At 38.6% G+C, this 129,613-nt stretch overlaps 10 protein-coding genes and 1 long non-coding RNA gene across 38 annotated transcripts; 9 read left to right on the forward strand and 2 right to left on the reverse strand.

Annotated features, from left to right (window-relative positions):
• Positions 1-7,757: 7,757 nt before the first annotated feature.
• On the reverse strand, positions 7,758-8,345 carry LOC147512648 (uncharacterized). Its single transcript, XM_086598759.1, has one exon. It carries the CDS (start codon positions 8,343-8,345, stop codon positions 7,758-7,760), a length of 588 nt encoding a protein of 195 aa, XP_086454885.1.
• A 22,810-nt stretch (positions 8,346-31,155) lies between these two features.
• Positions 31,156-79,647, forward strand: LOC147512649 (putative disease resistance protein RGA3). Of its 11 annotated transcripts, none has more exons than XR_015215044.1 (5): positions 31,162-35,829; positions 35,948-36,092; positions 44,896-45,039; positions 45,698-45,768; positions 46,211-46,811. XR_015215044.1 is itself a non-coding variant. In XM_086595669.1 (5 exons), exon 5 carries the CDS (start codon positions 76,098-76,100, stop codon positions 78,258-78,260), a length of 2,163 nt encoding a protein of 720 aa, XP_086451795.1. In that variant the 5' UTR covers positions 31,191-35,829; positions 35,948-36,092; positions 44,896-45,039; positions 45,698-45,768; positions 75,043-76,097; the 3' UTR covers positions 78,261-79,647. The 11 variants fall into 11 exon arrangements, 8 of the variants coding, with proteins under 8 accessions (XP_086451795.1, XP_086451796.1, XP_086451798.1 ...); XM_086595669.1 differs by lacking the exon at positions 46,211-46,811 and adding an exon at positions 75,043-79,647 and having other exon boundaries at positions 31,191-35,829; XM_086595670.1 differs by lacking the exons at positions 45,698-45,768; positions 46,211-46,811 and adding exons at positions 74,539-74,609; positions 75,043-79,647 and having other exon boundaries at positions 31,191-35,829.
• On the forward strand, positions 46,934-54,280 carry LOC147512650 (putative disease resistance protein RGA1). 6 transcript variants are annotated; one of them, XM_086595662.1, is made up of 8 exons: positions 46,934-47,570; positions 47,634-50,906; positions 51,221-51,477; positions 51,563-51,867; positions 51,955-52,278; positions 52,358-52,481; positions 53,621-53,813; positions 53,912-54,280. In XM_086595662.1, exon 2 carries the CDS (start codon positions 47,765-47,767, stop codon positions 50,834-50,836), a length of 3,072 nt encoding a protein of 1,023 aa, XP_086451788.1. In that variant the 5' UTR covers positions 46,934-47,570; positions 47,634-47,764; the 3' UTR covers positions 50,837-50,906; positions 51,221-51,477; positions 51,563-51,867; positions 51,955-52,278; positions 52,358-52,481; positions 53,621-53,813; positions 53,912-54,280. The 6 variants fall into 6 exon arrangements, with proteins under 6 accessions (XP_086451788.1, XP_086451792.1, XP_086451793.1 ...); XM_086595666.1 differs by having other exon boundaries at positions 53,652-53,813; XM_086595667.1 differs by having other exon boundaries at positions 51,959-52,278.
• Positions 70,213-72,202, forward strand: LOC147512651 (disease resistance protein RGA2-like). The gene has a single exon (XM_086595678.1). It carries the CDS (start codon positions 70,573-70,575, stop codon positions 72,175-72,177), a length of 1,605 nt encoding a protein of 534 aa, XP_086451804.1. The 5' UTR covers positions 70,213-70,572; the 3' UTR covers positions 72,178-72,202.
• LOC147512652 (uncharacterized) lies at positions 78,347-79,407 on the forward strand. The gene is made up of 2 exons (XM_086598761.1): positions 78,347-78,857; positions 78,914-79,407. The coding sequence occupies exons 1-2, from the start codon at positions 78,347-78,349 to the stop codon at positions 79,405-79,407; spliced, it is 1,005 nt and encodes a 334-aa protein (XP_086454887.1).
• On the forward strand, positions 79,322-83,499 carry LOC147512653 (20 kDa chaperonin, chloroplastic-like). Of its 13 annotated transcripts, XM_086595690.1 has the most exons (7): positions 79,322-79,462; positions 79,785-79,968; positions 80,709-80,801; positions 81,004-82,719; positions 82,810-82,925; positions 83,039-83,166; positions 83,329-83,499. In XM_086595690.1, exons 2-4 carry the CDS (start codon positions 79,833-79,835, stop codon positions 81,030-81,032), a joined length of 258 nt encoding a protein of 85 aa, XP_086451816.1. In that variant the 5' UTR covers positions 79,322-79,462; positions 79,785-79,832; the 3' UTR covers positions 81,033-82,719; positions 82,810-82,925; positions 83,039-83,166; positions 83,329-83,499. The 13 variants fall into 13 exon arrangements, with proteins under 13 accessions (XP_086451816.1, XP_086451810.1, XP_086451817.1 ...); XM_086595684.1 differs by lacking the exons at positions 79,322-79,462; positions 83,329-83,499 and having other exon boundaries at positions 79,831-79,968; positions 80,732-80,801; positions 81,211-81,325; positions 82,167-82,719; positions 83,039-83,292; XM_086595691.1 differs by lacking the exons at positions 79,322-79,462; positions 83,329-83,499 and having other exon boundaries at positions 79,831-79,968; positions 80,732-80,801; positions 81,222-81,325; positions 82,167-82,719; positions 83,039-83,292.
• A 450-nt stretch (positions 83,500-83,949) lies between these two features.
• LOC147512654 (uncharacterized) lies at positions 83,950-86,890 on the forward strand. Its single transcript, XR_015215047.1, has 3 exons — positions 83,950-84,282; positions 85,533-85,601; positions 86,424-86,890. It is a non-coding gene; the product is annotated as an uncharacterized LOC147512654 (long non-coding RNA).
• Positions 84,281-85,526, forward strand: LOC147512655 (F-box protein SKIP23-like; the record flags this gene model as incomplete). The annotated part of the gene is made up of 1 exon (XM_086595679.1): positions 84,281-85,526. A coding segment is annotated over exon 1 (1,143 nt), but the record flags the coding sequence as incomplete, so codon positions are not given.
• A 427-nt stretch (positions 86,891-87,317) lies between the features above and the next one.
• LOC147512656 (protein FAR1-RELATED SEQUENCE 5-like) lies at positions 87,318-87,896 on the forward strand. The gene has a single exon (XM_086598762.1). The coding sequence runs from the start codon at positions 87,318-87,320 to the stop codon at positions 87,894-87,896; it is 579 nt and encodes a 192-aa protein (XP_086454888.1).
• A 4,158-nt stretch (positions 87,897-92,054) lies between these two features.
• On the forward strand, positions 92,055-94,844 carry LOC147512657 (metal tolerance protein 1-like). The gene is made up of 2 exons (XM_086595696.1): positions 92,055-92,303; positions 93,446-94,844. The coding sequence occupies exon 2, from the start codon at positions 93,446-93,448 to the stop codon at positions 94,712-94,714; it is 1,269 nt and encodes a 422-aa protein (XP_086451822.1). The 5' UTR covers positions 92,055-92,303; the 3' UTR covers positions 94,715-94,844.
• A 1,860-nt stretch (positions 94,845-96,704) lies between these two features.
• Positions 96,705-99,972, reverse strand: HHP1 (heptahelical transmembrane protein1). Its single transcript, XM_086595697.1, has 4 exons — positions 99,307-99,972; positions 99,119-99,211; positions 97,792-97,849; positions 96,705-97,613 (listed from the first exon to the last, which is right to left on the reverse strand). The coding sequence occupies exons 1-4, from the start codon at positions 99,606-99,608 to the stop codon at positions 96,936-96,938; spliced, it is 1,131 nt and encodes a 376-aa protein (XP_086451823.1). The 5' UTR covers positions 99,609-99,972; the 3' UTR covers positions 96,705-96,935.
• Positions 99,973-129,613: the final 29,641 nt, after the last annotated feature.

A 129,613-nucleotide genomic window follows, 5' to 3' on the forward strand; every position in this document is an offset into this window, starting at 1 on the left:
CCGACACCATCCCAATTCTAACGAAATTTCGACAGAGTTTCCTTTGTTTAATCGATATTTCGTATACAAAAACCTGTCATAACCCCTAGACATCCCATAATTCATCCTTCCAACCATATATATATCCAACAACCATATATACTACTCTTAACTTTAGATACCACAGGGATATGATGGTATATCTACAAAACAAGGAGAAACAATGCCAGATACATCGATTATTACATCAAAATGACCTAGCTCTCTCTATATATAACAAAAGAACTAGTCTCTTTCTATACAACCAAAAGAAAAGAGCTATGCTCTCTATATACAACAAAAGAATAAACTAGACTATTTCTATACAACCCAAAATATGAACTTGACTCTGTCTCTCGTCAAGCATGGGGGAATCCTCCCAAATCTCCATAACCATCATCGCTAGGGTTAGTGTCACACCCCGAATTTCGACAGAATTCGGAAAAAACATTATTTGTTCCCGACTCTTCGATCTTCGAGGTGTGACGCACTCTCAACTCCCAAAAAACCCATAAACAGTTTAAATATGTGGATAATTAAAAACCAATAAAATTTTTAACTTAAACAAAAGTCCTCTTCATTACAAAAATTTATAAATGAAAATACAAATAACTTTGTCTCAACTGAAACTCTATATCACCTCAAGGGAAAACAAAACATATCCTGAAATGCAACGCTAACGCAAACCTCAAGCAGCAACCAACCTTCTTCAACACTAAACCTGTCAAGACTTATCAACTATGTTCATTTAATGAACACACCCGATAAGCAAACATGCAAATTGGGTCAGCATTATAAAAATGATGGTGTGAGTAGCTCTAAAATAAAACATATACTTATACATATATATACACAATCTATAAGGCAATTAGTTCCTCCACCGAGGCGCCTTAACTTCCAACAACTAATACAACACCCTTAAGTACAATAAGTAAGGCAGGTAGTTCCTCCACTGAAGCGCCTTAACTTCCCACTAACCACACAACAAACTATACGCATAATAAATAAGGCATGTAGTTCCTCCATCGAGGCGCCTTAGGTTCTAACTAAACAAATAACCAACATATTACCATAATTATACTATTTAAGGCTTTCTTCGTGTCCCTAAAATCACGTCGTATCTATGTCTTACCTAGTTTCCCTGGCTACCACAATCGCTTCCCAACGCCGAACATGTACATCCACATGCCTCCCCTTACATAATGAACCACTCCGTGCGTAACTACCCTGAGCGGGATGCCGCACACCAGGTAACCCTCACACGGAAGCCATTATGCAAGTACTGCCACTATTCGGCATAAAATATTGCTCGTCTCGTTCTAATTTTGAGAACGGAATAATCAAGCCACTATTCGGCTACGATTGCCCAACACATGGGTCAATCAACATCTCATATATATACACCCTACACAAGGGCCAATCATATCACATACGCCCACACAGGGCAAATCACATGAGTTGTGGTAGTCAGGTTCTAGGATTTTCATTACGTAATTTATTCAGGTGACATACATAAATATCTCAGAATCATTCCACTATATCAGGTGCAGGTCAATTACCTTATTGCACTAAGCCACAATATATAGAAATATCTCAATTATATCTCGTAACCACTTTCATTCTTTCACGTGCCAATGTATTATTGCACTACGCCACAATCCCGTGGGAAATATCCACAAATACTCTACTAGCATCTCACAGATAAAATAATGGAGTGTTTATACATTTATTTCTCCAAAACTATTGCATTTAATATATATATCCCAATATATTATATAATGTCACAATATCAACGTCAAATCTTAATTAGATAATGACCACCAAATTTATACAAGCTTCCACAACATTTTAGCATTTGATTTGTCCATACAATTTACAACATAAAATGCAAAGACAATTAAACAAATCCATACCCACAATCAAAGCCCAATATATATATGCTTTACACACTACTCACGTCAAATCTTAATTAGATAATGACAAATAATGTTATATAATTTTCGACAATATTTTATTACTATATTTGTCCATATTCTTAAATATGAGAAAAACTGTAAAAAGTCAACATTCCACAATCAACGGTCAACGGTCAAAGTCAAAGTCGACATGTCATGGTCGAAGTCAAACTGTCATGGTCGAAGTCAAACTGTCATGGTCGAAGTCAAACTATCATTGTCAAAGTCAAACTGTCGTTTCTATGTTCAACAGGTTCATGGTCATAGCCATGGTTCATGGCTAAGATCAAAGTTGCATGGCTCATGGGCTCATGACCAAGGTAATGGTTCGGACCTAACTGGCTAAGCCCAAACCCTAGAACCCGAAAGTTTGAACATTTAAAGACCCAATTAGATCCATTTTAAGTTATATGGACCGGCCCCAAAACTAACTTGAAACTGGTCTGATAAGAGCCCAAAACTGTAGTTTTAACCCTGTAACAGGCATACTTTTAGACCAATTATGTGAGTAATAATTAAGAGTTAACACTGATTACGTGTTTTTATGCATTTCAGGTTTCAAAGTCCATTATGTGCAGAAATGTGACACTTTAGCGAGATAAAGGAGCTAAGGTCGGTTACTAAGGAGTTCCGTAATTAAAGGCCGAGATTCAAGAAGACAAAGCCTTTCTAAAGCCCGGTCAAAAGCTGAAAAGTCGACGCGGGCAGAAACAACACACAAGTTATTAGAACTTCTGAAGGCCATATCTTTGGACTCAGACCTCGGAATGGGGCCTACCTTATGTCAAAACGACCGGCTCGGACAGAGCTTTCCAATGGTCTAAGCCTTGATCCAATCAGAGGAGCAAAAGTGGACGAAAAGTCTGTTGAAGCCAACTACAGCTGAAGAGGCCTTTTTGGATTGAAAGAATTGGGTTTTGGGCCTGATTCTCTGGCCCAAAACATGGCTCCAAGCCCATGCACGATTTTTGGATCTAGACATATAAAAACAAAAGCTTAGCTCTTTGTTAATGGTAGCTAGTTAGACCTAAAACCATATAGATAATTCTAGATCTAGTTTTCAGTAGATTAATTAAGTTTTAGTTCCATTTTCAATTCTTGTTTTAGATTAAGTCTTTGAATCATTGTTCTTGATTGATTAGATAAATAAAATAGTTATTTTGTCAATTTCGATTTTTGTCATCTCAATTTATAGATCTAGTTTTAATTTTGTTGATTATCATTTAAGTAGTTTAAGTAGATTGAAACATTGTTAGTTAATTTAGTTAAGTTAGAATTTTAATATGATGAGTAGTTATAATTCAATGGGAAATGATGGTTTGATGACTCAAGGATAAAACCTCCATTAGAGGGGTTGATGAAGCCTTGATGAAAACTTAGTGGTATAGTGTAGAAGCATTGTAGAATCTATTCCACTCTAGAAGGTCGTGATTCGCCATGAGAATGGGTGGACGACCTCACATGCTAGTTAGCATTCGGTAGAAATGCCATGAACACTAGGGATTAGAACTCGGATTTCTTGCCGTAAGAAAAGCAATTAGTTTTAGCCCAAACAACTTAACCTAAACTGGGCCCAAACTAAACCAAAACTGGTCCACAACTTAATCTGGAACTGGCCCAACACACTACTAGATTTCGGCCCAGAACAAAACAAAGAGAACTGGCCCAAAACTTAACTTGGTTCGGCCCAAAGAAAACCAATTAGAAAAGGCCCAAACAAAATAAGGTTTTTGGCCCAACCAATCTAATCCAAACCCGGGACCAAGGTCCAAGCCCAAAATAGCCATCTTCTTCCTCTAGCAGCCTCCACCACCAGCTCGCGCGCCGGCCACCACTTCTCCCTTCCCCCTCATATCGGTTTGACTCCTTTAGACAAACCAAACCACTTTAATAAACACAAAATCTTCAATTCTTAAATTCCCCATCTTCACCAAATCTAGATCTAAGAAATCTCTGGCCGCCATTAATGGCTTCTCCAAGCTCCCAACCACACCCCCGACAGCACTCAAAACCCCAACAACCAACATTCAACGATCAATTTTAATATAACCAAAACAACTACCCTATAAATTTGATCGACCCTTCCTCCACAGTAGATCTGGACCGTCCGCCATTAATGGCTTCGACAGCTCCCATCTACCGCCCTCACACACTACACGACCCGACACTTCCCAACAATAACCAAAACAATAACATTTCTCCTACTCTAATCGACTGTGCGATTTCCTCTAATTGCCATTAGCACTTTTTACAGAGCTTAAGGAGAGCATGAACTGCCCCTTCTCCTTTCCAACTGATCTCCACACCAATTAATCTCGACGGCATTACAACCCCTTCCCTAATCACAATTTAATCAACACCAAACCCAACAAAACAACAACAAAGATGAATTACAGAAAACAATATGAGCTCGTGCCTCCATTAACCCCTGTTCAGAGCTTTAACAGTTCAACCCCAATTTTCAATCCCCACGCCCAACCAACACCCCACGTACAAAACAAAATAAAAGTTCAAACAGCATACCGAGACAACTTCTCTGTCTCACGCCGCCATTGGCGACTTCTTCAGAGTTCCAACAGTTCGGACAGTTCAAATACAATTTCCGATATTTCACTATAGTTTTAACAACCCGACGAACACGACACCGAATGAAACAAGATAATGAGCAGTATATATAAAAAAAAAAACATAAACCTATACACCGATGCACGAAAACTATAAATTCGGTGAAATAGCAAAAATAGCTACTCACCTAAATCCCAAGCTCCACGAATCCTCCTAGTCTGAATCGTCACGCTCCACCCTCCAACAAACGAGTTTCTAGCTCTGCCTCCATTTTTATTATTTTTCTTCTCTCAAAACCCTATTCTCTATAACAATGATGATTATATACTTGGGTTTGAAACCTAAGCCCAAAACAGACTCGGGCCCAAAAATCAGGCCCGCATATCCCAAATCCAATCCAGCCGATTTTTTTTTTAAATAAATAAATAAATTAATAAATAAATAATTTTTTAAATACGGGCGTTCTGATTAGGAAAAGCCTCCTCCAAGAATCGCTCGTCTCGAAATGTTAAGTAGGATGAGCAACAACTATGCCCAAGAGAAACGCACATAACCAATAAATAGTCTACTTATAAAAATCATTTAAAACATGCAGGGTTTCCATAAAAGTATTCAAATATCGTGACTATATACATACATCACTAACTAGCAGAAATCATTTCGACATGCTTCGTTAATATTCAAAATATAGTTTTCACAATCATCATACAACTATTGTGGCCGCTGCATCCTATTAGAATGGTGAGGGTACGACTGGTACTCAGCCCCAATCACAGGCAAATCTTGGTTCAGTACTTTCCAGTGTGAACCATGCACCGTTGTTTTCCTGATTTTACCGGCAGGGAGCTAAAATGCCATTATTGTGTTAAATCGCACATAATACGTAATCCCCAAAGCTTTTAGGGCTCAGGTGGACCCTGTGACCACGACCCCCATACAGGCTGTCACCTAACTTACGGTGGTCAACCGTTCGACGATTGTAGACTGCTCAGGATCCTGACACACATCCAGGAGTGGACTAAACTCTCACTCCTCACGTCTAAACCTTATCGAGGTAGCATGTAACCTCACACAAGCTAATCACCATACAAATGTGACACGCATAAACATGGTTATCTAGAAAAGTAGAAAAGGAATTCCTGACTACATCCAAAGATGCATCCTTTAAAGGTGGCCCACCACCTCGAAAGGGGTACACCACAGTTGGAATCCTAGAGCGAACTGCCGTCTCTGAAAATGCGACAACAATTCCTTCTTTATAGGAATTCACCAATTCTTTTCCAAATCCCCTCGTAATAAGCATAGTAATATATATATATATATATATATATATATATATATATATACTCGTATTACCGGTTATTTCAAAATATTATAAGTACATATTTAGTTTTCCTTTTTTAAATTGTTGATTCGGTAGGTGTGAGTTCCTGGATTTCCCACAATCGAGTAAAAGCAACCTATGACTCCCAAACGGGCCAGTCATAGTAAATAACAACCGATGATTCCCAAACGGCGAATCATCGTAAATAACAACAACCATCCCGGGAACAATCCAAACCTCACACCTAGTTACAAACAACCGGGTAATCCTTACCCGCATTACAAAATCCATCTCTCTGTCTCCTTATTGAGACAAGAGACAAGAACCCTTCCCAAAACCAGTTTTACTTTTTTAACAAAGAAAATAAATCCCCACTACCCCGCTTTCGCAAACTCATTTTTCACACAAAAGCTATCCGTATATATATTTAGTTTATATCGCCGAAAAATACAAATGCAAAACATGAATACTATATATACATGCATGGTTGATACGCAAACTATCTCTTAACAATTTAAACAAATCAAATCATGCATGAAAATAAACATGCTATATATTGGTATGTAGGTTCCTACCTTAGCAAGCTCCGTTCTCCTCAAACCCACTTAACCGAATCGAGTCCACTTAACCGAATCCACTCGAATTCACTCCTATAACATCATATGTATACGTCGGTCGTTAGAGTTTATCAAACTAACAAGGAAATTCTTATCTAATGTAAGTCGAGAAGAAATCTCGACGCTAAGAATTTTGTTTCGTAGTTAACAGAGATACAGGCTATTGCTAGCACTGTTCCTCTGACAGGGACTCTGTAGTCATTTATAGCCACTGTAGGACCTTATGCCCACACCACTCTTATCCATTCCAATTTTCCAACTACGACTACTTCTACACCCCTTCGATTCATATTAATCTATTCACAAACTAGGTGTATGTTCCTTCTCCTTTACTCAATGATCGACATGATCTTAAACAAGCCTAGAACCAACATCAATTTTCTAAAATAGATTGAATATACTAAAATCCTTACCAAATCGGTAGAATATATAGCTCCTTAGCTTTCGGTTCCACCAATTTTCGCTCACTCTAGCCTTTCTTCCACCAATTTCGTAAGCTCTACTTTTCCAAACAACCTACTGCCGAATACAACACCACCCCATATCAATTATCTCTCATCAATTACAACCAATTAAATTGAAATCAAGTTTACACTATCGATTTGAGAAGAATTAACTCAATCACCGCTATGCGATTTCTCTTCTATGAGTTGGAAATTCAACTCCCACAACAGGTTATGGTTTCTAAGGATTGGGTGTGAAGAATTCTTGGTTTGAATCGATGGAATTGAGCGAATTTGGATTTTCTCTCTCTTAGGTTTTGAAATTGGCGAATTGGGGAAAAAAATTTGGGTGCGATTTTGTTTCTTGCGATTTTGTTTTGTTTGGGCCGATATATTAAGGCCCAAGCCCAATATATCCCAATTAGGCTTAAGGTCCTAATTCACTCCTAACCACTAACTCATTTGACGTCGCGTCGTAATTATTTTTCCGCCCATCCCGCTAAATTTAATCTCCTATATTCTATCTCACCGCAGGCTATAACGATAACCCACTCATGCATGTAAGCTGTTAACTCGTGCCAGCTTCGAACGCAGAAAAGCCGCTAACCGACATTTTCGTCAAATTTTCACATATGAGTTGTTAACCTAACGTGGCTTATGAGTCGGAGTTAAATTTCATTAATTTATGTACGTTTGAAATGTAAACCCGACCGACCAATTATATAAATGTCCCTAGGTTTGCTATGTAATTTATGAAAATACCCTTAATGAGAATTTGAGTCTTTACATCCTACCCTCCTTAAAAGAAATTTCGTCCTCGAAATTAAATCATACCTTAGTTCTCGAACAATTCTGGATATTGTTGCCGCATATCCAATTCTTTCTCCCATGTTGCTTCCTCCACGTTGTGATTTCTCCATAAGACCTTTACCAATGGAATGACCTTTGATCTCAATCTCTTCTCTCTGGTATCTAGGATTTGAACTGGCCCTTCCGGATAGGTAATGTCTTCTTCTAACTCCAACAATTCCAAATCGACAACATGTAGGGGATCCGGCTCATACTTGCGTAACATCGAAATATGGAACACGTTATGGACACGTGATAACCTTTCCGGTAACTCAAGCATATACGCCAACTCCGAGATCTTCTGAATAATCGGAAACGGTCCCACATATCTCGGTGCAAGTTTTCCTTTCATCCCGAACCTCTGAATTCCCTTCTTCGGAGATACCTTCAAAAATACCCTGTCACTTTCATAAAATTCCAAGGGACGTCTACGCCTATTCGCATAGCTTTTCTGACGACTCTGAGCTGTGAGCAACCGATTCCATATCACTCTAATCTTCTCGGTGGTGTCACTAACCATCTCTGGCCCCAAGCATATCTTCGATGATTTGAATGACTCTTTCCGATTGCCCATCGGTTTGCGGATGAAATGATGTACTGAATTTCAGTTTGGTCCCCAATTCCCTTTGAAGACTTCTCCAAAATGAACCGGTAAATTGAGTACCTCTATCTAAAATTATCGATAATGGTTCCCCATGCAACCTCAGTATCTCTGACATGTAGATTCTACTTAGCTTTTCAGCAGAGTAAGTAGTCTTAACAGGTATGAAATGGGCAGACTTGGTCAGTCTATCAACAATGACCCATATAGAATCCATTCCCTCACTGGTCCTCGGTAACCCGGATACAAAATACATGGTTATATTCTCCCACTTCCATTCCGGAATCTCCAGAGGTTTAAGAAGACCAGGTGGTCTATGGTGTTCCGCTTTCACCTGTTGGCATGTGGCACACTTCTTAACATATTCCGCATTGTGTCGCTTCATACCCGGCCACCAAAACTGATGACGCAGATCTTTGTACATTTTGGTACCGCTAGGATGAATTGTATACTTCGATCTATGTGCTTCGCTCAAGATATCATTCCTCAAAGAGTGGTCAAATGGTACCCAAATTCTTCCTCTGAATCTGATACTTTCGTCTCCGTGTTTTTCCCAATCGACATCCTCGGCATTCTCTACATATCCTCGGTACCTAGGTCCATCCTTCGATGTAGTATTATGGGCATTCACAATCTTCTGGACTAAGGTGTTTTCTGCCATCACTGTCATCTGTGCTAAATAACAGCACTTCTGAGGATCTCCACTCCTATTCCCCGTGATTTCAAAACCATAAGAAGCAGCAGACTCCAGCAATTGCCACTCCTTCATCATCATCTGAGCACAAACATGTTCTTGCTTTCTACTCAATGCATCGGCAACTACATTTGCTTTACTCGGATGGTATTGCAATGAGAATGTATAGTCCTCCATGTACTCAACCCATCTCCTCTGCCTCATATTCAAATCTTTCTGCGAGAACAAGTACTTGAGACTCTTGTGATCAGAGAATATTTCAAACTTCTCACCATACACATAATGCCTCCATATCTTTAGAGCATGAATAATCGCCGCTAACTCCAAGTCATGAGTAGGGTAATTCTTCTCATGGGCATTCAATTGTCTAGACGCATACGCTATCACTTGTCCTTCTTGCATTAAGACACATCCTAACCCGGTGTTAGAGGCATCAGTATAAATCACATAACTCTTCTCCGGATCTAGAATAGTCAAAACTGGCGCTGTTATCAATCGCGTCTTTAGCTCTTGAAAAACTTTTTCGCATGCCTCCGTCCATTCAAACTTCACCTCCTTCTGTGTCAATCTAGTTAAGGACGACGCTATGCTAGAGAATCCTTCTACAAAATGACGATAATAACCTGCCAATCCCAAGAAAGTTTCGATTTCCGCCGCGACGCCGGTCTCGGCCAATTATTCACTGCCTCTATCTTTGAACGATCAACTTTTATTCCATTCTCCGATACAACATGCCCTAAAACTTCATCTCATTCAACCATAACTCACACTTGCTAAACTTGGCATAAAGCTGATGATCAACTAAGGTTTGGAGAACAATCCTCAAGTGTTCCTTATGTTCAGCCCTAGTCTTAGAATAAATCAAAATGTCATCTATGAATATGATAACAAATTGATCTAAGTATTTCCACATCACTCGATGCATGAGATCCATAAACGTAGCTGGCAAATTGGTCAAACCGAATGGTAACACCAAAAACTCAAAATGCCCTAACCGTGTTCGGAAAGCTGTCTTCTTTATATCTTCTTCTCGAATTCTCATCTGATGGTAGCCTGTTCTGAGATCTATCTTCGAGAAATACTTGGCACCCCTTAACTGGTCGAATAAGTCATTGATCCTAGGCAACGATATTTGTTCTTGATAGTCACATTATTTAGCTTCCGATAATCCACACATAGCCAAAAAGACCCATCTTTCTTCTTCACAAATAACACCGGTGCTCCCCAAGGTGACTGGCTTTCCCTTATGAAATCTTTTCAATTCATCTAATTGGGATTTGAGTTCTCTCATTTCGAGAGGAGCCATTCGATAAGGAATCATCAAAATAGGCGACGTCCCCGACATTAGATCTATGACAAAATCTATCTCACAGGAGGCAATCCCGGCAATGCTTCTGGGAACACTGCCGCAAACTCACGAACCACGGGAACAAGCTCGGAAGATTCAAACTTCGGCCCTTGGAGACTAAGACCAGCTAACAATCCGTATCTATCATACTTGAAGTCAGGCTTGGCCTCCACAACTCGAGATACTGTATTTCTAATCCCCTTAAACACAAACTCGTCGTCTCCCGCAGATTACTAAACGCCACCGTTTTGGCAAAACAATCCACCTGGGCTTGATATTTCCCTAACAAATCCATCCCTACTATGATATCGAAATCTTTTAGGTCCATCACCGTTAGATCGACTATCATCTCCCTATCACCTATCTTTATCACACAATGGTGACAAACTTCAAAGAACATAGTTTTCTTTCCTAGAGGAGTAGATAAAATAAGCTTCCTCCCGGTATTAACTACATCCAAACCAAGAATCTCCACCATATTTTTAGCAATGAAAGAATGAGTAGCACCCGTATCAAACAGGACATGCACCTTATGTGTAAACAGACATATCATACCTTCAACCACTTGATCGGTCGCGCTGATATCCGCCCCCATCGCATTATATACCGGGGCTTCCTCTTGGACTGATGCAGGATCCACAACTTCTTCCTTTGGCACTAGATAGTACACCTTGCCATGTGGTATCTGTTCCACCCCTGAATTGGACTTGGGACAAAACTGCCTGATATGCCCAGTTTCACCGCAACTATAACAAACCACACTCTCTCCCCTCGACCGTGGTACTTGTGGTATTACAGATTGCAATCTAGCTCTCGACCCGACCACGAGGCGCCAAATTCTGCACCGGTGATCCGGTGCGAGAAGGAGCAGGTACCCCCTCGCCATCCATCGGATCCACTCATCGGTCCTCTCGAACTAGTAGACTCTCCAGGCCGGCCTAACCACATTCAAACCCCTATGTACGGTGGTGCCCTCCACTCGTTTACTTTCGCTGGATGACCGGCCTATACATCCGCTTTGCGACCGAAACCACCGCCTTTGATAAACCCTGCGCTCTTTCCCATATCCCGCCGCCTGAAATGTCGACCGCCTTACCCTTCCAACCTCTTTGCCTCGGAGCAATAACTGATCATCAACTCTTTCAATGCCTTGAGCCCTTCTCACAGCCTCAGCATAAGAATCGATCCAAGGACCGACATCTTGCTCTGCTGCGATATATACGGTTTCAGCCCACAATGAATTTCCTAGCCTTAGCTTTTTGTGGAAATCAACTCCTTCCCGTGATCGTGAAAGAACAATGAATTTCTCTTAGATCGCCCCACCGGTCATGTTTCTTTGTTCCAATTTGAGAAATTCCATTCGCTTCTTAGCTCTCTCGCCTCCTCGGTAACATACCTCAAAAGGAAGAGTTCCTCAAATTTAGCCCAACTCATCGGAAACGTCTCCACATCCTTAACACCGATCCACCGGTGTTTGGCTTCACCTCTAAGCATGAAGGCGCAGCCAAAGTAACCCGTTCCACATCAAGACACATCATGGAGTCCAAAGATACTAGACATGTCTAACAACCGCCTTCTTTACTTTAACCTCGAAGACCCCACAAATTCAGTGGGATGTAACCTCGATGAAATTTGCAAGCAGAAAACCTGATTGACTTTGCACTGGTGGCCTGAACTCCTCAACTCTCACTATGGTTGGGGATGCTACCTCTGGTGTTACGCCAGGTGGAATAACAACGGATGTTGGGAGAGGTTGGGGCTCATTCCGACTAGCCCTCAAACTTTCGATCTCAGCTCTCATCTCATTCTGTGCTTGAGCCATTTGATTCATTATAGCGAGGAGCCTATCCATTCGGTCCTCCCGACCACGATCCGTAGTATCATCACCACTAGTACTTTCCGGATCCATGGTAACTATTCTGCACATTTACAAAGAGCTAACTCAGTGTTTGATAAATGAGAGAGAGAGTTTTCAAAATTATGCAAGAGGCGCAGGTCGCGCTCAAGTAAGGCTTGGGCGAGCGCAGGTCACACCCTGTGGAACTTGCAACCACAGAACGATCGCAGGTAGCAGCGCGAGGTGCACTATAATTCCACGAGATAAGCGCAGGTATCGCTCCAACATGCCTTCAGCAGAGCGCAAGTCGCGCTCTCCACTGGAACATGAAAAAAAAATTCACTTCTACTATATAGTGTCCAATTCGTCAAAAAATTTCGACAAGTGTTCGCGCTCTCAGCCGTGACAGATGAATAACCGTGCGACGTTTTGCTATTGCCCAGCTAATATTAACGCTTAACGTAACATAAACACTACTTAGGGTTTTATTGGGTTTCGACTAAACTTCTGAAACGTGTCATGACCGAGTCCCCCACTACAGCTCCCAGACGGATCTAATAGTGGACGCTCTGATACCACGTTCTGTGACGCCGAGACCCCAACACACATTCTGAAGACGAGGAGTGAATCTCGAGGCCGACACCATCCCAATTCTAACGAAATTTCGACAGAGTTTCCTTTGTTTAATCGATATTTCGTATACAAAAAATAACCCCCCCGACATCCCATAATTCATCCTTCCAACCATATATATATCCAACAACCATATATACTACTCTTAACTTTAGATACTACAAGGATATGATGGTATATCTACAAAATAAGGAGAACCGTTGCCAGATACATCGATTATTACATCAAAATGACCTAGCTCTCTATATATACAACAAAAGAACTAGTCTCTCTCTATACAACCAAAAGAAAAGAGCTATACTATCTATATACAACAAAAGAATAAACTAGACTATCTTTATACAACCCAAAATATGAACTTGACTCTGTCTCTCGTCAAGCATGGGGGAATCCTCCCAAATCCCCATAACCATCATCGCAAGGGTTAGGAAAAGCCTCCTCCGCAACTGGCTCGTCTGAAATGTTAAGTAGGATGAGCAACAACTATGCCCAATAGAAACGCACATAACCAATAAATAGTCTACTTATAGAAATCATTTAAAACATGCAGGGTTTCCATAAAAGTATTCAAATATCGTGACTATATACATACATCACTAACTAGCAGAAATCATTTCGACATGCTTCGTTAATATTCAAAATATAGTTTTCACAATCATCATACAACTATTGTGGCCGCTGCATCCTATTAGAATGATGAAGGTACGACCGGGTCGGCTCCATCCGCGAGCAAAATCTCGGTTCAATACTTTCCAGTGTGAACCATGCACCGTTGTTTTTCTGATTTTACCGGCAGAGAGTCGAAATACCGTTATTGTGTTCGCATTAATACAAAATCCCCAAAGCTTTTAGGGCTCGTGGACCCCGTGACCCACGACCCCATACTTTCTGAGTCACCTAACTTACTTGGTGGTCACCGTTCGACGATTGCAGACTGCCAGATCCCCGACACACATCCAAGAGTGGACTAAACTCTCACTCCTCGCCTAAACCCTCATCGAGGTAGCATGTAACCTCACACAAGCTAATCACCATACAGTATGACGCATAAACATGGTTATCTAGAAAAGTAGAAAAGGAATTCCCGACTACATCCAAATTGATGCATCCTTTAAAGGTGGCCCACCACCTCGAAGGGGTACACCACGTTGGAATCCTAGAAATTAACCGCCGTCTCCTAAAAATGCGACAAACGGTTCCTTCTTTATAGAATTCACCAATTCTTTTCAAATCCCCTCATGATAAGCATAGTAATATATATATATACTCGTATACTTTCGAATTACCGGTTATTTCAAAATACTATAATTACATATTTAGTTTTCCTTTTTTAAACTGTTGATTCGGTAGGTGTGAGTTCCTGGATTTCCCACAATCGAGTAAAAGCAACCTATGACTCCCAAACGGGCCAGTCATAGTAAATAACAACCGATGATTCTCAAACGGCGAATCATCGTAAATAACAACAACCATCCCGGGAACAATCCAGAACCTCACACCTAGTTACAAACAACCGGATAATCCTTACCCGCATTACAAAATCCATCTCTCTGTCTCCTTACTGAGAGAAGAGACGAGAACCCTTCCCAAAACCAGTTTTACTCTTTTAACAAAGAAAATAAATCCCCACTACCCCGCATTCGCAAACTCATTTTTCACACAAAAACTATCCGTATATTTAGTTTATATCGCGGAAAAATACAAATGCAAAACATGAATACCATATATACATGCATGGTTGATACGCAAACTATCTCTTAACAATTTAAACAAATCAAATCATGCATGGAAATAAGCATGCTATATATTGGTATGTATGTTCCTACCTTAGCAAGCTCCGTTCTCCTCAAGCCCACTTAACCGAATTGAGTCCACTTAACCGAATCCACTCGAATTTACTCCTATAACATCATATGTATACGTCGATCGTTAGAGTTTATCAAACTAACGAGGAAATTCTTATCTAATGTAAGTCAAGAAGAAATCTCGACGCTAAGAATTTGGTTTCGAAGTTAACAGAGATACGGGCCATTGCTAGCACTGTTCCTCTGACAGGGCTCTGTAGTCATTTACAGCCACTGTAGGACCTTATGCCCACACCACTCCTATCCATTCCAATTTTCCAACTACGACTACTTCTACACTCCTTCGATTCATATTAATCTATTCACAAACTAGGTGTGTGTTCCTTCTCCTTCACTCAATGATCGACATGATCTTAAACAAGCCTAGAACCAACATCAATTCTCTAAAATAGATTGAATATACTAAAATTCTTACCAAATCGGTAGAATAGCTCCTTAGCTTTCGATTCCACCAATTTTCGCTCACTCTAGCTTCTCCTCCACCAATTTTGCAAGCTCTACTTCTCCAAACAAGCTACTGCCGAATACAACACCACCCTATATCAATTATCTCTCATCAATTACAACCAATTAAATTGAAATCGAGTTTAGACTATCAATTTGAGAAGAATTAACTCACCTGTCGCTGTGATTTCACTTCGGTACGCTGGAAATTCGAACTCCCACACTTGAGGTTATGATTTCTAAGGATTGGGTGTGAAGAATTCTTGGTTTGAATCGATGGAATTGGGCGAATTTAGATTTTCTCTCTCTTAGGTTTTGAAATTGGCGAATTGGGGAAAAAAATTTGGGTGTGATTTTGTTTTGTTTGGGCCGATATATTAAGGCCCAAGCCCAATATATCTCAATTAGGCTTAAGGTCCTAATTCACTCCTAACCACTAACTCATTTAACGTCGCGTCGTAATTATTTTTCAGGCCTATCCCGCTAAATTTAATCTCCTATATTCTATCTCACCACAGGCTATAACGATAACCCACTCATGCATGTAAGTTGTTAACTCGTGCCAGCTTCGAACGCAGAAAAGCCGCTAACCGACATTTTCGTCAAATTTTCACATATGAGTTGCTAACCTAACGTGGCTTATGAGTCGGAGTTAAGTTTTATTAATTTATGTACGTTTGAAATGTAAACCCGACCGACCAATTATATAAATGTCCCTAAGTTTGCTATGTAATTTACGAAAATACCCTTAACGAGAATTTGAGTCTTTATAGATGGAGAAGCGCAAAAGTGACTTGGTAACTTAGGAGGATAGAAATCGGGGTCATGGTAGTTCTAGACGAACCTCAAGAGGTGCTGGTGCCTCAGGGGCAGGTGGGTCAAGCTGGCGACCTGAGGGTGGGTCGATTGATGCTCTTGCAGAGTTGGAGACGGTGGTCTTCAGCCCTCGTGTAAGGAGCAGGTCGTCGAAGAGGAAAGTCGACACGTCGGAGCAAGACGCTGTAAGGGTTGCCAAAATTGCGAGGCATGCTCTGGGGGAGAGTTCCAGCACCTGGGGCAGTTTTGGTGGTGGTCAAATTGGTGGTACCGCCACTCGCAAAACTCGGGCGAGACCGGAGCAGGTTCTGGATCTGGCTACTTTTGGAGCTATGCCGAGCTCGTCTCCTATGGTGTGAGAGCCTAGTCTACTGGCAAAGGTGAAGGGTTCCTGTAAGGCGAGTGGGAAGTCAACTATGACTGCTGATGACTTGGAGGCCCAACTTGTGTACTTGGACGACAATGGGGTGCAGCGAACTGTGAAGCGGACTGATTGTAGCTTCAGGTCGAGTAAGATATCGGCTTGTCTGCTTGAACATATAGCTCTGGATGGCAACCGTAAGGAGCTGGATGAGAGGGGGTTGGAGGATAAGCTAAAGCAGATGGAAGTCGCTCAATGTCTGGTACGTGGGATTGTCCCACTTTAACTTATTTATTCACTTATGAAACTTGTTGCGAACTGATTATTAGTGTATGTGTGTGAGTGCAGCTTGTGAGTGGATTCCAGAAGCTGAAGGAGATTGCCCAGTTCGCTGAGACAGATAGGGAAACTGTGGTAAAGCTGACCGATGAGCTAAAAAATGTTCAGGATGCTGCTAAGATGGAACGTGAGGAGTTTGAGGACCTAAAGAAAACACACCAAGCTCTTAGTTTGGTGAAGATGATGAAGGATACTGAGGCGTAAGATCCGGCTAAAACTACGAGGTCTTTGAAGAGAACGTTAATCACGCGATGGCGGGAAATTGGTAGGCTGAATGAGTATGCCCTACGGCAAGGGAGTTGCTCAAGACGCTACGAAAGCTTATGATGAGTTGGATGTTGACTTTGTTGAGCTAGAGGCTAATTATAAAGCTTTGAAAGAGAAGCATGAACGCGGGACTCCTCGTGCCTCAGTGGTATAGGTACAGGGAGATACTAGTGGTACACTTACTTCTTCCATCGTTGCTCCAGAGGTCGTCATGCCACACACTGAAGCTGATGTGTCTGTTGTACTTATGAGTTTAGATTTGGATGGTGTGTCAATAGTGGTCGAGGGGAAAGAAGCTGAAGTTGAAGACTCGCTGGTGGCCGGAGGTTTGGTTGTCATACTTGGAACTAGCGAGTTTTGATATAGGGTTATTGATTTGAACGGTTGTAAGTTGTGATACAATAGAACTGGTGTCCCAGGGTAACCTGGGCAGTTCGCTTTTCTTATTTATGTTTGTTAATACTGGACGACCATATGATGATGAATGTTGGTTAGCCGAGCTAGATTTCCTGAGTAGACTCGATCAGCAGCTCGGCTAAAATGTGAACTGTGTTTGGGCCTACCCTAGCAGCTCGCTTTTTGCTTATATGCTATGCATATTACTTGCTTCTTTGCTTTGTATGACTCTTGTATGGTTGAATGTATGAATGGAGATAGTGCTATATCTGTGTGGTTGCGTAGACGATTCCTTGTGACAGTAGTTGGCTTTAAGTAACTGTGATCTTTGAAAGAGCGTCCTGTCCTTAATAGGTCCTTTAGCGTTGTAAGTCACATGTAACGTAGGTTGGCGACTCGTGAGGAACTGCGGGGATAGTAGGACGTAGGTCGAGTTCTTTGTTCTAGAGAATTGAAATATTTCTGCACGTGCGTGACACGTGTAGGCAAGTGAGCGGTTAGATATGTGCAATGATGGCTGCCAGGTGGCCTGACGTTTGGCGTTTCGATGTAATTATGATGTACCTAGGGAAGATACGTTATTACATGATAAGTAACACCATTTGTAGAAGAGCAAAGACATTTGTTCCCATTTGCTCTTCCTGCTGCTGCATTTCTTCTTCTTCAAACTGTGGTGCTTCATCTTCTTCACTGCTTATTAAGGTATGTCTGTCTTCCTTTTTTAGCTACAACTTTTGAACAAAACTTGTGTTTTGGTTGTTAACTCGCGTAATGTCATTCTCGCTCGTAGATTGCACTATGGGCAGGTGCCGCAAATATACTAGGGGAGAAGGAAGCTTGAGGGAGACCTCTCCTCTGATAATGGAAGAAATGGAATTCCATCCCCATGTGCATGGTGATCGTGGTAAAAGAAAGGTTGTTGTTGTAGAGGCCAAAGGCAACAAGCGACCTAGAAGATTAGGTCGTTCGACTGGTGGCGTTGTATTCAGGTCGCCCCGACGAGTGGATGATATCGATCGGCATCTTGAGGAGCATAGCGACCTGGGGCAAGGTCACCACGTTGTTGGTGAGAGTTCGTCCCCGCGTCTCGGTGACGTGGGGAGCAAATTCTACTACATGGGGAAGAAGCGTGTGGTGAAACGCTCTGACTGCAGCTTCCACTCGGCACCCATAGCGACCAGTCTTCTGAAGGGGATCGTGTTGGATGGTGATAAGGCTGAGGTGGAGGATGAAGATATGGAGACGCTGTTGGGGACCATGGACATAGCTGCTTGTTTGGTGAGCTCCTCATGCGTTATGTTTTTGTCTCTGTTACTTGGGCAATTTTAACTTAAGTATTATACTTGTAGTTTTTTGTAGGGTATGACAAATTGAAGAACGCTGTGCAGCACGCTGATACTGACGCTAACCCGCACGTCGAGTTAGGATGTATGCGAGCTGCGTGGGGAGTTGACAAGAAGAAACTGGAGGTGATGACCAAGAAGTATCGGGATGCTACTGACGAGAACGCTATGTTGGTTACCGCTATGACTGATTTGCAAGGGGAGCTAACTAAAGTGACTGAGTATGCCAAACAATGTCAGGGAGTGGCGCGCAAGGCGCAGGATGCGTATACCATGGCCTGTGTTCAATATGCCAAGCTGGACGAGAAATATCACCAGCTGAAAAAGGTGAGTGATGGCGGGGAGCAGGGCCCAGGTATACGTGTGGTGTTGCGATCTGACAGGCACACCCCTTCGACTAGCGCTTTCCTGAAAGATAAGCATGTTGTGGTTGATTCTTGATTGTGAATTCTCCTCTTGTCTTTGTCTGTTGTTGAAAGTTTATGAATATTTTGTAAGTTCTCCTCTCTTATATGAGAGTTAACAATATAGCTATGTCTTCAGGCTTGCTTGAGCAGTTCGCCATTTTGATACAGAGAACTGGTTTCCACGAAAGTGGCAGTTCGATGTTTTTGTTAAATTGTAAGAAGTACCGATCTGGATTTCCTGGGTAAACCCAGCAGATCGGTGGAACTAGTTTCTTGGTGTTGGCCGTGTATGGAATGCATGTCTCTGCTTGAATGCTTATAGCTAGTACCCTGTTTATAATGCGTATGGTGTGAAATGGCTAAGGAGCCTAAGGCTTAGCTTAAAGAAGCGTTATGCTCGTAGTTATCGCTTTCTTTTGTGGTTATTACGCTATGATGTAAGGCTCGCTGAGAGCATTCTCGTCGATCTGAGCCTAACAGTAAGAGTTTTCCACTAGGTGGATTAGGAAGGCGCTGGAGGAGCACAGCTAAAAAGCCGTTACGCTTTCGGGGATAAGCGTGTTGGCTTATGAAAGCGTATTGCTCACTGAGAGCGTTCTCACTGAGTCGATCCTAAAAGTATAGGTCCTCGACTAGCGAGACTTGGAGAGGCTGTGGAGCCTGTAAGCTCCAGAGATCATTCTGCTCACGGAGAGCGTGTTGGCTTATGAAAGCGTATTGCTCACTGAGAGCGTTCTCGCTGAGTCGATCCTAGAAGTATAGGTCCTTGACTAGCGAGACTCGAAGAGGCTATGGAGCTTGTAAGCTCCAGAGAGCGTTCTGCTCACAGAGAGCGTGTTGGCTTATGAAAGCGTATTGCTCACTGAGAGCGTTCTAGCTGAGTCGATCCTAGAAGTATATGTCCTTGACTATTGAGACTCGGAGAGGCTGTGGAGCCTGTAAGCTCCAGAGAGCGTTCTGCTCACGGAGAGCGTGTTGGCTTATGAAAGCGTATTGCTCACTGAGAGCATTCTCGCTGAGTCGATCCTAGAAGTATAGGTCCTCGACTAGCGAGACTCAGAGAGGCTGTGGAGCTTGTAAGCTCCAGAGAGCGTTCTGCTCACGGAGAGCGTGTTGGCTTATGAAAGCATATTGCTCACTGAGAGCGTTCTCGCTGAGTCGATCCTAGAAGTATAGGTCCTCGACTAGCGAGACTCGGAAAGGTTGTAGAGCCTGTAAGCTCCGGAGAGCGTTCTGCTCACGAAGAGCGTGTTTGCTTATGAAAGCGCATTGCTCACTGAGAGCGTTGAAACTTCGAAAAGTGTTGATAGTGCAAGTGTACTGGTCGTGCTTGCGGTGCAAATTGCGTGTCTTGCCATTGTGAGTAAATAGAGTAGATTGTAATAATAAACATAAGTAAAGTAAACTTGAATTTACAGTAAAAGAAAACATGGAATATACAACGATGTAATTTTATTGATAAAACTTCTTCAACAAATAAGTGTTCCAAGGTCGTGGTAATAATTTCCCTTCTTGGGTTTTGGTCCCAAGACGCCTCTATTGCCTACAACACGTTCCACTATGTATGGGCCTTCCCATGTTGGTGCTAGTTTGGAGTCATCTTGAGTCTTTTTCAGAACTAGATCGCCGTGTTGAAAAGATCGAGGATGCACTCGCTTGTTGTATGACTTCTTTAGAATTTGCTGATAGGATGTTACTCTGATGGCGGCTAGGTCGCGCCGTTCTTCCAGCAGATCGACCTCTCGTGCTAAGACGGAGTCGTTGCCTCCAGACTCGACAAGTTTTGACCGAGTAGTAGTGACAGTCATTGTACTTGAGTGAGCTGTGGTGCGCGATGAGCCCACAAAATGTTCTCTAACTGATTTGGTCATTGGCTCTTGTTCTTTTCAATCTTTTTCTTCAAATTTTCTAAGATTGCTTTGTTGCTGGCTTCAGCTTGACCATTACTTTGGGCGTACTGGGGAGTGGAAAATGCATAAACGATCTTCCACTTGGCCAGAAATTCTTTGACAGTTTTGCCTTTGAACTGGGAGCCATTGTCCATCACCAGTGTGTGTGGCAAACCAAATCTGGTATTGATATGAGTCCAGATGAAGTTTCTGACATGTGACTCTTTGACATTTGCTAGTGGAATAGCTTCGACCCATTTAGTAAAATAATCGGTTGCAGCTAAGATGAAGCGGAAGCCGATGCTTTTCTGTGGGATGAAGGGTCCCATGATGTCCATGCCCCACATGTGAAATGGCCAAGGGCTGGCGATGTTAATCAACTCACGAGCTGGTTGTATGATGTTGTGGCCAAAAGTCTGGCATTTGACGCACTTGAGTACATAGTCTTTGGCATCGATCTGCATGCGAGGCCAAAAGTATCCTTGGGAGATTGCCTTGTGAGCCAAAGAGCGACCTCCCGCATGGTTTCCACACTCTCCTTCATGAATCTCAGCGAAAATCAGTTGGCCTTGTTCTGGGCTTATGCATCTCAAGTGAGGGCCGCCAGCGGACTTTCTGAACAACTTGTTATTGAGCATGCAGTAACATCGCGCCTGATATGGGATTTGCCTGGCCTTGGTACGCTCTTCTAGGAGCGTGCCATGTTGGATGTATTCAATGATGGGCTGCATCCATGTTTGGCTTATCTGGTTGGCAGAGAGCGGGCACAGGTCGCTGATTTCTAATACATGGTCTCCTTGATAAGCAGATCGGTCAACTACTTCAATGAGTAATTGTCTAGGAGAGTAGTTCGGTGTTTGAGTGGCCAAATAAGCTAAACTGTCTGCGTGACGGTTCTCGTCATGCAAGAAGTGATGTATCGTGGCTTTTTTGAAAGAAGAAAGTAACTGATTAACGACTTGAAGGTATTTAAAGAGGTTACCTTCGTGGGTAGTGTACTCTTTTGCAATCTGGCGAACAACCAGTTGCGAGTCACTAAAGACCTGAAGTTCCTTTACATCGAGTTGCAGCGCCATGCGAAGCCCCATAATTAACGCTTTGTACTCCGCTTCGTTGTTAGAGGTCACGAAGTTGATGCGAACTAATTTCTCGACCACGGCTCCATCTGGGGATGCTAAGACGACTCCGACTCCGACTCCACTTCCTCCAGGGTTACTAGAACCGTCGACAAAGAGAGACCATATTGACTTGGTAGTTTCCTTTGTGGGTGCGACTTCTGCTTCTGGTTCCCAATTTGGGTCATCGACAAGGAAATCTGCTAGGAAATCTACCACGACCTGCGCTTTCTATGAATTGTGAGGAACGAACTCCATGTGGTGTTCTCCGAGCTCTTCGGCCCATACTGCCATGCGAGTTGTCTTGTTTTCTTTGTGAAGAATTTTCTTCAAAGGAAGGTCGGTGAGAATCTTGATTGGATGCGCTTGAAAGTAGGGCCTGAATTTTTTTGCCGAGTATAACAATGCGAGTACTGCTCTTTCAATGTACGAATAATTCTTTTCAGCTGGAGTGAGCGTCTTACTTGTAAAATAGATCGGTTTCTCTGAGTTGTTTTTCTTTTTGAAAAGAATCGAGCTAATGGCAAAGTCTGATATCGTTAAATATAGCCCCAGCGTTTCGCCATCCTTAGGCTTGGCCAGGACGGGGGGTGTAGTCAGGTACTCTTTGAGGGTGGAGAATGCCTGGTGATATTGATTGTTCCACGAAAACTGCTCACCCTTTTTAAGAAGTTGCAAGAAAGGTCGGCACTTGTCTGATGCCCTTGGTATAAATCGGTTGGGTGCCGCGACCATTCCTGACAACTTCTGAATTTGCTTCTTTGTTTGGGGATCAGGCATGTCCAAGAACACTCGGATTTGGTTTGGATTAGCTTCGATCCCTCTTTGTGATACTTGGTACCCAAGGAACTTCCCGGAGGACACTCCAAAGGGGCACTTCTCAGGATTAAGCTTCATTCGAGTTTGGCGCAACCTGGTGAACGCTTTCTCGAGATGAGTGAGGTGGTCTTCCGCTTTCTTGCTTTTGACGACCATGTCGTCAATGTAGACTTCCATGGTGTCACCTAACATGTCCTGGAACATGTCAGTGATGAGACGTTGATATGTTACGCCAGCGTTTTTGAGTCCGAAGGGGAGAACGTTGTAACAATAGATTCCTTGTTCTGTGATGAATGATGTTTTCTCTTGATCTTCTTTAGCGAGTAGGATTTGGTTGTATCCACTGTACGCATCCATGAAAGAGATGAGCTCATGGCCACATGTCTGATCTACGAGTCGGTCGATGCGAGGTAGAGGGAAGCTATCCTTTGGCGTTTCTTGATTAATGTTCGTGAAGTCGACGCAAAGACGAACTGTGCCGCTCTTTTTTGGAACTGCGACGATGTTGGCGATCCAATCTGGATAGTCTACTTTTCTAATGAAACCAACTTGCTTAAGTTTGTCGACTTCATCATTGATGGCTTTCTGGAATCGCAGGATAGTCGGTAGGTCGTTAATGGCCGGTCCGGCATTAGGGTTCACATTTAGTCTATGACACGCAACATTAGGATCTATTCCGGGCACATCGACATACGACCAAGCGAAAACATCTTTATTCATGGCCAAAAAGTTTACAAGCTGGGCCTTACATATACGAACTTGGGATCATCTTCGGTTCCTAGGTTCACTCGCTCTCTGTCTGCATGTTGAGATGTTGTCTTTGACGCTGATGCTTCCTCAGTTGGAGATACTTTGTCGATCTGAGGGAGAGTGGACCTGGCAGCACGAGCTGGAGCGATATCTGTGGCGATGACAATAGGGGCTGGAGTGGCCTCTGTAGTCATGACAATAGAGTCTAGAGTGACCTTTGGAATTGGTATTGGTTGCGCAAAACATGATGGTGCGACTTCTGGGGCGCTGACTGGTGGAGCAACAACAACGGAAGCGACCTCTGGGGTCTTGACTGCTGGATTGACAACAACTGATACAACCTCTGGGGTCCTGCCTGGTGGAGCAACAATGGTTTGATTGACTTCTGGGGTTGAAACAGACGACTGGACCTTCTTGTTGGTGCCCCCAGCATGCTGTTTTGATGCTTTGGCTTTGACCTCGGCAACCAGGTCTTTGGCCATTGTATAACTGGTGGGCTCGTTCCTTGTGTAGGTATGCAGGTTAGCGGTCTTGTTTGTTAAGAGGATTTGGTTACAATGATAAGCCTCGAGCTAATTGCTCGAAGCTCCATCATGCCTCTTGGGCCTGGGAAGCGGAGAACTTGATGCAACATGGAAGGGATAACTTGCATTTGATGAATCTAACGCCGCCCTAGAATAGCGTTATAGGATGACTTGATGTCGAGGACGTTAAAGCATGTATTGAAGCTGACTTTGTCTTCTTTAGATCCCACTGAAACTGGGAGTATGATGTCCCCGATTGGGTCGCCCTGGAGCCATTAAACCCGTAAAGAGGAGCAATCGGATCTATAAAGACTGACTTGGGTAAGTTCATTTCTTGAATTGTATGATAAAACAGAATGTCGCACGAACTGCCAGGGTCTATCAGGACGTGTTTGACTGTCCAGTCGCTGATCTTGATATGGACGACAAGTGCATTGTTGTGAGGGAGGCAAACCTTATTGAGGTCGGCCTCTGTGAAAGTAATATCCCCTGCGTTGTGACCTGAACTTTGAGGAGCATGTGCCGCTTGTGAAGAAAAATGATAAACTTCTTGAAGGGCGCCGACACGCCTTCATTTCTCTCTGGAAGATGTCACAGAATCATATGGGAAAGTGATCATATGAATAGTTCTGGCGTTGTCGCGATCTGATGAGTATTGTTGGCGTTCATGGCGAGAACGGTCACGATCTCGGGGACGTCCTCTGCTGCGGGAGCGAGCTTGAACATTGTGGTGGTCATGGCGAGGTGGGGATCTAATGCGCACTCGGCGAGCCATGAGCTTATGGCGTAAGTCGCCGTCGGCAATGTTGGTATACTGTTTGATATGCCCTGCTTCGATGAGATCTTGGAGGTAGTGCTTTAGCCCCCAGCACGCATCGGTCTCATGACACTTGGCTCGGTGAAATATGCAGTACTATTTGTCAGGTTGGTCCACTGGTTGCAGCACATCAGGTCGAAAATATGAAGCTCGCTTGATCTTTTCTAAGATGTAACTGGGATAGCGTGTCAAGATGGCGAACTCTCGGTTATTGTTCAATCTGTTTCCGGCTTCCGCTCCTGCTATCTGGGACGCTTTTTGGAAGCTGGGGGGTCATCTGATATTGCTGCGACCTCTTCTTCTTCTGGTAGGCCTTGACGCTTTAGGCCTTCCCGCAACTTTATATACTTGTCAACTCGAGCGTACAACTCAGATAAAGTCTCGGGGGGTTCTTTCATCAGCGATCTGGCGAGTGCCGTGTTGCACACACGGCAAGCGTTGTAGAATACCAATGTGGTGAAAGACTCTTTCAGCCCTGCTTTCATGCACAGTAGTTTGGCTTTGAACCGACCTAGAAATTCACAAATTGTTTCGTCTTCGCCAAGTGAGAGTTGGAACAGCGAATCCAGATCAGCTTTCTTACGTCTATTATGCACGTACTGGCTAGCAAATGAATCGGTAAGTTGCTCGAAGGTCTTTTTCGAGTCTGGCTTGAGTGAGAAAAACCAATAGAGTGCGCCATCTTTGAGACTGGCAGGGAACAAACGATAGTGAAGGTGATCGAACTCGGGTGCACTATATAGTGCCAAGCTTTGAATATAATAAGCCACATGTTGACCAAGGCATGTCCTGCCATCGTACATTGAAAAACGTGGTTGAACGAAATCTTGAGGGGAGGGTTTATTTAGTACCTCCGTAGTGAATGGCGACGCGCGGTACGTCTTGAACATTTTCTGGACGATCTGGGTTGCGTCTTTTCTCACTGCACTTTGGCCGATTCTTTGCGATAGTTCGTTAATCTGCTGATTAACTTCATTGATGCCATTCTCAGCGACGTTCCCAGCTGGTTGTTGTTGTGCGTCTACTTGTGCTCGAAGATCAGCATTTTTCTGCCGGAGCAAGGAAATGCTCTCATTTGTTAAACCTAGCTGGTTTGCGAGGCTTTGAACTTGAGCTTCGAGGCTTGCCATGCTTCGTGGGCTTGAGATTTTTGGTTTTTGGTTTTTGGTTTTTGGTTTTTGATTTGTGTGAAAGTGGTTTCTCAAGTAATCGAGACCACAGACGGCGCCAATGTAAAGGCGTGTTTTTCCTTTACATATATAGGAGGAGGAAGAGGGGTTTGGATTTGGGAAGACCGAGTTGGCTAATAAGGAGCGAACTGCCTACGTATCTTCTCTTGATTCTAGGGGGAGAGAAGAATCAGGTATCACATAGTTCATGTATGTGGTATTTATAGGCATAAAAGAGTATTGATCTTCGAGACACGTGTACTCTCTTGTACATATATAAGGTGGAGATTATGAATGTGTGTTAGGTTGGTTCTGGTAGGAATGTGGTGATCATTGGGAGTGGGTGCAGTAGTTCATATTTTCCGGTAATTGGAAGTATAGGTAAGGCTTTGGTAATGATTATCCTGGGATTGGGGAAAGTGTCTTTATCCAAAGCGTTCTGTGCTAGGTCGTCCAGTCGTCTTGGAACGTTCTTGAGCGAGCTGAAGTGTACCACCTACATGAAGCGAGCTGCTCGCAAGTCGATCTTGGAGGACGATGTCCTAAGCTTGTCATAACCTCTACTTATGCTTAACGCGTGCTTAATATTCTTTAATGAGAATATTACTCTCTTATAGCCAGTATATGCAAATTTCATATCCCACTGTCAGATCAGTCCCAAGGCAAAGGAGAGCATCTCTGCCTGAAGCAAGGATCTTAATCATCTGACTTATCTTCTTCCGGGATGCTAAAGAATTTTCAGTTCCAGTGAAAGAAACAGACCACATTTTGCATATGCTGGGGTTATAAGCTTATAGCTACTCTACTCTATGTATCTAAGATTTTATGGCATCACATACTGCCCATGGTGAAATAACTAAACCTTTCTTTATTTTATCTAAGTTAAAAAATTGTTATAAGACAAAGTAGAAGAGCTTACTAGGTTCAATAGCTGCCCTCTGCAAGGTTACCAAGATGATCAGCACAAATAGGAACCCGAGGTTGAAAAGAAAGTTTATTCTAACACAAAGCCACTCCATTGTAGGATATAGCCATTCCAGATAAAGCACATGGGAACTTAAAAAAGAAAAGATTGATTTTGATTATAAAAAAAAAAATATATATATATATATATATATATATATATATATATATATATATATATATATATAATATCAAATACGTGATGAAAAAAAACCTTTGTGAATTTAGAAAGGCCGCGAAAAACAAATGCCAAAAAGAGAGAAGATAATATGGAAAGATAACTGGGTTTTGTTTTTAGGACTTTTGAATTAGAATCGGACTTCTGTGCAACTGGACTTTTGTTTTGGTGGGCTAAATCAACTTTTAAGAACTTTTAAGTTGACACAGTAGTGTGGATTTAAGTGGTGGACAGGGCCTTTATATTTAGCAAGCATTTGGTGCAAGTATTTATGTTTTCCTTGCTGCAAGTATGTAACTACGTTCAAATATTTGAAATTTATTATGTAGATGTAACTAAATTTACACCTAATTGCAGGTTTAAAAATCTCTCACATTGCCAGCACTGAATAACATCCATAGGGCTTGGGTACAAGGTCAAAGCCATTGTTCCTTTCAATGCTATGCCTATTGACTGCAGGCCGGCCAGATATACGCGATCTTATTGTTCAAGTCAATGTTTTGAAAACCGAACCGGTGATCGAACCGATTTTTTGTTAAAATGGTTCAACTAGGTTCAACCATGGTTCGACTCGGTCAGACCGATTGATATTTATTTAGCAAATTTGTTAATAATTACAATAATAAAATGAATAAATACATGTTTTAATTCAATATTAATTGGTATTATATATCAAAATAAATTTATTATACAAGAAATACATAGTAGTTTGTTGGTTTGGAGTTTGGATTATCTTGTTTAGGTGTTAGGTTCAACTCCCCACATTATCAATTTTTCAAAAAATAAAAAAATAAAAAAAATATTATATAAGGGTGATCGAACCGGTTTAACCGGTTCGCCGGTTCAACCACGGTTTAAGTTTAGACCGAGGGTCCAACCATAAACTCAAATTTTAACTGAACCGAACCGAAAATTTACCGGTTCCGGTCGGACCCCGGTTCAACCACCGGTCCGGTCCGGTTTTCTAAACACTGGTTCAAGTAGTGCGATTTCTATCTGAGAATAATGCCCCTGTTACAGTTAATTAGAGTTGTCACCCGGAGGTGCCTCCTGCAGAGCTTCTTGATGCATCTCTCAACAAACTTAATGTCATCTGTGCAGTATTCTTCCAAGTGTATGCTTATATGTTTAGACTAAATGTGCAGTTTTTTTTTTCGATAATATAAATGTGCAGTTGACATTCGCATATATATATATATACTAGGTAATGCCCGTGCCTTTGGCACGGATTGTTTTTGAAATTCTTGATTTGCATTGATTTTTTTAATATTATTTATTTATTTATTTATTATTATTTTTTCTTGTTTAGATTCACTAATATTTCTCCTAGCCACAGTTTTAACAAACATCATCTCTATGTTCGTCTCTTATTTAAATAATAATTATTGATTAATTATTTTATGATTTTGGTACAGTTTTTTGTCTTGAACATATATATTTTAATTCATGTATTTTTCACAATTTCAAGAAATAAAACAAAAACAAAAGTACTTGTGAAAAAATTTATCCAACCTAAAACAATTTTGACTAATATGATACATTAAATGTGCTTGTCCACAAACTTTATACATCACACATGTTTTGGCAATATGTATTCCTAGCATGTATATACACCCTCCTAATGATTTAGTTTCCGATATTAAAAAATAAAATAAACTACAAATAATAATAATAATAATAATAATAATAAATAAAAAAATAATAATATATATATATATATATATATATATATATATATATATATATATATATATATATATATATATATAATTACAAAATATGAATATGATATACGCCCAAATAGCTAGCCATGAAGGCACAAATTATGTTGTCGTCTTTTATCTTTGGTGCTATCTCTACACGCCTATGAACACCATGTCATGTAGAGAATTTTGGCAAAACCTTTTTTGTTTTGTTATTTTGGGATATTGAAACAATACAACCACTGTTGACATTGAAAATGTAAACAGAAAACCTATGCAAATTGCAAATATACCAAAGTTATTGGGCAATTAATTGAACCATACTATACAATTGAGAATATTCACTTTTATTAACTACACTTTGAGCAATCATTTGCACATTGTAAGGTATATCAACAAATGTTAATTTGCTCTTGTTCGACTCATGACGGCACACCTAACTCATCTCTTACTTCAAATAGAACCGTAAAAGTATAAGACATGAAATAAAAAATAGAAAAAGATTTGTGTCAAATTCACTCTACAAAAATTATTTTGAACATACTTCAACGGACTGAACATGAAATTTTGTAGTTCAAAAGAAACTTAATTCAGATATATATATATATATATAAACGGTGACTACATGCACTGGAGGTAATTAGATAATTTGATTTCATTTTATGGTTTCAATTGTTTTTGTTTATTTCATATTCGTTAACTCATAGTTTTTCTATAATTCCAACTGTTCATCGAGACGATGTAAACCAACTATCCATTTTAAAGTGTTGCATAATGGTTTTGTCGTCCTCATATTTTAACGTCTCGCATGTTATTGACTCAGATTGAAATCCAACTATTTTAGAGTATGTCTCATCCTATATTTTAACCAATTAACTCTCAGAGTAATATCCAATTCATACTTGTCATAACTTTCCGATCCGTTTTAAATTCTTGTAAGCTAGCAATTAAGAAATTAAAATACCCATGAAAAAACCTCATTGAACTGTTGATCATCTCTATAAGAACTTCTCAATAAACTTGTTATTTTTTATTTTGATTTTTTCAGACTTGTCTTTTTAATAAATTGCTTTTGGAAAAATGGTAGAAACCTTAAATAATTTGCTAATTTTATTTTAGTATTTTAGATAGTCTAAATCTTTGGCATATAGTGTAATACCCCGCCCGTGTGGGAATATCTTTCGCCTAGCCCGTGAAGCGAGGTTGAAACAGTACTTGGAAAGGTGCCTAGCCCGCGGGGCAAGGGTCAGCCTCATGTATGAATTCTAGCATCTATGAAGTTGTTTGAGATATGAGACATAAGTAATTCATTCGCCAAATCCCAACATAGAGATTTTTTTTTCCGGATTTATGGATTCATGAAAACTATGTAGTGAAGTTTGCTCATATAGGAGTAGTCATAGGATGGGTGGCCTCCTGAAAACTTGTTGTCGGTGTCAAAAAACCTCACACTGTGGTGACTATGTGGGAACAATCGATGTGTAGGATTTTTGATTCCTTAAATATCAACTTTGATAATAAAAAAAAATTTTGAAAATTTTGATTGAACTGAGTTCTTTATTTTAATTTTTGAAATATTGCAAAAGCATTAATTAATTTGATATTATTGGAAAATTATTTTTTTAATTACCTAATTAAACCATTATTTATTGATTTGCAAAATTAATAAAAAAAATTTAACTATCATTATTTATTGATTTAATAAATTAATGAAAAGTTTTAATTACCAATTAAACCATTATTTATTGATTTGCTTAATTAATAACAAATTTATCTATCATTATTTATTGATTTAATAAATAGAAGTCTTAATTACTATTATTTGATTTGGTAAATTAATGGGAAGTCTTAATTGCTATCAAACTCCAACACGTGGCGGAACGGTGGCCCTCGATTTATACCCGCTCATATTGAATCCCAGCCGTAGGTCATAAAACTTCCCTCCCTTGTTATATTAGATATATATACGGTGCTTTGTGACAAGAATGTTATTAATTGTTGTTTGTTTCAGTTAAAAAGATTATGACGTTACCTTGCCAATCCAGGGGTATTTAGGTCAGTAAGACGTGTAAAACAGCTGTTACCGCGTGAAAACCAACGCAATGAAAACCTATATAAAGGAAACACCTCTACTATCACTTGTTATTTCTCTCGTCCGAGAGAAGAAACAAGGCCGTGTCGGAAAAATATGGTTTGTTTTCTTAAATTATAAATCAGATAAATCAAATTTATTTTATTTGTTTACAGTTTTTTTAGTTTTGTTCAATTAAAAAAAAAAAAGGGTGCGGGTTCTGATTTCAAAAGAAATTGTTTATTGTCGTGTCTTTGATTGTATGATTGCATGAGAGAACATTCTTGAGATAGGAAGGAAACTCAATGGTGATGTATTTCCCATCCTCATAAAAGAGGGAGGGGCATGGGAACTACTTTTTATTTGATTTGGCTGCTGCAAATCATAAACAAAGATGTTTCCTATTTCTGGATTCCCCTTTTTTCTTTTGTCAAAATTACGTATGTTTCTGTAAGAGGAAATTGATTGTAGTGGTAATTTCTCATGAGATAGGAAGCTTTTGATAAATATATATTTCCTATACGGTTTTGCAGTTATCAGCCTTTTCAAACAAACATTGGCTTATTTTCTTTTCTTGTTTAAGTTTTCAAATTTTTCATTTTTTTTTGGTTGAATTGTAGATGCAAATATTTTTCCTATTTACTTTTTAATTTTGCATTATCTTCTACTTTTCTAACTCTCTCTCTATAAAAATCGAAATCGACAAAACTATGTCAGAAGCTATATATGGACCAAAGCAATTTTCAAACAACATTGCTTGTTCTATCACGTTGCACGTTTGTATTTGATAAATTAGGAGCGAGTCAATTTCTTTGGTTGCAGACCTCTCTGCTTTTTACCCTTTTATGCAATTTAATTCTGTTGGCTGGACTGATGGACTCCTTGTTTGTTCCATTACATATTGCTGCCACATGGGCCTGATGATAGGTAATGCAGATATTCATATTGTCTTTGAATAGACAAAATGGTAAGTAAAATCGATCTTTATCTTTGTTTTGTTGTTCATGTTTGGTTGTTATAGGATTTTCGAGTTTTTACAAAATTATTAATTTGACTAAGAGATGTCTGTATTCTATCTAATTCTCATTACACAGTTAACTTGAAAAATGTTTTCAATCTAAAAAGTATATTTATTTGTTTAACTTTTTAAAAGTAGTTTTTTTTTTCATGTGGTTTTCCTTTATTCCAACGAATGGTTTTCCTCAGCACAAATGTATTCTATGGTTTTGGAACAACAATTCGGTAAATTTCTTCTTAAATCGTTTTTCTCTTCTAAAAGTTTCTCAATGCTTTGGGTTAATTTTGTCCACGTTGAAAATATGCATTTCTTAATTGAGGTGGGGGGTAATTATTTTGCCAAACACTATATTTTTTAATTGCATGGGACAAAACTAATGGTACAACTCAATTTGTAGTGGTAAATTTTCACGAGATTGGAAGGTTTCTTTGGTAATATATATTTCCCACCCTCAGAACTCTCGTTGGTGAGAGAGAATTCAAAGAGGGATGGGCATGGGAAATATTTGATTTGGCTGGTGCAAATCTATGTAGAGTTTCCTATTTCACGGTATTTATCTGCTACCAACAGAGATTTTATCACTCAGAATTCTTCCATGCAGTCAAACACACTCAAAATACTTGCTTGGTTTGCCAGTTATCAGAATTTTAGAACAAACTTTGGTTTATTTTCTCTCTAGTTTTGGTTTTCAAAATTTTTAGCTTTTTTAGTTGAATTGTTGATACAAATGTTTTACTGATTAGCTTTTTATCCATCCATTCTCTTCTACTTTTACAACTCTCTAATTCTCTCTATGTAATTTGAAACCCAAAAAACTATGTTGAAAGCTATATATGAACCTGAAGCAATTTTCAATCAATAGTGTTTGTCCTACCACACTCTGGTATATTCCAGTTTCAGGTTTGTATATATGATGACTAATAGGTGAGCAATACCTTTGGTACTATTTATCTTTTCCTTAAATACTGTTTCTTGTTGTGACCTTTTTTTCTTTGTGGATTTTGGCTGCTGTTTATTTTGCAGTTAGATGCTTCTGTTGCAGACATCTCTGTGTTATACGTTTGTATGCAATGTAATTATGTCAGCTATTGGGTGTTGGCTGGACTGATTGTTTATTCCATTACCTACTGCTCCCACGCGGTCCTGATGATAGGTAATGTGCAAATTGTGATACATTTTGAATAGGCAAAATGGAATCAGGTAACCCTCACATTTTCCTACTGTTGACTGTAGTTGTCTGTTATCTTGATGTTAAAATGTAAACAGTCTTAAACACCTTTTTGTAATTCAATTGTTAAGTTTGAGATGACTTTTTTAAATACCTCTGTGTAGTTGTGAGCTTGTTTGTCTTCAATATAACTAACCGAATCAACACCTTCATCGATACATTATGACTTTGATGCAACAGCAGCTGTCTTTGTTACTAGGAGTAGCCTGTATAATTCTTTAGTGCTCATTGCACTAATGAATTGAAGGAAGCCCTTTTCTATTGAAGCCAAAGTGATATCAATTTGTTTTCTTTTTTTTCCTTAAAAAAGAAAATTTCAAAACTAACCAATGTTTTTCTTCTTAAATCTTTCTTTCTACTGTAAAAATTTCACAATGCTCTGGGTTAATTTTGTCCACTTTGAAATTTTGCGTGTCTTAATTTGGGTTGGTGTTCTCCTAGTCTTAAAAACACATTTTTCTTTATCAAACATTGCAATTTTTAGTTGTGTGAGAGAAAATTAATGGTACAACTCAGTTATAGTGGTCAATTTTATTGAGATAGGAACCTTTGATAATATATTTTCCTCCCTCAGAACTTTCACGAGAAAAATTTCAAAGAGGGAGGGACATTGGAAATTTGATTTGGCTGGTGCAAATATATGCAGAGTTTCCTATTTCACGATACTTATTGGTGGCCAACTGGGACTTTACCACTTAAAATCGGTCACACCGTCAAATGCACTCAACATACTTATTTGGTATTGCAGTTTTCAGCATTTTCAAATAAACATTGTTTTAATTTCTTTTGGGGGTTTTGTTTTCAAAATTCTGATCAAATTTTTATTTACTTTTTTTAAGTATGCATTCTCTTCTACTTATACAACTCTCTCTCTCTCCTCTGTTTCTCTCCATATAAATTGCAATCAACAGATCTATGTTAGAAGATATATATGGACCCGAAGCAATTTTCAATCAACAGTGTTTGTCCTATCACTCCCTTAAATGTTAGTACTTGTTGTGAACTTGTTTGTTCTTTGTGGATTTTGGCTGCAGTCTATGCTACAGTTAGTAGTTTTGGCTGCAGACATCTCCGCGTTATTGGGTGTTCGCTGGAGTGCTGGACTCCTTGTTTGTTCCAACACCTACTGCTCCTACACTGACCTGATGATGATACACAATATGTTACAATATGAATAGACAAATTCTATCTGGTAACACTTGGATTCCCTACTATTAAGGGGTGCTGTCTCTTATCTCAACATTAAATTGTAAACAGTCCAACTCCTTTTTGTTGTTCAATTTGTTCAGTTTGATTTGACTTTTTTAAATCTCTTTGAATAGTTCTGTGCTTGTTTGTCGTTAATCTTTATTGCGAAATCAACCCCTCATCGATGCATTATGATTTTCCTGTCTTTGTTGCTACGAGTAGTCTGTATAATTCTTTAGTGCTCATTACATTGTTCACTTGAAAGAGGCCTTTTCTTTTCAAGCAAACAATGTGTTCTGATTCTCTTTCCGGAAATTGTATACAAGTTTGTTTAATGGTTTTAGCCTTGCAACAAGAATTCTTGGTTTCTTTTTCTTCTCAGTTTGTTAAAAAACTCATCTCTTTCTTACGGAAATGTATGTTTATTGTGCTTCTATTTTGAAAATTGAACATGGATTTCCTTAATAGTGTTTTTCATCCTTTTTTATTTCCAAAGAATTTTTAAGGGGCTTTCTGCACGATTTGCTTCTTTTTATTCTTATACTCACCCCCTCCTAAAACTAGGGACGTTTGGGTAATTCTTAATGGGGTTCTCTTTTACACAGGATAATTATTAGCCAAAATTGTCATTGTGCTGTCACAGATGTCGCTCACAAAATACAGAGTAGTTGTGTTGTTCGAAACTGATCTTATCTTGTTTAGTTGGTCCTGGATATTGGTACTGACGTACTGTGATATAAGGAAACCAAGGCGAGTCAATATCTTTGGTACTGTTCATCATTTCCATAGTTATTATTACTTGTCATGTCCTTGTTTGTTTTCCTTAGTGGATTTTGGCTGCAGGCAATATTGTTTTGTTAGTTGCTTGTGCTGCAGACATCTCTGCGCCGTAAACCTTGTACGCAATATACATAATCAGTGTTGAGATCTATATCTCCGCATTGGGAATTTAAGCTGTGTATCATACATTATAAGTTCCTGCCTTCCTGGAGCTGCTCCACTAGTTGCCAAATGGTTTTCAGACGTCACAAGTATTTGTAAAAGCATCAGAGACACAACATAATTTTTCCCTGTGAAAACGATGCCTGATCTTTCATTCCTCATATGATAGCTTAAGATTCCACTTCTCTGTCTTTTCTTCTTTTTCATTTTTGTTTTCTGTTTGCATCTGTATGTATTAATTTTGATTTGACAGTGTTCTTCTCGTTTGTGTTACATGACAACAATGGATTCTTTTTTCAATAATAACAACGATGGATTCTATGACCAATGAGGGTAATATTTGTTAAGTACTGTTGCTTCTGTTACTATAGTAATTTATATTTTTATTATCACTTAACAACAAGTTATTATTATTATCACTTAACCAAAAGTTATTGTTTTTGTTATTTAGAATTGGACACTTCTAATCAAAAGCTTATCGATGAGTACATCTAAAATGATGCGGATAGCACGAGGGTTGAGTACGACAAGTGATGGATTTGTTGGAAAGTTATAGAGGATGAGCAACACAATGCCACAGATGTCGAGGCAAATAGGTATGGTCTTTCCTACCCAATCATATTTTCAAATTGGAAGACCTGATTTAGCTGTTTACCTTTAGCTCCATGGGAGAATCCTTGATACTAAAACAATGCATTAACTTGTGATGGTGGAAAAACTCCAAATGGAATGTGGTTTGATACATCATATAAGTTGTGTTTGGAATAATAAGTTGTGCTTGGAATAATAGTTGTGTTTGATTAATTTTGATTTAATAAGTTGTGTTTGGAATAAGAATTCATAGGGGCAGAGGCTTTGGCATATTACCACCAAACTGTTTAAATGATTGTATGCAAGGATGTCTTAAGAATGTCGTAGGTGAAGAGAATATGAAATCTTAGGTATGATGTTACTTATAAAGGGTACATTCAGGTCACTGTAGAAGCCTAGGAGGTCTTGAAGCAGCCATTTCTAATTTGCTGCACCTTATGCCATTGCATGCGATCACTCTTTTCTAGGATCACTTGGTAATTTTCTTTTCTGTGGCCATCTGATGCAGACTTCTGGTTGACCATCTTCCTTATTTTTGTCTTTCACAAAGGTTTGATATTATTAGTTTTAGTATTAAATGATTTGGTCATTTTTCCTGAATGATGCCATGTAAGGTCTCAACAGGCTTAGGGAGAAAATCGACCTTTGCTCCCCATAATTGTGCTAGAAGACTGTTACTTGAGTTGTTTCCACTGCTATTACAGGTTGCGAAGGTAAGAATGCAAGTATGGCACGCTTTCGGTCTCTGTTACCAAGAGTAATTGATAGCAATTTGCTTAATTAGTGAGTGGGGTTTCCTAACGATTTTGAACTCACAATACACAATCAAACTAAACTTGCCTGAATTGCTGCTTTAAAACTGGTTTTTCAGTAGTTGGCTTTTAAAATCAGTTTCTTGGAGTGTGATTGTTACAGATTCAAGTGAAATAATGGATGTTGTGCATGGTTGTATATTGACTATATAAGTACAACAATTCAAAGTGAAGCAGAGTCTCTAAATCATACAGTTATACTGTATGAACATCGGCACTGTTGGTAACAGTGTGTTTCAGTCTTTGTTACCAAGAGTATTGTATAGCTCTTATATACATACTGTGTACTTTTAGGCTTATTGCAATATTAGTCCTATTGGGCCTATACTTGGGCCCAACCTATGTACATTGTAACTCTGTTATTATAAATAGAGGATGGGTCTCACTTTGAGACCTAACTTTTACTGTCTCTCTTTCTACATGGTATCAGAAAAAACAGGAAGAGAGAAATAAGGAGATCAAACCCTAGCCACCACCACCCCAGCCCCGCTTCCCTTCTTCATGGCGAGGCGTGAATGACGATGTTACCGACTCGTGCCATTGAAATGCTCATCCGAAATACCGACTTGTCTTTGCCTCCTCCTTGTTTTCCGGTAGGTTTCCAGTTTATCACGCTTTTCCGGTAGGTTTCGGTGTTTATCACATTTTTCCGGCGGGTTTAGGCAATTATAACTTTTTCTCACCGAAGGTACTATTCTTTTGCACTATATCCCTTATCATGACGGATAAAGACTCTAAAGGTACGGATGATGTCTCATTGTTGAATAATTTCTCTTCTTCAAAGAAAATTACTACCGCTTCTTAATGGGCGGAATTTCCACTCTTGGGCTCGTTACGTTTTAAACTTATTTTGGGGGACCAAAGGGAAGATGGATTGGCTTGTTCCCAACAAGATGATTTGTCCAATTAATCTGGACTTACCTACAATAGTTGGTCCATGACCAATCAGATGATTCTATGTTGGTTGTTCAACTCTATGGAGCGATGTATGTCTATGAGATGTTTACCTTTTATGAGACCGTTAATGGTTTTGTGGGTTGCTTTCTCCGAAATGTATGCTACTACGAGCAATGAGGTTCGAATTTATGAGCTCTACCGTGAGTTAGGTCGCCACACAGGGGCTTTTCCTCGCCTTTAGCTTACTTTGGGTACTTGAAGAAACGGGAGGAGCTTTACTTACACTTCCTATGTAGTATTACCGTATGACACCGACTATTTATGGCCGCTCTTGAGTCGTGAGGAGGAAGCGTAGAGTTCATCGGTTCCTTATTGGTCTTCACTCGATTTTGAAGCCATTCGCGCTCAAGTTCTCAATCGCACCTCTTCCATCTCTTGATGGCGATGCCGTTATTATTGAAACATGAAACGCCGTGTTCGGATTACTTTTCTCCGGTGGTTTCGATGTACCGCCTTCTTACGATCGGATGGCGTTTGTTGCTTTACTCGACCCCCGTGGGTCTTCGTTGGCTTTCGTTCTACTATTCCATCCGAACACTTCGTGGGCGCTTTTGTGATCATTGCAAGGCGGGGCCACCTTATTGATAGTTGCTATCGGTTGCATCCGAGCTTCGTCCCAAGAGGGGGTCAAGGGGCTTAGGAGGCAACAAGCCTCGTATTGCAGCTATTGCTGATATTTCTAGTAGTCATCACTCAGGGGGAGTTTCTGAGGATTCTGGGACTTTTACCCAAAGACAGATTGATCGGTTTTGCATGCTATGTCTCTACGCGAGGGGACATCCAATCTTTCGCCATGACGCCGCCACAGTACACCTTCTTCTCCATGTTCGTTCCCTCCCATCCGGTTGGGTCCTTGATTAGGGGCTAATGATCATATGATGGGTGTCTAGATTATTGTCGACAAAGACACCCTTTTCACATAACGCCCCGCTTGCGGATGGCTCATACACCACTATTATCCGCGAGGTAATGCTCGATTATCCCCTACTATCTCTTTTAGAATCGGGCCTTTACATGTTCCTCACTTAGCACTTAGCCCTTGTTATCCGTTAGTCGCCTTGCTAAAGATTATCATTGCTTCATTGTTTTCTTACCCCATTCTTGTTATCTTCGAATTTGAGTACGAGGCAGATTTTGGCGGGGCTATGAAAGCATGCTGGACTATACTACTTTGAGATCCCCCTTGTCCCGCAAGCTGCTTCCACCGATCGAAGTTTGCATGCTAGTGTGTTGCTGTGTTAGGCGTTATTTGTTTTCTTTGAGTCTTGAAAAAAGTGGCATGCTTTCGGTTGGCCCATGTCAACTTCAAGTATCTATGTACTTTATTTCTGAATTAATAAAAGCATGCAAAAATACTCTATTTCATTGTGATACTTGTTCTTTGTCTAAACACACGTAATTTTATATTCCTCGCATTTCTAGATCTCCTTGTATGTTTGATGTGATTCATACGGATGTTTGGGGCCCTTCTCCGGACTACCCTCTCGGCCATAGTACTACGTCTTTACGTGACCTTTATAGATGACCATACTTTCGTGTACTTGGATCTATTTACTTCGCAAGAAATCGAGGTTTCTCCCTTCGCGTTTTCATTCGGTTCATCCATCATTAAAACTCGCCAATATCGTGGTTCGCGGACTTTGGTCTGATAATGCGAAGGAGTATGTTTCCAACGAATTTGTCGCCCGTCTTAACCAACAGGGTATCCTTTAGCAACTGACCTGTCCTTATACACCTGAGCAAAGTGGTGTTGCTGAACGAAAAATCAGAGTCTTATGGATGTAGTTCGGTGTTTGTTACAAGGTATGCATGTTACTCAGTCCTACTGGCATTATGCGGTTCTTACCGCTGCCTACCTTCGAAACCGCACACCCAGTAGAGTTCTTAATGGTAAGGCCCTTCTTCAAGTTGTATACTCCAGTCGTATTTTGTTTCCCATTATTCCCCGGGTGTTTGGCTGTGTTTGCTATGTTCATGATAAGAGTCCTATGCGGACCAAATTGGATGATAAATCCATTCTTGTGTCTTTCTAGGGTATTCCCTATGTCCGCGGGTATCGTTGTTATCATCCACCTAGTTGTCGCCTCTATCATATCTTGGATGTCACATTTGTTGAGCATAGTGCATATTTTAGTCCTTATACATCCGCGGTAGAACCTTTGTCTTCCCTGCAGAGGCGCCTTCCATTTGCTTATCTTGTTCCCGCTTTTGATACTCCTCCTGCGGTGGTCCTTCCTATTAAACCATTATAGGTGTATACTCGCCGCGACTTCTACTCATGCTCGCCTAATCGCCTTCGTAACATTCCTTCACCTTCTAGTGATCTACCTACCGCGGATTGCTCCTACCGCTGACTCCCCTATGATTGCTCCCCGCTGGTTGAGCCCCCCGATTTCCTTCCAGACCGTGCATCCCCTGACAAATATGGTTTTCCCACTAACCATCCTATTGCGGTAGCTTTGTCTCTTTATCGGGGTATATCCGCTTCCTATCGACATACCGACTTCGGTTTTCTCCATTCGGATCCGCGATCGGTTCGAGGCTCTCTCGGATCCATATTAGGTAGCCGCGCATAGCGGTGAGATAATGACAACCCTCGAAAGCGAATCGGACTTGGGAAATGGTTGCTTTATATCCCAAGACTCATACCGTTGGATGCAAATGGGTTTTTACAATGAAGATTTGGCGATGGTACGGTTGAACGATATAAGGCCCGCTTTGGTTGCTAAAGGGATTTTACGTGCACCGGACGTGACTTTGGTGCGAACTTTGCTCCGGTAGAAAGCTAAAATCATTAGACTTCTTATTTCCCCGTCGCCTTTATGATTGGCCTCTTCATCACTTGGATGTGAAGAATGCCTTCCTTCACCGAGATCCGCGAGACGATTTACATGGATCCCCCACCAGGCTTTCGTGGTGAGGGGGAGTATGCTGGGAAAGTTTGTTGACTCCGTAAGTCTTTATATGGGCTTAAGCAGTCACCACGAGCCTGGTTCAGTAGATTCAGTGAGGTTGTACTACAATATAGATTTATCAGGTGCCACTCAGACCATACATTGTTTGTTCGGCGGAGCTCTGGGGGCCACACTTATCTGCTTGTATATGTGGATGACATTATTATTACGTAAGACGCGATCGCATCGCATTGTACAAATTAAGGAATCCTCGGGAAAGTTTTGAGGTTAAAAACTTGGGTCCTCTCTACGCTACTTTCTTGGCATCAGATTGCACGTAGTCCCAAGCGGAATCTCCTTATCTCAAATAAAAGTATGTTCTAGATCTTCCGACCGATATAGGGATCTTTGGGTTGTCGACTAGTTTCTACTCCTATGGTGCCTAACACAAATTCTAGTTAGCGCAGGGAGGATTATTGTCGATCTATCGCCTTATCGGCTTTGTTGGCCTTATTTATCTAGTTAATACTAGACCGGACATCATTTTATGTTGTGAAGCAGAGTTAGTCGGTTCTGATGCTCCACGTCAATCTCATATGGATGCAAATGAGCATATTCTCAAGCACCTAAAGTCTTGCCTTGGCTTAGGTCTTTTCTATGCGCACCGGGTTCACGGGGTCCCTTAATGCTACACCGATTCGATTATGGAGGTTCTATCGACGTTCCTCCATTACCGCTTATGTGCTTTTTTGGGGAATCACCTTATCTCATGGAAAAGCCGTAAGCAATCTATCGTCTCCGTGATCATCTGGCCGAAGCCGCAGTATCGTGCCCTAGCTTGGGCACTTTGTGAGATTATGTGGTTGCAATCTATTTTGGGAGAGCTTGGTTTTGCATGCCGATCATCCGTGATTTCATCGCGGACAATCAAGTCGCCATCCATTTAGCTTCAGATTCGGGCCCTACATGAGCGCATTAAAGCACATAGATTGATGTGCATTTTCTCATGGAGAAAGTTCGCTCGATTGTCTCCCCGCCCTTTGTTGTGACTAAGGCACAGATTGTTGATACTCTTACCAAACCAGTGGGACCTGTTGATCTTCGCTCTTCCATTGGCAAGCTGGGTCTATTGGATATCTTCGCACCAGCTTGAGGGGGAGTATTGTAATATTAGTTCTATTAGGCCTATACTTGGGCCCAACCTATGTACATTGTAACTCTGTTATTATAAATAGAGGATGGGTCTCACTTTGAGACCTAACTTTTACTGTCTCTCTTTCTACAAGGCTCCACTTGGCATTTTGCTTAAATAGGCAAGTTATCCACATGATTTTGAAGTCACAAACTCACAATACACTATCTCCATTTATTAAAGCGCACTTGCCTGGGTCGAAAGTGCTTTAGTTAAGTATGAGTCCAATACAGATTGTAGCCAGGTCCAATACGTAACAGACTTGAGGCACTTCACTCCATCAACACAAACACATGCTAAAGAAGATGGACTATATCTCCAGCTACATCTCAGGCCAGGTGTCATCCCAGATACGTTATGTTGGTTGGTTCCTAAGGGTTGTTCACAGTCAACTCAACATGCCACTCAATTGCTAAAGAAGAATAGGCTACTCAGAGTCCCACTGTCAAATAGAACCACTCTAAAGAAGCTTTGGAAATCTAAACTCAAGCTAGGCTCAATGACAACAATTTATTTGGAAGCTCTATATGGGTTTATCTAATGATTTAGTTTTTTTCACTTTTACCGTACACTTTTGTTAAGAATTTCCATGCCTTTTTCGCCCATATGACATAGTCTCTTGTGCCATAGTTCGGAGGAAGTTTCTTCTTCTGCCGCATTTACGTCTGCTTTACACAAACTAGCCTGTATTTTGTAAGAGAGCAAGTTTTATTCCCTTTTGCTACAATTGAATCTCAGCTCAATTTCCATACCCCGTTACCAAACGAGTTTAGAAAACCATCATTATCTAACTTCCCAGCGGAAATTAGGCTTAGCCGAATGTCAGGGACATGTCTTACATCCTTGAGTGTCAAGGTGTAGCCTACATTAGTTTCTATATGAACATCCCCAATGCCTACAATTTTTGAGACTTCATTGTTGCCCATCTTCACCTCACAAAAATCACCCGATTTGTAGGTAGTGAAGAAACTCTTGTGGAGTGTGACGTGGTAAGAAGCACCTGTATCTACCACCCACTCTGTACCCTGGCATAAAGTGCTCAAGCATAACTCGTCACCATCTGACACAATTCCTATTTCACCTTCTGAAGCTGGCGGTGCTTTCTTTCAACTCTAACTTGTCTTCTTGTACGGTACTACTCTTCTCATCTCTCTTCAATTCTATGCATTCATACTTGAAGTGGCCATGGATACCGCAATGAGAACACAACAAGTCTTTTTTAGGAGGTTTGTTCGCGCTCCTAGATTTTCTTTTGTCCTCACCTCTGGAATGAGATGGTTTTCTACTTTTGCCTCTCTCTTTCTTTTCTGTAATAAGGATCTCTGAGTGATAGAGCTATTTTGTGCGTCCTTTTTTGTCTTCTCGTAGAGGTCTTCTAAAGTCTTCCACAGGCTGAAAGCTGTGGTCTCTTGGGATACAAGGCGGATTACATTGTTGTCAATCCGTTGTCTAATGCACCCAATCGCTTTTTCATCAAGTGTCTTCTACTCAGTCGCATCAATTGCGTCTGGTTTTACTTTTCTATTTTCAATGGGTTGTGCCAGGTCCTTGCAATAAAGCAAGTCTTCCATCCTGGTTTTCCACAATGTGTAGTTACCTCTATTCAGATTAATCATGCGAGTGTTCATAGAATGGTCTATCTCTACAAGTTATTTAAACTCAAATCTTCTCTCAGGAATTTCGTTAAACACCTTCCAAGCAAAATTTGGATAACAACCTAGGTTAATCTAACTTGGCTTTGATACCACTTGTTGGGGTTAATAACGATACCAATCGATCCCCACTATACAGATAACTTGTAATATGAACTCAACTACTACTCCAGACAAATTCTAAATATTCACTATAACCAACCTAACATGCCCAACTCTCTAAACAACTATTAACAACAGATAATAATGCAAAGAAGCAAAAGCATACTACAACGCAAAGATATACCGTGGTTCGGCCAATGATGCCTATTTCCACAAGAGCTAATCCTTTTATAAAGTGGGAATGAAGATTACAATCACTCATTTCAGTCTCTCACCTTACTAGATCACTCCTCTCTCTTTACAGGTTTTTCTATCTGCAAAAGTTATCTCTCAATTTTGATAGCTCTCAAAATTGGGTTTCTTTTTTCTTGTGTTGCTTGTGTTAGGTTTTCCAAAACCTTACTTCTCTATTTATATAGTAACCCGCAATCTCGCGGTTACTGTAGCAAATAGAAACTACGAATTTAGACATGGGAGCGGGCGCGCCCTTGGCAAGGCAAAATCGAGCACGCGCGCGCCCTTTGATTTTTCCTCGAACCAAAAGTCCTGTAACATGAGCGTGGGCGCGCTTTCGGGCAAGACCAATCTGAGAGCGTGCGCACTTAGCCTTCTTCACGCAAACATTACTGATTTTTCTCTTCTTCCTCATGTGAGGGATAACTTCAACAATTGTAAGGGAGTAAAGTGGTCAGATGGGGAAGGATGAGTGGGATAAACCTAGTTGAAATGTCTTAGTTATCTTGACAATAATGTGAAAACAAGAAAACGTAAAAAATAGTAAACAATAAATTGTTGATGCGTATTTACACCGATTCTAGATACACTCTGACACAATGTTTCTTTTACTTTAGATGGTGGTGGGCATGTCAGACCGATCGCTCTATCAATTATCACTCTATTTGACAATTTGCAAGTTTTCCAGAGAGCAAAATCCTTGTCTTCCTGTAAAGGAAGTTATTCTTGTCCTCAGAATGTTGCTCAATGCAATTGTTACATAGTTTTGGAGGACGTGCCTAGAAATGCTTCTAACTTCGATGTGACAGTGCTTTTCCTTTCCAGTTATAAACCAATTCACGTTAGATAGAGCTCTTTGGTATAACGATTCCATATACATTTGTGTTCATGCTAGTTTTCATTATCTTGTGATGGAATCGCATGTTATCTTGTGGTTCATGCTGATTTTGGCTTCTTTTTCATAGGCTTTAAACAGATGGGGTTACTATCCTTTGATTCTTATAGGGTCATGGGCATTTGGCACAATCAATCGAATACATGATTTCATTGATCCAGGCCACAAAATTTTTTGGCTCTCATTTCTGGATGTTGGAATGGCTGCACTTATGGTATGTATGAAAACCTCAGTTATTTTTAAAATTCTCAAGTTCAGCTGCTTGAAGATTGGAAACCTGACATTTACAGTGATATCGATTCTGTATATCAATTTATATGTAAGCAAGGAACTAGAAAACCCCTTCCCCGTTAGTTCCCTTTTTATAGATCCTTTAAATGATCGGAACATGAATATATTTTCAGTAGTTATATTAATAAAATAGTATTTCACCTACATTGACAGTTCTTTTCATTCTCTCTCCTTTCCGCGTAATATCCTTTCTTCATCATTCAGCATGTAATAAATGACACATTGTAGAGTGCCACCTGCGTATCCAAAGAGTGATCCCAGAATTTTCCCTAGGACTTGGCTTAACCTATCGTCATCTGCCTTTCTTATGTACTCTAAATGTTCAAAACTGACTGTATTCTAGTTTTTTGAACAACAACTTGATTTTTCCACATGTTTTGCCCCTATTCTTAATTCTTCATTGGTTCAAGTCTTTGTTAAATGCTTTTGTCAAAGTCTTTATTGTATCAGACTTTACCTGAGATACTAGAATTTATTCAGAGTTGAAGTGCGTAAGAACTAATCAACTAATTGTTACAATTTTCATGAGCTATAATTATCTAAGTTTTGTCAGAGATATTGAGCCATTGATGCTGATTCAGGGTCTTTTCAATTCAATTGCATATGGTCTCAACTCTTCAGTGCGACAGGCAATACATGAAAGACTGGATCTGTAAGTTAACAAAAACTTGTTATTAGTTTTTCTTATTTTTCGTAGTCTTAGGTATTTATACATTCTCACCATTGAAGAGACCACCCCTTTGAGATCTCCGATGCCAATACATAATTCTGTTTTCCCCAGTTTTCCCAGACATACCATCTGTTTTATGAGTTAGAACTTTTGTTTTTCTTCACTTTTAAAGAGATGTTTTGAGGTGATTCAAGTGATTCAATCATCAGATTTGGTCTTCTATGATGTAAAACATCCTGAAAAGGCAGTGCTGTTGGTTCACTCAGGCTTTTTAGTATGCTACTCATGCATGTCTTTTTCTTTTAGTCCTGTTCACTGCCCTGGGCTGCCTCTGCTCCTTTAAAACCAATTTCTGGGAGTGCACATCATTGGTATTATCTCCTTTTGTGTTTCAGAAGTGCTTAGTTTGGTGTATTCTGAGCAGGTGGTGTCCAGAAAGACTGTAGATGGTTACCAGCTTCTCTAAAGCTTAGAGGCCAACCACAAGAAAGTGAATTAGTCTCATTGAAAGTCCAAGATGAGCACTAGCAGCTAGTTTGTTTCCTCAACTGTATCAGCATTTTAACAAGATATCCTCTTCACCTTTTCCTAAAATTTCAGAGAGATGGAGCAAAGGGCATTCTCACAATTCTTTATCCAAGCGATTCAGATTACTTGTGTTTTTCACAAGTGCATCTGTTTGTACACTGTCTGGAGAACCAATGTCACCACGTCTTTGCCCACATTCTTTTTGCAATTACTGCTTAGCTGATTACTCACCAGCCTAGTGGAATGTGCTACAAAATTGTTGTTGACGACGTAACTTCATATCCAACCCAGTGTTAGTGTGTGTGTAACTTGATAACAGATGACCCTATGGCAATTGCACCATTCTGACAGCTGACTTTAGAACTCAATTTAATCATGTATCAGATATAGAAAGAGTCTGTTTGGTGTCTGTATTGAGATTGTAATGTTTTAAACCAATTTTGCACTCTGATTCTTCATAATATTTCTTTGATAAGATTTATTTCTTTGATAGATTATTAATTTTACATGATCTTATTGACGAACGGTAGTAAGCCTCACTTCAGAATTGTGTTCATATAGGCATGGGGGGATTACAAAAAGACAATGTCTGGTTTGACCCCAAGCCTTTCTATTCTGCCTAGGGGGTTCATCTGCACTGGAGATTATTCCTAAGTCATTGTAATAAATAAATAAATAAATAATGCAAAGTCATTGTAATAAATAAATAATGCTCTTTGCTTTTTGCGTGTGCGAACAAAGTCATTTTCGAGAAACATCTCTAGACCCACCTAAGTGAATTATTGGTGTTTGAGACAAAGGTTAGGTGGGTCGTGTGACTACAACGAACCTGAGCAGCCTTGCCCTTGCATTTGGAAATCGAGCGTCTTCTCTTCTTGTTGTGTTTCTTATCACTATGGCTCATGCGGTGATCTCCGATGTGTTGGAGCAATTGCGTTCGCTCCTCCAAACAGATCAGGTGAATCTCTTGGCGGGTGTACGTAAAGAAAGCGAAAAACTCAATGATACACTCGTTCTTATCCAAGGAGTGCTTGAGGATGCAGAGGAAAAGGAAGTCAAGAACGGAGCAGTGAAGGCTTGGTTAGAACAACTCACACGCATCTCCTATGATGCTGACGATGTATTGGACGACTGGAAAGCCGAAATTTTCAATTCACAGATCCAACTACTTGATGACGACAATGCTCCTGTCAGTAAGAAGGCTCCAAGGAGAACTAATAATAGAGGGATTGGGACAAGTGGCGGACTCAATAGAGGCAGTACTAAAGAAAAAAGAAAAGCTCCTGTCCTTAGATTTACGGTTTTCTGAAGAAAGACAGGCAGTACTAAAGAAAAAAGAAAAGCTCCGGTCCTTGGATTTACGGTTTTCTGAAGAAAGACAGGATGGTGCTGCAGGAGAAGAAAACAGAAAAAAGATAGAGAGTGCTTGTTTTCTCAATTTTCTTGTAAGATGAGGGACATAAACGAAAGACTAGATTGGATTGTTCAAAAAAAAGTTCTACTTGAACTCACTGAAAGGCAAAGTCGTGAAGAACCTCGAGCAGTAACGAGCTCTTTGGTTGATGCATCTGAGATCTATGGTCGTGTTGATGATACATATAGTATAGTAAGCATGTTACTAAGTGAGACTAGTCATCAAGATTCACATGTCCCGCTCATCTCCATAGTTGGTACAGCGGGTTTCGGCAAGACGACACTTGCGCAACTAATCCTCAAAGATGGGCAAGTGATGAACAACTTTGGAAAGCTGATGTGGGTTTGTGTCTCACAACCTTTTAATCTTGAAAGGGTGGCCAAATCTATTATTGAAGAAGCTACTGGTAATGTCCCTAATACTGTAGCGTGGCAAGCCTTGCATAAAAGTTTGTCAGAATCCGTACGGGGAAAGAAATTTCTTCTTGTGCTAGATGATGTATGGACTTATAATTCAGAGATTTGGAGAAAGTTGAAGGTCTCCCTGGATGGTGGTGTACTGGGAAGTAGAATAATAATCACCACACGAGATGAGAACATTGCAGAGAAGATGGCCTCCACCTGTATACATAGGTTGGGGCAATTGTCTCAAGAAGATTCTTGGTCATTCTTTAAACATATAGCTATTAGGGAAATAGAAGACGATCGAGAAAAGTTTGAAGAAATTGGAAAAAAAATTGCCTGGAAGTGTAAGGGTGTCCCTCTAGCGGTAAAGATTATCGCGAGTCTTATGCGCCGCAAAAGATCTGTAGTAGAATGGAAAGATGTACTGGCAAGTAACATATGGGAAGAAATGTCGAAAGATGAGCATGAGTTTTTACCTTCTCTTTTATTAAGTTATTATGCATTGCCTTCGCGTTTGAAGCGATGTTTTTCTTATTGTGCTATCTTTCCTGAAGATGCGAAAATATATAAAGATGAATTGGTCAAGCTTTGGATGGCGCAAGGGTTTATTAGCTATGATAGCTCAAAAGATCTAGAGAAAATTGGTACAAACTATTTCAATGATCTCGCAATGCGCTCTTTGTTCCAAGATTTTGAAAAAGACAGTGAAGGCAACGTCATTGGTTGCAAAATGCATGACCTTGTGCATGATTTTGCCCGGCATCTCGCAAAGTGTGAATCCTCTATTTTTATGGAGAATGATAGAGAGGTTGGTAACATCAAGTTGCGTCATTTTGGTGCAGCAAATAGGGTGGATACTGGTGCGCATCTTAAATTAATTATATGTCAGATGACATGCCTTCGGGTATTGGAATTAAGTGAAACTTCTCTTGAAGAACTTCCAGATGAGATGGAGAGATTGTTACATCTGAGACTCCTCAATTTGTCTTTTAACAGAAAGATGAAGAAATTACCTGAAACAGTATGTAATCTATTTAATTTACAGACGTTGAAATTAAATGGGTGTGATTATCTCTGGAAACTACCTGAAGGAATTGGGAAATTACGTAATCTCAGACATCTCGAACTTAAAGCAACTAGTCGGTTGAGTTATTTCCCGCGGGGTCTGGGGCGATTGAGCTGTCTTAGAACCTTAAGAAGAGTCAGATTGGATCGTGATGGTGGAAAAGGATGCCAGATTGGAGAGTTAAAACTTCTAGACCATATCCAAGGAAAACTAAGAATAGAGGGATTGGGACAAGTGGCGGATTCAATTGAGGCAGTACTAAAGAAAAAAGAAAAGCTCCGGTCCTTAGATTTACGGTTTTCTGAAGAAAGACAGGCAGTACTAAAGAAAAAAGAAAAGCTCCGGTCCTTGGATTTACGGTTTTCTGAAGAAAGACAGGATGGTGCTGCAGGAGAAGAAAACAGAAAAAAGATAGAGAGTGTTTTGGATGGTCTCCAGCCGCATACAAACTTGGCAGTGTTGGCTATAGAAGGTTACAAAGGGAATAAATTTCCGTCGTGGATGATGTCAAGTATAAATTCAGCTTTACCCAATCTGGTGAAACTGAAACTGAGAAACTGCAATCAATGCTCGAAATTGCCGGCTTTGGGGAGACTTCAAAACCTTGAAGACCTTGAATTATGGGGACTGGGCTCAGTGAAACGCATTGGATGCGAGTTTTATGGACTGGGAAGTACTTATGGTACTACTACTGGTGGTGAATATTCAGTACAATCGGTAGTAGTGTTCCCGAAGTTACATACGCTTCAGATTGGGTATATGAGAGAGTTGGAGGAGTGGCATCTGCCATTCCGAAGAGGCGTGGAGATTTTTCCAAAGGTTCGCACATTGAGTGTAATAAATTTGGTGAAATTGCAAATGTTACCACCAGGTCTCGGAAAGCTAAAATCTCTAGAAGATCTTTATCTACGGCGAGTGAAATTTCGGGGCCTTAAGCTTTTCCAAATTGATGATAATGTTACTCTTAGCGCTCAAGAAGAAGGTGGAGAATCAGTTGCAGTGTTCCCAGTATTGGAGAAACTTACATTGTACTACATACCGGAGTGGGAGGAACAGGGGGATGAAATAAAGCTTCCAATAAGAAGAGATGAAGAAGGTGGAGAAGGTTTCATCATGCCCTGTCTTCAGGTATTGTCGATCTCGGATTGCCCTAAGTTGAAGGTGGTGCCGCACTACTTGTTTTCTCCCGCACTCAGAAGTCTAAAGATATCTAAATGTCCACAACTGATGGGGAGGCAACCTTGCCTTCCTCACCTCCTTGAAAAGCTGGAATTATTGGGGGATACAGGTATTCTTTCAAAGTCAATAATCAGTGGAATTGGTTCCCCCGATCACAACGACACCACCAACAAGGACAATGACTACCCAAATCTTCACGTTTTCTCCATCTGTAATTCTACACAGTCGTCACTTCCCCAAGGTTTCAACCAACTCACTGCAATTCAATCATTGGAATTTCGGTATTGTGAATTCCTTGACTTCACGCCAGAGGATTTGAAGCATCTCCCCATGCTTCAACGACTGGAAATATCTGGTTGTCCAATTCTGGAAGAACTCTGCAGAAAAAGAGAAAGCTGGACCACCAATTCCCACATTCCAAAGATCAAACTTCATTACGAAGACTTCATCCCAGAATAACCGATTGATCAGTAATCCAGTGACTTGTTCACCTGCAAAGAAGAATCATGCATCAGCCCAACCCCAATAGGTAATTGATTTTATGATTTTCAAAATCCCTCATTTCTCCAAACACCAACCAACCCAATCCTCAAATCTCTCACTACTTCAAAAAAATTTAATGGCATGAGATTAGTGCACAAATGTTTGTTTTAGATAAGATATGAATGGGTTGTTTGTTGGAAAATAAGATTAAGAGAAGTAAGATTTGTTCAGTATTTTATCTACATTTCTGTTTATTCTTGGCCATTTGGTTTTTGGAAAATAAGATTAAGAGAAAGAAATGATTTGTTGATGATTTGTTTTTGGAATTTGTGTCAATAAAGCTTTGCATTTTATCTGTAGCTGCTTCCTCAGGAAAATGTGCAAACCTGTGAGTTTAAGTTCTTTCTCATTAGGTTACATTGCTCATCCTCGTTGCCTTTTCAACTGTGCTGTACACTCAAGACAGAGTCCTTGTTAAGATCAAGTCTACAGAGGAGAAAACTGTAGGAGGTATTTTGCTTCCTTTCACAGCCCGATCAAAACCACAAGGAGGTGAGGTCGTTGCTGTTGGGGAGGGTAAGACTCTCGGGAAGAACACACTGGAAATTACTGTCAAGGTGATTTCATAGCCCTTACCAATGCTCTGAACTGTTTGTTTGTTTGTGTATTGTTGTTAATATTGTTTTTTCCCTTGTTGTCTAGACTGGAGCGCAAATTGTGTACTGGGACAGAACTCGAGTTTTATGGATCAACTCATTTTTTATTGAAGGAAGATGACATTGTGGGTATTCTTGAGACTGATGAAGTCAAATAAAACTGCTTGTGGCTTGTTCTTAACTGAGGCTAGCAAGGATAAGCCTTCCATTGGAACTGTAAGTGGTCTTTGACATATGCTGGACCACCAATTCCCACATTCCAAAGATCGAACTTAATTTCGAAGACTTCATCCCTGAATAAACGGTTGACCAGTAAGCAAAGAACAGTCATGCATCAACCAACTTCAACAGGTAATTGATTTTAAGATTTTCAAACTCCCATGTTGTAATATACAAGCAGTGTGTGACTCACCAAAACTTTGTTGTTCCTCTTGACAGCCAGATTTTGCTTTCGAGTCACGAGACTAGTCAATTGATGGAGAACATTGATCAATTGATGGCTGCTGCAGCAGCAAAAGAAAGGGAAATGGGCAATGATGAGGAACAAAGTTGAAGATTTGAACTTCCGAGTTCACCTATCACTGTTTTCATCATTTTTCTCGATTCCCAGAATTTTTTTTACTGAGTGAAGAAAGTGTAGAATAAAGAAAGCGGGGGGAAGATATCTGGATTCTGAGAAACCAAATATATGTAGAAGGTGCTCAGGCACAGAGAAGAAAATTGTTTTGCTAGAAGATGTATTACCTTGGATCCATAAAGAAGGTGCTCAACCGAATGTTTTATTTTTTTCACTGAACCAAATGTTTTTTTTTTTTTGACTGATTAACCTGTTTTTTTGCAGGTTGATAAGCTAAAGAAAAAGCTTAGCCATAAAGAGAGTACGTGTTCAGAGAGCTTTTGAAAGAGCAATTTTACGTGGCACCCATGGGTTCTCTTCCTTGCCTTCCCCCTTCTATTTCCTGCAGGTATGAATATTATTTTATCAAACTTGCAAAATCCATTAGTTTTATCGAAATTTATTTTGTAAAACCATTTTAGCATAAGAGAAGATGACTAGAATTCCCGCTTATCCAAAATGCCTGAAATTCTACCTCCCATACAAAAATTGTGGCATAGAATGGTTCAACAATTTACATTATTTTTGAACATTAGGCGTTCTGATGAGATGTGTGATTGGTTTACAATTTGATTGGATAGTAGTGACGTTATGTTTCCTAGCAAGAGAATGCGAGGTCTTATAATCAAAACATAACTAAATCGCAAGGCCAAGTTTAAGAAAGATTGCAAGTTTTGAGTCAGCGTACAAGTAGACAGTTTTGCACCTTTTCCTAAGTTCTCCTTTTCACTGTAATGATTAATTGGTAAGCAATATATAGAATGACTCTGTTTAATCTAATTAGAATGTTCTGATCTAAACATAGAGGCGATCATAGAATACTCTTTTATAGGGGATATAACAGCCACCATTCAAAGGGGTTGCCAACAATGTTTTTCTATTGATCCCTCTTATACTAATCGAGTTGATTCATTTAACACCATGCCTCCATTGACTCTGTGAAAAAGTAAGAGGTGTGGATTTGGATACATCAGTCCATTCATGGTAATACCTGCTGTGCAATTGTCTACCAACGCAATCTCAAACTGTCACTCTACAATAAGTAGCTATGAACTTGCCCAAAAAAATATGAAGTTGTATGGATTCTTAATTAGGTATGGAAATAAGAAATTTCAAATTTATATAGTCTACAATTTTCCCTTAAGGGGAGTTGATGCATTTAATCTCTTTTGTAGTTGTGATATTCACATCTCTCTTCTATTTAGTGGATATCAAATCTTTGCTACTTAATCATAACCAAATTTCCAGCATTTAGAAATTTTGGTTACGGAAATGGTGTTGCTATGCATGGCACTATGGCTTCTATATTACATGTTGAAAGTTGAATGGGTTGTCATAACATGTCCTAGTCTAATATCATATATTCTGATGTGATGATGTATCTTAAGTTTGACGTTAAGCAATTTTGTAACCTTTGTCTCCTCTTTTACTGTGCTGTGGTATTCAGTTTATCAGTTTTCTCATTCATAAACTGTTTGGGAATTTTAGGTTCATTTCGATGAATTTGTTGTTTGTGAAGGATCATTTTCGAGCACTTTTGGACTTATGGATAGTTGGTAAACAAAGATGTTGTGTGTGGGTCTACTAATGAGGTTGTCTTTCAAGAGTTTGGATTGAACTACCCACATCCCAAATTACCCAATGCTCACTATCACTACCAAACCAGAACAAATTATAAAAGGTATGCACCATAATCGGAAACACTTTGAAATCCACTTAGATAACTATTTCAGTTTATGTATTCTTTTGCTTCAACTTTCTAATCCAATCTCATGACAGCAAAACTTGATTTATTATCTTGAACAACGAAGAAAGCACTTGAACAACAAACCCCGCTCCACATTCTTTTCTGCTACTGCAAATGTCGCAGATGATTGGAAATCTGACGGCAAATGATCGCCACATTTGAACATCACTGAACACAGAAGCTTCAACACTAAACTTCGCTGGCTCAACGTTCATAGTTTTGTTCTATCTTTTGTTCAAAGAACTCAAGAAAGTTCTCATTCAAGCTCGTTTTCTTTCTCGCTCTCTCTGTAAATTTCTCCACTTTTCAATTTTGCCAATAAAAGTGAAACGTTTATTGTAGTATGTGTGTGATAAATTATGTATAGATTTTGAAATGGGAACGAACTAGCAGTTCACTAATCTCTAACCCTAGCTTTAATTTTGAAATATGAAATAAATTCATATTTAGTTAAATTTATATATCGGTTTGTCTAGAGTGCCACTCTTATAGTGACACTCTTATCTCACTCTTCATTTGAGCCGTCGGATCTCGCCCTCAAGATCTGAAGATCTCAATTACTGATAAAACCGATATTTCAAAATTTCAGTGTATTTCAAAATAAAAAAAAAAAAAACGAAAATAACAAAATAAACCGAAATTGGGTTCTCTCTCTCTACGGCTCTCTAGGCTTCTTCTTCTCATCATTTGGCAATTCGGTTTCTTCATTTGGCTTCTTCTTCTATGACAGGTATCATTTGGCAATTCAACTATAGTGCACTTTTGGTTATGGTGCTTGCCTATTGGAACGTTTTAATTGACACTTGGATTGTCATTATACCATAAAAACTTGAATTTTGATTTAATTTAGGTTGCTATGATTATAGTTATGATTGATACCCTCGTTTAAAGACGGCGACAATTTCGGTGAACTCTGTCGTATTCTTCATTCCGTATTCTGTTAGAGTTTTGAACTCGCCGGGATTCGGTGAACTCTATCGAGTTTGAACTCTTTTCGAGTTCGGTGAACTCGTCGTATTCTTCATGCCGATTGATCGTCGAGTTTTGAACTCGCCGTGAGTTCGGTGAACTCTATCGAGTTTTGAACTCTTTCGAGTTTTGGTGAACTCGTCCGTATTCTTCATGCCGTGATTCTCGTCAAAGTTCGGTGAACTCGCCGTCGAGTTTTGAACTCTTTCGAGTTCGTGAAACTCGTCGTATTCTTCATGCCGATTCTCGCCGAGGAGTTTGAACTCACGGGAGTTCGTTGAAGCGAGCATATTCGGTGAACTCGCCGGAGTTTTGAACTCGTCGATTCGCCGAGTTTTGAACTCTTTCGGAGTTCGTGAACTCGTCGTATTCTTCATGCCGTGATTCGTCGAAGTTTTGAACTCGCCGAAGTTCGATGAACTCGTTAGAGTTTTGAACTCTTTCGAAGTTCGGTGAACTCGTCGTATTCTTCATGCCGTGTTCTCGCCGAGAGTTCGCCAAGTAGCATATTCGTGAACTCGCCGGAGTTTTGAACTCGTCGTGATTCGTCGAGTTTTGAACTCTTCGAGTTCGGTGAACTCGTCGTATTCTTCATGCCGCATTCGCCGGAGTTTTGAACTCGGCCGAAGTTCGTGAAGTAGCATATTCGGTGAACTCGTTGTATTCTTCATGCCGTGATCGTCGGAGTTTTGAACTCGTCGAGTTCGGTGAACTCTGTCGAAGTTTTGAACTCTTCGAGTTCGGTGAACTCTATCGTATTCTTCATGCCGTGATTCTCGTCGAAGTTTTGAACTCGCCGAGTTCGGTGAACTCTATCGAGTTTTGAACTCTCAATAGATTCTCGCCGTGAGTTTTGAACTCTTTCGAGTTCGGTGAACTCGTCGTATTCTTCATGCCGCCATTCTCGCCGAGTTCGGTGAACTCTGTCGAGTTCGGTGAAGTAGCATATTCGGTGAACTCGCCGAGTTTTGAACTCGTCGTATTCTTCATGCCAGATACATCGCCGAGAGTTCGGTGAACTCGTCGTATTCTTCATGCCGATTCGTCGAGTTTTGAACTCGCCGAGTTCGATGAACTCTATCGTTTTTGAACTATGTCGAGTTCGTTGAAGTAGCATATTCGGTGAACTCGCCGTATTCGCCGAGTTTTGAACTCTTTCGAGTTCGGTGAACTCTGTCGTATTCTTCATGCCGTGATCGTCAGAGTTTTGAACTCGCCGGAGTTCGGTGAACTCTATCAGAGTTTTGAACTCTGTCAGAGTTCGGTGAAGTAGCATATTCGGTGAACTCTGTCAGAGTTTTGAACTCTGTTAGAGTTTGGTGAACTCTATCAGAGTTTTGAACTCTGTCAGAGTTCGGTGAACTAGCATATTCGGTAAACTTTGTCAGAGTTTTGAACTCTGTCAGAGTTTGGTGAACTGACAGAGTTCGGTGAACTAGCATATTCGGTGAACTCTGTCAGAGTTTTCGGTGAAGTAGCATATTTGGTTAACTCTGTCAGAGTTTTGATGTTTAAGTTATTTACACTGTTTATGTACATTGGGATTTTTGACTGTTTAAGTTATTTATATTTTTAATTTTTTCGATTTATAGAAATGGAGACAGAGACATCAATCAATATCGAAGAAGACGTAGTTGGGTCTTCGTCTACTAAAGCCCTTGTTCAAGGCACGCAAACATTAGTCCTCCCTTTATATAGGAATGACTTTTACAAGTGTTGACGAGGCAAAGACTTATTACAAAGAGTATGGTCAACAAGAGGGATTTGAGACTCGTGTTCGGACGACTTCCAAGCAACAAAATCAGGTGGATTTGGTTAGTGGTTGTTTACTGGTTTGCTCACGTGAATGGGTTTGAGATGAAGTCCGATCAAGAAATACATCAACTATCCGGTGTGGTTGCCAAGCTAGAATTCGTATTAAGAAAAGAATGCATGAAGAGATATATGAGGTCGGGCCAAGGCTCATAATGACCATAGTCACGCGGCGGTGACCCCATCGAAGAGAATTTGCATGAAAACTAACAAACATATGCCCGAAGCGTGAAGTGCTTGACCGAGATATTTAGTGATAACAGGTTTATCCGTTGGGAAAGTGGCATCCGTTTTTTCATGGAGAGGAAGTTGGGTTTACACGAAAGATTGTTGGAACCATTATTATGGTTTGACCGAAAAGATGCCTAAAGAAGGTGATGCAACCGCCGCGGTCTTTGCAATATTTTATCTTGCGTAAGAGTCTTGAGGATCCCGGTTCTACTACGCTATTGATTTAGATGAAAATGGATCATGTGAACTTTTTCGGGTTCATGGGAGGTCTCAATGCCAAGATGAATATTTCGGGGATGTTGTGTCTTTGATACCACATATCGTACCAATGCATATTCCATGCCTTTTGCCCCTTTTAATCGAGTCAACCATCATTATCGGTCGATTCGGTTTGGTTTAGCATTGTTGCTTGATGAGGAGACGAAGATACATTCATATGGCTATTTAAGGCCCGGCTTGCGGCCATGGGTGGTATTAAGGCCAAATCAATCATCATCGACTAGGATAGAGCGATGACGGCTGACCATTGCCAAAGTGTTTCCTAATACTCGTCATCGCATTCTTGTCTTTGACATATTATCAAAATTCCAAGAGAAGATGTCATTTACCAAATTTGAGACATTGGTAACCGAAATTGAAGAACACTATTTCTTTTCGTGATAGGATTGTTGATTTTGAGAGAAGATGGTGTACAATCATTGAGAAGTATGAGTTGTCCGAAAATCCTTGGTTGACAGAGATATATTCAATGCGGAGAAATGGGTTCCTTGTTATCTCGGTGGCACCTTTTTGTCGGTATGCACACGACCGGGTCGAAGTGAATCGATGAATGCTCATTATGACCGGTTTGTCAATTCGGCGACTACGCTTTATGCGGTTTGTACATGGTAATGAGAAGTCTTTGGCTTTGCTTGCTAGGAAAGAAAGAGATTCGATTACCGCGACCGAAAGCATAGTTCACGGATTGTGCCTAACGATGCTTTCATCCTTATGCATGCCGCCAAGGTCTATCACGATCTCAATATTCAATAAATTTAAAGAGCAACTAGAAAAGGCAAAGATGGAGTACAAAATTGATGGGGAACAAATTGATGGTGTATGGAACCGAAGCTACATGGTGAAATGGAGAGACCCGCTGAAGAATTCTGTTTGGAGAGTGAGTTTCGATAGAGGAACCTTAGAGGGAGACTGCGAATGCAAGTACTTTCAGTTTATGGGTTTGCTTTGTGGTCATATCTTAAAGGTTTTATCGCTCTTCTGAGATTGAAGAGATTCCAAACCATTTTAGATTGACGCGGTGGATGCAAAAGTCTAACACTTATAGAGCGGAGTTTGATACTGGATTTGTGGTTGGGAATGTCTCAAATGAACCTTTGAGAGTGGCTCATTCTATCAAGGTTGCTTCTCAAGTGGCTTACGATCGTCGCATACTTTTGAGGGTTATTCATATTTTATTGAAAAGATTGGTGAAATGGTTATTGAAATTTCAAAGTTTAATGAGACTTCCTACAAAGGAGGCGAAGTTGCAGAGCCTCCAGATTCGCAGAGCCTCGATACCTTCGGTTAATACATCACGCATTTTTTTATTTAAATGTTTAATTTGATATAAATTTAGTGTTTAATTCGGTGTTTAATTTGATATAAATATTTATTTTAATTCGGTCTTTATTTCAGCTATTGATATTGAATCCCAACATTTCTCAAACAAAAGGGAGGGAAGAAGAAAGCGGATAGATGGAAATCCCCAAAGAGATAGCCCTAAACAATTCATGAAGAAAGTGTCCACGGATATGTGGACGATTGCTAACCATGACTCGAGAAATTGTCCCGAGAAAAATAATATGTAATCTGTCGATTGTAAGTATAGCTTTATTCAAAACTCTTTGATTCTAAATGTTCACTAGTTCTAATGATATTTTATCTGCGCGTCATGGACTTCATTGATGTCCGGACTTGTTAAGAGTGGTTTAGATATGGCGACCTTGTTAGAGTTTTATCAAGTGTTGTTAAGTTGAACTGCGGTCGAGGGTTGTGTTTTATTGCATCATTATGTCCATTGGATAGTATCTAATGTTGTCTCCGCTAGCTAGGCTCTAGATAGGAAACATCATAATGATAGACCGGTGCTTTTTGATAACTTCTTTCTCCCTTTTTATTTTCAAAGTTTAATATTGCTGGTTTTAGGTTACATTTGGGGAGTTTAATTAGACCGAAGTTCTAATCTCATTGATGTTGTAGAAAAGAGAAGTATGGCTCAAGGAGAAATGGAGAATCCGAGGCAAAGCTTTGCTTTAGGTAAAAATACTGCCTACTCATCCGTTGCGTTTCCAAACCGACTTTGCATCGGTCGATCTTGATCTTTTCATCATTCTCTGCGGTTATGTTTTACGATCGCTCACAGTTCCACAAGATGCCACAAGATATCGCTTTACCTTGACTATGCACCATTTGAAGAAAGTCGTCAAAATTGAGTTATTAGCTACAACGGGAGAAATTGTCGGAAAGGAAAGAGAAGAAGCGAAGTGTTGAAAGAAGGTGGAGAAGTTGAAAAGAGTGAAACTTGGAGTGAAAGGCTTGAACAAGCCAAAGCTAGGTGCAGGCAGGCTATACTTGTTGCTAATTCATTCGATATGCTTAAATGTTGTAATCTGAACAATAATATTTGGGATTGCATAAAGCATTCTCGATGTGCTTATTATAAATGTTCTTGTTGTTACACAAGCGTGCCCACTTGCAATTTTGTTTCAGTAAGTTGATATGATGTATTGATGCGGATACTATACCACCAAGATAATGCCAACGTTTGTCAACAACAAATTTACCTCAACTCATATGATCATCAATCAACATCAACACAAACAAACCAAACCGATAAATTGCCAAAACATCAACATCAACGATATGGACTTAGTAACGCCATATCGTTTGGATTTGAACTTGGATAAAAAAAAATGGCGCGTGTCGTTTGGACTTAGTCCCAAACGGTGTGGCCACCGTTTGGACTTGAGTCCCAACGGCATGGCCACACCGTTTATTAAACGGTGTGGCCATGCCGTTCGGACAAAGTCCAAACAGACACGCCATTTTTTTCAAGTTCAAAGTCCAAACGGCATGGCCACACCGTTTGGCCTTAGTCTCAAACGGTGTGGCCATGCCGTTTGGACTTTGAACTTGCAAAAATATGGTGTGTCTGTTTGGACTTTGTCCCAAACGGCATATTACCGATACACCGTTTGGGACTAAGTCCAAACGGTGAAAAGTCCCAAACGGTGTGGCCATGCCGTTTGGGACAAAGTCCAAACAGATTTACCCATTTTTTGCAAGTTCAAAGTCCAACGGCATAACCACACCGTTTGTATTAGTTCCAAACGGCATGGCCACACCGTTTGAGACTAAGGCCAAGCGGTGTGGCCATCTGTTTTGGACTTTGAACTGCAAAAAATATGGCGTGTCTATTTGGACTTTGTCCCAAACGGCATGGCCACACCGTTTGGCCTTAGTACCAAACGGTATGCCACCGTTTGGGACTAAGGCCAAAACGGTGTAACCATGCCGTTTGGGACAAAGTCCAAAATAGACCGCCATATTTTTGCAAGTTCAAAGTCCAACGGCATGGCCACCCGTTTGGCCTTTTATCTCAAACGGTGGCTATGCCGTTGAACTAAGTCCAAACGGTGGGCCATGCCGTTTGGGACTAAGTCCAAACAGACACGCCATGCCGTTTGGGACAAAGTTCAAACAGACACGCCATTTTTTTGCAAGTTCAAATCCAAACGATATGGCCACACCGTTCAAGAGGCAAAAAGCAGATCTTTTGTGTTTTGGCAAAAACATTGCGTCTTCGCATTAGATTTTTGTGTTTTGGTAAATAACATTGGGATTTTTGTTGATAACATTGGGATTTTTGTGTTCTGCATTAGAGATACTAATAGAGATAACATTGGGACAATGTTCTCGCATTAGATTATTAATAGAGATACTTGATGTGACAAATTAAAATCATATGAAATTGTCCGGAGAGCACAAGAAGAGCCATTGAATGGATATAAACCGAGATCTAAGCAAAGTACATATCGTGCGCCTTGGTAAGTAGTATAACTGTTTACTCCTAATCGACAGCAGGACGTCCTATTAAAATCAATGCACGCTAATAGCGAGAAACATAACCAAAGGCAATGTGACATGAAATACATGAAACCCTAGGATCTTAGGTGAACATGAAAAGAATGACAAGTCCAAAGCAAGATCACTATCATTTCATATTTCAACAATGTGACACCATGTGAAATACATTGTCCGCGAGATGCTTGAACATAAAAGCTAAGTTGCTACATATCAACAACTTGCACTTACAAAAGAGTCCTAACATAACATTTTTGACTACAAAGAGATTTCCAATCTAACTTTCGACTTTAGTTATATATCTAACTCTTTGTTCTTTATCTCCTTCCCGCAAAACAAAAAAATTGAATAAACGGTCGGTCCAAGCAAAGTTAAATCAAACCTGTTTTATTAAGGTCCTCCCGAAAAAACTAACCTCTCCACTTGCTTCCTCATGTTCACCATCTTCCGCCACCACTATTTGCCTAATTACCCCCAAAAAAACACATGAATCAAGTATAAATACTACCACATATGTCAAATCCAACACCAAATCTAGAAACCTCATTGATTGGAAAACTCTTGAACTTAAGTCATGATCAACTCTCAAAAGAACAAAGAAAGACAAATGCCAATAAACACTCCCGCATCATCTCAACTAACACAAACCGAAAAGTAAAGGAAAAACCCGCGATCATCTCAAATGCCAATAAACACTCCCCGCATCATCTCAACTAACACAAACTGAAAAGTAAAGCAAAACCAACGCATCATCTCAAATGCCAATAAACACTCCCCGCATCATCTCAACTAACACAAACAAACCATTTCCATTTCCAACACTCGTCCCAACACAAGATAAAAAGAGGTAAACTAACCAAACTAACCACTAAACCCTAAACTAACCAAACTCAACATACCTAAATCCTATGCTCCTTCACGATATCGTCCATGAATGAACTTGCACGGGTCAAATTGTATGCCTCCATGAACTTGTTACGTGCATCGTCATGGAATCGCTAGATCCCACCCAATTCACGGGCCTTGATTGAGCAAAGCGAGAAATTTCATCGACGGCGGGGTGTTGTCAAAATTAAAACAAAAACTACATTAGTATATACATTTACATTTATAAAATACCAAAACAAAACAAAACAAAAATTAACGTTGTAAGATATTAACTCACCGATTATGATATGGAAGACTCTCGTAGGGAGTAGTGACTAAGATGATCGGGGTTTATCATTCGAATATGACTATTGTTTTCGGTACCAACTCATGTATCTACTAACACACTCCCATGGATAAGGCGGAATGGGTCCTCGTTGTTCAAGTTGAATCAAGTGATTACGCCAATTACTCCGATTAGGGAAGGCCGCGATATTAAATTTCACATCATACCCGCGTCGGAAGTAGTTCAGCGTCGAGGTCTTTGGTTTTGGGGATCCGAGGGTACAAATTGCATATGACCCAACCGACGCGACAACCACCATGACATTATGCTTGCTTTCGACATTATCAAGAAAGCATATAAATCCCTCGAAAAATGCTATTTCATCCACCGCCCGTGTAGCTCGGACTTCAACATAGGGATACCATTCAACTTTGTCAAATAGCATATGATCGAGAAATTAATCATTAATCACATACTAATAATATCAATTAATAAATAAAACTATTTACATACAAAAATACTTACATCGGTACAACTCATATTATCAATGGTGGCTCGGGTATACTTGTCATGCACTGTTGTTGTGCTAGCATAAAAAGGCGGAGTAACCGAGTACCTATTAGCACGGGACATGCTCAAATGATAGTCCTCATTTGGGTATGGCCCTAACACTTAGGAAGTACTCATAAATCCATGCCTACATTAATATAGATCTGGAGTTAATATTGTAATAGATAGATAAAATTGACATTGAAAAGAAAAACAAAAACTAATACACCGGGGAGGAGTGAAATAGCACGAAACACCTTTCACCCTTGGCACTTGTGGCGGTCCCAAGACCCACCGCACAAGTAAGCCGGTAAAGAAGGCCGCACCCACGCCAGTAGTCTCGATCTCGGCAAATTTGGCGGTCTCGGATAACAAGCGGGAGCTGCCGGTTCGGGCGATGTCGGTGAAGGCGGTACATCCAAAGAAAAATAACGGATAAGCTCTCACGACAAAGCTGCACCTCTTTTTGGGTTGGCGCCTTCTTCCCGCAACAACCCATTTTCATCAATGTAAATCTTCATCTGTTACCTTCCCAACAAACTGCTTCATCAAGAAATCCATCCTAACTTTGGAAGTGAACTTATTGGATTTCATCTCCGCATCTATCTTATCCATGGGTATGCCAAGATTTTTGTGGAGGAGTCTTTTTGTCAGTTCCAAGGTCAAATCAGTGTCCCCAGTCACTGCTTTGCCTCTGATCGGAACTCCTAAGAGTTGGGAAACATCGTCCAATGTGATTGTCATCTCTGCCCCACGGCATATTAAAACGTGTTGGTCTCGGATGCCACCTCTCCACAAACGCGAGAGACCAACCACGGGATCCCCGATGCTGTATACACCTAAGACCCGAGCACATAAGCCGGTCCTTTAAAGCTCCACGAAAAAAGTAGAACGGTCCAAACACTCTCCTCGATATCCCATTGTACCAACTTGTTTAGGTGCCCATGGCACTTCACACCCCTCGCTCCGCCTAAAACAATAAAAACTTAGTATTAATGTATGCACAAGTTTAAGTAATACAAAATTTAAATACTAATAGACACTATATGATAATATTACGCCCCCCTCCCAAACATCAGCCAGCCGTGCCTTTGCATAGTCATACAACAGATGTGACACACAAGGGCCACCTCCATAAACACCTCTCTTGAACTCCAAGTCATTGTTAGACTTTCTCACAATATTCACTGGAGGTACAGGTACATGGACTTCCTCGTCATCCTCCTCCTCCTCCTCGTCAGTTTCCTCTTCTGCATCATCAACACCCTCTTCTTCACTATCAGCATGACTTAGAACTACACTCTTCCCACGATCCATATTTACGTCATTGTCATCTACATCTACATCTACATCTATATCTACATCTACATCACTCATAACTGTCCCCTTTCTTCTCTTTTGATTTCCTAACTCTACACCACTTACAACATTCTTGGGGATCATCCGCTTTTCGATCCCTACTGAATCGATGCGAAGTGGTTGTTCTCCTTCTCTCTTTTCTCGGGCTCCTCATCGCGACCGAACTACTACTCCCCACCTAACAACTTCTTAGCACCCATGAAAACACTTTTGCTGCATTCTTCACATTCACATTCTTTGTTAGAGGCATTGCTACAAAATAAATAGGAGTTAAAAATAAGACATTCAACTAATTCAAATTGTTGCAATACCAACGTGAAAAAAGAACTAAATAAAGGCGGTGTGCATGCCAATCTATATCTAAAGTTGTGCATGTATCTAGGCAAACTATACTCCTCTATTAAATCCCCCCACACACATTAACAAAAAAAATCCAACTAATTCAAGCATGTCGAAATCGACTAGGAAAACTTTGCGAGAACGACTCATGTAAAACTTTAAAGCCGCCATGGAGATAATGAACATCGAAAAAGAAGCACATTTGTAAAAGCGAAAATAGTCGACGCCGGCATAAGAGAAAGACAATATAAGACATCGTGATTGAAAAAACTAGCAAGTCGGGTAACCTCTTTTAGTTTGTGCGGCGTGTGAGTTGAAGTTTTACAACATCTAAACTTAAAAGAATTTCTTAGGCCATAAACTTTTATTAAGGGGGTGGGACTTTTTTCAAAGCCTTTAAAAAGGTTTGTGGAATACTTTGCTAGCAATCAAGGTATGTCATCAAGCATCAATAAACCAACTTTGAAAGCCTGCTTGGCGAAGTTCAGTTATTTCTTTGAAAGCCCGCCTAATCACTTGATATCTTGGGGTGCCCTTTAGAATAGAATTCTAAACCAGCGGGCTTTTGATCAATAGGAAGAGGATCACTCCGCCATGGTGAGCGTAACTTTGGCAACTTCCATCTCTGCGTAGCAAAATGACCTTCCAAGACAAGATAAGAAATAGGGTCGTAACATCGTCATTCCTCTTAATTGAATGGGACTATACTTGGTCATTGCGTACAAAATCGGATGGATGGAACATTTGTCTACCCCCACTCGAGGCGAAAAGTGATAAATGTTAAAGCGGAATCTCGTGATTCCTAGATAACATAAAAAGTAAATAAATAGCGTTACTTCGATCTAAGAAGCATGGCAACGGTCGGCTCTCTCCAACACGAACAACCTGGCCTCCACAAGGAAGGACTTAAGGACAAATGCCGGGCCCTGGGTCGGGAGAGGCATAGGTTTATCTAGTCCAAGTAGGCTATATGAAAGAAGGGGAGAATGCCACTTGCTGTTACTAAGTAATATACCTTTAACGCTGCCGCTGCCAAACCCAACCAAATTCTACAAGGACTGCGCCCTCGTCAATCAAGACTTATCTCTCCAAGGAGGAGCCTACTAGGCCGCTTCACTCCCGAATGGGTATAGAGATGTCTTCAACAAAGCATGTCCCCGAAGGCGACTTTCTTGCACCTACCCGCCCCTGCCTAAATTAGATATAAAGTTCGGTATGCGGGTTGGGGGTAAAGCTAAAACAAACTACCACCTACCCTCGCTTGAGGGATGTTGTGAGAGGTAGTACCCTTCTTGGGCGTGCAAAATGATGTGGTCCCCGGATTACCAATATTAGTAACAAGAGATTGGTCTTTTTGTAGTGTGATGAGTAACTATAGAGATCGAAGTTAAGATCAAATCACATACTGTTTTACTAAGGCTTGGCGGCTTCCGACCAAGTAAGGCGACTCTTTCCCCTCTTTTTTCATCCCGCATCTTTGGTATGTCCGCAAGACCCAGACTAAAGCGAATATAATCCTCATAAAGTTCCACAGGGGACTCTCTCTTTACTTGTAGTTAAGTAACTTTAAGGCAACGACAACCGCCGGTGTAAGCACCGGTTCTAGCGGACTTAGAATCGGACCTTGGTTTTTTTGGAATTTTTGTACTTAAATCATACAAAAAATGGGGTTTATTCAACAATTTTGGTATATATGCCATTGTTTCCGGATGCAAGCTCATGACCTCTGAGTCTCGAGCTTTCGGCGGTCGAGCTTCACTCGAGCTCGTTTTGTAAAAATGAATTCGAATCGAGTCGGCTCGAGCTAATTATAATTCAAATCGAATGAGTTTGAGCACAAAGTGGAGCTCGACATTGAGTTTGACCTCGGCTCGGGCTCGACTTCGAAAACTCACGAGCGAATCGAGCATGCCAATACTCGGCTCGCTCGACTTCGATGACCACCCCTAATCAAAGGGGAACAACTGCCGATACTTTCGATCTTAAGTCTCTAACTCAAAAACTAAATTGATTTATCGAGATACATTATTTTTATTTTTATTATTTTTGGGTAAATTTTATCAAGTAATTCAAGGTATACATGAGTATGTCTTGTTTTGCTATTGATGTTGTTCCAAAGGATGTGTAAGCTAATAAATCAAAGGAACACTTATATGAAGCTCAATGCATAGAGTTACTCATGACTTTTGGCGAGGATGATCTACACATGCGGTCTCGTGGAGATCGTTGTAGCAAGCAAAACTTATTACTTACCTTGTTTTGACTGAAGGTGTCGATTACTATTAACATGAATTCTATAAGAATTATTTGTACTTATATTATATATTTTTCTTGTAATAAAAGAACGATTGGATGACATGGATTCTATAATAAAATATACCATCTTGGCATCTTCCATATTCCAATCATTAACGACTTTCATAGAGTTCAACCACCCGTAACATAACTAGTTCGAACTTGGATAAGTGAGAGCAAAAGTAAGAGTCAATTGAAGCTCCATATCATTGTTTATTATATTTTTCTTAATAATCGAAATTAGATGTTACTTGGGTTTGTGACAAACCGACCTCGTCCACATTACATCCTTTCTTGTGAAGTGTGGCCGGAACACTACTAACAAAGTTCCCGGGGAAAGTGCAACATGAAAGCCCTATAACTTAATGGAGACTATGAGCACCCTGTAAAGGGATTATGGGGATGAATACAGATAACTTGTAATATGAACTCAACTACTACTCCAGATAAATTCTAAATATTCACTTATAACCAACCTAACATGCCTAACTTCTAAAACAACTACTACACAATGTAGATAATAATGCAAAGAAGCAAAAGCATACTACAACGCGATATCGTGGTTCGCCAATGATGCCTATTTCCACAAGAGCTAATCCTTTTATAAAGTGGGAATGAAGATTACAATCACTCATTTCCGGTTCTCACCTTACTAGATCACTCCTCTCTCTTTACGTGTTTTTCTATCCTGTTATCTCTCAATTTGATAGCTCTCAAAATCGGGTTTCTTTTTTCTTGTGTTGCTTGTGTTAGGTTTTCCAAAACTTATTTATTTATATAGTAACCCGCAATCTCGCTGTTACTGAGCAAATAGAAACTACGAATTTAGATACATGGAGCTGGCGCTGCTTTGCAAGGCAAAATCGAAAGCAGCACGCTTCTTTGATTTTTCCTCAACCAAAAGTCTCAGAATATGATGGGCGCGCTGGGCAAGGACCAATCTGAGAAGCGCGGCGCACTTAGCCTTCTTCACGCAAACATTATGATTTTCTCTTCTTCCTCATGTGAGGATAACTTCAAATGTAAGTGAGTAAAGTGGTCGATGGGGAAGGATGAGGGATAAACCTAGTTGAAATGTCTTAGTTATCTTGACAATAATGTGAAAACAAGAAAACGTAAAATAGTAAACAATAAATTGTTGATGCTGTATTTACACCCGATTCTAGATACACTCTGACACAATGTTTCTTTTACTTTAGATGGTGGTGGGCATGTCAGACCGACGCTCTATCAATTATCACTCTATTTGACAATTTGCAAGTTTTCCAGAGAGCAAAATCCTTGTCTTCCTGTAAAGGAAGTTATTCTTGTCCTCAGAATGTTGCTCAATGCAATTGTTACATAGTTTTGGAGGACGCGTCTAGAAATGCTTCTAACTTCGATGTGACAGTGCTTTTCCTTTCCAGTTATAAAACCAATCTTTACGCTAGATAGAGCTCTTTGGTATAACGATTCCATATACATTTGTGTTCAGTTTTCATTATCTTGTGATGGAATCGTGATGTTATCTTGTGGTTCATGCTGATTTTGGCTTCTTTTCATAGGCTTTAAACAGATGGGGTTATCCTTTGATTCTTATAGGTCATGGGCATTTGGCACAACTTCAATCAATACATGATTTCATTGATCCAGGCTACAAAATTTGTGGCTCTCATTTCTGATGTTGGAATGGCTGCACTTTTTTATGGTATGTATGAAAACCTGTTATTTTTAAATTCTCAAGTTCAGCTGCTTGAAGATGGGAAACCTGACATTTACAGTGATGTCGATTCTGTATATCAATTTATATGTAAGCGAAAAGGAACTAGAAAACCCTTCCCTGTTAGTTCCTTTTTATAGATCCTTTAAATGGTCGGAATATGAATATATTTTTCAGTAGTTATATTAATAAAATAGTATTTCACCTACATTGATAGTTCTTTTTTCTATTCTCTCCTTTCCGCTGTGAATATCCATTCTATCATTCAGCATGTAATAAATGACACATTGTAGAGTGCCACCTCGTATCCAAAGAGTGATCCCAGAATTTTCACCTAGGACTTGGCTTAACCTATCGTCATCTGCCTTTCTTATGTGCTCCTAAATGTTCAAAACTGACTGTATTCTAGTTTTTTGAACAACAACTTCCGATTTTTCCACATGTTTTGCCCCTATTCTTAATTCTTCATTGGTTCAAGTCTTTGTTAAATGCTTTTTGTCAAAGTCTTTATTGTATCAGACTTTACCTGAGATACTAGAATTTATTCAGAGTTGAAGTGCGTAAGAACTAATCAACTAATTGTTACAATTTTCATGAGCTATAATTATCTAAGTTTTTTGTCAGAGATATTGAGCCATTGATGCTGATTCAGGGTCTTTTCAATTCCAATTGCATATGGTCTCAACTCTTCAGTCGCGACAGCGCAATACATGAAAGACTGGATCTGTAAGTTAACAAAAACTTGTTATTAGTTTTCTTGTTTGTGCAAGTAGTCTTAGGTATTTATACATTCTCACCGTGAAGGACCACCTTAGAAGGATCTCCGATGCCAGCCCTTAATTCTGTTTTCCCCAGTTTTCCCCAGACAGCCACCATCTGTTTTATGAGTTAGAACTTTTGTTTTCTTCACTTTTAAGAGATGTTTTTTGAGGTGATTCAAGTGATTCAATCATCAGATTTGGTCTTCTATGATGTAAAACATCCTGAAAAGGCAGTGCTGTTGGTTCACTCAGGCTTTTAGTATGCTACTCATGCATGTCTTTTCTTTTAGTCCTGTTCACTGCCCTGGGCTGCCTCTGCTCCTTTAAAACCAATTTCTGGGGTGCACATCATTGGTATTATCTCCTTTTTGTGTTTCAGAAGTGCTTAGTTTGGTGTATTCTGAGCAGGTGGTGTCCAGAAAAGACTGTAGATGGTTACCAGCTTCTCTAAAGCTTAGAGGCCAACCACAGAAAGTGAATTAGTCTCATTGAAAGTCCAAGATGACACCTGGCTAGTTTGTTTCCTCCAACTGTATCAGCATTTTTAACAAGATATCCTCTTCACCTTTTCCTAAAATTTCCAGAGATGGAGCAAAGGGCATTCTCACAATTCTTTGCTTCAGCGATTCAGATTACTTGTGTGTTTTCACAAGTGCATCTGTTTGTACACTGTCTGAGAACCAATGTCACCACGTCTTTGCCCACATTCTTTTTGCAATTACTGCTTAGCTGATTACTCACCAGCCTAGTGGAATGTGCTACAAAATTGTTGTTGACGACGTAACTTCATATCCAACCCAGTGTTAGTGTGTGTGTAACTTGATAACAGATGACCCTATGGCAATTGCACCATTCTGACAGCTGACTTTAGAACTCAATTTAATCATGTATCAGATATAGAAAGAGTCTGTTTGGTGTCTGTATTGAGATTGTAATGTTTTAAACCAATTTTGCACTCTGATTCTTCATAATATTTTCACTATGGCTCATGCGGTGATCTCCGGTGTGTTGGAGCAATTGCGTTCGATCCTCCAAACAGATCCTCCAAACAGATCAGGTGAATCTATTGGCGGGTGTAGCTAATGAAAGCGAAAAACTCGAAGATACACTCGTTTTTATCCAAGCAGTGGTTGAGGATGCAGAGGAAAAGCAAGTCAACAACGCAGTAGTAAAGGTTTGGTTAGAACGACTCACACACATCTTATATGATGCTGACGATGTATTGACGACTGGAATACCAGAATTCTCAGATCACAGATCCAACTACTTGATGCTCCTATCAGTGGGGAGGTTTGGCCCGGCTTATTTTCTCAATTTTCTTGTTTAAAGGAAAGACTAGATCGGATTGTTAAAAATAAAGCTCTACTTCCTAATCTCTCTGAAAGTCAAAGTCGTGAAGAACCTATGAGATCAACGAGCTCTTTTGTTGATGATTCTGAGATCTATGGTCGTGTTGATGATATATATAGTGTAGTAAGCATGTTACTGAGTGAGACCGATCATCAAGATTCACATGTCCCACTCATCTCCGTAGTTGGTACAGGGGGTTTCGGCAAGACAACCCTTGTGCAACTAATCCTCAAAGATTTGCTAGTGACAAACAACTTTGAAAAGCGGATGTGGGTTTGTGTCTCGAAGCCTTTTGATCTTGAAAGGGTGGCCAAATCCATTATTCAACAAGCTACTGGTAATATCCCTATTACTGTAGTGTTGCAAGATCTGCATGAATGTTTGTCTGAATCGGTAAGGGGAAAGAAGTTCCTTCTTGTGCTAGATGACGTATGGACCTATGATCCAGAGATTTGGAGAAAATTGAAGGTCTCACTTAAAGGTGGTGCACATGGAAGCAGAATAATAATTACTACTCGAGATGAGAACATTGCAAAGAGGATGACCTCCACCTATATACATAGGCTTGGGCAATTGTCTGATAAAGAGTGTTGGTCATTCTTTAAACATATAGCTCTTAGGGAAATACAAGACAACCGCGAAAAGTTTGAAGAAATCGGAAAAGAAATTGCCTGGAAGTGTAAGGGTGTCCCTCTAGCGATAAAAATTATCGCAAGTCTTATGTGCCTTAAAGGATCCATACTAGAATGGGAAGATGTATTAGCAAGTGACATATGGGAAGTAATGTCGGAAGATAAGCATGGTTTTTTACGTTCTCTTTTATTAAGTTATTATGCATTGCCTTCACATTTGAAGCGATGTTTTTCTTATTGTGCTATCTTTCAAGAAGATGCGGAAATTAAAAAAGATGAATTGGTCAAGCTTTGGATGGCGCAAGGGTTTTTAAGCTATGATAGCTCAAAAGATCTAGAGAAAATTGGTACAAACTATTTCAATGATCTCGCGATGCGCTCTTTGTTCCAAGATTTTGAAAAAGACAGGGAAGGCAACGTCATTGGTTGCAAAATGCATGACCTTGTGCATGATTTTGCCCAACATCTCGGGAAGAGTGATTCCTCCATTTTTACGAAGAATGATAGAGAAGTTTGTAACATCAAGTTGCGTCATTTTGGTGCAGCAAATGATGTGGAGGATGAAGCAAATGATGTGGAGAATATTAGTGCGCATCTTATATGTCAGATGACATGCCTTCGGGTATTGAACTTAAGTGAAACTTCTCTTGAAGAACTTCCAGATGAGGTGGACAGATTGTTACACTTGAGACTCCTCGACTTGTCTAACACGAAGATGAAGAAAATAGAAACAGTATGTAATCTATTTAATTTACAGACGTTGAAATTAAATAAGTGTCATTATCTGAGGAAACTACCAGAGGGAATTGGGAAATTACGTAATCTTAGACATCTCGAATTTGAAAGAACTTATGGGTTGAGTTATTTTCCGCGGGGTTTGGAGCGATTGAGCTGCCTTAGAACCTTAAGAAGAGTCAGATTGGATCGTGATGGTGGAAAAGGATGCCAGATTGGAGAGTTAAAACTTCTTGACCATATTCAAGGAGAACTAAGAATAGAGGGATTGGGACCGTGGCGGACTCAATAGAGGCAGTACTAAAGAAAAAAGAAAAGCTCCGGTCCTTGGATTTGGTGTTTTCTGAAGAAAGTGATGAAGAAAGACATGATGCTGCTGCAGGAGAAGAAAAGAGAAAAAGGATAGAGAATGTTTTGGATGGTCTCCAGCCGCATACAAACTTGGCAGAGTTGCGTATAGAAGATTACGAAGGGAATAGATTTCCGTTGTGGATGTCAAGCATTAATACATATTTACCCAATCTGGTGAAACTGGAACTGAGACGCTGCAATCAATGCTCGGAATTGCCTGCTTTGGGGAGACTTCAAAACCTTGAAGACCTTGAATTATGGGGGCTGGGCTCAGTGAAACGCATCGGATGCGAGTTTTATGGACTGGGAAGTACTGATGGTACTTCTACTGGTGGTGAAGATTCAGTACAATCGGTAGTAGTTTTCCCGAAGTTACATACGCTTAGGATTCATCATATGGAAGAGTGTGAGGAGTGGCATCTGCCGTTCCGAAGAGGCGTGGAGATTTTTCCAAAGCTTCGCACATTGACTGTGCATGATTTGATGAAATTGCAAATGTTACCACCAGGCCTCGGAAAGTTAAAAACTCTAGAAGAACTTGAACTACGAAGTTTGAAATTCGGGGCCTTAAGCTTTTCCAAATTCAAGAAGTTGCAGTGTTCCCAGTATTGAAGGAACTTACATTGTCTGCCTTGTGGGAGTGGGAGGAGCAGGAGGATGAAATAAAGCTTCCAATAAGAAGAGATGAAGAAGGTGGAGAAGGTTTCATCATGCCCTGTCTTCAGGTATTGGAGATCCGGTATTGCCCTAAGTTGAAGGTGGTGCCGCACTACTTGTTTTCTCCCGCACTCAGAAGTCTATATATATGTAATTGTCCACAACTGACGGGGAGGCAACCTTGCCTTCCTCCCCTCCTTGAAAAGCTAGAATTATGCTTCAATACAGGTTTTCTTTCAAAGTCTATATTGCCGCTGCTAATCAGTGGAATTGGTTCCCCCGATCACAACGACACCACCAACAACGAAAATGACTACCCAAATCTTCACTCTTTCTCCATCGGTTGGTCTGAAGAGTCGTCACTTCCCCCAAGGCTTCAACCAACTCACTGCAATTCAAACATTGGAATTTGGGTATTGTGAATTCCTTGACTTCACGCCAGAGGATTTGAAGCATCTCCCCATGCTTCAACGACTGGATATATCTAGTTGTCCAATTCTGGAAGAAAGCTGCAGAAAAAGAGAAAGCTGGACCACCAATTCCCACATTCCAAAGATCTACCCAATCCAGTGACGATAATTACTTCAAAGACTTCATCGCAGAATAACCGATTGATCAGTAATCCAGTGACTTGTTCACCTGCAAAGAAGAATCATGCATCAGCCCAACCCCAACTGGTAATTGATTTTATGATTTTCAAAATCCCTCATTTCTCCAAACACTAACCAACCCAATCCTCAAATCTCTCACTACTTCAAAAAGAAATTAATGACATGAGATTAGTGCACAAATGTTTGTTTTAGATAAGATATGAATGGGTTGTTTTTTGGAAAATAAGATTAAGAGAAATAAGATTTGTTCAGTATTTTATCTACATTTCTGTTTATTCTTGGCTGTTTGGTTTTTGGAAAATAAGATTAAGAGAAAGAAATGATTTGTTGAGGATTTGTTTTTGGAATTTGTGTCAATAAAGCTTTGCATTTTATCTGTAGCTGCTTCCTCAGGAAAATGTGCAAACCTGTGAGTTTAAGTTCTTCTTTCTCATTCGGTTACATTGCTCATCCTCAAAATACTATATATCAATTTATATGTAAGCAAGGAACTAGAAAACAACCCCATCCCCATTAGTTCCTTTTTTATAGATCCTTTAAATGATAGGAACATGAATATATTTTCAGTAGTTATATTAATAAAATAGTATTTCACCTACATTGACAGTTCTTTTCATTCTCTCTCCTTTCCACGTAATATCCTTTCTTCATCGTTCAGCATGTAATAAATGACACATTGTAGAGTGCCACCTGCGTATCCAAAGAGTGATCCCAGAATCTTCCCCAGGACTTGGCTTAACCTATCGTCATCCGCCTTTCTTATGTACTCTAGATTTTCAAAACTGACTGTATTCTAGTTTTTTGAACAACAGCTTGATTTTTCCACATGTTTTGCCCCTATTCTTAATTCTTCATTGGTTCGAGTCTTTGTTAAATGCTTTGTCAAAGTCTTTATTGTATCAGACTTTACCTGAGATACTAGAATTTATTCAGAGTTGAAGTGTGTAAGAACTAATCAACTAATTGTTACAATTTTCATGAGCTATAATTATCTAAGTTTTGTCAGAGATACTGAGCCATTGATGCTGATTCAGGGTCTTTTCAACTCAATTGCATATGGGCTCAACTCTTCAGTGCGACGGGCAATACATGAAAGACTGGATCTGCAAGTTAACAAAAACTTGTTATTAGTTTTTCTTATTTTTCGTAGTCTTAGGTATTTATACATTCTCACCATTGAAGAGACCACCCCTTTGAGATGCCAATACATAATTCTGTTTTCCCCAGTTTTCCCAGACATACCATCTGTTTTATGATAAAGAACTTCTGTTTTCCTTCACTTTTAAAGAGATGTTTTGAGGTGATTCAATCATCAGATTTGGTCTTCTATGATGTAAAACATCCTGAAAAGGCAGTGCTGTTGGTTCACTCAGGCTTTTTACTATGCTACTCATACATGTCTTTTTCTTTTAGTCCCGTTCACTGCCCTGGGTTGCCTCTGTTCCTTGTCACTTTAAAACCAATTTCTGGAAGTGCACATCATTGGTATTATCTCCTTTTGTGTTTCAGAAGTACTTAGTTTGGTGTATTCTGAGCAGGTGGTGTCCAGAAAGACTGCGTAGATGGTTACCAGCTTCTCTAAAGCTTAGAGGCCAACCACAAGAAAGTGAATTAGTCTCATTGAAAGTCCAAGATGAGCACTAGCAGCTAGTTTGTTTCCTCAACTGTATCAGCATTTTAACAAGATATCCTCTTCACATTTTCCTAAAATTTCAGAGATGGAGCAAAGGGCATTCTCACAAGTGCTTCAGATTACTTGTGTTTCTCACAAGTGCATCTGTTTGTACACTGTCTGGAGAACCAATGTCAGCACGTCTTTGCCCACATTCTTTTTGCAATTACTGCTTCGCTGATTACTCACCAGCCTAGTGGAATGTGCTACAAAATTGTTGTTGACGACGACGTAACTTCATATCCAACCCAGTGTTAGTGTGTGTGTGTAACTTGATAACAGATGACCCAATGGCAATTGGACCATTCTGACAGCTGACTTTAGAACTCAATTTAATCATGTATCAGATATAGAAAAAGTCTCTGGTGTCTGTATTGAGATTGTAATGTTTAAAACCAATTTTGCACCCTGATTCTTCATAATATTTCTTTGATAGATTATTAATTTTACACGATCTTATTGACGAACGGTAGTAAGCCTCACTTCAGAATTGTGTTCATATAGGCCTGGGGGGTTTACAAAAAGACAATGTCTGGTTTGACCCCAAGCCTTTCTATTCTGCCCAGGGGATTCAATTTAACCCTGAATGATCAGCGGTTGCATGTCTACATTCATTTTCTTTCAGATTTTAACAAGAGCAGTCTATTACCAACGCAGAACCCTACATCCAATCCAAGCTTTTTCTTGATTCGTTACATGTGCATTATTTAAGTTCAGTGAGGTTAAAGTCATCAGATGGAGGACACGATCATCTGCAATCACTGGAGATTATTCCCAAGTCATTGTAATAAATAAATAAATAAATAATGTAAAGTCATTGTAATAAAATAAATAATCAAAGTCATTTTCAAGAAACATCTCTAGACCCACCCATGTGAATTATTGGTGTTCGAGCATCTTCTCTTCTTTGTTGTGTTTCTTATGGCTCATGCGGTGATCTCCGGTGTGTTGGAGCAATTGCGTTCGATCCTCCAAACAGGTCAGGTGAATCTATTGGCGGGTGTACGTAAAGAAAGCGAAAAACTCAATGATACACTCGTTCTTATCCAAGGAGTGCTTGAGGATGCAGAGGAAAAGGAAGTCAAGAACGGAGCAGTGAAGGCTTGGTTAGAACAACTCACACGCATCTCCTATGATGCTGACGATGTATTGGACGACTGGAAAACCGAAATTCTCAGCTCACAGATCCAACTACTTGATGACGACAATGCTCCTGTCAGTGAGAAGCTTTGGTCCTGCTTGTTTTCTCTATTTTCTTGTTTAAAAAGTGTTGTTGTACGCCATGATGATAGTAGTAAGATGATTGACATAAACGAAAGACTAGATCGGATTGTTAAAGATAAAGCTTTGCTTGATCTGAATGAAAGGCAAAGTCGTGACGAACCTCGACCAGTAACGAGCTCTTTTGTTGATGCATCTGAGATCTATGGTCGTGTTGATGATATATATAGTACAGTAAGCATGTTACTGAGTGAGACTAGTCATCAAGATTCACATGTCCCACTCATCTCTATAGTTGGTACAGGGGGTTTCGGCAAGACGACACTTGTGCAACTAATCGTCAAAGATGGGCAGGTGATGAACAACTTTGAAAGGTTGATGTGGGTTTGTGTCTCGAAGCCTTTTGATCTTGAAAGGGTGGCCAAATCCATTATTCAACAAGCTACTGGTAATATCCCTATTACTGTAGCGTGGCAAGATCTGCATGAATGTTTGTCTGAATCTGTTAGGGGAAAGAAGTTCCTTCTTGTGCTAGATGACGTATGGACCTATGATCCAGAGATTTGGAGAAAGTTGAAGGTCTCACTAGATGGTGGTGCACAGGGAAGCAGAATAATAATCACCACACGAGATGAGAACATTGCAGAGAAGATGGCCTCCACCTGTATACATAGGTTGGGGCAATTGTCTCATGAAGATTGTTGGTCATTCTTTAAACATATAGCTCTTAGGGAAATAGAAGACGATCGCGAAAAGTTTGAAGAAATTGGAAAAAAAATTGCCTGGAAGTGTAAGGGTGTCCCTCTAGCGGTAAAGATTATCGCGAGTGTTATGCGCCACAAAAGATCTGTAGTAGAATGGAAAGATGTACTAGCAAGTAACATATGGGAAGAAATGTCGAAAGATGAGCATGAGTTTTTACCTTCTCTTTTATTAAGTTATTATGCATTGCCTTCGCGTTTGAAGCGATGTTTTTCTTATTGTGCTATCTTTCCTGAAGATGCAAAAATATATAAAGATGAATTGGTCAAGCTTTGGATGGCGCAAGGGTTTTTAAGCTATGATAGCTCAAAAGATCTAGAGAAAACTGGTACAAACTATTTCAATGATCTCGCGATGCGCTCTTTGTTCCAAGACTTTAAAAAAGACAGTGAAGGCAACGTGATTCATTGCAAGATGCATGATCTTGTGCATGATTTTACCCGACATCTCGCAAAGAGGGAATCCTCTATTTTTATGGAGAATGATAGAGAGGTTGGTAACATCAGGTTGCGTCATTTTGGTGTAGCAAATGCGGTGTATACTAGTGCACGTCTTGAGTTAATTATGTGTCAGATGACATGCCTTCGGGTATTGGACTTAAGTGAAACTTCTCTTAAAGAACTTCCAGATGAGGTGGACAGATTGTTGCATTTGAGACTCCTCAACTTGTCTTTTAACAGAATCATGGAGAAGTTACCTGAAACAGTATGTAATCTATTTAATTTACAGACGTTGAAACTGAATGAGTGTTCTTCTCTGAGGAAACTACCTGAAGGAATTGGGAAATTACGTAATCTCAGACATCTCGAATTTGTATTAACTAGATGGATGAGTTATTTGCCGCGGGGTTTGGAGCGATTGAGCTGCCTTAGAACCTTAAGAAGAGTCAGATTGGATCGTGATGGTGGAAAAGGATGTCAGATTGGAGAGTTAAAACTTCTAGACCATATCCAAGGAGAACTAAGAATAGAGGGATTGGGACAAGTGGCGGACTCAATAGAGGCAGTACTAAAGAAAAAGAAAAGCTCCTGTCCTTGGATTTGGCGTTTTCTGAAGAAAGACAGGATGCTGCTGCAGGAGGAGAAAAGAGAAAAAGGATAGAGAGTGTTTTGGATGATCTCCAGCCGCATACAAACTTGGCAGAGTTGCGTATAGAAGATTACGGAGGGAATAAATTTCCATCGTGGATGTCAAGCAATACAGCCTTACCCAATCTGGTGAAACTGGAACTGAGAAACTGCAATCAATGCTCGGAATTGCCTGCTTTGGGGAGACTTCAAAACCTTGAACACCTTGAATTATGGGGGCTGGGCTCAGTGAAACGCATCGGATGTGAGTTTTATGGACTGGGAAGTACTGATGGTACTTCTTCTACTGGTGGTGAAGATTCAGGTCAATCGGTAGTAGTGTTCCCGAAGTTACATACGCTTCAGATTAAGAATATGGAAAAGTGTGAGGAGTGGCATCTGCCGTTCCGAAGAGGCATGGAGATTTTTCCAAAGCTTTGCACATTGACTGTTAGCCTCGGGAAGCTAAAATCTCTGGAAGAAGTTGAACTTTTCGGAATTAACAGTGATGATGATAATGTTACTCCAGTTGCAGTGTTCCCAGTATTGAATAAACTTAAATTGTTTGACATGTCGGAGTGGGAGGAACAGGGGGATGAAATAAAGCTTCCAATAAGAAGAAGAGATGAAGGTTTCATCATGCCCTGTCTTTGTGAATTGGAGATCAATTCTTGCCCTAAGTTGAAGGTGGTGCCGCACTATTTGTTTTCTCCCTCACTCAGAAGTCTAATGATATTTCGTTGTCCACAACTGACGGGGAGGCAACCTTGCCTTCCTCCCTCCTTGAAAAGCTGAAATTATTGTGGGATACTGGTTTTCTTTCAAAGTCTATATTGCCGCTGCTAATCAGTGGAATTGGTTCCCCTGATCACAACGACACCACCAACAACGAAAATGACTACCCAAATCTTCACTCTTTCTCCATCGGTCAGTCTGAAGAGTCGTCACTTCCCCAAGGCTTCAACCAACTCACTGCAATTCAAACATTGACTTTTTTTAGTTGTCAATTCCTTGACTTCACGCCAGAGGATTTGAAGCATCTCCCCATGCTTCAACGACTGAAAATGATTAATTGTCCAATTCTGGAAGAACTCTGCAGAAAAAGAGAAAGCTGGACCACCAATTCCCACATTCCAAAGATCGAACATGGTTGGTGGGGACGTGAATTGATCCCAGAATAAGCCAGTGACTTGTTCACCTGCAAAGAAGAATCATGCATCAGCCCAACCCCAACAGGCAATTGATTTTATGATTTTCAAAATCCCTCATTTCTCCAAACACCAACCAACCCAATCCTCAAATCTCTCACTACTTCAAAAAAAATTAATGACATGAGATTAGTGCACAAATGTTTGTTTTAGATAAGATATGAATGGTTGTTTTTTGGAAAATAAGATTAAGAGAAAGAAATGATTTGTTGAGGATTTGTTTTTGAAATTTGTGTCAATAAAGCTTTGCATTTTATCTGTAGCTGCTTCCTCAGGAAAATGTGCAAACCTGTGAGTTTAAGTTATTCTTTCTCATTCGGTTACATTGCTCATCCTCGTTGCTTTTTCAGCTGTGCAGTACACTCAAGCCCTTGGGGGACAGAGTCCTTGTTAAGATCATGTCTGCCAAGGAGAAAACTGTAGAAGGTATTTTGCTTCCTTCAACAGCCCGATCAAAACCACAAGGAGGTGAGCTTGTTGTTGTTGGGGAGGGTAAGACTCTCGGGAAGAACATGCTGGAAATTACTGTCAAAGGTGATTTCATAGCCCTTTCCAATGCTCTAAACTGTTTGTTTGTTTGTGTGGAAATTTGTTGTTAATATTGTGTTTTCCCACTTTTATTTGTTGCTTTCCAAGTTAAATGTTTTAAGGCTTATTTTTAATTTGTTATCAGACTTTTCAAACAAACATTGGCTTATTTGCCTTTTTTTTTCCTCCCATTTAATCAAACACGCTCAAAGTATTTTTTTTCATGTTAATGTTTGGTTTTGCGGCTATCACTTTTTTTTAAACAAACACTAGTTTTATTTTGTTTCTGGTTGTGGTTTTTAAAACTTGATCTGTTTCTTTAGTTAAGTTGTGTATACGACAGATGTTTTATTGATTTACTTTTTAAAAATGCAGTATTCTTTGGTTCCAAATCAATTTTGAATCAAATATGAGTTTTGGGACAGAACTTGAGTTTTATGGTCCATAGGAGAAGATTCATGGTCCAACTCAATTTTGTATTGGTAGATTTTCTTGACATAGGATGGAAGCTCTGATAGTATAGATTTCCCACCCACAAAACTTTGGGTGAGAGAATTCACAGAGGGAGGGGCATGGGTAATATTTGATTTGGCAAATCTATGTAGAGTTTCCTGTATGGCAACTTAGTGTAACCGGTTAGTCTGTGTACTTATTATGTTCCACAGGTTTGGAATCTTTTAAGTTGTTGGTTCTCCTTGGATTTCCCAATTCTCCTTGGACCTTTTTTTTTCTTGTTGAATTCTCAGTGATACAGGTTAATCTTGTTCAGAGGTCATTTTACGTTTTGGGTATTCTCTCATTTGCTCCAGGATTGTGGGGACAGCAATCATCTTGGAGAGGTATTTAATTTGGGTGAATCTTCACTTGCTTCTACTAGAATAGTTGTAAGTTCCCATATTAATAGTCTTTATCCACATTTTTGTCATTGCCGTTGTAGAGATTGACAATCTATGGTTTGTAGACCCCTTGAACACTCTATAGCAGAGATGACTCAGAAGAGATGACCATCCCTTAAAAAATTTTTTTTTTCTGGTTTGTTAGGAAGTTTTACCAGTCCTGCTTCTGGCTGAACCCTTTGGTCTCTCTCTCTCATAGAGGGGCGTATATATTAAGCTCTTCTTGTCATACACAATCAGTTGCTATCTGACAGAAAGGTTATATTATCCGTCCATTCAGTTTTATTCTAATGTGAACTGTAAATGCATCCATGTAAGATTCTGCTTGTGTTTTATGGTTTCTTTTTGTTAGTGGTGCTGTAGGAATCGACAAACTATCTGGTTTGGAGACACTTGTACTTGGCAACAGAGATGACATAGAATAGATGTCCGACAACAGCTTAGTTATTCTTACACTGGCTCTCAAGGTATGGTGCCGACAGCCGTTATTCATTGTACTTGATCTATTTGATATGGTATTAGCCATTGTATTTTCTGTGGTCACTTGTGGTATTGCTTTTGTTTATGTTAGAGTCTTTAATATTCCAGATCTGGTAGATTACTTTGGTGCCTCTTTCATAGAGGTGTATATTTATGATCAGCCTCTGTATATTCAATTGAATCCGTCTGTTTGAGGAAAAAGGAATCTATGTTTACCTGTTCATTATGTATTATTCTTATCTGAAACGTATTATACAATTTTGCATATGGTTTACCTGTAGCTGCAAAGAAAAACGGAGGGCCTGACAGGGATATTGAAAGGGTTAAAAATTTCCCCATTAGGCTTATCGGTTTCTTGGGCTAACTCCTAACTTGGTTCTCACTGGTTAGCATGTGTGCTTGTACTGAGCTTGGATTTTGGCCTAAATCATAGGGACCATAGGATGATAACTGAGATAGTCCTTCCTTTTAGGTCTAGGTCAGTTAAGCTATGTTCTGGACTGTGTCCCTGTACCCTGAGCATAAAGGATCATTAGCATCTAGCTTGATTTTCATATACTCTGATTGTTTTATGTTTGCAATGTGTGACTACTGTCACATTTTGGACCATTTTGCGTCCAGTTTACTAATTGGATCTCATCTGACTCTGTAGAGAATGCTTACTCACTTGTAAGTTTACAGTTAGTAAAATTACATAAGAAGAATGTTCATCGTTGATTTCCAAGTGTGGTTTAGGCATTAATAATCTGTCCCAGTAAGTGGGATGGAAAATGTTCTTTACTATGCTTGTGGATGTTACTTTTTTGAGTTTTTTCACTTGGTGACTAGTTGATTATAAGCAATTTACCAAAGCGCACCGAGTATTTGGCCCTCAAGCACTTCCAAAAATGGATGAGGCACTGGCTCACAGTGTTATTCTGTGATTATGGCATGCATTATGGGGAATGGTGTCCATGGTTATTTGCTCTTATTAGTTCAGCCCCGACAGAAACCTTTGGTTTCACTATCATAGAGGGATCCAATCTGATTGCTATTTTGAGCTTTGCCTCCTGAAGCGGTGGACATATGAGAATAATCCTCTTAGACCTTGATATTCTTGTTCTCTTAATCTGGATATGTTTTTTAAAATATATATCTATAATTTTTTATTTAATTAACTTGAAGGGACAACAGTCCATAGTAGCAAAATTCTTACTATTTCGGTTAGTAAACCAATCACAAGTTATGAGAGAACAATTTGTTAAACTTTCCTCTTTTATTCACACTGGATTTACTTATTTGCATGTTTCATGCAACAATTTTTTCAAAAAAATTAAGGTGGTTTTCGCACAATTGGCAAACAAGAAGCAAGTAAGAGTCGAGCAGCCTCTTTTCTTCTGAGGTAATGTTCTCTTTTTGCTTTTTTTTATTTGTATAAGCCCCTTCCTAGGGCCATTTGGTTAATTGTAATATGGGAATCTCATGTTTACAGAGCGATTACTGGCAATTGTCGTTATTGAATCTAAGTGAATCAGAAGATTGTGCTGCCAGAGATGTGAGATGTTCAGAAAAGACAGAATAGCTGCGATGTTTGAAACTGATCATATGGTACGCTTAAACATTTTGTCACTCATAACTAAGCACAATTTCTCTGAAATGGATTATTTCACCTCATATGGTGTATTTCTTGTTTAAGTTCTAAATAGAAGATATTTTGGCAGGGCCCTTATTGATATAGAGTTATGGACACACAGTTGCAACTGCAGTAATCCATGTACGTACAGACAAACACACACCAACACCCGTACGCACAGACATGGATGAAATTCTCTCAAGAAAAATCGATCCTGTAACCTCTGACACTAAGCTTTGATACCATGTCAACTCGTTTGCTCCCTTTTGATATTCTTGAAATTCCATTCTACCTAGCGGCACCTTATTTTTTATATCATTCATTTGGTCATTTATGGGCTCCTCTTGGTGATACCTATTCTGTAACCATCTGATGCAGGCGTCTGGTGAACCATCTTCCCAGTTTATGACTATCACAAAGGTGTGATGTTATGAGTTTTAGGATTAATACCTGATCAGGCGTTTTTTTTTACTTTCTAAGTGACACCATATATATCTCAAAGCAGCAGGCTAAGAGAGAAACTCGGCCTTTCCCTAATTTTACTCAAAAGACTGGTATTTAAAGTTGTTTCCTTTGGTTTGCAGGCTGCGAAGGTAGGCATAATAAACTATTACACTGTTATGAACAGTGTGAACTGTTAGTCTCTGTTTCCAAGAGCATTTTATAGCTCTTACAATTATGTAAACTTTTGCACTTTTAAGCTTCTACGTGGTATTTTGCTTAAAAAGTTTGAGCGGATTCTTCCTTGCGATTTTGAACTCACAAAACATGCACTATCTCCATTCCCAGGACCAAACTTGCTTGAAGCCCTGAAGTACTGGTTTAAAGTTGGTTTTCTGAAGTTGGCTTTGTAATCGTTTTTTTAGGTGAATTTTTTTGTACCGATCCAAGTGCAACAATGGAAGCTGTGCAATAACGGTTGTATACGTCCCAAATTTAAAGGAAAAAACACTTCAACAGTTCAACCCCATAGCAATGTCATGCTTCTAACCGGTACGCTGTAATCCCAAGCAAAGTAGGAACAACTTGGTAGTTTGTACACACCCCACACCCCTTCGTATAGATCCATGCTTCGTATCTTTAACTGTCAAGTGGAAAATAAGAAATGAACCAAATTATTACGTAAGTCCAATATAGATTTTCGTTGGGCCCAATATCTAGAAGGCCCGAAAGGATCTCTCGTTTCTATTTTAGTTTCTTCTGACAAACAAGTCCCAACTCCCAACGATCATACTTGAGACATGCTAATAATAATCGAATACGTTGATTAATAGGGTCTCCCAACGATCATACTTGTGTTCTCCATCCGTCTTCCATTCGAAAAATAATAAGGTCAGCACCTCAATATTTTATTTATTTTTTGATACTTACGTAAGAAAAACATGAGTCCTCTGTTATAGTAAAAGTAAGAACCTGATATTGAAGAACAAGGCATGAGTAGTAGTAGTAGGCTTAAACGTGACTGGTCAGGTTTGCAAGAAGACTTGTTGATAGAAATATCTAAACATATACACACACGTTTCGAATCCATTAAATTTCGTTCTGTTTGTCAATCATGGAGATCTTCTGCTGCTCTCCCAAAACCACCATTCAAACCTATTATACTTCCTCGCCCCATCGTCACTGGGTACGGCTCAAAATATTCACGTCCTCATCTCTGCAAACTTGTCGAGAGCACCATCTATACTATTCGACCAAAGGATCAAAACCAAGCCCATCCTCCTAAATGTTGGATAATTAAAGTCGAAGAAGACACCCCAAATGTTATTCATCTCATGGACCCACTCTCAAGAAACTTTATGAGTCCTAAGCCCAAAACGTTTCCAAAGGGATTAAATGTATTGGATTTCAATATTTATGGGATTTGTAAAGAGTATCTTCTTGTGAGCGTAAAAGATTCTCTCACACAGAAGGGGTATCAGAGTAAAGGGATTTATTTAAGAACAATGATCCTTGGTATTCAAAAGGTTGTTGTGTCTTCAGTTGCAAGTAACAATGATTTTGTGATCATGGCACTCCGTTCGTTGAATTTGATTTTTATTAGACCTGGAAATGAGACATGGACTAACTTTGATATTGCAGGGGAAACTGGTTGTATTAGTGATATAGTACATTACATGGGGAAATTCGTTGTTGTTTGTAACAGTGGAAGAGGTTTTCTTATTGATCCATGTACTTTAAGTGTAACTTTACTAGTAGATCGTGCTGGTTACGGAGGGACGAAGCGTTTAGTTGAATCAAATGGGCATCTGTTTCTAGTTGAAATATTTTCAAATGTTTCACCATGGCGTCATGGTACTGGCGGTCAATTTTTACCTATTGTTTGTGAAGTGTTTCGTTTATTTGAGGGGAAAGAACAATGGGTTCAGGTGGATAGCTTGGCAGATAGTGTGTTTTTGGTGTGTCCAGAATGCTCTTTTTCTGTATCTGCTTTCGATTTTCCTGGATGTAAAGGGAACTGCATTTTATTAAAAGATTACAATTTTGTAACATTGGATAAAGATGATGCATTTGACCGTAATATAGGAGTATTCAACTTGATAGATGGTACATTTGAAGCTGCTGACTCAAGCTACTTGCAGTTATTTTGGCCGCCACCAACGTGGATTTCAGCGCCTAAGTAGTTAGGATGACATCCTACAACATTAAGGGTAAGTATGCATGTGTTATTTTGAAGTATCTTTAATTCATGAAGATGATTTATGGTTTACATTCTATATGGACTGCTAATTCTTGAAATTGATTTATGGTTTTTATTTTATATGGCTGGTTTAGTTAGTTACCGGATAAGTACTTTTGTTTAATTTGTGTTGGCTTTTTTATAGCAGTACCTAGACATTGATTGACATCCGTACTAGTTTAGAGATTCAGATGGTATTTTTTCTGTCAATTCTAATGAAGATGTTTTAAGGCAGAACCTTACGAACAGAGAATAAGTACCATGTATATGCAGTCATGAAAATGACCAAGCAGGCTTGGCCACAAAGTTGGCTTTTTGGTGATATGAGTTAGCTTGGACTGGGATAATCTTGCTTGTTTCTTGCTGATTACTTACTAACTTTGGTCTCCTTTTTGAAATTGAGAATGAAAGCGTTGAAGATTTTATAGTGTACTTTAGCTACAAGATCACTTTTGTTTCTGACACCACTGCATTCCATATACTAGTATACCGCTTCTCAGAACCACACCCTGGAGTCACACCTGCTATGGTACTCCTCAAAATTGACTATAGAAAAATTGACTTCGACTTCTACTTTGTATCTCTTCTGGAACATTTGGCTAGATTAATGTAATCTGTTTGCAAACTTGCATTGCGTTGCTAAACTAATTACTGACTGTATTTCTGCGTTACTCGTAAGTCGTAACCTCATTGTTACGGCTGAGAATGTTCAGCTCCATTCTCTTGTTGGGTGCCCTGCTACCCGCAACGAATCTGATACTTAAAAGATTGATGTTGTATTGTATTACTGCAGGAACTGCTACTTATGCTTCAAACTTCATATAACGTGATAGTAGGGTAGAGGCTGCTGCAACACACCGGAGAATACAAAAAGAGATCTGCAACTTGTGAGTTGAAAATAGATGCCTAATCTGTGAGAGATTTTATGTGAATGGTGATAGCCAATTTCACATGGACCTTGCAATCAAGCTTGGAAGATGCAGTCCTAGTTTGCTTCCTCTAGTGTTGTACACATTTTGCTAAATATTAGAACTTGTACTGTGCTCACATCTCCCTCGAATCTATGAGTGTTCCGCTGGAGCAACATTCACGTTTAAGATTTACAGTACTGGTGGACATCTGGTGTATTGTAGCGATATGTTATATTGTATACATAGTGGAAGATACGACCATACTAGTACTAGCACTGCGACAAGAGTATGTAATATGAAATGAGTACATGACATGGAAGTCTTAAAAAATTGTGAAAATACTCTATTACGAGTAATTCTACACTGACACAGAAACTTGACACAGTCAACCAACACACTGAGGTGGAAGTTGACGTGTCAAGTCCATCTAAGCAAAAGTCAACCCAGTTAAGTCAATCAGACCCTTTTTTATTTGTTTTATTTTTTGATTTATTAAACCATCGTCCCTCATCTCTTCTTTTTCAAAAAAAAAAAAAACCCCAAATAACACCTAAGTTATTATTGATCGTAATATATCCATGTTTTAATTATTTGTAATTGTTTACTTCTTTCTTTTAGGAATGGAGCTAGAAATTTTTGAATTTGATGATATAAGTATAGAAATGCATGAGAATGAGGGTATCAATGATAAATAATTGGAAGATACAATTGATGTTGATGTAGGTATGGAGAATGGATTTGCTCAAGAAGAAAAAGTGGAAGATCTATAAATAGGAATGGTGTTTGATACTGCCGAAGGATTGTTTGAATATTACACTAAATACGGTACTGAGAATGGGTTTCCAATAAAGAAAAGGTCTTCGTCGAAGGGAGATGATGGGGTGGTTCGATGGGTGCTTTTTACATGTTCTCGATCAGGCAAGACAGAGAGCACTTCAAGAAATGCTTTCAAATTGCATCAAGCTACCAAAACCCAATGTAATGCGAAGATTAGAGCTTCTTTAGATTCTAATGGAAAGTGGCGGGTGACATCTGTAGTACTTGATCATAATCATGGTTTGAGTCCAGGAAAGTCACAATATTTCATAAGAAATTGTAAATTGAACCGACGTGTCAAAAGGAAACTTGAGATAAATGATCAAGCGTGTATTCGGCCAAACAAAAGTTATTCTTCTTTGGTGGTAGAAGCGGGTGGACTTGATAAACTGTCGTATTTAGGTAAAGATTGTCGTAATTATGTTGAAAAATCTAGACGGTTAAGGCTTGGCAATGGGGATGCTGCAATTGTTCAGAATTACTTCGCAAAAATGCAAGCAGATAATTCTAACTTCTATTTTCCTCATGGATTTAGATGACAATGGTAGAATAAGGAATTTATTTTGGGCAGACGCAAGGAGCAGAGTAGCATATGAGGAGTTTGGTGATGTGATCACATTCGACACAACTTACTTAACTAATAAATATGGCATGCCGTTTGCTCCTTTTATGGGTGTGAATAATCACGGTCAGTCAATCTTGTTGGGTTGTGCTTTAATATCGCGTGAAGACACCAAAATTTTTTCTTGGGTTTTTCAGACTTGGCTTGGTTGTATGGGTGGTCATGCTCCTATTGCAATAATTACAGACCAGGACAAAGCCATGCAAAATGCTATAGAAATTATGTTTCCGAATGCACGCCATAGGTGGTGTATATGACACATCATTAAAAAGTTACCTAAAAAATTACGGGTTCATAAGAAGTATGAGTCAATTAAGTTTGCGATGCAACAAGTTGTTTATAATTCCTTAACAACCACCGAATTCGAAGGAAGATGGAACACGTTTATTGAGAAGTATGATCTTAAGGAAAATAGATGGTTAGATGGTTTGTATAAGGAGTCGTCGTTGGGTTCCTGCATTTCTAAAAGATATTTTTTGGGCGGGAATGTCAAGTACTCAAAGAAGTGAGAGCATGAATGCATTTTTTGACGGGTATGTCAATTCGAAGACTACATGGAAACAATTTGTCGAGCAATATGAGAATGCATTACGGAGCAAGGCTGAAAAAGAAAACCAAGAAGATTTTAATTCCTTCAACTCCCGGGTCCCATGTATTACTCACTATAAAATTGAGAAACAATTTCAAGATGCTTATACAACTGCAAAATTCAAGGAGTTTCAGAAGGAGTTAACGAGGAAGCTCTACTGTGATGTGTCTTTAGTTAAAAAGGAATGTGGCATTGAGGTGTATGAAATTTCCTAAGATGTTATGGTTGAAGAGGTAAATCTACAACTTACTTTTACAGTTTGCTTCAACCCAGATGACAGTGACATCAAGTGCAATTGTTGCTTGTTTGAGTTTAGAGGAATCTTATGTAAACACATTATTGTCGTATTGATTCAAAAAAAGATTCAAAATATATCTGAAAAGTACATTCTTCGTCGATGGAGGAAAGATGTAAAGAGGTGTTATACAAATGTTAAAATCAGTTACTTTGATTGGATGCAAAACCCTGAGAATGAACATTTTGATAGGATGTGTAATGCCTTCTATGAAACAGCAGACTTGGCAACTAACAATGAAAATAAGACAAATATTGTTATGAAGTGGATTAAGGGCTTGAATAATGAACTAAAGAAAGGTGGAGGAGCATTGAATGGAATTTTGGTGGATTCGAACCATTGTCTCTTGAGATGTCGTCGAGATACACTCAGACTCTCAAGTGCTTTACCATTTAAGCTAAAAATCCACTTCACTTCAATATACAAAAAGAACATCTACACAAACCCAAACCCAAACCTAAGGATCATTTACTTCATAGTCTTTAATGTAGAAATCAATCAATCATTTACTTGCCGAGTACCGCTAGCATTAGCCTAAATAAGATGATAGTGTATAGATATTGATTGCTCACATGATTGAGAAGGATTCCTCATGTCCCAGAGTCTGCATGTGCTGCCCTAGTTACCAGAAGCTAGGATGATCCTGCCAACCGGGTGCCAAGCCGAGGCGAAGGAATAGTCCAAATGTCCTCTTAGACTTTCAACCACTTGCAACGATTTTCTCGGATATAACCAAGTTACCACCATTGGTGCTATAGAGTGTTTGAAGAGGTAGATCTCCGGATTGGGGAGGAACAGAGACTCTCATCACTTCATCCTGACACAAGTTCTTGAAGCACCAAATGTGAGGGAGTAAAGGAGCTTGGTTTCACTGATATGGTTTGGGAAACTGAGGCCTCAATCCCAAGCCTGAAAAGATACATGCAAAATGAGGAACAATGAGAGACAACTACGATATCACTCAAAACAATTGAAAGTGAAGCAACTAAAAGAACACCTAAATGCATAAATCAAACAGGAAGAGAAGGGTTTGTGATTAGTATCACTATTCACTACTAACAAAAGTAAAAGACAAACTTAAAAACAGATTAGGATACCAAAATGCACCAAATAGAAGAAACAGAAAACACCCAAGTCCTTGAAACAGAAAACACCCAAGTCCTTGAAACAACAAAATGGCATAGAAAATTTAGATTCATAAACACTCACTACTAACAACTATGAACACTACTCAAATCAAGTATCAAGCTAAACTTTTATTCTAGCTAGAAAGTTGAAATAAAACAATGTGCTGAGGTGAAAGTGAATGTTACCATCTAATGGAAGTAAAAAAAAGAACAAAAAATGAAGTGGGGTTAGTAAATTGAAGAGTGAGGAATAAACTAGCAAAAGAGTTAATACCATCTCCATTTCAACACAAGCTAAGCTAGTAGAAAGAACTCAAAATAAAAGAGTTAGGAGCATTTTAAGGATGAAACGTGTGTATGGAATTTAACATTTTAATATTGGAACATAAAACTTAAATCTGCTATATTATTGGAAAAAAAAATGGTAAGAAAGAGCTTAACTTTTTGAGGAGAAGAAGATTTGAGAGATGCAAGTTTGAAGTAGAGCTGAGCGAATATTTATATTTGAGGTTGAACTTTGAAGTAGTTTTAAAAAAAGGTGTTGGAACAAGTTGAAGTTATTGATGAAGTGGTGGTTAGAAATCTTAAACCCTTGGTAGTGATTGACAAAACCCTTTCTACCGAAACCATTTTAGTACGTTTTTCACAAGTTGAATTCCGAGATTCATAGTTTAGGTCATTTGTAAAGGGACGAGTGAGACGAGGGTTTAATAAATCAAAATAGAAAATAAGATAAAATAAAAAGACCGAAAAAAAAAGCCGTTTATTTTGTTTCAGTGTGTTGGTTAACTGTTTTTTTTTTTTTTTTTTTTTTTTCAAGTTTTTGTATATTTTTGTGTCAGCGTAGAATGGTATTCTAGTAGAGATTCTGTTATTTTGTTTAATATTAATTTTGATTTATTATAATGAAGTGCATACTGTGTAGTTAAAGTCTACGGGGTTATCGTAAGTTGTCACATTCAGCTACTCAGTTGGATTAAAACATTCCATTTTATGAGCCTAAAAATGCCAACAAGACTTCGTCAATTGCCATAAACATGCTGTTTTTGTCTCAATCAGGGGCGGATGCAGGATTCTCCACCAAGGGGGCTACATGAACTAATTCACACTGTTATTTTTTTAAAAATTTTTGGGTATAAATTATGAACAGTTACCACTATAAAATTATTTTTACAAAGTTGCCCTCCAACTCATTACAAATGAATTAGCCCCATACTAATACTTGCTCCACTCTTACAAATGAATTAGCCCCATAAACATAGCATGTAAGATGAATCTAAAGGTGAGGGGCAAGTTAAAGAGGTCCTAGAAATACCACTTGTCACACTATTTTATCATTGATATTCCAGGCACGTTGTGCATCTGTGCTTCTTATTTAAAAAGTATAAAAGATTCTTCAAGTTGTTGCTCTAACGAAGTTTCCAAATGGCGCGTGAATGGCGGGATTAACTTTTTAATTTCGTAGTTAAAACTGTGTGATATATTGATATGTATGAAATAGCGATATGATGGCTGAGGCAGTGATAGCTATTATATATACTAGTAAATGGGCACGAGCGTTGCGCTTGCAAGTCTGCAATTGCTGGAAGATGCATATATGTGGTATTTGGTTTTTATAAAGGGGATGTAATAGTTATAGTACAAACTTGCAATCTCTCAACTCAGGGATGAAAAGTCTGAAATAGTAAAAGAGGGGTAAAAAACATGATGATAAACCGAAGGGCATGTGAAAGTAGTAGGTGCAACAAACTTTAGAATTGGGAAAGGGACAACTCCTGCATTCATTCCCGAATTTTTTCCTTGTTAACTTTCTAATAAAAAAAATAAGAAACACTTGTGCTAATCCAACAAATCACAAATTACAAACAAAATAATTGACATATACTACTCACTGGAAGCAACTAATGAAGCCACAAAGATCACCATCAATGGGAACCCTAGCAAATATAATATCCACGATGCCAAATATTGATTCTGAGAGGGTCCACTTAGATTGTTAGATTGAAAATCATGAAAATTGAGTCCATTCGTACAAGGTTAATAGGTTTAGTGCGTAGTAGGGTATATAAGGCATGGTTTGTGCCAGCTCCAAACAGACAAACAAGTAGTGGCCCACACGAGCCTACCACGAATGTTGTTATTTTAAGCCACCACCATCCAACCCAACCCAAATCCTCTTCTTTCTCAATCACAATTTTATTTCCTTATTGTCGTCTGGAGATTCTTCCTTTATATATTGTTGGTAATATTAATTCGTATTCACCCATCATCAAACTTGAATCTTTTCAAGGTGGTCTATTGCCCCTCATAGCAGTAAGTCTTCGATTCCCTTTTTCTTTATTTCTTTTTTACTAATCATTATATGTGTTTTGATTCCATATCTGAGGTGTTTTTGTTTATTGACTAGTTCTTGAATCATAGCGTTGTGCTCTTAAATCTTAATACACATATCCAACATGTAAAGGCGAATGATATCTATCTTTCATGAAGAGTCTCACTACAATTATCTTCAAAAGGGAATTTTTATCAACTCATGCTCCTTGCCTACTTCAGACTAAAAGAAATGGGGACACTTGAAGATGGTTCAATGGTTCACATTGCTCTCATCTTCACTACCAACAAATAATTGCAGGGTTTATTTCCATACAACGACACGCCTATTTTCGCTTTTCAATGGGAAAGTAAAGTGGTAGTATAGAAGAAACCAAATCAAACCATTTCCAGAAGTTTAATATTCCCCATGAAATTGGCAGCAACTGAGGTAGAGGACTGGCCACGCCAGCACACAAACTGTGTGGCATCATGTACTTCATGACCGGAGAATGAATCCTCACGGCTAAAATCGAAAGATATCATTGGCATAGGGAAGGCCTTGTGGTAGATGAAGACCTGTTCAAAAACAATAACAACATAAACTAATTGCTGAGATAGAAAGTAATGCTTGTGAAGGTCATCCAATTATCTTTCTCTACAAAAACTACAGTTCAATAGCCATTTTTTGCCTTCTTGAATAATCTAGAATCTTGGACCGGACTATGTTAGTTTAAGGGATCCCTAGATTAAATAATAAATGTGTTACTTCCATTTGAAACCTTTTGTTTTTACACAATTGAGATGTTCCGGGTTTTTGGCAGATTCTTTTCCTTGTTCTCCAACACTTTCCGATCGTGTTCCAACCATATCACCCACACTATGTTATGTTTGATTTAACTTAAAACTAAATATCTGCCTGTTGTTTTTGAAGCCAGCGTTTTGTTTGTCGTTATTGTTATTAATGCTTCTCGTATTAGTTTGAGTGTTCTAACTTATGTTACATATACATTTTTGAATGCTTACCTGATGCTTTTGAAGCCGAAATTTTATTTGTTGTTTGAAATCTGCAATTAGATTTTGACGTAGAAAATGTGTTACCGCCCACTCCGTGGTTATAGTCTCTTATACTGGCATTCTTTCAGATGGACGCCCCTCATGGACCGATCGTAGAGATAAGTGGTGATCTACCAATTGGGAGATCAAGAGCTGGAAGTAACAAAGTTTGTGCAGGAGTAGCATGTGGATTTTCAGACGGTGGAAGCAACTCAAAAGATGCCAAAGAACGATCTGCATCAATGCGCAAACTTCTAATTGCTGTTGTACTTTGTGTCATCTTTATGGGTGTAGAAGTTGTTGGTGGCATCAAAGCAAACAGTCTCGCAATTTTAACTGATGCGGCACATCTTCTTTCAGACGTAGCTGCATTTGCCATCTCTTTGTTCTCTTTGTGGGCATCAGGTTGGGAGGCAACTCCACGTCAATCTTATGGCTTCTTCAGAATCGAGATCCTTGGTGCATTAGTTTCCATTCAAATGATATGGCTTCTAGCTGGTATATTAGTCTATGAAGCCATTGTTAGACTTATTCATGATAGTGGTGAAGTTAAGGGCTTTCTGATGTTTGCTGTTGCTGCGTTTGGCTTGGTGGTTAATATTGTCATGGCTGTCTTGTTGGGCCATGACCACGGTCACAGCCATGGTGGTCATGATCACGGTCACAGCCATGGTGGCCATGATCACGGTCACAGCCATGGTGGTCATGATCACAGTCACAGCCATGATAGTGATGATCAGAGTCACAGCCATGATAGTCATGATCAGAGTCACAGCCATGGCGATGGCATAGTTACAAAGACTCATTCCAAAAATGATATTGAGCACAATCATAATTGTCAAGCAGACCACACAGAACCTTTGCTTGATTCCCCTGAAGATGCACAAAACAAACAGGTTGCAACCAAGGAAAAGAAGCAACGGAATATCAATGTACAGGGGGCTTATCTTCATGTTCTTGGAGACTCCATCCAGAGCATTGGCGTGATGATTGGTGGAGCAGTCATATGGTACAAACCAGAATGGAAAATTATTGATCTGATATGCACCCTCATCTTTTCTGTGATTGTGCTGGGGACAACAATTAGGATGCTGCGTAACATACTTGAGGTCTTAATGGAGAGTACACCAAGGGAGATTGACGCGACGAGAATCGAGAAGGGCCTTTGTGAGATGCATGAGGTGGTGGCCATTCATGAACTGCACATCTGGGCCATCACTGTAGGAAAGATCTTATTGGCTTGCCATGTGAAGATCAAGCCAGATGCGGATGCTGATGTTGTGCTGGACAAGGTGGTGGACTACCTCAACAGGGAGTATAATATCAGTCACGTAACCATACAGATAGAGCGCGAGTAGGATTTTATTTTATTTTCATTTTTTTTTAGTTCTGCAATTCAGAAATGCAAAGATTTTCACTAGAAGATCATTTAACTCTTGAAATGGGATGTGCTTTTGAAGAACATAAATGGAAGGCAATTCTGTTGAATTACTCTTGCAGGGCAGGAAACTCGTAGGAAGTCTCATTCACATGACATGATACCAAATTTTAGATGATATAGTCTATAGTCTATTATTTGTTACAAAGTTTAAATATGTAGTTATTGGCTTATTGCTCATATAATTTAGTCTTCTTCAAGTTATTAGCGAGTCAGGGTGCTTAGCCTCCCGAGTCCAGACTAGCTAGTTCATCATATGCTAGCTCTGCAAACACCTGTTTTAGAACCCGAAAGAATTCCTGTGAACAAGAGACCAAATCAAATCTCCATTCATTCAATCCTTTTTTTCCCAGAATCAGTGGTACAAAGTGCTGAAAGCAGTTCTTCAGTAACGCTAGTTCAGACCCAAAACTTTAGCACATACCTTGCACCCTTGATACTGATACTTTAAGGATATTGCGCACTGCACAACACAGGAACTTGTTGGAGATACACGTGTATATATTCAACGCTCCTAAGGTTGTTGTCATGGTAGATTAGTTACGTCACTGAAGTTGTCACCTAGGAACCATATACTGGGAAGCTAACTCATCTTAGGCAAAGAAAACAAAACAAGTCAGTCAGTAGTATCAACCAAGAAATGGCCGAATTCAGGGATATGGATTCTAGCAAGCATCATTTCATCCAAGCAAGCATCATTTCGGTTGAAGGATCTAACAACTCCGCAAGCTTTTGAAATGCCATGTACATTCCCTGCTCACCAGTGCAAATGACAAGTGTACTGTTATACAAGTCTTCTAGCAGTTTTTTTGTCAATTCTGCTCTCAGATCATCATGGAGGCGTCCCTGATTGTGCTCTTTCGAATAAGGTGGACATGATTAAAATACAGATTTGAGCAACGCCATCAGCATAGACTATTTCAGTTCCATGCGTGTCCTCAGTTGAGTGAGACAAGCTTCAACATCATGAAATAATTCAGAGTGACTGTCGAGAAATCCTTGATAATGAAATTTCTGAAGCAACAACTTAAAGGAAGCGTGGATCAAGCTTTGAAACTTGGTCTCCGACACCTCTTCTTCGCCAGTGAGTTCTGCCAACCACTTTGGGGACTCCTCGGATGTGTTCAGAAGCTTTTGGTACTGTAGGCAAGAATTCTTAGCAGCGGGAACTCTCCCATTCCGTGAGCCAGAGTGGAGGTTTCAGTTTCTTTTGCCTGTTTTTCAAAATCACGGTCAAGGTAAAGAAATATCTTCATCAGGAGTAGTAAGATATGATAGACCCTTTTGGAAGCAATGTCTTTATCATCTTTGGAACAGGAATTGTTATCGCCATCGCCACCGCCACCGCCACCTTCTGGTTTGACGGGGAATCTCTGTACAAGAGAAAGAAACTTGTGAACGTCCTGAAGAGCGCGTGTGCGATGTGCGAGTGGTAAAGTGAGAAACTCTCTTGCGGGAGACCGAGCAACGGAAACAGAGGCCCTTTCCGGTCCTAACCAGCTCATCACCACTTGGAGTATACTTGGGGAGATAGATAGCTTGAAGGAGATGAGCATGTGGACCTTGGGTGCACTCTGAATATGGGAAATATAGTTGGTCGTTTTGTCACCACAGTTTCATTTGACACTGATGACGTGGTATTCCGTTTTTATGTTTGTATGATGTGTTTTTGAAGGTTGACGATATATAATGATGGGAAACATTCTCCCGTCAAATCTGAGATCCACTGTTACTAAAATGAAACCTCTGGTGGATAAATAACTCGTTCACACAATCACACGAGAAATGCAATAGTTGATAACAGATGGTGGAAATAGCTCACTGTGTCACTCATTCTCTATAACTTTACAATATTTTGTTATGTTGTTATGTTTTCTCAAGTTTCTGCTAATCTCAGTGACATACTGGCATAAACAAATAAATAAATTAATAATTATTTAAAAAAATTTCAACAATTACATCTTGAATCAAATTTCGTTTCCCTTAAACATACCCTTCAATAAAAATGTACGATACACTTCACTTTTTGGTTTTATTGTTATGGAACCATTCTTGTAGTATATGTGGATGCAATGACCACAGCTAAAATTGAGTTGAACTGACTAGAGTCTATTGATGTGATCCTTGTAACATGAAGTTCTTCAAAGACTACATCCCACTGTGTCACGCCAATCTATAAAAAGGAGAGCTGCACCATAATGTGCGAGCGCACCCAAGATCACAAATATATGGAATATTTGGTGACTATGTCCGGCTAAATCAAACAATCCTGGCTTCCATCTCTCTGGAATCCGACTTACATAGAATAATGTGCCTACTGCATAAGAGAGTGCCATGGCTGACTCATAAGCTAATGCTATGAAGCGCCGAGGTTCACTCCAATTCACAATCAACGCATGAATAGCAGGGACAATACCTGAAAATCCCATTAAGAAGAAGAGTAAAGCACGAAATGGGCGACACTCTTTGCTAGAGTGTGATGGAGTGAGCAGAGTTATAACTGTGAAGATGCCAATTGTTGTGATACCAGTGAGATAGACGACTTGCCAGACTGGATTACACTGAAAGATATAGAAGATTGGAGGGAAAAATGAGGTGACAATCATGACAGCAATGCCTGCGTAGTCGAATCGCAACAAAAGGAGGTTCAAGTGATGTGAGTGGCAACAAAAAAGGTGGCATGTACTACTTGTGAGGAGACAGAACATAGAGCCTCCTAAGAAGACAAAGAAGGGCCATCTTGACGCCAACATATCTGATGCTGTTGCTAACATCTCTGTAGGTGTTCTCTCCGTCAAGTTGATTAATGCAGCTGTTGCCTGTGCCAGTTTCCACAGTCAATACTGTTAGATAAGGCCCATTTGCCAAGGGCTACTGGTGACAAATCATAACTACTGGAATTATCAAAATGGACTACTGGACATATCAATTTATCAAATTCCCTGTTCTTAGTCTAGCTAGTAGCTACTGATTTTTAAGTGAAGTTCAATGACTTACCAAGTATAAGTCTTCAGAATTGTGAGAGACATTCATAGCTTGAGCTACAGAAAATGATCTGCCATAAACAGGTACAAGTACTTAAATCAAATGAAACTATAGTGGGGAAATTGAGCTAATGTTTTATTAAAGAAAAAAAGGAAATTGAGCTAATGTCACTTCATGGGAGTGAGTAACACAGGCCATAAGAAATAATATAATTTGTTTCAACTTCGATTTTGATCAAATAAGGTAGTTCTGCTGGCCATGCCGTGCCTTCAATATAACCAAAAGAAGAGAAAACGAACATAAATGCAAAATATTGCGGCATAGGGTTTTCCTTCCCAATGCAGATCTAGTTTGCAAAAAGATTAAAAAAAAAAAAAAAAAAACCCAAATGAGATTTTGTATTAGGACAAAGCAATGTAAATTGATCAGGTAATGGTTGATTATACATGACCAATTAGTCTTGACCTCATAGATCAATCTTCAAGTCACAAAAGAAGATCACAAAGTAAATTCAATGCAAAGATTATTACAAAGATGCAATTAGAAACATATGGTTTCCCTCTGTGCCTCTCAAGTCTTTATTGCAGTTGCCAACTTGCCATGGTAATTTTATTTTATATTATATCCGTTTTGTTTATTTTCTCGCAGGCTCGCAGCTAACCAAAAACGCTTTGTAAAATTTTGGTTACCTACGCTTTTCACAAGTACATATAATTTGGAGACTGATAGTATAATGAGGGTGGTGACCAATTTACAGTTTGCAGCTAAGTTTTTGCAAATTGGATGTTTGAGAGCAAACATTCTAAATTTCTAAGTACTGAGAGTTGTGCTGCAGCTAGTCCCTGACTCCCAAATATCAGGAAATGCAATTTGGCTTGAACCCCCACTTCTGCACTCCTAATTTCCTAGTAAAAAGATGAGAAGTTGAAACTTCTAAAATCATGACATATTTATGTGCAACTGCCAGTTGCTTCATCTAAAATGAATGTTAAAGCCAACTAAAATTCCCAAAGAAAGTCAGTAATTGTTGGATATTTGTTTGAAATACAAACGAAATACCGCACTCTACTTCCTATAGTTGAAATCTCCAGTTCATCCAAAAGCTCAATTTACTTCCTAAGATCTGAAACACACCACCAACGACACACACTGATGGAAACTAGAATGGTTCAGGATAGGGAGGCCAGTTTTGCTAACGAACATCCATGTTTTTTTTTTTTTATTTTGCATAGAAGTACTATACAGTACGAACACCAACTACTTTTGTATAGGAAATACTATAATACATACTGAAATAAAAAAATTGACAAAACCTTTGAAGTGAGGAATCCACACATACCTGGTAAATTTGTTTAGGAGATCCGAGATTTGTGGTAAATGCATCAAATTCGTTACCGTCAACCATACGAACACCATAAATCCTATCAAGTGCCTACACAAGAAATAACAAAGTAAAATTTTTATTAACAAAATTCACATTTGTCGAGTAGGGAAAAATGGAAATTAAGTAAAGCACATAACACTTACGTCCAAACGTTGATGGTCTCGTTATGCCAACGGAATAGACTGTATAATGCTGCTTTAAGAGGCCAATTGGCTCTATAGTAATCTAGTATGTACTCATTATCCTTCATGTATTCCGGCAGTGCTCGATAAGATACCAACTCAGAATGACGTTTGGTTGCTTCGGAAGCCTTTTTCTTTTCTGTCTTGCACTTGCTGCTGCTGTAGTGGTGATCATGAAGGTGGTGGTTGTTGGTTTCTTTCATCATCTCTTTCTGTCCTGCTTTGGATCTCTTCCACACAATTTGATCACTTGGTGAACTCATGATAAATTTTTTTTGTTGCTTCAGTAATCAGTACAGTACTCATTCATTCATAGAACGTGTCATATAACATGATCATTTTCTGTTCCTCTCTCTCTTATTTAGTGCCGGTTAAGCGTCTCAACAACATTCAACTGCACATATTAAAGTCTCACCAGACTGTCTATTAAATGTGATAATCTATATACTAAAAGTGACAGGTCATGGGTATTTCAAAGTTACCCACTGCTGAGCTGCACAATCTTTGGGCCCACTGGTAATATAAGTTTGATTGCCAACCCGTTTACCCCTGAATTCACATCAAAAAAATACAGGAGCTTTCTAACTATGTGTTGTAACACTTGTAAGCCTGTAACTATACAATGGCAGTGTTTTAATGAGCTTCAGCTATCCTTATTGTGGGGCAGCATTTCATGCTGGCCTGAACAAGACAGACATATGTACTTTTATTTTATTATTTTATTTTTTTCGGTAAAAAGACATAAGGTCCTTGGAAAAAGTCGAAGTGTACTTAACAGAAAATAAATAAATCATTTTATTATTTGATTATAGTATTAAATTTGTTATGTTCACTTCATTACTTAAGATTTCTTGTTCTTAAAAACCTTTTATTTTCGCTTTAATCCATCTTAGCTTACAACTAGTTTTATTCAGAAGACTTCAATATTGCCCAACACTCCAACCCAATGGCAGCCTACATCCAGGCCTAAATAAATAGGTGCCTAAATCGATTCGACCTTGCTTCCATGAATCTATGGCCAACTTATTCTTACCAAGGAATTAAATTTGGGAAATTTTTCGTTTTCGGTGAGCATAGAAACATTTTGAACCCTACATTTTATGTCTGCAAGTTTTCAAAGTAATTTCATGCAAATTTCAACTATTTTTTCAAATTCATTCATTTTGTACCATATATATATATAGTTTTTCACGAAATTTATATAAAATTTTGAATTGTACCAAGTGCAATAAATAATTTAAATATAGGTTACTTTTGTCAATTTAGTATTTAGTATTTACTAGTTACTAAACATTAAAGACCTAATCTTTCTCAAATAAGTTTTAGCATTTAGTGTTCCCCTTGCCATCATTTTTTGTATTTTTTATTTTTTTTATAGGGGACATTTGTTTATTAAGATATATCATATATGTTTATTTAAGAAGATTGTTAATTTTACAAGATGGTGTACCGAACCACATTGTTGAACAAGGTAAAAGTCAGTGGGAGTATTTGGTAGGATACTTCCTTGATAAAAGATTATCCTTTCCATATGTTAGAGATTCTTTAACTAAACTATGGAAATTGAAAGCCTCTTTTGAGATTACCACAGATAAAGACTTGTTCTATATCAAGTTTATGAATGATAAGGATAGGAAAAACAGTGATGGAAGCTGGGCTTGTGTTCATAGCAGGCAAGGTATTTATTCTCAAACCTTGGTCAGTAGAGGTGGAGTCCCAAAGGAACAAGATAGACACTGTTCCAATTTGGGTAAAACTAACTGATTTGCCCAAAGAGATGTGGACTCGAGATGGATTATCATATGTTGCTAGTCTAGTGGGAGGACCTATGTTCATGGATGATGCTACTGTACAGAGGAAGTGTTTAACATTTGCACGAGTATGTGTTCAAATACCTTATAACTATAAATATGAAAAAATGGTGAAGCTTAAGGTTGAGGAAAGGGAAGTAGCCATCTTCATGTGAGACGTGCAAGAAATTTGGCCACTCCACTGCTAAATGTGTGAATAAAGGCGCTCGAGTTTGGGCAGTGAGAAGGCCTGCAACTGAGAGAGGTGTAACAAGTGGTACACTAAATGATTGTCCAATAGTAAAAGTAACAAGAGTTGATGCGGTGTCGAACACTCTTTTTGTGGAGTCAGAACCAGTAGTTTGTGTGGGTCCTTCCACTGTTAGAACAAAAAAGTAGGTCAGAGTAGTCATGATCAAGGGAATGGAACAGAGGTTGAAGAGCTCAACACTAGTGGACATGATATTGGAACTGATCCTTCCATTGGACTTCAGCTAGCACTTTATGTGTCTGTTGAGATAACAACTCCTATAGTAAATAGGATTGGTGAAACTATGGATACTCCTCAATCGCAAAGAGAAACTTCAAGTAACCAGAGAGAGAAGAACAATATAGTTACACCAACCCAAAATCATTAGACTAGAGTTATTCCAATTGACCAACTGCCAAGTAGTAGAAAACGAAACATGTATGAAAGGCTAGTTGCTGGATATGAGGATGAAGATGATGATCTCTCAGAGAATGAGACTGAGTTCTTTACGGATGCTACTACAGTAGCCCCAACTATTGTTTTGCATAAAAGCTCATCAAAGTATGTTGTGTCTTCTAAGGATCAACATCAATGGATTATTGTGAAACAAAAAAGAAGCAAAAGAATACAAGAGCGTTCTTTAAGAGAAATAGAGCCTACGCTTGCAATGATAAAAAGGTAAAGTCGCTAACGAAAAACAAAAAGATGAAAAATCTTGAAGACTACACTAAAGAGTTTTGGGATGATACTTTGGGACTCATTTATGTGTGTTGTGCTTGCGAATGTGTATTTTGCAACTATGAGAAAGCACAAACTCATCTTAGGAAGGATCATCCTAAGATTGTTAAAGATATCATGACTAGGAAGTAGGACTACTATCTCTACTTTCTTAGGCTCGACTATAGGATAACTAGAATGTTATCTTATGTATGTTAGGCTTGAAGTTTGTTGGTATAGTGTGGTTGTGTTTCTCTTTTTAATGATTTAGCTTTTAAAGAGGTTTGTAAGGTTTAACTTTTTGCAATAATAACAAGGTGGGGCCTGCCTTTATCCCAACTTATTTTTTTTTTTTTTAAAAAAAAAGATTGTTAATTTTGAGAAAGTGACTATGGATGTATCATACATGTTTTATTTTGGTCATTTTTGGTGTATAGATATTTAAATTTGGAAGAATAGTTGTTATCCATATTTTTTATTTTTATTGATGTTTTCATATATTTTATATTATTTTTTGCAAAAATTAATCGAAAACTTATATTTTTCGTTTTCTGTGGTCACCAAAACACTGAAAACGGAATTGAATTCATTGATCCTTACAACTTTATAATAATCTTTGCAATAATCCCAATATTCTATTGGCACGTAATGTCCTCGATTTATAATATTAATCTTTTTTTATGATGTTCTCCACGTAGGCACGTACAAGTACAATATTATGGATCTTTACAAAAAAAATTAAAAGTACAATATTATATTATAGAAGAATGTGGAATAAAATTGGGTACTTCGGTGAGTTCGGTCAACATAGGCCAGCGAGTGTTGCTTATTATTTGCCATAACTATTGCATTCAAAGACCTATCAAAATATTAAGAACCAGCGCATTCAAACACGCTAATAGCATGTAGTTCGTTATAGCTCAACCATACTGCCATACTTCCATCAATTGAAAGTCAAAATGCTACATCCATTTTTTACATATGTCATATGTGATGATGCAAATCCCCAATTTGTTTGGAAAAAATGAAGAGGCCCAAGAGCAAACAGCCACAATCATACAAGGCCCATTTCACTAGTTCATGGGCTTGTACAGTCCAAACAAATCAGGGCTCTGGCCACCGAAGACAAATTGTTTTCAGTGTTCTCAAGAGTCAAGTCTCAACTTCTCATCATCTCTACACTATATGATCGGATCTTTAGGAAAAACCAACAATTGTATTTGTAATATCTCTATTTTATGATTTTAGAACCACCTCCCTTAATTATTCTAATCAACTCCCTCCATTTTAAACAATTTACCAAAAACTCTTTCACTTTATTGAAATTAGAATTAGTTTCATATTATTTAAAATAATTTAGAAAATCTCATTCACGTCACTCAAATTATATTCAACCCTGCCTAATGTTTTTATATTATTTTTTAGATTATAACTAGAATTCAAAAAATCATACTATAATAGAGATGTTAGAGCGACAGGTTTAAAAATTTGAAAAAACACCGATGCGTAGCACGGTTCGCATACTCGTTAATTAAGGTAAGACCAACAATTAGGTTTACTTCATTCAACTTTACGTTTTCAAGTTAATTCCTTTGTAGTTTGGGAGGGATTCTACGGATAAACAAATTCAAAATCGTAGGTTTTGGATTAGGCTAATTTTTTGTAAATATGAATCCCTAACAATTCTGAACATTGTTACAAATAATCAAAAAAATAAAAAATTTGTAAACTTGCCAAATATAGTATGGTGAAAATGAACTGTTTATAATTAGCCAAATTTTGTAAATTGTTAACTACATTTGATAAGTTTAGAATTTTTTGATTTTTTTGATTATTTGTCACAATGTTTAGAATAGTCTAATCCAAAACTTATAAATGCCCTAACGATTTTCACTTTGTCTCTACAACCCCTCACTTGTAGTTTATATCTGTTTCTAGAGTGAGTCTGCTTTTGTTGAAGAAGCCACGAGTAGTAGTAGTAAACTAGTAATAATAGGCTTAAGCGTGACTGCTGGTGACAATTGCCAACAGACTTGTTGATAGATATATCGAAACACATCCACACCAACTTTGAGATCATCCAGTTTCGTTCTATTTGTCAATCATGGAGATCTTCTACACTCCCGCCGCCACCACCACCACCTTTCACCTCTATACTTCCTATCCCTATCGTTCATCATCAATACAAAGTGACAATCCTTATCCTTAACAACGTGTTCGAGGAGATACAACCTAGCTCATCCTGGTTTCTGCAAACTTGTTGAACGCACGCACCTTCCATACCATTCGTCCCAATGAGCAACAACGCCAACCCGAATCCTTTTCATAAGAAGAAACCCCGAATGTGGTTCATCTTTTTGACCCACTCTTGAGATGCACAAACGATAAGCTGCCCAAACCTTTTTCAGAGGTATTGAATCTATCGAATTTCAAAATATATGGGCATTGTAAAGAATATTTTCGATGTGGATAGCTGGTGTTCCCCTATAGAAGGAATAAATATCTATTTCAGAAATAATGTTGAGTTTCAAAAGGCTGTGTTGTCTTCAGCTGCAAGTTTTAGTGAAATTGTTATCCTGGCACTCTGTCATTGGCGTTTATTATTTTTTACGTCTGGAGATTATAAATGGACTGAATTTGTAATTAAAGATCACACTGATTGTTTCACTAATATTATAAATTACAAGGGACAGTTGATCAGGGCTGTCCCTGAGTTTTCAATAGCCCTGTGCAAACAACAAAATGTGGTCCTCTTCCAGTCTTCCATTAATACAAAATGGATCATCAAAATATTGCTCTTTTCGCATTTTTAGTTGCAAAATCATCAATGAAGTTTTCAAAGTTAATTTTCTTTAAAAATTCATTTTCAATAGATATTAACGCTAGCTCATTTAGTCTTTTTTGTGACATAGTCGATCTAAGATATGATTTCAATCATTTTAATTTTGAAAAACTTCTTTCTGCAGACGTGACAGTAACGGGAACAATCAACAAATTTATATAAGCTATGCTTACTTGAAGAAAAATCAAAAGTTAGGTGAATAAGTAATTGAGATTGATCAAAATGAAAACTAATACAAATCTACAATTGTAAATAAAGAAATTTTGAAAACGAGAGGATACTAGATGATTAGAAAGTAAATGAGTTTTTTTTTTTTTTTTTTTTTTTTTTTTTTTTTTTACTCTTCCTTTTGTATTTGAGTAATTGAGGGGTGACTTAAGCAATAATTAATTGAAGTGATTTTCCAAAAGAAAACGTTTTTAATTAGGGAGAGAGAGATATCTGGCCGTTGAGAAAATCTCCTCATTTATTATATCTCTTTTTTTTTTTTACAAAAATAATTAATGAGGAAAGAGAATATGAGAGGACATTTCGGTTGATTATTGTGAAATTTCTGGTTTTTTGGGCTTTTAGTTGGTTTGGGATTTTGATTTGCCATTCACCTAAACATTTTTTAGGGCCTTGCATATTCGGGCCCTGTGCGGTCGCCCACATGGCACATGCTCAGGGCCGGGTCTGCAGTTGATCGCCGTTGATGGTTTTGGAAAAGCTTTTTTTGTGGATCTTTAGAGCATTTTTAGGAGAGCAACCGAAAAAACACCAAAATTTTGAACAAAACCAAATACCAAACCAAAAAAATACCAACTATTTTTAGGAGCAACATCAAATTTTTACATCAAATGACGCGGTTTTGGATAAACTGTATCATATAGCCCACACGATTTTCCCAACACCGCGCCAGTGAAGCCCATCTTAAAAGCCCAAGCCTAGGCGGTTTTTCAAAAACTGCGCGATCAACTTTCTTATTTTTTTTTCTTTCCCAATCTCTCGCGATTTTGGTAAAACCGCGTAATTGAAGCCCACAATCTAGCCCAAGCCCACGCGGTGTTGGCAAAACTGCGCGGTTTTTCTAAAACTGCGTGAGTGATTTGATACAACACCAAAACTATAACCAAATATTGGCCGATTTAGTGTTTGGTTTGGTATTTTCATCAACATGCGACTCTCATGAAATTGAAAAAATACCAAATTGTTGAAAATTTAATGTTTGATGCTAGGTTGGTATCACTCCTAAAGATGCTCTTATACATTGACTTCAAAAGTACTAGCAAATCTTGTCGTTGGTGATGATTATGAAAGGAAGCGTTTTGTGGAATCAAATGGGCAACTATTTCTAGTTGGTATGCATGCAGAAGACCATGGACCATACCCTCCTTGCGACATCTATAGTCGATCTACACCTGTTGACTGCAAAGTGCATGTTTAGTTTAGATGAAGAAAAGCAACAATGGCCGGATTCCTGTGGAAAATTTGGGAGATAGTGTTTTTTATGAGTCCGCAAGGCTCGTATTCAAACTCTGCAGCGGGCTTTCTGGATGTAAAGGGAACTACATCTTATTCACGGATTACCACCTTTTCTCGGATCATGGAAAAAGATACATTTAGTCATAACATGGGAATGTTCGATCTGAAGGCTGGTACTTTTGAATAGTTAGCGGACTCAAGTTACTTATTATTTTGGCCGCCACCAACTTGGATTCCACACATAAGCCACAGTAGAGGCTTTATAGTGCATTGAAGGTAATTGTTGTGAATAATTAACAATAGAAATAACGTTATCCACTACAAATAAATTAACCCTACACAAAGATTGATCCTTCTCTCTAGGCAAAATTTCAACACCTTCCAAGTACTATCCCAATACTTCTCAATGTCAATTAAACAAGTATATAAAGTAAAACAATTAATGTAAAAGAGAACACACCACAAGACAAGGATAAATCATTGGTTCGCAATTTTGCCTTTCGTCTACATGCTGCGAGTTCCAAGCTTTACTAGATGTCCAGAGTAACAGATTACAAAAGCTCTCAATTCACTCATAAAGAATGAACACTCAACTCACTAAGAATTTTTCTCTTTCTTGGTTTTGGTTAAGTTAAGTTTTTACAGAAAAAACTTATATTTATACTATTTTTGAAAACAGTCGAAGTCCTGCTGAAATACGGTGGGGCGCGGGCGTGCCCTTGGCCAAGCAAAAGTCGAGCGCGCACACCTAACAACTTATTCGTAGCCAAAGAGAGGAGCGCGAGCGCACCTAACAACCTGTTCGCCAAAGAGAGAAAAAACTCTTTTTTTCTCTATATTCTCCACCTCGATGAGGTTTTAATACATAAAACCGAGCCGAACACATCCAACAATAAGTACAAGTCCCGGAACTCGCTATCAACTGCCCTAAAAGGCCATGCCCACAAAGGGCTCTTTCAAACATGTAGAATTTGGAGCAAGTCCAAACAGTGTTGGAACTTAGCTCCGGTGACAATTTTTGTCATCATATCAGCAGGATTGTTATGGGTGTCCACTTTCTCAAGTGCTACATCCCTATCCTCAACGACATCCCGTATAAAGTGATAACGCACATCAATATGTTTGATCCAAGCATGATGAACCTGGTTCTTCGCTAAATGAATAGCACTCTGACTATCACAATACAAAACAACATTGTTCTGCTCAATACACATATCATCCAGAAGACCTCGAAGCCATAGTGCCTCTTTCACTGCCTCTGCCATTGCCATATACTCTGCCCCAGTAGTAGATAGAGCAACTGTAGCTTGTAGCATATACCTCCAACTAACCGGTGCACTGATAACCCGTAAAAACAATACTAGATTACTCTAACTTAATTCTTACGGTATCAATTATTTTATTTACTACTCTCATATATATATTCATGCAATATATAGAGTACGAAATCGTTTCACTCTCAATCTATCAAGACTAAATAGAATTCAATTGAACAAACACAAGAAACAATGGTGAGAGTAATGAGATGTGAAATTTCTATTCTAAATAACAACTATTCTAACAAGCAATTATCCTCACATGATTTCCTTAACCTCCTATAATAGAGGTTTTAGCCTAATATCATTATACTATCATTCCCAATAAAAGAACAATAATAACAAGTCATAATTTAATAACTAATTTAAATTTTATAAATCTAATTTTAACAATAGTCTAAGGGGGTGTTTGGATCCTATTTATTTATTGTCAAAAAGTGTTTATTAGTGAAAAAGTATTTTTTGAAAAAATAAATGTGTTTGGTTTCTATTTAAAAAAAAAAAGTTTTTTATCCAAAAAACACTTTTTGGTCCCAAAAACTTGTTTTATGATAATTGTAAAACTTGTTTTTCAAGTTAAAAAACTATTTTTCTTTGAAGGAAACACTTTGGGTGCTAAAGGCAAATGAACTCCCCGGATGTTTTAGACTTTAGTGATTTATGCCACGATATGCCAAAATATATCGAGAAACATAGTGGCGAAATCTGATTTGATAAAATAGCTTTTAAGAAAAATCACAACCAAACATGTTTATTGAAAACTGTTTTTAGAATAAATATTTTTCATAAAAATGTTTTTTAAGAAAAAATGAGAACCAAACACCTACTAAGAATCAAAATGAAGACAACCTAATTTATGAATTTAAAACAACTAAAACTAAATAAGAATTTAATCAATAACTAAATTAAAATGAAACTAATACTTTATTATAAAACTAATAGTGATTCTAAATAATAATCTACTTTGTTATAACACTAATTAATTGAAGGTAAAAACTAGACCTAAAACAAGCTATTCTAACTAATTAATGGAGTATAACCTAATTTTCTAATCTAGATCTCACTATCCTTAAGAGCTAAGTCTTCTCCATACAAATGGAGGAGACCAGATCCACTTTTTCATGCATGGGCTGAGGAGCCATGTTTTGGGTTGGAAAATCGAGCCCAAAACCCAATTTCTTCAGTCCACAGAGGCCTTTTCAGTTGGATTTGACTTCCATGGACTTTTCGCCCACTTTTGCTATTCTGATTGGGTTAAGGCTTAGACCATTGGAAAGCTCTTTCCGAGTCGGTCGTTTTGACATAAGGTAGGCCCAATTCCAAGGTCTGAGTCCAAAGATACGGGTTTCGAAAGTTCTGCTGACTTTTGTGCGTTGTTTCTGCCCGCGTTGACTTTGACTTTTCAGTTTTGACCGGGCTTTAAAAAGGCTTTTTCTCCTTGAATCTTGGCTTTTAATCATAGAACTTCTTAGCAACCAACTCTTACTCCTTTATATCTCGAAGCATTTACGCACATATTCGACTCAATGCGAAATACATAAGAAACGATAAGCGATAACTAACTCTTTACTTATTAATCACATAATTAGTCAAAAACGATATTGTTAAAGGGGTTAAAACTACAGTTTTGGGCTCTTATCAAACCACCCCCAAACAACATTTTGCTTGTCCTCAAGCAAATATGAGAAATTAGAATAAATGACCAAAAATAGTGTTCTAACTAATCTCGTTTCGCCGAGTGTGATTGCATTGACCATATGCAACAAGACCTTAAACCATTAGGATTTCCCTAGTGGACGAGTTATAGCCTCGTGAGAGTTTCCCAGTGAAGGTACTCACAAACTTCATCTATACTACAACGACTAAGAAATAAAACTATTGTTTCCTTATTTATGTCTCAATGATCTATACATCTCACTAGTATTTGAACAAGAATGATCATTCTAAAACTTAAACTAATACATGCATAACAATTAAATCATCTTAAGAAAAACAACTATACAATGAACTATGATATGAAATGCAATGGCAGGTCCGTTTATGAAACTTTTGGATAGCATACCTAAGTAGGTTCTCACAAGGAATGTGTCAAAACACATAACACTCGGATTTTTCCACTCAAGTTTGCTAACTCTAGTGTGCAGTAGGCACACGTTTCATCACAATCTCAATGACAATCCAAGGAAGCCGAGGTCGATCAAACACATCTACCATTTACTATCACACCAATCTATTCCTAATTGAGCTAGAGATCTTTATTAGGTGATACGGGGCGTAGGTGTTGGTTAAAGAAGGAAGGAAATGGATATTCAAAAATGACAAGTCTGAGAAAGTAGGGTCTTCATATTATGTAACTAGAGAAAACCTTGTTCTTTTGCTTCTACACTTTGTTTCCATCCTTAGCCTTTTTATTTTGGCTTTTTGACTCATTTTATTCTATTTTTGGAGTTTTTATTTTATTTTATTTTTCTTTTCTTTGGATGGAAACTTTTTTTTTTCTTCTAAAGCAACTAACTAATTTTTGTTTACATTTCTCTTCTCTTTTCTTCACTCATCCCTTTTCTCAGACTTATTCAGATAGGTAGGCTGATTTTATTTTTTCTTTTGTTTTATTGGGTAAAGGATTTGTGGTTTGTGAAAAGGCTAATGAAAAGCTCAGTGGGGGGCGACTAGCGGATAATAAATTTCATATAGGTGTGAATTTCTGGCTATATCAATCCAAAGAGGGCCTAAATTCTCGCTTAGGATATGGTGTGATGATCAAGCAAGTGGATGTGTGATTTCTCTACTCATAATTTACTTCTCCCTTGTGTCATCACTCAGATATTTCACTCTTATGAGGCTTTTAGGCTAGATGCTCACAAGATATGTATTAAGTACTCTAACTTAGGTCTCAGAAAAATACTGCCAAGTACAATCAAAGATGCTCATGCAAGATGTTCGTGAAAAGATGTAATGACTATTACCTACGTATTAATCTATGTTTCAAAAATTAAATCCTAATTCAAGTACTACGTGAGATTTCTAGACTAATATCATCATGGAGAAGGGAACAATATCATTATCACTAAGTGCCTAGTATAAACAATATTTATGATTTTTTAATTTTTTTTATATAAAGAAAAGTGCGTAATTTACATCCTAAAAGTGCCTAATTTTTGCAAATGTTTCTATCCCACCCCCAAATAATCGAATGCTTTGTCCTCAAAGTGTAAAGAGATAAGGAAAGAATTTACCATAGAAACGTGGCAAAAATTGGCAGTACCTGTAACAAAAATATTGTAAAAATGATATAATAACATGAAACACAATTAAACTGTTACGTACGAACTAACACAAACTCTATTGGAGTAAACATGACAAGCAAATGGTGGCAAAAAGATTTGAAATGAAATACCAAAATACGCCACTCCCAAACAAAATTAGAAAATTCTTTTTAAGTTTAAAATTTTTTGTTTGGCCTATACTCAAGAAAGTTGGTATTGTACAAAAACTTGGGTCTTTTAAAGTCAGATTCCCTAGACTTAATGTGATATATATGTATTAACATGCAGTTTCCCATATATCAATAATCTAAATAATTGTGGATCTTTCCATAAATAGTTAACACGGGATGCACCATTAAATAGAATTAAGCACCAAGATTTCCTATGACATGACTTAGTAGAATGGGAGTGAATTCTGATGGATCTAGAACCTAATCGAGCATAAAATTTCTTCTTTTTCTTTGAATGAAAAGATGTCCAAGTGAATGATCATGAGAAAATGGATGGTTGTGGAAGATACTTGGAATGTGGATAAGTGTTAGAAGAAAAGGGTGGGAAGAATGATTGGATTCTGTGAGGGATTAGCTCAGGTAGGTGGTGGTAGGGTGGTGCTCTAAAAGGTGCTTGAGAGGGTGGATCATCACGCAGTGCTCTTAGAAACTTCGTCGAATTCCTCATCTAGGTTGTTCGCATCCATATAATTATGGTATTCATCTCCATCTTTGAGGAATTCATCTATCTCATCATTTATTGTGAGATTGACTCCATCTCTCATAGGGTCGGAAAGTAGGGTGGAAAATTTTGTCTCTAATTCAGGTTTGTTCAAGGAGTCAAAATTATTATCTTTGTCTTATTCCATAAGAGGGGTATCTACTAGTGTAGGGATGAGATTGTCAGAAGCACTAATGTGATATACAAAACTCTCAATAGACTTAACTTCACCTTCTACAGGAAAACCTAGTTGTCTCTGCTTTTGTCTAAACATGTTAACTTCCACAGAAAGATTTCCAAAAGAAAGAGTCATTAAGCCATCTCGGCAATTGATTTGGGCATTGGCGGTTGCTAAGAAAGGACGCCCTAAGATGATGGGAATGGAATCATGAGCAACTTCTGTGTCAAGAATAACAAAGTCGGCTGGATAGTAAAAATCCTGCACTTTAATGAGAATATTTTCAACTACACCCTTGGGATACGTAATTGAACAATCGGCTGACTGCAAAGTCATTTTGGTTGGTTGAAGTTTTGTTAGATCCAGTTGTTTATATAAATAAAAAGGGAGTAAGTTAACATTTGCTCCTAGGTCTAATAAAGCAGTTGTTATGAAGGTATCACCTAAGGTGCATTGTACAGTAGGACGATCGACCAGGGTCCTTGTACTTAATAATTTTGTTATGTTCAGATAAAGAGGGATATTGTTCAGTTAAGAAGGCTTCATTGGGTATGTTGGTTTTCCTCTTATTGGTGCACAATTCTTTTAGAAACTTAGTGTGTTCAGGTAAACTTTTTATAGCATCTAGAAAAGGTAGGTTTATAGTCAGATTTTTAAATACTTCCCTAATTTCATCAAATTTTCGTCATTTTTAGACATAACTAGTCTCTGGGGATATGGTGGTTTATCTCTATATTTAGCAATATTATTAGTCTTTGCTTTATCTCTATCCGTTTTCCATCTAGGTGTCCATATTGGAACCTCTACAGTGTAGGGTCTTCAATTTCTATTATTCGGGTCTTGTAAGGTTTTCCCCTTTCGGTTGTGGTTTTAACCGGTAATTTCTACGGTTGTAGTGGTCTTCAGTTTCTATTACGATATTTGGTATGGTTTCATTTTCAGCTTACGTTTTATGGGTGGTCTTGAGGGCATAGTTACTTTGTTATCAACTACTCTCCCTAAGCGAAAAGGGTAGTGGTCGACTGTGGAGTCCCCCTTGGTTTATATTACCATTAGAGTGAATATTGTTTATTTCAAAGGCGGTGTTTGTTGACTTAGGATTAGGCACTGCTTGACCTGGAAACACGCCTGTTTGGTTATTATTTTGGTTAGGAGACATGTCAATAACCTTTTGGCACAAAGACCGCATCATTTGCATTGTTTGTTTCTTCATATTAGAGTTTTGATCATGCTGATCTTTCATCAAGTTTGAGTTTTGTTGCATAATTTGATTTTGTTTTTCCAACAAGGTCACTACTAATTTGTCTGTAGATGGTTGAACTGGAATTAAGGCTTGTTGAGCGTTCATGTCTTGATGTTGATAGTTCTGGGTCATGGGCACTAAACCTCTATTTTGGTCACCTAAGTTTCCTTGTCTTTGAGGTTGAGTTAACTGGTGGAAGTTTGATGGTTGTGGTGGTGGTTGTGCATAGACAAGAGGACAATAGAAGTCGGAATGCTCAAGACTAAAACAGACATTACAATGAGTAGATTTAATGTTCATGACAGGAGTGGGTTGTTGTTTAATAGAGATGGCATATACCTTTTTAGTGAGGGCATCAATAAGAGTTTTAAGCTCGGAATCAGGTTTAACCTCAAAAGAAGAAGGAGGAGCGGAAAGAGTCATTACCTCCCCAATTGTTGTTCCTCTTAGATTGATCTTCTAAGAATGTATAAGCCTCCAAGGCTCCTTTACTAAGAAAACTACACCCAGTCATGATATCTAGAACCTCCTTATGACGATGTAAAAGCCCCTTGAAGAAGGCATGAACAAGCGTGTCTCTCGCAAGATTATGATGTGGGCATTCAATGAGAAGATCAGTGAAACGATTCCAGGCCTTTGAAAAAGATTCATGAGGATTCTGGCGGAAGAAATGAATTTTTTGAAGCATTTCATCTGTCTTTAAGGGTGGGTAAAACTATTCCATGAATAATTGAACAAGTTGAGCCCATGAGTCTACAGAGTTTGGCATTTGGGAAGTTAACCAAGACGCCGCCTTGTCGGCTAGGGTGAATGGAAACACCCTAAGTTTAACTTGATCCGAACTTACGGTAGGATGATGGAATGTAGTGAGAACTTGGTCTATCCTACGCGATATCTTTGGTAAGGCTTCGTGGTCTAAACCATGAAAAAAATCGGTAACAAGTTAAATATATTGTGGGAATTCGAAAATCCCACACTAGGTGCTGCAAGAACGATGCCGCGACTTAGGGCCATCGTTTAGGGCTTTATAAAAATCGAGAGAGAGAGAAGTCTCTTGTTCTTTAGCCATTGATCACGGGTGTAGTGTGTGAAATTCTAGATAGGCGTGTGGTATTTATGTTTACGAAAAACAAGCCTGCTTATACTATAATTAAAACTCTTCTGACAGAAGAAACGAGGAGTGGAAGAAGGAGTATCTGAATGCCTCCTTGCTACGGTTATGAATAGCGTCTTGTATACGCGAGTTCAGTGTAATTAACAAGTTAGAAACACTGAATTATTTGAAGCAATGGAAATTTGGGTGACTGTGAAAATCGGAACGCTCGAAGAAAGGCGTGGTGCGCTCACTTTTAGCCCAGGTAGGCGAGGGTGCGCTCCGACCTTGCTTGAGGAACATCCACTTAGGCGCGGGTCGCGCTCAGGTCAAACTTCGAAAGGGTGCTTGGGCGCTTCGAACTTTGCCTTTGGTTGGGGCGGGCGACTCACCTTGGATGATGTCCGGTGTTTTAGGTGTGGGTCGCGCTCGAAAATAGGCTATCTAGGGTGCGGGGTGTACTATAAAAAATTTGAAATTTTTACAACAGTTTTCTAAGACGTCTATCAAGTAGCGTGTAAAATTTTAGATCAATCGGAGATATAAAAGTCCTTCTACTGCCCTTCAAAGTTTGTGAAACAGTTTTCGGACACAATACAAACAACTGAATGGTTAACTAATCAAAACAGAGACAAAAATCAATAAAATTTTACTGGAGACTCCTAAAAAATTATGGGTATTCGTGTAAAAGTGTTAGAGCAATTGGAGTTCTACAAACCCTACAAACCCTCCTTATCGGCTGTTATTCCAGAAATTAAGTGTTTGCAAAACTGCAGAAATACACTGGAAACACTCTACTAGTTAGGAGGTCAAAACAAATCAAAAACTCGTCAAATTTTTACTGAAAACTCCTGACTTAGGATAGATACTCCTATAAAAAGTTTAGAATTTTTGGAACTGCCTAAGTAACCTTACTTGTCTGTTTTTCAAGAACTTACGGTTTGAAAACTGAAATACAGCAATGTAAAGATCGTATTTGTTCACAAGGTAAAACAATTAGGAAAATTCTGAAAATATTCCAGTAAATCAATAACACCTTAAATATTATGCCTGAAAACTTTCAGAATTTTTGGAAATTGAAAACTACCTTTACCGCTGTATTCTTTGCTGTGATTCCGCAGACACAAGGGAGGGCGGGCGCGCTCTATGCTTAAAACAGTGAACAGTAACGAAAATATGAGAAAAAAGAAAGAAAAATGAAAAGGGCGGGTGGGTAGAGAATGGGGGATTGCCCCTTGAATTCAAGCAATTGAATTCTTGTCTTGAAGAGATTAAGATGGCATTTATTTATGGCATTTAACCCAAAAAACAAGACTAGATTACTCTAACTTAATTCTTACGGTATCAATTATTTTATTTCCTACTCTCACATATATATTCACGCAATATATAGAGTATGGAATCATTCCACTCTCAATCTATCAAGACTAAATAGAATTCAATTGAACAAACACAAGGAACAATGGTGAGAGTAATGAGATGTGAAATTTCTATTCTAAATAACAACTATTCTAACAAGCAATCATCCTCACATGGCTTCCTTAACCTCCTCTAATAGAGGTTTTAGCCTAATATCATTATACTATCATTCTCAACACAAGAACAATAATAACAAGTCATAATTTAATAACTAATTTAAACTTTATAAATCTAATTTTAACAATAGTCTAAGAATCAAAATGAAGACAACCTAATTTATGAATTTAAAACAACTAAAACTAAATAAGAATTTAATCAATAACTAAATTAAAATGAAAACTAATACTTTATTATAAAACTAATAGTGATTCTAAATAATAATCTACTTTGTTCTAACACTAATTAATTGAAGGTAAAAACTAGATCTAAAACAAGCTATTTTAACTAATTAATGGAGTCTAACCTAATTTTCTAATCTAGATCTCACTATTCTTAAGAGCTAAGTCTTCTCCATACAAATGGAGGAGACCAGATCCACTTTTTCGTGCATGAGCTGAGGAGCCATATTTTGGGCCAGAAAATCTAGCCCAAAACCCAATTTCTTCAGTCCACAGAGGCCTTTTCAGTTGGATTTGACTTCCATAGACTTTTTGCCCACTTTTGCTACTCTGATTGGGTCAAGGCTTGGACCATTAGAAAGCTCTTTCCGAGCCGGTCGTTTTGACTTAAGGTAGACCCAATTCCGAGGTCTGAGTCCAAAGATACGGCCTTCGGAAGTTCTGCTGACTTTTGTACGTTGTTTCTGCCCGCGTTGACTTTGACTTTTCAGCTTTGACCGGGTTTTAAAAAGGCTTTTTCTCCTTGAATCTTGGCCTTTAATCACAGAACTTCTTAGCAACCAACCCTTGCTCCTTTATCTCGCAAAAGGGCGCATTTCTGCACATATTCGACTCCAATGCCTGAAATACATAAGAACATGATAGCAGTACTAACTCTTACTTATTAATCACATAATTGGTCAAAAACAATATTGTTAAAGGGGTTAAAACTACAGTTTTGGGCTTTTATCATGCACCATGCATCATAAACACATAACCAGTAGTCGATTGTCGTATATCTAGATCACCTGCATAATTTGAATCCACATACCCACTGACATAACAAGTGCCTCCACCATAAACTAATCCCACATCCAAGGCACCCTTCAAGTACCTCAATACCCATTTCACTGCTTCCCAATGCTGCTTTCCAGGATTTGCCATATACCTGCTTTCAACATTAACTGCCTGTGAAATGTCTGGCGTGTGCACACCATAACATATATCAAACTGCCCAGTGCACTTGCATAAGGAATATGAGCCTTATGATTTTGTTCCTCCACCGAACTAGGAGAGAACTTAGCTGAAAGCCTAAAATGCCCAGCCAAAGGAGTAGAAACCGACTTTACATTCTTCATACCAAAACGAGAAATTACTTTATGAAGGTATTTCTTATAAGATACAACTATCCGTCGCTTCTTCCTATCTCTGTCAATATCCATGCCCAATATCTTCTTGGCTCCACCTAAGTCTTTCATCTCAAATTCAGAGCTAAGTTAAGATTTCAACTTGTCTATCTCTGATAGACGGTAATTTATGGTTTGATTCTTTTAAAGTCCGAAGTCTGCAGTCTAAAGTCCAAAATCTGTAAATGTCTGTTTAGTCAAGTTACCTTACTCACGTGGGTGTGTAGGATAAGTCGAGTAAGGGATCATCCATACCTTAGGGCTCAACAAGGTTCACAACTGGATTTACAACTTTTAGTGAGTAGGATTTTAGGTTATTTAGTTGGTTTAAGTAAATTAACGGTAATGCGAGTAACGTAAAATAACGATTGATTTCTACATAAATAAACAGGGATAGAGAAACAGGAAAAGGGTTAACCATACTCATGCAAGAATCGGTTTCAACAGTTATAATACCACATCACTACAGCTCTAATCCGTCTTGAGTTCATAGACAAACCCGAGACGGCGTCGAGTATCGATCCCTAGCGAGATGCACACATCTCTGAGCTTATCTCATTAGCATAAAGGTTCGAACTAATATTTCATCTCTAGAATATCATTTAAGCTCCTGGTTCGATTCTACATCAGCTGGACAAATCAGAGAGCTATCTGACACCATAGAGTTGCGCGCGAGACATTTTGGGTCTTTCGCGTTCTGGAGCATCAGCATTCCAAATTTGAACAGTCTCAATCATTTTGGGATTGGATGTATAATCTACACCTAATTCTTAAGTAGTGATTCTGAAACATTAAAGTGTCAATCTGGATCCTCACACGAGCATCATTAACCCTCCCCCTGAGGGGGGGGGGGGGGGGTTAGCTCATGGTCATTGGATGATTAATTGAACTGGCTGTATACAACAAATAAATAAATGAAGAACATGAATTAAACTTGAAAAGAAATGACTTTTATTAAGTAAAAGGACTTACAGTTCTGATGCTGGTATGAAAGCTACTGGAAGGGAAAACAAGACAACGTACTGGAAATGAAAAGCTAAAACTATGGTCTAAAACTAAAATTAAAACTGAAAACTAACAAAGATAAGGTCCCCCTCTCATATATATAGCCTGGTCTCCTCTCATGAACCCACCCCCCGCCCCCATTTATATGTTTTGTTTTTATTCAAATAGCAAAAATCCAAACTTTGTAATACAAAGTTTGTCTTATCTTGCTTATTTTTTTTAAAAAAAAAATCAATTCATACATTGATTTGTTTTGTCTTTTCCTCTTGCAAGGTGACACACAATTGTGACCATCACTTGCCACCTGCCTATGCTGACTTGTCATGCCTTTTGGGCCCATAGAGTAGGTCAATATGCTGTGTCTAGTGGCGGCGCGGATTTTGGCATTTTTACAGTTTTCTGTCTTTTCATAGAGCTCGTCGCCCTGGTTGCTCTGGCAGTTTACTAGCGAAATCGGCGTCCAGGTTTGAAAGATGTGAGCTTCGGAAGTTTCTTTGTTTCTTTACGTGGACCCGTTTACGCCTTTGGTTTTGTTCCTTTGGAAACTTCGGCTATAGTCAGGCTTTGTTCTTTGATGTATGTTTTATCATCATATTCACGTTAACTGCAGAAACCTGCAAAAGTACGAAAATATAATTATTTCATGATTATTAAACACATAATTAACCAAAACACTATGTCTCTATGGGGTTTAGTATTACAGTTTTGGGTGTTTATCACACCACCCCAAACAGCACTTTGCTTGTCCTCAAGCAAAGAAGAGACATTAAAAAGATAAGTGACCAAAAATGTGTTGTCTTAAACTAAATCTCATTTCACAGAATGCGGTTGTATTGACCGTATGCAACAAGGCCTTGAACTACTAGGAATTCCCTAGTGGACGAGTTATAGGCTCGTGAGAGTTTTCAAGAGAAGATACTCACAAACTTCATTTATACTACAACGACTCATTAATAAAAGCTTGTTTCCTTAATTAATCTCAGATATCTATACATCTCACTAGCGGGGGAAACAAGGACTAATTCTTTCGAAATTCAAGTTAATATACATATAATAATCAAAACATCTACATATGAGCATGCATGTAGTGATCTTTACAATAAAATGTACGAGCAACACCGTTTCTGGATCCTTTGGATAGCGTCCTTAAGTAGGTTCTCATAGGTATGTGTTGAAACACAATTTCTCTCTTATTTTTCCACTCAAGTTTTGCTAACTCCAGTGGGCACACGCTTCCTCACATACTCAATGACAGTCAGAGGAGTCGAGGTCGAGAATTCACATCTGCTACTTATTATCACACCACCATACTCCTAATTGAGCTAGAGGTCTTTATTAGGTGTTATGGGGCTTAGGTGGTAGTGTAGAAGAAAATAGAATGGAAAATTCAAAAAAATGATAAGTATGAGAGAATAAGGTCTTTGAGATATTTATACTAGAGAAATCCTTATTTTCTTTCGTGCTTCTAACATGAGTTTCCATACTTGGTTTTTTTAAGCTTTTGTATTCCCTTTTGATTTGATTTTGGGGGAAATTCTAACTTTGATTTTTTGATTTTTTTTTTGGAAACATATTTCTATTTTTCTTTTCCTTTTCTTCTAAAGCAGGTAACTGATTTTGATTTGTGACAAGTTTTTCTCTTCATTTTTCCGCACTTCATCCTATTTCTCATACTCATCATCTAGGTGGGCTTATTTATTTATGGTTAATAGATGGGTAATGAATTTTTGGTGAAATAGAAAGGATTAATGAAAGGTTAAGTGGGGCGACTTGCGGTAAATTTTTTTACAGGTGTGAATTTTTGCTATATCGATCCATAGAAGGCCTAAATTCTTGCCTAAGATTCGGGTAGTAATCAAGTAAGTAGACGTGTGAACTTCTCTATTAAGAAAAACTACTCCTATGAGTCATTACTCACATATCATACATTTTGAGGCTATTTAGTTAGATTCTCACAGGATATGGAAATTAAGTTGTCTAACCGTGGGTCCTAGAAACTTACTGCTATGTACACTTAATGATAGTCAGTGCATGAATGTTCATGAAAAGATGCAAAAACTATTGTATATGTATTAACTTAAGTTTCTAAGAACAAGTTATAATTCTAATGCTAGAGTGAGATTTCTAAATATTTTTCATCATAGAAAAGGAAACGAGACTTTGTCACTAAATACACTTATTTAGACATAAAATAAAACTATATACAACTATGAATGCTTAATTTTTGCGAAAGGTACTCACCACCCCAAACAGTCGGACGCTGTGTCCTAAAAGTGTCAAGAGGAAGAAAGAATATACCTGAGAGGTTTTGAGCAAAAATATAGCTGACATCTTCTACAAAAAATTATGGTAACACAATATATATTATACAACACAAAAGTGAAAGCACACTGTTAGGTTATTTATTTTTCACATCAAAACGTAAAACAAATATGTACATCAACTTACATTGCCCCAATTATGAACTGGGCGTAGGTCCATTCTCGCTTCATCTTTATAAAAATGCCATTCCTTTGCGTCACACTAGTTTATCATAGTCTGCCAGACTTCGCTCCACTTCCTTTTTCTAGAAGTGTCCAGATGAGTTATCATATCTTCGTCATTAGGGAAGCAACGAACATTCCTTAGATACCTTGAAGGGCGCCGGTGCCATACCCAAAATCGCAAAGAACGAATTATCCTGTTCGTCGGACACATAAAATCTATCTGTACCCAGTCATGAAAAGTGGCCGCAAACTGTGGGAAGAATGTCCTTATCCGGCATGCTGTAACTGGCAAAGTGATATAGTGTTGCTAAAAAAGACGAGCCCTTTTAAGGTTCTCAATTACTAGGTTTGTGATGTCGAAGGCGGTATATATGTTGCTGGGCCAGAGCATGGAAAGTCTTACAAGCTGATTCGGAGGCAGTGGAAAAATGTCAATCCCCCATGATATTCAAAAGGATAAACAACATGGCAGTCCTGACATTCATGGTCATATTAGCTAGTGGAATTGTGTTGTCTGGCCATCAACCACATAGTCATACATATGGCTACTACAAAGCCCTTAGAATTAGCTAGGTGGTTGTTGTTGGTCTATCAAGTGGAACCACATGTGACAATACACATGCATGTTTTCATATTGGAAGTGAGGAGTTTTCGGGGCAATACACATGTTTTTCATATTGAGTTGTTCCCTGTGCCAGTTTCCACAGTCAATACTATTAAATAAGACACATTTGGTGACAAATCATAACTACTTGAATGATCAAAATGGACTACTGGAAATATCAATTTATCAACTTCCGTATTCTTAATTAGTCCAGCTACTAATTGTTAAATAAAGTTCAAGAAGACAAAAAAAAAAAAAAGATGACTTACCAAAAATAAGTCTTCAGAATTGTGAGAGACATTCATGGCTTGGGCTACATAATAATCTACCATAAACAGGTACATGTACTTTTATAAAATGAAACTCTATTGAAAGGAAATTGATCGAGCTAATGTTACTTCATGGGAATGGGTAAAAATTAAGCTAATGTTATTTATGAGCGTATCGCGCGAGATGACAATGGGCACTAGTGTTGTTGTTGTTGTTTTTTCGCTGGGTAAGGTTAAATGTATTAAAGTAAAAAGAAAGTACATAGGGTATTTAGAGTTGCAACAACCTGCACACTCTAAGGTCAAACCATTTCAAGCATCTACTACTCCAAATAAATTTGAAATAGTTTATATTTAATGAAAATGGTAGAAAGTTTGGAATGACCCTTCCCATTTGTGAAGCCAATCAAGTTTTTCTTCCCAAACTACCCATTCATTAACAGCAAGAGATGTTACAGTCTTAGTGATGCAGATGCAGAACATAATTGGAGCTTTTAGATGCTTGGAAATGAGGATTTTAGTTTATGGAAATATTACTTAACAAGTTCTATTAATCAAAATGTGTTTTCAGGGTCAATATAGCAATATAAAAATAGGATAAATAATATGGACGAAAATAAGGATTTAATTAAATTTAGTAAGTTATTTATTAGGTTTAGGAAACTAGGGTTTCTTGATGAGTTATGTTTTCTTAGGCTATAAATAATTGTAATCGCCTCATTAGAGGATAGTTTTTGGTTAATAAAAATATTAATTAGAGAGTTGAGAGCTCTTTATTTTGTGTTCTTGTTTGTGAGCTATTTTAGATCTAAGCACCATGCTAATACTACATCATTTGGTATCGAGAGTCAAGTACTTTCTTGCATCATGGCCTATGAAAGAAGAAAACATGGTGGAATAGTACAAGAATCTGCTCTAGAACACGTGATGAAACGAGATCAATTGGCCGAACTTACACAACGGGTTCATGTGCTCACTCGACATGTGACAGCTTAGCAGCAGCAGTCAGAGCACCATCAATCTCCATCCCCTGTTATTGCGGATGATTGGGAAGACGAAGATAAAGAACATTCTTTTGCTGACTTTGATTGTGAGGAATTTCTTTATGTTACTACAACTTATGATTCCAAAAGATTGGGTTCCAAGTTGAAGGTAAAAAGTTCTAAAACTTCAAACTTTGTTGATGGGGTTGAAAAAAATTCCATCTTTAATCTTGAAGTTGAAGAAAAATTGAATTTTATCGATTGGGATTTACCCCCTGTGTTTGATGAGGAGTCTGTTGAAGATGCGATGTATTATCAAATTGATTCTAATTATGATTCAATTGTTGATACAAGGATTACAATATCATCATAGCTACCAGATTTTGAAAAAAAGATTGTTATGGAGCAGTCATCATCTCTTGTTTATGTTGATCCTTTTTTGTTGTGTGCGAATGTCTCCTCTAGATCCAGATTGGTATATGAGTCTTCTTTTGATTCGTTTGTGAAGGAAAAGTGTAGACTGTCTCAAAGTGAATATGGAGAAGAAACAATATCTATGATACTACTATTGCTCAATCAAACTCGAGGACGAGTTTCCTCCAACAGTGGGAGAATGATGCAGATGTAGAACATAATTGGAGCTTTTAGATGCTTGGAAATGAGGATTTTAGTTTATGGAAAGGTTACTTAACAAGTTCTATTAATCAGAGTGTGTTTTCAGGGTCAATATAGCAATATAAAAATAGGATAAATAATATGGACGAAAATAAGGATTTAATTAAATTTAGTAAGTTATTTATTAGGTTTAGGAAACTAGGGTTTCTTGATGAGTTATATTTTCTTAGGCTATAAATAATTGTAATCACCTCATTAGAGGATAGTCTTTTGTTAATAAAAATATTGATTAGAGAGTTGAGAACTCTTTATTTTGTGTTCTCGTTTGTGAGCTATTTTAGATTTAAGCACCACGCTAATACTACATCACTTAGCCAATCTATCAAGTTGGCTTCCCTGAAAATGCAAGTAATATTTATGTCCGGAACTGCAAGTATGCATTTTTCCACCTTGCTTGTAATTTCCATGTCACATCTCCACTATTAAAAGCCAATGCAACAACCTCAGAGTCTGTCTCCACCTATAGGTTTAACCATCCCCTAGATACTGCAATCTCCACCCCTTCAAGAATGGTCATACACTCTGCCCAAAAGTTTGTGCCATTGCCAATGTTCTTCCACACAGTAAGCTTGAAAGCTCCAATATTGTCTCTGTAAGAAATGTCAATTCCAACCATTCTCGGATTACCCAACGAATCCCCATTTGTGTTCAACTTCAACATATTAATTTGGTTAAGGAGGAATCCAAATACATTGCTTGATACTTGGTATTCTCCGTGCTTTAGACCTAACATCCAAGAATTTACGAACAACATCTTCAAATTGGGATCTGTAATTATAAGTATTTGACAAGTTGCCAGTAATTTTGACCTATGTGCGAATGTAGTACTTACACTCACGGATGTTAAACTTCTTTCCCTAAAAATGAATCAGATTCCTCTGCTTCCATTTACTAACTAGAGTAGCAACCATACAAGTATTCCACAACTACTTCGCTCTTGGGCTCCACTAGTTATTCACTCTCAATGCATCATTCATATTCAACACTGGGTTGGCATTAAAAGTTGTAGAGATCCACTGCCACACTTGTTGAGAGGAACTACATTGCCATAATGGGTGCTCGTGTGTCTCTGGGCATTGCCTGCATAGTCTGTAGCAAGATGCCATGTGTATTCCCAGTTTTTGCACTCTATCGTAAGTTGATATACTCTTTTGCAAGATCTTCCAAGCTTAAGTTGCAGGCCTAGGGTGTATATAATTGTTCCATATACATTTGCTCTATTGAATCACTTGTTCCTTCTCTTTGATCTCTTCATATGCTGATTTTGTAGAAAAATTGCCCTTCATATCAAGACACCACACTATATAATCACTAAAGCTTGAATCACACTTCTATACTGAAGTAATGTCCACACTCACACTCTCCATCACCTCCTATAAGACTGAAAGAATGGACCATCGATCATCTTGCAATAGATCACAGACCTTTGTTCTACACCCTTTCAATTCCACTAGATTGATGTTAAGCAATTGTTTCAAAGACTTAGTTCCCAACCAGTTACTTTTCCATAAGTTCACATTTTCCCCATCTGCCACCACCCATTGAGATCTTGGATGGGAGCACTTCATTTAAAGCCTCTTTGATGCCAGCCCAAATAGAAGTAGACTTATGAAATGTGATTATTTCTCCATCTTTGTTGAAGTACTTGGCTCTAAGGAAAATATCCAGATCAATATCACTAGCTAGAACCCCCCATGCCAATTTCATTAACATCATTATATTCATAGTGTTCAGCGCGCCGTCTTATACCCAGCCCACCTTCAGTCAATGGCTTACACACTCTATTCCAGCTAACAATCACACCTTTCCTAGTGGTGGGATCACCAAACCACAAGAAGTTCTTCATGAGATCGAGTTTCAACTTCTCTAATTACAGACATTGGCCATTTGTAAATTGCTATGTTGTAAATTGGGATGCTAGATAACACAGATTTGACTAAGATAGCTCTGCCTTGAAATGATAATCTCCTACCAATCCAACTAGTAAGCTTTTTTCTTAATCTTATCAAGAACAGGAGCAACACGTGCTCTAGTGATTTTGCCTTGATTCAAAGGAATCCCAAGATACTTTTCAGGTAACCTCCCTCAATTCCACCATGTTCAATTCTTGTAGAGCTATATGTTTTTTGTCTTCAGTGAAGCCTCCAAAAAACACTTTACTCTTTACTTTGTTAATATGCTAACCCAATGCTTCTTGATATCTTCCCAAAACATGGTTAATCTTTATGATACCCTTAATCCCTCCATTTGCAAAAATGATAATATCATCTGCAAAAAGCAGATGACTAGGAACTTCAACATTCTTAATGGTGGTTAAAAGCATCAAGTGCTTCTTAGTTCTCAGATAAAGCAGTGCTCTGCTTAAAGTGTCGATCTTCAGCAAGAGCAAGGAGAAGTGGAGATAAGGGATCACATGCTTTAAGCCCATTTTTATTGCAAAATATCCCACTGGACCTCTGTTTAGTAAGATAGAAATAAAAGCTTAGTTTACAATCTTTGTAATCCACTTAATCCAAGTATCTGAAATCCCAAGCCTTTTCATTACCTGAAAGAGAAAATCCCAATTCATAGAATCATAGGCCTATGTTATATCAAGCATCAGAGCCACTGAGCCACCATATTTCTTATTCTTCATCTCATTCATGAGTTCTGAAGCCAAGTAAATGCTTGTCTAGGAGCTTCTACCTGGTACAAAACATGTTTATTCCTTGGTAATGATCCTACCAGCCATAGAGGTCATCCTTATTTGTAACAACTTTGTGATTATCTTGAACGTACAGGAAGTTTCCCATGCATATGGGTCCAAACTGACTTAATTTCTTGGCTTCTTTGTCCTTAGGAATCAATGTAATGAAGTTAGCATTTAATCCATTAGGTAAGCACCTTTTTTTTTTGGTTGGTAAGCAAGGTGTTTATCGAGGTCCCCTACCCCTTTCCATTAAAAAAAATAGATTAAATATTGTTCATTACATTCTCACATACTCTCCCTAGTGCATCTTCATATGCAATGTTTTTAATATCATATGCAAATGATCTAGGCACAAACTCTATACATCTTACATTAGGGCAGTTTGCAGCTGGTGCATCTGCTAACTTATTTATTGTCCTAAGAATATGCTTAATGGAGAAAGAAAAATAAGTTTTGAAAAAGGATTGAACATCAGTACACACAACCATTGTTGCTTTAATTAGTGCATTCAACCACATTAGTACCGCTTAGTTTGTGATAGCTCAACTGTACTGTATTGCCACACCCATTTTTTGGCTAGCTCTTCCGTTAGATTCACCACTCCGCAAAAAAGAAATTAAGCTTGTTAAACCTAATACCAAGGGCTGGGGGAGGCACTACAAAGACACCCAACTTTTTCGTCGAAAAAAATACTAGTTATAATAGTGTATACTTCACCCTAAAAAAACATATTTGTAGTGTAGCAGCCCCCCTTGAGTGGCAATCCTAGATCCGCCCCTGCCTAATACCCTTCAAAAGAGTCTTTGCGTTAATCCCAATAGTCTCTTAGCATGTACAAACTCAATCTTTTGACAATTAGTTGATAACTTTCATATGATGTTCTTCACGTATAAGGCAGTGTAAAACAATGTGGAAGAAATTGGGTTCTTTGGGTCAAGGTATATGGCAACGAGTGTTAGGTTGGCTTATTATTTGTTTTGTGCATTCATACACCTTATCAAGACATGACGAAACAATGCATTCAAACAACCCTAGTAGCATAGTTCATGACAACTTAACCATATTGCCATTATCAATTGAGAGTCAAATACTACAAATGCACAATCAATTTCTCCATGCAGATATGCACACCCCCAATTTATTCAGAAAAATGATGATCATAACTAACAGATACCATTACAGAAGGCCAACTGTGGTCAATCATATATGGGCTTGTACACTAATAAATGTGGGCTTTGGCAGTCTGGCCTAAATATGATTTTCGTTTTCTTCTACCGATATTTTCAATAGTTTTTATGTTCTATATGATTCTAGTATTCTACCTTAGGGTTTCCAGAGATCTCTTTCAATTGGTTGTGTTTTCTCAACCACTCAAATTTTACATTTTTCTTTCCTTAAATTTCTAACGTACTCCAATTTTTCTTTATTTGTTTGGGAACGAGAATTAGAATTCTCTGAGAATTGAATTTGATCTCAATGATAATGTGAGAAATAGGGGTTGTTTGGTTGTCCATAAGAATTCTCTTAGTCCATTCAAAAACATATACACGTGTCATTTAATTAAATAAGGGTTCTTTAAAACTTTTCAGTGAACAATGCCTTTTTCTAGTTATACACCTGTACAGCTTCGATTATTATGGTTATGGATAGAAATGAGGTTTGTAATAACATATGTGAGGGAGGGGTAAAATTGTCCATTTGTACAGTGAAATTTAGACATTTCTCTCCTGATTTACGAGATTGCCACTGACCGAAAGTTGGATTTTTGTGTTGCCATGCCCAAACCAGCTGACCGCACACATGTGGCGTAGACACCTGCCAGTTAACTAGTATTTGTTAACTACTAGCAAATCAGCCCGCCGTTGGTTGGGCTTGCTACATATTTCTTGTTAAATTAGTAATTGTTTGTAACAAATAATAACACACCATCATTAACGATAAGTGCACCTAGTCTTCTTCATTCCTAGTACATGGTACTGCTTCCTGGACATGGTATATTGATATTATTTCATTGTTTGCCTTCAGATTCTTTGAAGTTGTCATGACCGGTACATCCCTAGTCGGGTCAGTTTCCTTTCAGTGGTAAAACAAACCCATGAGCTCATGTTGGTTCATAGGGAAATGATCATGTTGTTATAACACCTTATGGTAAGCACTATGCTTGTAGTGTGCCTGCTAACAATTCAATAGCATTGAATGTAACATAACATAACATAACATTGTAATCTGGAAGCGGTTGCTATAAGGGAAAAAAAAATGAATGTATAAATTAAAATTAGTCTTTAAGGGATTTTATTGGGACTTATTATAGAGCTAACGGAATTAAAGATGAAGCAATATCCAATCAAAATATGGTGCTCCCATAACGTTACAAAGTTTTGATAAATTTTGACCTTTGTTTTATGACTTTGGAGTGTAATTTATACTACTGCATATCAACATTTAATTCCTTAAAGCCAACACTTAGCCTTTCAACGTTCAAGATATAAGATGGGCACACCTGAGCGATCAATACACTTTTCATGGACTTATACTTGACTTTATCATCTTAAGACCCTCAACTTTGTGAATAAAAAGCTCGGTTCAAAAAGAATGTACTAAAGCTTTTCAGCTTAGTGAACTTGACGTGTAATTGTGGTTAAATGTAGATGTAGTTTCGGATTGGAATCTGCAAAATAGTTTTGGATTGGAATCTGCAAAAAAAATTCATGCTATATATATTATTGTTCAAATCAGTGAGAGATAATCTAAGAAAAATATAATCAGAAAATCCACTTCATATGCTTATGAAGGAAGATGAAGATGCTTTGAAGTATAATAAGCACTCAAAATTTCTCCGAAACCACTAAAAAGAATAGAAGTTGCTGCCAATCACACACCTAAACAATTAGTCATACCCCGTACCATTGTCTCTTTTTTCATTTATTTCAGATGGTGGGTTTTTTGTTATACAAATTTCATAATGAACAAATTCAAAAAAAAAAAAAAAAAAGAAGAGCGATTAGTATATTAAATCAGAAGAAACTACACCTTGAGCATATAATAAGCCAAGTAATAAGATGTATAATATGCCTAAATGGTTAGCCTCATCAAGAATAGCCTGAAGTGTTGATCACCAACATTAGGGGTGACTTCGGATCGGATCGGATCGGATTAACCTCTTTCGGAATTTTTCTAAATTTTTTTTGGAACCTAATATGCTAGCCAAATCCGATCCAATTTTTTTGATTCAAAATATATTTCAAATTTGAACTTTCTGAAATTTCGAATAACTCGGAATTTCGAATACTTGGTAAATTTTCAAAAATCTCTTTACTTTCAATTGTTTTGGAATATCATAGCCAATGTTCATTGTAGGGAGAAAACCATGTCCACAACACCAATGTACCAACAACAATACGACTTGTTTATCGAGAAAATCCATTTTCATTCAAACAAGTGATCCAAGAAAAAACGAGAAAAAGAACATGACCACCAATAGCAAGCATTGCATTCTGAGGTCGGGTATTTGTAATGTTTCAATCTTTTTTCGTGTGTGGAAATTGAAGCGTGAAGTGTCCGAATAAATAATGGATTATGGTCTTGGACTCTAAGTAGCTTTACATAATATTCTATCTATTGGAATTTGGCTTTTGATTGGTCCGAAGTCATTGTATGACTCAATGACATTTTTTTTCATATCATTGTTGTTATGGCTAAATGACAAAGAGTGGTCCAATTCAAGTGGGGAAGTAGCGGCTAGGTTATGTTTTTGTTTTGTTTTT

Source organism: Coptis chinensis, chromosome 3 (genome assembly GCF_015680905.1).
Source record: "Coptis chinensis isolate HL-2020 chromosome 3, ASM1568090v1, whole genome shotgun sequence".
In the NCBI taxonomy this organism is placed as follows: Eukaryota; Viridiplantae; Streptophyta; class Magnoliopsida; order Ranunculales; family Ranunculaceae; genus Coptis; species Coptis chinensis.

What these genes read in the sequence shown, in the direction of transcription:
- LOC147512648 (XM_086598759.1), bottom strand. Translation starts at nt 8,345, where the DNA reads ATGGGCAATCGGAAAGAGTCATTCAAATCATCGAAGATATGCTTGGGG.
- LOC147512650 (XM_086595662.1), top strand. Translation starts at nt 47,765, where the DNA reads ATGAGGGACATAAACGAAAGACTAGATTGGATTGTTCAAAAAAAAGTT.
- LOC147512651 (XM_086595678.1), top strand. Translation starts at nt 70,573, where the DNA reads ATGAGATCAACGAGCTCTTTTGTTGATGATTCTGAGATCTATGGTCGT.
- LOC147512649 (XM_086595669.1), top strand. Translation starts at nt 76,098, where the DNA reads ATGGCTCATGCGGTGATCTCCGGTGTGTTGGAGCAATTGCGTTCGATC.
- LOC147512652 (XM_086598761.1), top strand. Translation starts at nt 78,347, where the DNA reads ATGTCAAGCAATACAGCCTTACCCAATCTGGTGAAACTGGAACTGAGA. An exon ending in AATAAGAAGAAGAGATGAAG is followed by an intron (nt 78,858 to 78,913) that starts GTTTCATCATGC and finishes CCTAAGTTGAAG; the next exon opens with GTGGTGCCGCACTATTTGTT.
- LOC147512653 (XM_086595680.1), top strand. Translation starts at nt 79,833, where the DNA reads ATGTCTGCCAAGGAGAAAACTGTAGAAGGTATTTTGCTTCCTTCAACA. An exon ending in GCTGGAAATTACTGTCAAAG is followed by an intron (nt 79,969 to 80,708) that starts GTGATTTCATAG and finishes TTGAATTCTCAG; the next exon opens with TGATACAGGTTAATCTTGTT. An exon ending in ACAGCAATCATCTTGGAGAG is followed by an intron (nt 80,802 to 81,221) that starts GTATTTAATTTG and finishes GTGGTGCTGTAG; the next exon opens with GAATCGACAAACTATCTGGT.
- LOC147512656 (XM_086598762.1), top strand. Translation starts at nt 87,318, where the DNA reads ATGGTGTTTGATACTGCCGAAGGATTGTTTGAATATTACACTAAATAC.
- LOC147512657 (XM_086595696.1), top strand. Translation starts at nt 93,446, where the DNA reads ATGGACGCCCCTCATGGACCGATCGTAGAGATAAGTGGTGATCTACCA.
- HHP1 (XM_086595697.1), bottom strand. Translation starts at nt 99,608, where the DNA reads ATGAGTTCACCAAGTGATCAAATTGTGTGGAAGAGATCCAAAGCAGGA. An exon ending in CTCCTAAACAAATTTACCAG is followed by an intron (nt 97,850 to 99,118) that starts GTATGTGTGGAT and finishes TGTTTATGGCAG; the next exon opens with ATCATTTTCTGTAGCTCAAG. An exon ending in ATTCTGAAGACTTATACTTG is followed by an intron (nt 97,614 to 97,791) that starts GTAAGTCATTGA and finishes AAACTGGCACAG; the next exon opens with GCAACAGCTGCATTAATCAA.